Here is a 106277-nt window from a genome sequence, read left to right as displayed (position 1 = left end):
AGAAAATATTAAAAACAGGCTAAAACATCAAACATTAAAAACTTCCCTAAACAGGGCTGCCTTCAGATGTCTTTTAAAAGTCAGGTAGTTGTTTATTTCCTTGACATCTGATGGGAGGGCGTTCTGCATGGCAGGCGCCACTACAAAGAAGGCCCTCTGCCTGGACCTCAGTGTCCGGGCTGAATGATGCGGGTGGAGATGCTCCTTCAAGTATACTGGGCCGAGGCCGTTTAGGGCTTTAAAGCTCAGCACCACCACTTTGAATTGTGCTTGGAAACGTACCATTGACCTGATCCAGGTGTTCCTATGTTATGTTCTTAGTGTGATGCATATCTAAAGCATAGCTATAGCTAGGGTTGCCAGACTCAAGAGAGGACAGGACTTCTGTGCCTTTAATTGCCCTGCTCTCTTTTGAGTCTGGATACCTTAAAGAGAAACCAGCAGACCCTTTGCTTGGAAATTAAACAATGGGTCTGCTGGTTTCTAGACTCAAAAGAGAGCAGGGCAATTAAAGGCACAGAAGTCCTGTCCTCTCTTGAGTCTGGCAACCCTAGCTATAGCCACCCCTATCTATATATATGGAAACATTGCCGTTGATCCATTTAGCTCAGTACTGCTGACACTGACTGCTAATAGCCCTCTAATGTTCCAGGCAGGAGTCTTCCCCTAGCCCTACTCGGAGATGCTGAGGACTGCACTTGGGGCCTTTTGAATGCGAAGTCTGTGCTCTACCAGGCTTTCAAGCACTCAGCCACTCTGCAAAGGGCTTTATTTTATAAACAGGGTCTTACCGCATTCTGTCTAGGGATACAGCTCTGCATTTTTATATACTGGACTCGAAACGAACACAGTTAACCATCCAATGCATTTCAAATCATACGTTATTGTAACGGCACCCACTAGTGGTTCCACCTGATAAAAGCCTTTCTTCCTTTTCCATTATGCTTCACTCTCAAGTTCCTTATTACTCATCCCTAGACTCATTTAGGGAACTCTTGAAAAGAAAAGAGAGAAAGGGGGTGGGAAAGCAAATAGGATTTTTTTTTCCCGCCATTAAACAAATGAGGTAAGAACTTTAATGGCTATAGTCTAGTAGCTTTCCAAATGAAACGCTCTCTTAGGATAGCAGTAATCTCCAAAATTTACAACAAAGGATAGGGTCGCATTGCCTTCTAGGCAAATGTAGGGAGCTTGCATGCCCACAGTGGGTGAGGCCAGAGCCAAAAGTGGAAGGAGCAAAAAACAAATAAATTTTACCTTTGCAAAGTTGATTAGTTTCTACACACAGACACACTCTTTTCTCTCTATCCTCCATTTAGCCAAGCAAGTGACATTATCAGGGGCCAATGACATTCTAGCCAAGCAAATATACTCAAGGAGGGTGCAAAACATGACCAACAAGCAGTGTTATTTTTCTAGAAAAAGAGGTGCCAGAGCTAAGCAGATGGATAGCACAGTTGTTTTAGAGCATAGTGCTGGTAACACCAAGATTGCAGGTTCAATCCCCATATGGGACAGCTGCATAGTCCTGCATCACAGGGGGTTGGACTACATGACACTCAGGATCCTTTCCAGCACTACAATTCTTTTATTCTAACTCACCATGAACCCCTGTCTTGTTCTCTTATAATGGTAATGGCACCCACCTGAAAGGTGCCGGAACTGAGTTCAAGCAAGGTTTTATTTGGGGGGGGGAGCCCTGCCAATAAGAGGGGTGACTTTGAAAAGGGGGCTGTGGTCAGGGGGAGGAAAGTTGAGAGGGCCAGGTTTAAGGGGTGATATGATAGCCATGTTCAAATATATAAAAGGATGTCATATGGAGGAGGGAGAAAGATTGTTTTCTGCTGCTCCAGAGAAGCGGACACGGAGAAATGGATTCAAACTTCAAGAAAGAAGATTCCACCTAAACATTAGGAAGAACTTCCTGACATTAAGAGATGTTCGGCAGTGGAATTTGATACCAAGGAGTGTGGTGGAGTCTCCTTCTTTGGAGGTCTTTAAGCAGAGGCTTGACAGGCATATGTCAAGAATGCTTTGATGGTGTTTCCTGCTTGGCAGGGGGTTGGACTGGATGGCCCTTGTGGTCTCTTCCAACTCTATGATTCTATGATTCTATGAAGGCACTTTGAGGGCCAAATTTGGATCCCAGGCCTGAGGTCCTCAACCCCTGCCTTACAGCATCACTCTGTGGCAAGTTGCATAAAACCACCAGTAACATTCAATCTGATGTAGGTGCATGTTTTGGGGGATTGGTGTCCCACCATAAAGCTCCACAGAAGCCCCCAGTCCAACACAGAACTTCAATGGGCAACTACACTGACACACATCCCCCAAAGCTAACAACTAATATCCCTAGTTACAGGTAGGTAGCCGTGTTGGTCTGCCATAGTCACAACGAAATTAAAAAATTCCTTCCAGTAGCACCTTAAGGTAAAGGTAAAGGGACCCCTGACCATTATTTTTGATTGTATTGTGTTAGACCGACTCTGAGGTTGCGGCGCTCATCTTGCTTTATTAGCCAAGGGAGCCGGCATACAGCTTCCGGGTCATGTGGCCAGCATGACTAAGCTGCTTCTGGCGAACCAGAGCAGCACATGGAAACACCGTTTATCTTCCTGCTGGAGCGGTACCTATTTATCTACCGGTACATGCACTTTGACGTGCTTTCAAACTGCTAGGTTGGCATGAGAGTAGCACCTTAGAGACCAACTAAGTTTGTTCTGGGTATGAGCTTTCGTGTGCATGCACACTTCTTCAGATGCACTGAAACAGAAGTCACAAGACCCTTATATATAGTGAGAGGGTGGGGAGGGGTATTACTCAGAAAGGTGGTGGGAATGGGTGATTGGCTGATAGGTGTGGTAAACCTGTTGACGACTGTTAACGACTGCAATTGGTCTTACAGGAGAAAGCAAGGGGTACGTTGCAATTCAGCAACTTCTCTTTCCAGTCTATTGCAACTTATTACCAAACTTAAAACCATGGAGAGACCTGGTCTGAATAGAGACATTGGATTCTTATCTCATAATACATGACAAAGCTATTTTTTTGCCATCTCACCCCATGCTTTTTCCTGTAAGACCAATTGCAGTCGTTAACAGTTTTAGTCTATTAAAACTGACTATTGTTTTAATCCATCTAATTATTGTCTCTCAAAACAGCTCACATTAATGTCAATGAAGAGAGGCCAGCATCTTCATCAGGCTCACAAACATAAACGCAGGCAGGAAGTGGAAGGAAAAGACAGAGTTGAGAGAACAGTTATTTAAGGTCAGAATAAAGTGGTAAGTCATAAGAGGGCATTTATAACCACTCTGGCTCAGGCTGATTTTCTTTTTGTAAAAAACCTAATTTGGGGGGGGGGTTCCCATTTTTGCGTACTGGTTCTTGATGCTTGAGTGTAAACAACTGCAAAACTGTGAACTTTGAGCCTTTCAAACAACACAGGAGCCTAGCATGTCAGAACGTGACAAGCCAAAGTACAGTGGTACCTCGGTTTGCAACCGTAATCCATTCCGCGGAGGTGGTCGCTCGCCGAAGCGGTCGCTCCCCGGAGGCATGCTTCTGCGTGTGCGCGAAGCACTAACAGAGTGCTTCTGCGCACGCGCACGCTGCTCAGATCGTTTCTGTGCATCCGCGAGCTGCACAGATCGCGTCTGCGCATCCGATGCCGCGGAACCCGGATGTAAACACTTCCGGGTCCGCAGTGGTCGCTTGCCGAAGCCGTCGCAAACAGAGGTAGACGTAAACCAAGGTTTGACTGTAATTGGGAAGTTGTGCTGTGATGCTGATATCTTGTGCTGTGCGGTACACTCACAGCTGTACAGATGTCTAATACATTGATCAAGAAGATTTATATCCCACCCTTCCACCCAAAGGAGAGCAAACATGCCAGTGCTAACACAATACAATTAAAAATAAAATACCAACATATTTAAAAACATTTACAAACAATCACATACTCATAGAGTTAATAATTTCAAGGTTATAGCCACAAGATGACTGGGTAAAAAGGAATGTTAATAAAGAATGGTGAATTGAGAAAGCTCATGAAGAATGTGCCAATCCAGAACTGCTATTCCTATATTTCCCCTTATATTCAGAATTACAGAAATCCTGTGGAACTAACTTATTTTAATGTCTTTCATACTCTATCTCTAGATGTTATGGATGGTTAATGAGACTTTTTTATTAAACTGATGTAAAAATATTTTATCACCCTTCTTGCCTTGTTTCTAAAATACACTCATACCAGAGCTCTGATTAACCTAAAAGTAGAGCAGCTACTGAGAGCACAGCTCATATGCAGGCTAAGAGCATCCTGTCTTGGGACAATGGAAAATAAATGGGGAGGCAAATGGATAGAAAATATGGCGGTATGTATATTTAAGGTGTTTTTTTTGCTCTCTGTGTCCTTTACAAGAGGTAATAGTGAGCAGGAGCAACATAAGCATAGGGCTAAGCCATTAACAAGTACCTATTAAGGCCTAGAGACTGCTGGTTAGGATTGTACACCCAGGCTCAGGTTACCAGTGTTGGCCAGAAGAGGACTCTGAAATACCGGTAATGCACCAGTCACCCGAAGACTAAGCCTTTGCTGAGACATCTTCCAAAAGCTCAGCTAATAGGGCCCACTGGAAGCTGGCCAGGGTCCTGATTTGCCTTGCCCTGCAGTATTAGTTACCATTTCCCTTGTGTTTCTCCAAGCCACAGCAGAACAGGATAGGTAGATGGAAAGAAGACTCCTAGACCCAAAAGACAAACAGATATAACTGTAATGTCTTCTGCTGGCTGTAGATAATTTTTGCACCCAAAATGGATGGCCAAATCCCACTCACCTATCTTTCCCGTATCCACATCCTAAAGCAACTGCTTCAAGTTGCTTCATAGTAAGGCCTGCCTTGTCCCCCCCCCCCATCCACCCTACCTCGCACAGCAGAAGTAAAGGCATGTTAAACCTTAAACTGTAAATCAGATCGGATTCCCCACCACCACCACCTTTGAGTTGACCCAGGGATGCTGTTTAAGGCTTTTGCCAGCCGGATCTTGTTTTTGATGAGTCGCAAATGCTGCAGCTCTAAAACTCCACAGCTGCTCAGCACTGAACTCACACTTTAATGGGCTTTAGATTAGACCTTTTAAAGACCAGCCATATGACAGTACTGAAAAGGGAACGGGAGATGTATCATACACTACTGTGTTGTTACACTGATAAATTGAGAAAGGAAAATAAAGCCAGCAAAGGGGCCATCAGAATATTTATTGAGGGCTGTAAATGTTCAAATGGAGGTGGTTAACTCATGCTACTAACTATGCTTGTATTCCACTGTCCACAATCTTTATATTTTTTGCCTTATCTCCATTCTCACATATTTTTGTAGCCAGAGTTGACAAACACCTTAGTATAAAACTGTCTGCTGAGACCTCTATAAAGGTTTGAGACAGATCATTATTGCTCCTAGTTAAACATTATTATAGGGCTAATATAACAGCTAGGCTTTCCCATTCTAGTCCAAAAATGCTTACCCAACAATCTGCAATATCTCAAGGCAACATAATGGGGGAAGAAGCACAGATGTGGGAAGTGTCACGTCAAGCCAACTAGGAAAATGAATATGTTGGATATTTGGGGTGTCAGCACTTTTGTTGTAAAAACAAAAACGTTGTAATGGGAATGGAGTCAGGTGAGATCACCTTTCCCCTAGGTTTTATGAACCAAGAGCTAAAGATGCTTCTTCATAGATTTCTGCAGTGCAGAGGGTTCGACTTGATGTCCCTTGGGGTCCCTTCCAACTCTACAATTCTATGATTCAATGGACACTGATATCTAGATGATGTTTTCTTAAATCAGCATTTACAGCTGGTGTCTCCTAGTTATAAAACACCCTTCCACCTAACTGGATGGATGTTGAAGGCAAATAATTATGGCAGTTGGAACATAGTTCATGAAGGAGATACGCATTGGAGAGTTAATAAGATGTCTGGGAAGGATTGTCTTTGGAAGGGGAAGGCTACTAATAAAGGCTGTTTCCTTGAAAGTTGGCAAGACTAATGCTGCTTTGAAGACTGACACTGCCTGGCTGCCTACATCAACTCAGCAAATACATTTGTAAATAAACAGATACTACACACACACACACACACACACACACACACACACCACCCATAATTCTCTGGCACTCTCTTTTCAAAAGCAAATGGACTCTTCAAAATTCTAACAGACCAAGGAAGTAAGTGAGCATGAAAAGATGCATTTAAAACAGTAAGACAGCAAGAAGATGCAACACCTGCTCAAGAGACTAAAAGATGCTTGAGTCGACCAAAACAAATGGGAATTAAACCAGCAAGACGCCTACTGCCTACCCACATCAACCTCCCAACAATGCCTCACTACTTTAGAATTACGTACATTCTGCTTAAATACTTGGGGGAGGCTCATACCTCTGTGCCAATAATAACTGTGTCACCAGGCAGCTTTGCCTTATTTACTTTGCTAAGGGATTTCTGCTGCTGCCACCTCCCAGATAGCATCAAGTAGCTCATAAGGTTGATTCAGTTATAAAGAGAGCCGGCCGTGCCACTGTCATTGTTGTGAGAGCCAAGAGAGAATTCCAGCAGCAAGTGTGTAAGTCTCAGATCGGCTTGTCTCCCCAGTGGCCTTTGGAACACAATAGCCCATGTATAGAAAGAGGTCTCTGCAAAATGGAAACCCCACACTGGCAATTCCAAATGGAACGGGAAGTATGAGCTGCATTTATTACTCATTGCCACATGCCAAGCCATCAGACAGCATTGATAACCTGTTGGGTGGCCAACGAAACTCACAGCAAACTGTACCTCCCTCTTGAGTGATTATTGCTCATGACTTTGGTGTGGGTCGGGGCAGTAGTCCCCAAACAGTGGACAGCCTTTTGTTGTGTTCCTTGTTCAAGGGATCAGTTACATTTCTGCAAGATTTAACCTAATGCTGTTTTGTTTTCCCCGTTCTAAGATGGTTTAAAGGCTCCACTGCAGTACAGATGCTGAGCAGTGCTCTTTATTGGGCACACCAGTGTTTGGGGCTCTAGCACTGACTGCCTATTAGCCACAGAACCTCCTATGCAAGTAGGCCATGTGACTTCCATATAAAGCCCTAAAGAACTCTGCACCAGGTTACCTGAAAAGCCGTCTTTCCCTCCACTGTCCAATAAGGGCATTAAAATCAGCCAATGGAACCTAGTTAGTTTTGCCGCAGCCGGATGAGTATCAGCTCATGGTAACACAGAGGCAGGCTTTTTCACTGGAAGCACCCATGTTGTGGAATGCTCTCCGTACCAAAATATGAGCGGTATTGGCATTCTGTTGGCTTTTGGAGACGCACCTGTTTGCACAAACTTGAATTAGACAAACCCTGAGTGTGAATTTCCTGATCTAATGACCTGAATTAATCTTTCAGCTGTTTGAATTGTTATGCTTCTTGATAGGCTTGGATTACTATACATTTTAATGATGGGTGTTTTTTCATATTTTGATGGAACTGTTTTATTGTATGTTTAATTTAATGCACGGGTGTTGCATAATTGATTTTACACTTGTAAACCACTTAGAAGCTGTTTTGGCATGCAAGTGGTATATACGTTAATAAAGAACAAAGCAATGGGTGCTATGCCCTTCCTCATGCTGTTACTTTGACTGTAGTTATCTATCGGTAGGTTACATCCAGCAAGTTACTCCTTGGAAATACATTTACAGCAACCTGGGGATAAATGCGGGAGTAATCTTGGCACAGCAGTTGACACGTACAATCTAATGTGAGTGCATTTCGGCTGTTTTTGTGAGCAAGACAATCTTGCTGAGCCTGATGTTTTTCATCAATAAAACTGGAAATAATAATAACTGTCCCTCCATGATGCTGTAGATTATTACCTTTACCAAACACACAGTGCAAAGTTATGCACCAACTAAAACAGATTAGCCTAGAACCTAGAATTTTAAAAATCCAGCATAGAAGAATCCAGAAGGGTACTTTTAGAGGTGGTAGGTCTGAAAGATCCATGTTACCTAATCTGAAAAAAATCCATGCTTGAGTTTGAAAATTAAACCTGCTCTGCACTCATATATGTGCAGTCCAATCATCGAATTTGGCAGCAGGTAGCAGGCTACCAGATTCTGCCTGCCACAAAGAGTATGATCACCAGCAGTTAACAAAGATCACTTGCCCCTTAATTCCTTTAAACTACCCTGCCATGCTCACAAAGATGGTAATTTTTCAAAATATCCTCAATGCAGGCTTGATTAGTGGGGGCGTCTAGTTCATGTGTGGAACTGTAAGGATGGTGTTGAAGATCTGTGTGCAGTGTGTGTGTGTGTGTGTGTTGGTTCTGAAGTAATTATCATGGAGTGCAAAGGCTTGAGCAGATGAACAAAACAACAGAGTCCACAAGGACCACAAGGACCACAAGGACCGACAAAACCCATTCCAAAGGGATCTTGAGTTACCTACTGAGACCTGCTAGCATCTGAAGACCTGGAACCCAGGGGTCACTGGGGTGAGCCAGTACAATGCATCCCTTTATTTCCTCACAGCCCAGGAGAAAGACATGCCACAGGTTCAGTCGATTTCCCTAGAAGGATGCGGCTAATCGTCTGAAGCCCACGGGTTAAATTTAAATGCCCTCTTTCCTTATCCAGGCGCACGCTACTCAATTCTCCCTTTCCCCTCGCTCCAGTTTTTTTTTTCGCCCAGCCGCTTGTGGGAGCTGTCCGTGGTTCTGAACATTCGACAATGGCTCAGCCAGCGACCGAGGCCAGCTCCTTGCTTGATAGGCGATGAACGAAAAGGAACAGAGGCTGGCATTTAAATAATCAAGGAGTGGGGGGCTAAGGCATCCATGACAACCCCTATATGCCAAAGTGTGGGGGAGGGAGGGGGGAGTTGCTAACGAAGTGGAGGCTCGCTTTTGCTGTTTTTTTGTTTTTGTTTTTTGTCATTCTATACATTGTGCAGATTTGTTATAGAACCTATATCATTTCTGCCTTCCTCATCTAAACCGCACCATCGAAGCTGATTTGTGTTTGCTCGGCGTTCCGAGAGCCTTCCGACATCCGCGCAAAGTAAGGTAGAATAGCAAACACCAGACCCGCAACCCCCGTACAACAGAAAGGAATCTGAAGCGCGAAACGCTACCCAGCGCTTTGCTCCCCAAGGTCACGGGAAGAGGTCTGTGGCATAGGGCATCGAGGGTGTGTGTGTCTGTGGGCAGAGACCCCCTTCCACACCGCCATCCCTTTCCCTCAGGCTCATTTCAGCAGCAGCATCCGCTACTGCTTTTTTAAGAAATCATAACCCGGACCCCCCCCCATGCACCCCCTGTCGTTTCCAATGCAAACCAGGACGGGATGCCAAGCCACCTTCTGAACCCCAATAGCAACTTCGAATTAACTGGATTTGCCCCTTAGATGAGCCTGCATTTACTACCTGGCATTGCAGCCTCAAGGAAGGCGAGCGTGCAAGAGGGTCATTTCCCCCTCCCCATCTCCCGCAACAAACATATACAGGTTGCATCCCTGATGCGACCAATTCAGGCTCACCTTTGGGATGCTTTAGGCAGAAACACCGCAAACACACACACACACACACACACACACACACCTTCTCCCATCTCTATTACCTTACCCCTTTCCAGAATCCCAGACACAGCCTGGCGTGAAGTGGATGGCTCAGGAGAGAGAGGGGGATGCTTCAGCCGGGATGCAGAATTCCTTCACTGCCAGGCAGAGGGAGAAGCGAAACGATCCCCTGAAGCTTCGGGAGGTCTTGCCTCCCCTCCCTGGCAAGAGCCACTGGCTTTTCCTTTTTTTTTTCCTGGCGGCAAAGAGACAAACGGCTGGAAAGGAAGAGGGGAGAGCCGCCTCCTTCCCTCGCCGCTTCCCTGCCTAGGGAATCATATCTCGGATCCCTGGCCGATACCAACGCCAGACCTTCCCTTCGCCCGTCGCCGCCTCCTGCTCGCCAGGTGATGGAGAGAGAAAGGAGGGAGGAGCGGCGCTCGGCCACATTCGCTGGGTTCTTGCCCGGCACGCGCGGAGAGCCGAGGCTCCGAAAGCCCAGCAAGAGCACTTGCCTTCTTCTCCTTCGCCTTCTCCTGGCGCCTCTCTCCGCTTCCGCCCCTCCTCTCCAGCACGCAACACGCGGCTCTCGCCACTTGGTCGAGTCCCGGAATCGTCCCTGTTCCTTAACAGGAGATAAAGGCAGGGGGCGATCCGCGGTGAGTGGCCCTCCTGAGGGCAGTCGTCTTGGACTGAAGGAGCCCCCGAGAAAGCCAAACGTTAGCAGATGGGTCAGACCAAGTTAAATCCTTGGTCCATCTAGCTCAGGAAGAACTTTCTGACGGTAAGAGGTGTTCCACAGTGGAACGGACTCCCTCGGAAGGTGGTAGACTCTCCTTCCTAGGAGCCGAGATTAGATGTGTCGCATCTCCATCAGGGTGGCCACCTGTCATGTATGATTTAGCTGAGATTCCTGCATCACAGGAAGTTGGATTAGACTATCCTTGGGGTCCCTTCCAGCTCTGCAATTCTATGGTTCTATGACCTGGCGGCTGCTCTCAGGGGGTGCAGACAAAAGGTCTCTCCCAGCCATACCTGGAGATGACAGGGATTGAACCTGGGACCTTCTGCATGAAAAGCATATGTCCCTGCCACTCAGCTACTGCTCGATCCAGGCATTGGCTAGCTTCACTACATGAATGTCTGGCCAGGTCACTAAAGCAGCCTCAATTCTCAATACTTTGAAATGGAAACAAAGGTTCTTTCTCTCTCTAGATTAGAAGGGGAGCAATGGCCTGATTTGAAGCTCAGGTCGTCAGAATATCTGCCCTACCCCAGGTTACCATAGGTGGTATGTACAAAGAAGACTCTTTGTACATGCAGAGAGACTTTCTATAAGCAAGGCTGGGAGAGAGTACATCTCACAAGTGTTGCAGGCAGAAAGTGCCAGGTCCAAACCCTGACATCTACAACTGGAAGGATTGGCTGGCAGGTGATGAGAAAGACGTCTGCCTAGTATCCTGAACAGCAGCTGACAATCAAGATGGACCATATCAAGATGGGTGGACACACAATATTAGGACAGGTGGGCAGATAGTCTGGCCCAATTTTTAACAGGGCCGAACTCACTGTACTGTGACAGACTTCTCCCAACTTTTGAGAACCTTTAAATATGTAAAAATAATAATGTTAATCTTCTTGAACATGTTTCAGAGACATGGGAAACATCCATACTGTTCTTTAAATCCAGGTTGTGGGAGGGGGAAGGCAGTGATGGAGGAAAACATCGTGTTGACAATGAAGGCTCCTGAAGCCATGTTAAACAACAGTATGAATGAGCCCATTATCTCTGTGCTCCATACAACAATTCAATAAGGTGAGATGTTGTTATCCTCTTGTTCCTGCTGCATCTGCGGGCTAAGCAATGGGGGCTGCTTTATGTCTCTGTCTGCTGAGCTGATGCAGTAGCAAGATCTGAACTCAGGAGTTGGCAGACCATACTTGCTACACCACACCAGGCATTTGCTTTTGGGCAGATTGCTTTCCACAGCACACTCAGTACCCACAAATATCAGGCTTTTGGAAGCAAATGCAGGCTTACAACTACTCAACAGCTGTAATTTTGGTAAGTACATGTGTCATTCAGGAAGCTATTTTACACTATAGTGGACAGACGGGTCAGAGTGATTCTGTTTAGTGTTAACGATTTGGGGGAAAGCAGCATAAAACATCCCCTTGTCTCCTTCAGCGAATTCCCAACCCATCCTTAGAAAACCTTGCTTACCTCCAGAGTAACTGAGGATAAGTAAGATCTTGCAGTTTGTTGGAAGGGAGCCAAAAAGAAACCAGAAAGAGTCCAATCCCTTGCTAAACAATGTTCCACTTACTAATCTCCCCAAAATCAACCCATGGCATTCAGTTTGCTGGTTTAGTGGTAACTACCTGTTTTGCATGCAAAAAAAAGAAGAAGGTTCCAGCTTCCAAACCAGCAATCTCTGTGAAGGGCTGGTGAAGACTGGAACTCTGGGGAGCCACTGTCAGCCAATGCCAACAGTTAGATGCACCAGTGGTCTAACCTGAAACCAGAAAGCTTCCTATATTCCTATGAACAGCTGTAAAAATTAACACTGTGTTTATTTTTTAATTCACTGGAACAGTTTGTATCCCATGTTTCCATCCAAAAAGGCACCCAGTGCAGCTGTCTATAATCAGCTGGACAATAAAACCATAATAAAATATCCATATTAACACAGATGCAGACAAAGGCAGAGAAGAACCACAATTAAAACAATGTCAGCTGGGACTGAAACAGCTGAAAGGGTACTGAGAATATGGAAGGGATTCAGCCCTAGACTCCTTGAGGTAGAAAAACCTTTGAGCCTTGCCATTCCGGGAATGCACTCTCTCTCTCTCTCTCTCTCTCTCTCTCTCTCTCTCTCTCTCTCTCTCTCTCTCTCTCTCTCTCTCTCTCCCCCCAGTCTCCCTCTCCCTCCCTCCCTCTCTTGCACACACACACACACACACACACACAAATCTTGATAGCTAAACCACCCACACCACCACCGCTAAAATTCACATGCCCTTTCTCGGTTGCTTCCATCCACTTTTCGAAACAGAACATAAGAAGAGGCTGCTGGATCAGGCCAATGGTGCTTCCAGTCTAGCCTCCTGTTCTCATGGTGGCCACTCAGATGCCTAAGGGAATCCTGCAAGCAGGACCCAAGCGGCAGAACACTCTCCCTTCCTGTGGTTCCCAACAACTGTTATTTAGAATTCCCCAACATTCGTTTCATGTATGCCATTTCCTCAGAAAACAGAGGTGATTTGTAAACATTAAAGCCCATTTCTTTTTCATTTTTTTTAGCGGCTCCTACCAAATGTGTGAAGGCAGCAGGGAGAGCAGTCTCTAAGTGGGTTTACCAAATAACTTGTCTCCTCCGGCATATAGGCAATAATGATGATATTCTCTGTGATCTTGACCCAGTGTTAAGTCTGGGGGTCTTCAAATCCTCTTGGCTAAAGAGGACCTTTCTTTACAGTGAATAGACTACAAAATAAGTAAAATCAGCATAGATATTCAGATCTCTCTCCTTCCTGGCTAACCAACTGATACTGCCTGAAATGGGAGGTCAATTTCCACTTAGCCTTTTACAAGTCCTGTATCTTTGGGGTCACAGCATCTGTAGATGGAATCACAGAATCATAGAACTCTAAAGTTGGAAGTGATCCCAAGGGTCAAGTCCAACCTCTTGCCATGCATAAATCCAAACGAAAGCATCCATGACAAATGGCCATCCAACCTCTGCTTCAAAACCTCCAAGGAAGGAGATTCCACAACCACCCCAAGGGAGACTGTTCCTTTGTCAAACAGCTCTTACTGTCAGAAAGTATTTCCTGATCTTTAGTCAGAATGTCCTTTCTTGTACCTAGAAACCATTGATTTGGGTCTCCAGAGCAGGAAAGTCCTTCAGATGCTGCATGTGTAGATTGCTATCATGTTGTTGTTGTTGTTGTTGTTGTTGTTGTTGTTTAGTCGTTTAGTCGTGTCCGACTCTTCGTGACCCTATGGACCACAGCACGCCAGGCACTCCTGTCTTGCACTGCCTCCCGCAGTTTGGTCAAACTCATGTTCGTAGCTTCGAGAACACTGTCCAACCATCTCATCCTCTGTCGTCCCCTTCTCCTAGTGCCCTCAATCTTTCCCAACACCAGGGTCTTTTCCAGGGAGTCTTCTCTTCTCATGATATGATTGCTATCATATCTCCTCTCAGTTTCCTCTTTACAGGCTGAACATCCCCAGTTCCTTCAACCTTTCCTCAAAAGGCTTGGTTTCCAGACCCTTGATCATTTTAGTTGCCCACTTTCCAGCTTGTCAATATCCTTCTTAGATTGCGGTGCCCAGAACACAGTGCTCTGGGCGTAGCCTGACCAAGGCAGAAGAGAGTGATGTTATTAGTTCCCTTGATTGGGACACCATACTTCTGTTGATTATGCTCAGGTCTAGGGATCAGATGCTGATGAACAGGATACTCATGGTAACCTCTTAGGGCAGAGCTTTCCAAACTTTTCATGTTGGTGACACACTTTTTAGACATGTATCATTTCATGGCACGGTAATTCAGTTTTACTAGCAAAGCAGAGGTTAAACTATGCCCTTTCCAGCCCCGGGAGGAACAGGGGGAGCATTCGCGTGACATACTAACAGTTTGGAAAGTTCTGTCTTAGGGACATTATTTTATAGGAGTACCCATAAAATATGGGTAGGACCAAACTGCGGGAGGCAGTGGAGGACAGGAGTGCCTGGTCCATGGGGTCACAAAGGGTCAGACATGACTAAACAACAAACAACAGCAATGCCTCTGGAGTAGAACAGTTCAGTGGGGAAGCAGATAGCAAGTACTGTAAGGGCAACACTTATAAAGTGCCAAACAAGGCAGACCAGTGGTGTAATGGACAGCCCATGGAGTAGTATCAGAACACAAGCCTTCCCATGCAGAAGATCTTAATCTCCATTCCTAGTAGTACCTCCTTCTCAAATGGTCTCCAAGAGAAGGCCAGGAAACCTGTAGCCCTCCAGATGACACTGAGTTGCAACTCCCATCATCCATAACTGTTAGGCATGGGCTGATGGGAACTGGGAGAACATATCTGCTTGAACCTTTTTAGCAGCATGCTGGACATTGGGCTTGCAAGCAGCAGGTGACAGCAGCCTGGCTCAGAGACAGCAACTGAAATCCTTTTCACACTTACCTGGAAGGAAGTCTTGTTCGATAGGAGTAGATATGCACAGACTTGAACAATGAGGTTCAAGTTCCAGGTCACCAGTGGCCTAGTATGGGTTGCCAGCACCCAGGGCCACACAGAGGGGTGGGAGGGAGGAAAATGGACAGAGTGTGCCTGCACATTCAATGACCTAACAGCATCCGCTTCACCCAGGAAATTGCAACCACAGAGATAAGAAAAGGAGAGTCGTTCTGTTGTCTAGAGAGGACATTTCCTGGTTTGCACAGAAAAGCTGTTTTCAAGGGAGCCCAGCGACGGAAGCACACAGCTGTACTGAGGCAGCACTGGGTGTTGAAATATTGCTCCCCTCACAATTTTGCGCCCAGGGCAAACGTCCCTGTGGTTTCCCTCTACGCCACTGGTCCATATCACTCCTTTATGCTGATAAAGCTAATGATAATCCTTACACCAAGTCAGAGCACAATATTGTCTATACAAGCTGACGTCAGCTGCCCAAGCTTTCAAGAAGGCCATCTTTCTGAGTCTTACCTGGAGATGTTAGGGATTGAACCTTCAAGCTGGGACCTGTGGCCAATCGAAGGATGTGCTCTGTGCCTAAACTACTTAACCCCTTGCAATGTAAATGCTTGAGATTGACAGGAAGCTACCCATGCCAGACAATTGGTCCAATTAACTCAGTATTGACTAGCCACTAGCTAGCTGTGTCTTTTCAGGGTTTTGGATGGGAATCTGCCCAGTCTTCCAGGAGCTGCAAGGACCTTTTGTAGGCAAAGCCTGGGCTTTACCATCCAGTCTCAAGTCTCCCGTTAGCATTCTTTCAATGGCGACAGGATTTGATGTGCAGTATCTCAGGACTATTATGAAAAGCCACCCTCCTGCTTCCTATTTCCATGCACAAATCCCAGTCTGGCTGGCTTTCCTTTTCAAGACCATGGCATTTTTTTATGCATTTAACATATGCAATAGAAATCAACATTTCAGACAGCATTTTTGAGCATTCCATGCCCACACTTTCCATAGCTGCCAAGTTTTCCCTTTTCTCACGAGGAAGCCTATTCAGCATAAGGGAAAATCCCTTAAAAAAAGGGATAACTTGGCAGCTATGACACTTTCTGCACTCCCTTTAAAGCAACCCAGCAAGGCAGGTCAGCCTTATTATCAGCCCTGCAATGCACACTGAAGGGACTCCTGAAGAGGGGTGAGCTTGAGAAGATGCATCTTGCATGAGGATCACTGGGGAGTTCCTGGTTAAGGTGAATTGGGGGCTTCAACAGGTCACACCCACACCAGACATTTAAGGTGATTGTATACCACTTTAAGCTGTTATGCAAGAGTTTACAGTTGGCAAAGGGTGCTGGGAGGTGTTAGGAGGCTGTTCACAAGCCACAGTTCCGAGAATTCTTTGGGGGAAGCCATGACTGTTAAAGCAGTATAAGAGAACTTTGAATGTAGAGTATGGATCAGGGCAGTCTCGAGCAGGTCGGGCGCCCTGGCGCTGAGGGGCGGAGATAGCTCCGGCGCCCCCGCCCTCCCAGGGCACAGCATGGCTTCCGCGCAGCACCCCGCCTACCGGCCCGGCGCCCCGCGCCACCGGGACTCTACCTAGAGCTGGCCCTGGTATGGATGTCCATACTTCCAGTTCATGTGCACAATTGAACCTCAGCTACAAGACCCGCTCTCCTGGCAAAGAGATCCACCATCTCTCAATTACAATGTTATGCCATACGGCAAAAAGTATCCAGTTCAGGAAGCCTTTTGTTTAATCTAATATGTAAGTATTAACCCCATGCCTAAACCTCAGCTGTTACGAGTTGCCTTGTATATTTTGTGTGAGTGTGTGTGTTTTGAATTTTAATTGGGCTGCCTCCAATGCCCATCATCCTCAACACAGACCCATTGAGATGAAAGGACATGCCTAACTTAACTCCATCATTCCAATGGATCTAGAGACACCCCAATGTTCCAGTTCTGGCTTTTCATGGTTGCGTCAGCCATCAGAAGGGCAGGGGGGGGGGAATTATAGAATAAATTTCATCTTAAATTTATATATTTTATGGTAAAGAAGGGAAAGAGAGAGAGAGAGAGACTAAGGGCTCCTCCAGATGAGCTGCTTAGCGAGCATTTATCCTGATTTGTTTGCACAAAGCTTAAGCAGAGGTTAGATTATATCTAGTCCTCACTGAGCATCATTCATACCCTTTTGTTTGTTGATGGTCATAGGAGAAATTCCGTCCTGCATTCACCCTGATTTGCCTGGCAGGTCCCATCCGTCATTCCGTCTCATACTTTCCCCATCACTTTCCTAACCGCAAAAAGCCTGTTCATTTCTCCTGGCCTGCCAAAGTGGATTATTTGTCTCTCCTAGGGCGACTGAGCCCTTTCATAGCACAAACCTCAGGCGTTTAGATCCCGCCTTCAAAAAAACAAACAAACAAACAAACACCCAGCGATAAGTCTGTGCGTGGAGGCACTTCCCATCGCCAAGTGTTGCAGGGGGTGTCATCCTCTGCAATTTTGCCCTCCGGGGGTGGCGCACCCGGCGCCCGCATACTCGCACGTGCGCTCGCTTTGTCCGTCTGCACTACTGTATTGGGAAGCAGCGGCGTTGAGGAGGGGGAGAGGGCGTCTTTTGTCAGGAAGCCTCTCCAGCAACAAACAAACAAACAACAACAACGGAAGGGGGGATTTCTCTTTGGCAGCAAGCTATTACATTAAAAAAAAATCTCCTCCTTTTAAGTAACAGCTGATCTGGCATTTAACTGGGAATTGGGGCTCTACCCGCATTACTCCGCTCCCCCCCTCCGCCCCACTCACCAGCACCACCGCGATGCATTTGCAGCGAGAGAGGATTAGGCGAAGAAGAAGCACATCCATTTTAGAGAATTAACATACTTTAGAGAAGGCGGGGGCGATTTCTAGCATTGTTTATTCACACACGCACAGACATATACATTAGATTTCCCTCCCTTCCCCCCCCCCTCCAGCACGCATACACAAAGGCGCACTCCCCTGCTGCGAACAGGAGGTGACCCACATCTCACCAAGCCCACCTCCCAGAGAAGCCAGTAGCCACATTCATTTAAAAGCGAGAAGGGCGATCTCGAAGACTGGACACCTTAGGGAGGTCCTCAACCTTGCCAGGAACGACCCTGGTGGCTGTCAGGTCAAGGTGACTTTCTGAAACTTGCAGAGGTAGAGGGGCTCCCTCCCCGTGCAGGGGGCGGGGCAGAGGACGGAGGGGGAACTACTAGACACCTGGTACTACACACACACACACACACACACACACACACACACACACACACACACACACCTGTCCTCTTGACATCCATCTTTGCGCTCGGCGCTCTCTCCATCGCAAACGCGGGAGGCGGGGGATCCAGCTTACCTGTCCGGAGGTGGGAGGGCGGATCGTGGCGTTTCGGGGGGAGGGGGATCCCTCTGGCCTCACCAGAAGTCCGACCTGCGCTCCCTTAGCAGCCCGGTCGCGTTCCCCACGCGCTGAGAGACCCTCCCTGCTCTTCACATCTTTGCAACCTCGCACCGTCTCCTGCAGCAGAGAAGCCCGCGAGGGAAGCAAGCAGAGCCAGGCAGCAACAGCCTCCGCCTCGCCCCAATGCAGAAGCCGCTAAGCTAGCGCGTGTGTGTGCGAGGCGCACGTGTTTCCTCCGGCCGGCGATGGTGGCGGCGCGCAGCTGGGAGGCGAGGCGGCCGCTTCCACCGGCGAGCCATCAGTCTCTGGCATCTGCCTCAGGACGGCTTATGATTCTTGGGAGCGCAGGACGAGGGTGACGCAGCGCCCCCTTGCGGCCAGACCGGGGCGTCTCTCGCTCAGGTTTGCCCCAACTGCACACCTCCTTGCCTGGGCAGGACGGAAAGGCAGGTGAGAAATATAAGACACATATAGAAAGGAGACACCGTCTCACCTTACATCTTCATCGCTGGGTGACTTTCCTAGAAGGGACTCCTAGGAAGCGACCTCGACGAGACAGGTTAACCTAGATGCGAGAGCGCAGGCGGATATATTTAGCCAAGGCATTTAAGCGCAAATCAATGAAGGGAGGGAGACAGTCGAGGGAGAAGACATTTAATCCTTCTTTCGAGGAAGGTTTGTTGGAAGAGAGCCAGAGAGGGAAGAGACAGAGCTGGTCTGGCGGGGGTGGTGAGGGAAGTTGGGGTCACTTTCCCTGGATATACAGCTATTGTCACTGTCACATGCAGAGTATTTGTAGGAACACTTGTAGGAACTGCCTTATGCAGTCAGATCATTGGTCCATCTAGCTACCGGTATGCACTGTCTACACTGACCGACAGCAGCTTCTGGATTAAATCATAGAATTGTAGAGTTGGAAGAGACCCTGGGGATCATCTAGTCCAACCCCCTGCAATGCAGGAACATGCAGCATCCCCAGGACCACGCTCTAACCCCTTGAGCTATCCAGGCTGATGCAAAGTTCAGACAGGAGCCTCTGCCAGCCTTACCTGGAGATGCTGGGGATTGAACCTGGGACCTCCTGCTTGCAAGGTAGATGCTCTGCCACTGAGCTATGGCCCTTCCCCATGCTAGCACCACCAGGATAAGCAATGGTCCTTACCAAGCTGGGCCGGTCCACCCATGAGGCAAGGTGAAGCAACCACCTCAGGTGGCAGAATCCACAGAGGCAGCAGGTCCCACCTCCAAGGAATGCATCACCGGCTAACCTGCAGCACACTCCATGATTCTGACAACAACAACAACAACAACAACAACAACAACAACAACAACAACAACAACAACAACAACAACTTCTCATAGCCATTTTGGGCTGATGCCCATGGATGGTAGTCAGTCAAGTTTTACTCAGTATGGACCCATTGAACTTAATGGACCTAGCTTCACTGCGTTTATTGATTTCAGTGGGTTTTGCTCTCTGAACAAAACTTAGTTGGTCCCTTTCTCAAAATGTGTCCACTGCCCCCCAATAGAGTTGGCAGCCCCTGACTGAACCAACAAAGCTGCCAGTTGGTTGGAGAGGTTGACTCCAGACAAGCATTTCAGCACAGGGAGAACAACCAGGGGTATCGTGGCTACTGAGTGCATGTCATCCTCTTTAGAGATTCCCCTCTGAGTGCCCCTGCCCAGATGGTTAGAACAGCTGGAACAAAGATTAAAGCCTTGCAAAATCAAAAGGAGGACGAAAGCTTTGGCACTTGTCTACCTAATGTGTGTTATTAACCTTCTCATCAAATGCCTTACAGGGGGGGGGGGGAGTAGGAAGGTCTTTAATATTTGCTTTGAAAAGAAAGATGGACTAGGACAGGCAGATGCTTGTTAAATTTGATTGTATTCAGCAATTGGGTGCCCTGGCTGTAGAACCTGCCTCTTTGTGCTATGAACATAATCCTTTGTATGGCCAGTTATTCCGACTTCAGAGATTGGCTGGGACCTGCAAAAAAAAGTTGTAGAATGCAGTGCTTCTGTTCAGGGTTCTACCCATCCACCAGCCATGCTCTCTTCCATGATATTACGCAATTCCCTCTTTTTCCATTCCACATGCACACACTGAGTCCCCACCCCCATCAGTATGCTCAGTTTTCAAAAAGACGTAATGAAATTCACCTCCTTAGAGGTTTTACCCCCTCCCAGACCTGCCAACATCTGCATAGGTGTTGGTTTGACTGCATATGAATTCACCTTTGGAGAATGAATTTGCTATTCATGTCTACCACAAGGATTGGGAACTACTGGCCATCCAGAAGCTCAACTGGACTTCAGTTGGACATTGGCCATGCTGGCCAAGACTGATGGGAGGTGGACCAACACCATCAGGAGGACCAGAGGTTCTCCATTCCTGACATCAACAATGATCACAGTATGTCATTATTAACTAGCAGCAGTACAACGTCTGAAACCATTGCACCATTTAGTGCCCTGCTCCAGGGGAGCATTCAAACAGAAAGAGAGCTGTTGTCGAACCAGTAGGTTCAGGTTCCTGTCCATAAGAATGTGACCTGGCCACAAGACTGGTAAGAACCATTTAAAAGGGAAATTGTTGGCTGACTGTTAAGACAAAAACAGCTCCATGTAAGGTACAAGGAGGGTTCTGACACATACAGTACAGTAAAAATGAGTTGAGTAAGTTGTATTTCATGGACTGTGCTTGGACAAGAGATGGTGAAATGCTGGGGTGGCAGAAGGTACAGGATGAATAGCTAAAATGAAAAATATTTGCCTATACCAGGTGTCAGCAACCTTTTTCAACCGTGGGCTGGTCCACCGTACCTCTGACCATGTGGTGGACCGGACTATATTTTTTTTGGGGGGGGGGGGAAATGAACGAATTCTTATGCCCCACAAATAAACCAGAGATGCATTTTAAATAAAAGCACACATTCTATTCATGTAAAAACACCAGGCAGGCCCCACAAATAACTCAGAGGTGCATTTTAAATAAAAGGACACATTCTACTTATGTAAAAACACACTGATTCCCAGACCGTCCGTGGGCCAGATTGAGATTGAGAAGCCGATTGGGCCGCATCCGGCCCATGGGACTTAGGTTGCCTACCCCTGGCCTATACCATGCATGTCCTAATGGAAATGCTCTCACAGACTCTTTGGATGCTTTCTGATATTACAAAATAAGCATTCAAGCTTCCAAGCAGGGCAAGAAGCTGTACTTTGTTAGACTCTTCTCTCATTTTTTTCTTCTCTTTTTATTATTTAGTCTACCCTAAACTAGGGGGCACCCTACAAACACAGATAAAAAAAAAATCATACAAGGAAATCAGATCCTGTATGACATAAATGCATGCACTTTTTGGTCTACATGTAAGTTTTGTGTCTTTTCAAAAATTAAAAACTTAGTTTACAGTTTAGTACCGTAAGTCTGCAAGTTACACACTTTTAAGTAACTCTTTAGTTTTCATTTTGAAATAATACGGTCAGGGCACCCTAATCTATTCAGTGCTTTAGGGTCTCTAAAGATCTCTAAAAGTCTTCATCCAGCCATGGTCTAACCCAGGGGTCAGCAAACGTTTTCAGCAGGGGTCCGATCCACTCTCCCTCAGACCTTGTGGGAGACTGGACTATATTTTGAAGAGAAAAAAACACGAATGAATTCCTATGCCCCATAAATAACCCAGAGATGCATTTTAAATAAAAGCACACATTCTACACATGTAAAAAACACACTTATTCCAGGACCGTCCGTGGGCCGGATTTAGACGGTGATTGGGCCGGATCCGGCCCCTTTGTCTTAGTTTGCCTACCCATGTTATAACCCCCCTGGTCTAAGCTTTGTGCATCCAAATCAGGATGGATGCTGAACAAACAGGCTGTCTGCTGGAGCAGCAGAGATCTTGCACAAGATGTCACCAGAAGAGCACAGGGAGGTGATTTCTGGGGAGAGGGAGGGTTGCTTCTTTCAGTACAGCAAAAACATTTGCGACCCTCTAAGCCAGATGGCTTAATAGGCAAGTCTCCAGCTCATAGCACCAATATGATGGAACTGATAGACTGGCTGACTATGATCAGGGAGGCTCAAGCTCAGATCGCTGCTCACCTGTACAGAAAGCAGTAGCCAGCAAAGCTCAGAGAATAAAGGAGCTGGCCAAGCTTGGAGAAATCATCTTCTCTGTGAACAGCGGAACCAGACTGTGCACTGCTCTTGTGCTCATTCTATTACTGAACCAGTTGCTGTATTCAGTTGTTGAAACTGTTGGTGGAATGGCTCAATGGTAGAGCATCCACATTGCATGCCAAAGGACACAAGTTCAATCCCTGGCATCTTCAGGCAGGGTTGGGACAGAACCTTGCCTGAAAACCTGGAGAGTCACTGCCAGTCAGTGTAGACAATATTAGCTAGGCTGACCGATGTCGTGACTCAGTATATGACTGTTTTCTATGCTCCTGTTTTGGTCAGAATTAGATGAAAAGATTGCCTCCACGCTAGAATCCCTCCTCTACAAAGAGCTATTACGGTATGTTCTAAACAAGTACCGTAAGGTAATTTGCTTGGAGATAACAAACCGCCTTCCAAAAGTGGCCTCTCTTTCTGGCCTCCCTAGCAATTGTTTTAGAAGGTAATTGAAGGGCAAGGCATAATTTGGCTAAAATAAAAGGGAATCAGAGGGTGTGAGTTACAGACAGGACATCCAAAGGGAAGTACAATTCTTCACATAGCACATAATTAAACTATGAAATTCCCTGCCTCATGAAATGAAGACGGCCACCAACTTAGATGGCTTTAGAAAGGGATCAGGAAAATTCTTGGAAAATAAGGCCCCCAATGGTAATTGGTGAGGATGATGAAATTGTCATCCAATAACAGAGGCATTATGCCTCTGAACACCAGCTCACTATGGATTCCTAGAGGCATATATTGGCTGACCAGAGTGAAAAATGGGATGGTTGACTAGACAGGATATTGGTCTGATCCCAAAGGAGTCTTCTCATGTGGACTTCATTAATTAAGCCTGTCTATAATCTTATTTGTTTCTCTCTCTCTGATTATTGTTTCATTATCTTTTCATTTGCTGTTCATTTTCCATTTCTTCATTGATGAGTTCCATCTTGTCTTCTGGTTTCCATACCTCTGGCATGGAATTAGTTGGTTTTATGCTTCTCCTCTAAAGCATCAAAATTTTAGAGCATTCCAAGGTCCTCTTTTCCTACCAAATGTATCCATTTGCCAAGCAAGCCATCCAGCTCCTCTTGTCAACGTCCTACAAGAAATGAATGGGATAAACAAAATGAAAGCATTTCATTCATGTCTCCCATTTGTATACAACCATAGAGATCACCTAGTTCAACCACTTGCTCCATGCAAGATCTGCAATGCAGGATGCAACTACGGCATCCCTGAGAGTTGACCTTCCAACCTCCGCTTAAAGACCAGAGGAGAGCCCCCCACTTCTCCAAGTGAGGCTGTTCGACTTTCAAACAGCTCTTACTGTTATGGATGTTTCTCCTAAAGTTTACCCCAAATATGCTTCCCTGCAATTTCCACTCACTAGTCCTCCATGAATGTGCCCCTTCCTTTGTTAAAGTCAACCAAGTTGTTGGCCATCACGGCCTCTTGTGGGAACACATTCCATAGTTTAACTGTGTGAAGAAGTACTTTACTCAAACCCAGATTCTCCAACATTCAGCTTCACCAGATGTCCATGAATTTTCATGTTACGAAAAGCAATTTTCTCCTTGCCATGCATGATTTTATGAATTTCTAGCCTTCCACCTCTGACTCACCTCTTCTCCAAACTAAAAACTCCCAAATGCTGCAACCTGTCCCCAGAGCTGCTCCAGCCCCTTGATCATTTTGGTTGCTCTTGTCTGAACCCTCTCCAACTCTTGTCCTGGCCTTTGGAACAACAGAGATGTCTTCCTCATGGCAGCCTTTGAAAACCATTATCATCATCATCATGTTGTTGTTGTTGTTGTTGTTTAGTCGTTTAGTCATGTCCGACTCTTCGTGATCCCATGGACCAGAGCACGCCAGGCACTCCTGACCATTATCATACCCTCCTCTTAATCCCATCTTCTCCAGGCCAAGCATAACTCAGCTCTTCCAACCATTCCTCCTAGGACTTGGTTTCTATATTTTCATTCATTTCTCACGGGAATGAAAGGGGATGAATTTGCTTAGCTCATCAATGAGTTTTGTAAATGAATGAACAGCCTGACTTCCCAGAGGAATCAGGTTAACCAATGTGGGAAACAGGATGTTGGCCATTGGCTTCATCCATCAGGGCTCTCCTTGTGTCCTTAGCTTTGCACATTCCACTTGTGTCCCTAAAAAACAGCCCAGAGCTCTCAGAGGTACAACAAGAAAAGAATCACATGGACTGGCCCTAATTCTGTTGCTTTACTGTTGCGCCAGCAATTTGAAAAACAACAACACACACCAGGTTTTTACACTTACAAGGAGGGGAAGGAAGAGAGGTCGACACAGAATATAAATAAAGTGATCTGCAGTCGTGTAGAACTGCACTGTTGCTATTGAGACAGGGCTGATGAAAACAACAACAACAGCAAGAACCAACCTCGCCAATGAGGCCTAATCAAAGCTCCCTTGCTTTCAGAGTTATGCCAGGACAAACTTCTCATTGATTCGAGGGACATTGGTTTGCTTGCCTGCAGATCTCAGGTTTCTTGTGCCAGTCTCAATCCTGTTTCACAGTTTGTTCAGGGGCATCCTCTGACTTTTAATGAGAACTTATAGCCTCTCTTCTTTGCCTTTATGGCCACCCACGGTCATTTAAAGGCTCTGCAGATGGATTGGCATCAAAGCCTAGGATTAATGGACCTTTACCGGGAGTCCACAACAGCCTCTACTGGGCTGCTGGTTTCTATTGGCTCAGGTAGATGGAAGATTATTATTCAGACAGGAGAGTGCTGTTAAAGTGCAGGAGTTGAACACTATTCTACCATTATAATGCCTCAATATGAGGGAGACATCCCTCTTCTAGGCTTCCCAGAGACAGCTAGCTGGCCACTGTGAGAACAGGAAGCTGCACTAGGTGGGCCTTTGGTCTGATCCAGCAGGGCTCTTATATACGAAGACCCTGCTGAATCAGCTCAATGGCCCACCTGGTCCAGGATTCTCTTCTCATGATGGCTACACCCTGGTGTCTGTGGGACATCTGCAAGCAGGACAACAAGCGCAACAGCATTCTCCCCTCCTGTGGTTTCCTGCAACTGGTATTCAAAAGCACTATTGCCTCTGATCATGGAGCCATCGTGGCTGGTGGCCATTGCTTATCTGCCATGAATTTGTCTAATCTTCTCTCCAAGTTGGTGGCCATCACTGCCTCCTGGAGGAGGAGTGAGCTCCAAAGTTTAACAATACCCTGTATGAAGAAGCGCTTTCTTTGTGGGATGGAACACTGGGGCAGACAAGTCACAACAGTTCCTAGAGTGTCCACTAAGAGGAACTCACCTGGCGAACACCTGACTAAGTTCCTGTTCCTCCAGATATGCAGATGAGATGGATTAGCTGGCAGACAAAAGCTCCCAGCCAGCAGCCATTCTCTCTCTTAGCCATTTCTCCTTCAACAGGAACACATCTCCAGAGAATCTCCAGTTAGGATGGTTCTCCCTCTTGGCCTGCCGCCAAGAGAGAGACCAGATGGAGCCTCACTTTACTAAGTAGTCTCCACATGTATAGAACTGTAACTTTTCTACGTAAACCTGCCTTTCTGAGATTATGCTGTTAACTCAGGATGTCATGTGAGTAAACTCTATCTTATTTTAATACTATTGTGTCATGTATTTCTTTTAAGAGGGACTAAGGGGATTTGCCAGGAAGTATAATATTGAAGTATAACATTGAAGTATAATATTGTACAGGTTTTAGCAAACCTGAACGCACACGCTTTGCTGCGCACAAAAGGGGAATGTCACTCTGCTGATATTGGAAGCTTGCTAACACAAGCTTGGATAGGATCTATCTAATAATATATCCTAATCCACATCCCTAACATTCCCACATTCTTTATCTGTCCCAAATCTCCCAACCTTTGTGTCCACAAATTCTAGTGGTATGAGTGATGTGCGCTAATGCTTGAATGTAGCAGCATGCCCAGTGGTTTTCCAGACATTAAAAATATTTAAAAGAACAACAACAACCCTGATAAGGACTATATATTCTCAGAAGCTGTGAAATGGTGACTGAGAGTTGGGAAAGAAAAATGGAAAACTTGAAGGGGGGACTTTCTCCAGGACTCACTCTAATTTCTCCATTTTAGGCATAATCTTATACACTTCTATCATCTCCTTTAACTAGAGTTTTAAAACCCAAAGCTTGTAACATTTACTCACGGAGGAGTTGCTTCAAGCCCTTGAAAATTTTGGTTCCTCCAACATCATTTGCATTCTGTGTGCAGTGATATATAATGTTACAAAAGCCCAGTGCCCGGCCCTCTCTCTGCCAAGATTTTACCGCTTGCACATTTCCAGAGGCAGCAGCGCAAATAACCTTCAGGCTGCTTACCTTAAAGATGGATCTCCACCCTTTCCCCCAGGGATCCCTGCTTCAAAACTCCCTTATCCTGCCTCTTCAAATACCGTATGGGTCCGAATAGAAGCCATACCCACAAATACAGTGGTACCTTCGTTCTCAAAAGCCTTGGTACTCAAACAACTTGGAACCCAAACACTGCAAACCCGGAATTAAGTGTTCTAGTTTGCAAACTTTTTCCAGAAGCCGAACGTGCTCCATTTTGAGTGTTCTGCTTCCATTCTGAGCACCACACTTCCATTCTGAGTGTTATGCTGAGGTCTGTCTGTTTTTGATATTTATTTTGCGGGGTTTTTTGGCTCTTTTTTGCTTCGCTTTTTGTGACTTTGTGGAACCCAGTTCAGCTACTGACTGATTGATTGCATGACTGCAAGACATTGTTTATTGCTTTCATTTCATGGATCAGTGGTCTCATTAGATAGTAAAATTCATGTCAACTTGCTGTTTTAGGGGTTGTTTTTAAAAGTCTGGAACGGATGAATCCGTTTTGCTTTACTTTCTATAGGAAAGCGCGCCTTGGTTTTGGAACGCTTTGGTTTTGTAACAGACTTCCGGAACAGATTGAGAACCACTGTAAGCCGCACTATTAAAATTGAGGTGGGGGGAGAGAAGGTGATTGGGCCGGATCCAGCACCTGAGCCTTAGATTGCCTACTCATGATGTGGATTCTTCATTTTACACGCATGGACCTCAAACAGATTGAAGCTCAACTCTGCTTCTTTTTCAACTTTCATTTGCAAGCCTTTTGAAACGTTCCTTTCCGGAGCTTTCTTGGGTGGCATTTTAACTCTTGGTATTGTAAAACAAATAAATTTGGATTTTGAGAGGAAGTGATCTCTTCCGGGTCAAGCTTGCTTTAGGTTTTCCTGTTGGAAGAGCTGATCAAAAGAATCTTATCTGCAGACTCGATTAGCATAACAGTTAGTAACAGCATGCAGATTTTGCAACCGGAGGATGAGTTCCAGAATTAATAAACTTCTCAAAGCACTGCAGAATTATGCCTTCGCTTATGTGCCAGGAGAACAGGGGATGGAAAATGTAGGGCATCTTTTTCAAATTAAATGAATGAATTTCATGCTCCCAGCAAACATTCTCTATATTGCTTGCATGGTGAACTCCTTTGAATGCAAGCACACATCCTTCTGAAATTTATTAAGGAAATGTCTCCACCCCTAAATAATTTGGCAACCCATCCTTCCTCTTACCGACACCGACACAGCAATGCAATGAGGAGTGTTATGTGTCATTATTCCACAGAAGTGCAGAAAAGCAAAGAACAATATGATATTTTGCCACATAATCCCACTTCCTGAGAATCTCAGCTTTCATTTTTTTTATATAAAAAAAGTCCCTAGACCTTAATTGCTTGCAAATCTATAATTGAGGCCTGCTGAATTCTTAGAAGCTATAGGAAGTCTTATTCCCAACCCTGAGAGGCTCTGCTCTCGTTCTTTCCTTCAGAGAGGTAAAGTTATCATCAGCTGCGAGAAGCCAAGTTACAGGGAACCAGGCAGAGGGCCTTCTCAGTAGTGGCACCCGCCCTGTGGAACGCCCTCCCACCAAATGCCGAAGAGAAAAACAACTACAAGACTTTTAGAAGACATCTGAAGGCCACCCTCTTTAGGGAAACTTTTAATGTTTAATAGATTATTGTATTTTAATATTCTGTTGTAAGCTGCCCAGAGTGGCTGGGGAAACCCAGCCAGATGAACGGGGTATAAATAAGTTGTTGTTGTTGTTGTTGTTGTTGTTGTTGTTGTTATCATTATTTTGAGAGCTGGGCCTCCTCTGTTGTGGTGCTGGAGTTATGGAATTTTGTATATGTTCTGCCCTGGTCTCCTTCACAGGGGAAAACACTCTGGGTTCGTAAGGAAAGTTCTTGCTGCTGTATGTACAGTAGTTCAAAATGATTGTGTTTATTTCCTCCCACCCTGCTTTTATACAGGTTTTGTTTATTTGTCCTTTTCAATTGCACACACACACACACACACACACACACACACACACACTTCAATGAACATTTTTCATCGAAAGATGGTCTATATTGAAAATGAAGGAAGAGAGTAACAGTGCATTGATAGGCAGTTGACCGTGGAACCAGAAATGAGAACCAAGACACAAAAATGTACGGTAGATGAAACCTGGAGGTAGGCAAAGGAGTCAATTTTGGTTTCTCTCAGTTTTTCATTCTCTGGTTCTCCACATCAGTTTGTGACTTTACACACACACACACACACACACACACACACACACACACACACACACACACACTTGAGTGTTAATGTTTCCGCCCCAAAGCAATTTTTACCTAACACAATGCAATTTGGGTATTACTTTGTTCTACTCCCAAGTTGCTTTTGTGGAAGATTATGGCCTGAAGTCCCACTGGTGACCTTGATTTCCTCTGAGTAGGAGAGCAGCTTTTGAAACCACGCCCCACGTTCTATTTTTGTTTTCCTTTTGTTTCTTTTAAAATTTACAGATCCAGCAACCTATGCCACCTTCCCCTGGCCACGCCGCTCTCATTTTGATAACCACTGGCGACCAGTTCATTCTTTGTGTGGGCACATGCTTTAGAACTTCCCAAACACCTACGAGGTTTTGTCAAAAATAAGATGCAATCACTCGTTGCCTAGGCAACAAGAGCACTGGGCATGCGTGCTGCTAACCCTATGTACCTCGGCGCTCAGTAACTTCTCTTGACTAGCATTAGCATATTTTCCTGGTGTCAACGTAATAAAACCTTCTGTATGCTGCAGCCAAGTGTCGACTGCCTCTGGCTAACAGTGGCTAAAACCTTTTCTTACTTCCATCCCCCAGAGATCCTTCAAACATCAAACCTCAGCATCTTCCAGGAGCACTGAAATATATTTAAGCTGGGCTTGGTTGGGGTGGGTGGCATTAAAAGGAAGGAGCTTGGCTCACATTGATATGTGGAATTTGCTCCATCTCTTGCTATTTAGGCCTTTTTAGCTCTTTATGGTTGCCAAGCCAGGACACTGTAGTAACAGTAGATGTCACATCTAGGGGTGCTCACCCTGAACGAGAAAGCTGAAAATGAACCGGGTCTCCTTGCGTTTCCCAGTGGAACATCAAAACCTATTTAATGAGGGTGGGCCTGAGGGAGGGGGTAAGGATGCAAAACTCTGTCAATTCCAGGTCCTCGTTTTCCTAACCTTTGATTCGGGTTCCATGGATTTCTGCCTCAATTTTATTTTGGTCCGAGAGACTGTTTTGAGATACCGGTAAGCAAAAATCTCTACAAATTGGTTCTGCATAACCTGATCTGCTTAGTAGTGATTTGTAATTGCTTCAACCCAATTGGCAGCCAGGGCAGTCAGGCCAGGACCGGTGTGATATGCTCAAATCGTTTTGTCCCAGTGAGCATCCTGGTCGCCGAATTCTGCACTAGCTGAGGTTCCTGAACTGCCTTCAGAGGCAGCCCCACGTAGAAGGTGTTGCAGTAATCTAACCTAGAGGCTTACCTTCCAAGTCCCGGACTGCAGAATCCGGGACCAGCAGCCGTGTGACACCGGAAGTTGTGTCAACGTAACTTCCGGTGTCGTTTTGCCCTTCTATGGGCACCAAAAATGGCCACTGCCGGCTTCGAAAGTCGCTTCTACGCATGCCAGGAAGTGCGTCGACGCAACTTCCGGTGTCGCTCTGCCCATCTATGGGCACCAAAAATGGCCGCATTTTTGGTGCCCATAGAAGGGCAAATCAGAAAGAAAAAAATGGCCGCCGGCAGGAGAAAATAACGGAGAAAAACGGGAGACGAAGTGATACGGGGGACCACCGGGAAAAGGTAAGTAAAAACGGGGGTTTCCTGGAGAAAATGGGGTACTTGGCAGCTATGCCTAGAGGACACCACCAGCCAAAGCCACTGAGGCCACCTGAGCCTCAAGCGATAGCAAAGGGTTCAGAAATAACCCCAAGCTTTGTACCTGCTGCTTCAGAGGAAGTGTAACCCCACCAAGAGCAAACAACTTCCTAGCCATCTGGTCTAGGGAACCGCCCACTAACAATGTCTGCTCCACCTACTTTTGTCTCTAGCCCTCCCACAGCGGTTGGGATGGAAAATGATCTATGACCACATGATTTCCCTGCCTCTTGCCATCACTGCGTTAGTGTTCTTGCCATTCCTCCTAGCAATTGGTGGGCGGGGGGAGAGGCTCCAAGGTTTTAAGAAAAGAATAAAAGTATTATACCAATTCTATTTGCATAGCTATTATCACTAACCACTGAGCGTATGTTAAGAGAAAGAAAAAGGCATAGATTATTTAGCATGCAAAAAAACCCTATTAACCTTCCGTAATTCAGCCTGACAGCGCTGCCAGGGTCATTTTCAGTCATGTTTTCAAATATTAAAGGTAATTTCAGAATTCCTCTTCCCCACCTCCAGATAGTCCTTTTGATGGAGATTGCCATTTCAATGACTGTGATTCTTATCAGTAATACATAGGACCTTGAGAAAGAAGAAGGGAGGAGGAGGAGGAAAAAGAAACATTTAAGAATCCAGAACATCACTTGCTTTGGAAGGAATAAAATAATATGTGGAATGAACATGCATAGAGCAAGATCCCTTAATTCCACCTGCTGCTGGTCAACGGCACTCAACTAGGGGAAGTTTCCGTGTAGAGCTAAAAGCTATCCAGAATGGGGCAGAGTGAGACAGTCACTTTGGGCAGCTGATTTGGGAGAACATGTAAGGGAGCAAACCGATATTGATTCAATTCCTTATGGTAGTATTAATTAAAAGTTCTTCTCCCTCTCACTTAACACTAGAATTCATGGACCACCTATGAAACCGAATGTTGGAAGATTCAGAAGAAAGTGCTTCTTCACACAGAATAAAACAATGAACTTATAAAGGGGGGGACAGTTTAAAACAATTATTCAAAACCTACAAGTAATAATAAAAGTCACGAATAAGTTAAACACCCGATTAAAACCTACATCACTATTCTACATGTCCAAACAGGCTTGCCTAAGCAAAAATGATTTTAGGAGGCATTGAAAAGGAGACAGTGAAGGCGTGAGGTCAACAAACAGGGAATTCCAAAGTGCTGCCTCATTAAAAGAGCTATTTCTTACACATGCAGAACAAGAATTACGTTGCATATTTAACTGTGCCAATTCCACAGATCTGAGCGGTCAAGAGCTCATGTGTGGGCTAATGTTCCTTCATGTCCAGGGGGAACCCAAAAACCAGACTGGTTGGCCAGTGATTCAGGGCCTGAAGATACTAAACTTTTGTATGGGAAGGAGTGCTACGCAAAAGTGTTGCAGTTGAATGGTGGCATTTATGCCTGACATGCAGGAAGTTCCAGGTTGAATTATTTGGCACTTCCAGGTCAGTCAAAGAAAGATTCCTACCTAAAACCTTGGCAGACCTCTACCAGTCCATGTAGAGCAGTGTTTCCCAAACCTGGGTCTTCAGCTGTTTTTGGACTACAGTTCCCATCATTCCTGACCACTGGTCCTGCCAGCTAGGGATGATGGGAGTTTTAATCCAAAAACAGCTGGCGACCCAAGTTTGGGAAACCCTTGGTACTGGTCTGATTCGGTACAGGGAAGCTTTCTGTGCATCAGCTGCTGCAGCCTCAAGTTTGTTGAGGGTTTTTAAACAGAGGTTGGATGACCACCTGCCATGGGTACTTGAGCTGAGATTCCTGCATTGCAGAGGGTTGGGCTAGAATTAGATGACCCTCGGGGTCCCTTCCAACTCTGCAATTGCGAAGGGAATCCATCTCATCCTTCTGTCTCAACGACTCTCTCTGGGACAAAAAGTCCTTCATGCTCCTTCCATCCCAGAAGGATCCAATGGCCAGCCTGAGTGGGCAGAGTCAAGCCAGATTCAGAAGATACCGGTATTTCATTGAGATGCTGTTGCTTGCAATTCAGTGTTTCGCCACAAGGGGCAGCTGCATGTATCTCCACCTGATGCAGACTTACAAAGTGAACCATCATTAAGATGTAGTTACAGGTAGGTAGCCGTGTTGGTCTGACGTAGTCGAAACAAAACAAAAAAATTCCTTCCAGCAGCACCTTAAAGACCAACTAAGTTTTTATTTTGGTATGAGCTTTCGTGTGCATGCACATGCACACGAAAGCTCATACCAAAATAAAAACTTAGTTGGTCTTTAAGGTGCTGCTGGAAGGAATTTTTTATATTTTGTTTCATCATTAAGATGCTTCTCTTTGTCTCTTGGGTGAGCGCTGGAGGTGATTTGCATGATTCTCCAGGCTGCTGCCAAATCCTCTTTGCTTTGAGTTTTGGAGCAGAGGTTCAGGAGCCCTATCCTGATTAAAGGCACCTGCAGCCACATCAATCAAGACATCAGGTGTGTCTTGGAGGATGAAATATACTCAGAGTCAAGAGTGAATTTCATGCTCTTTATTCAGCTCATAGTCATCAAGGAGGAGAAGAGAAGACGAATGGCTCTTTTCCCAAAACCATCTGCTTATATACATTATTTACACAATGGGCCTTGCGTGATTGGCTACTTCAGGGCTACACCTGTGGGCCAATTATATTATGGATTGACTTCTGCCTGCAGCCTGATTGGCTGCTCCTACAGGCCAATCAGGTAGCAGATTCACTTCTGCCAGCCGCCTGATTGGCTGCTCCAGCAGGCCAATCAGGTTGCGGATTCACTTCCACCTGGAGTTGGATTGGGTAGCTCCCGCTGATTCTGAATCCTATTGTTCTAGGATTCAGCTCAGTACATAACACCCCTCCCCTCTAAGTTCCAGTCCTGCCCGGGAAGTTGCATTCGTAGTCCCCAAGGTCTGCTGGCCGCCTCCGTGTGCGTTGTGGCCTGGGGTGTTCCTTGGTCAGGGGTTCTGGTTCTGGCTCGTGTTCCGAGGCTGCTGGCTGTGCCAGGGCTGTCTGGTCTGGCGCCACTGAACCACTAGGTTGTAGCTCTGGTTCCGGTGTCCTTCCAGCCTCGGGGCGCCCCTCTGTGCCTACTGCTTCTGCTTCCCCTGCCCACCCCTCTCGCTCTACAGGCCTCACTGCCCTGCTGTCCCCTTGGGACCCCTCTGTCCCGCTCTCCTCCCGGGTTCCTCCTGGGAATCGTCGCCGTAGCTGGTCGCAGTGGCGGCGCCAACATTGCCCCCCTTCCGTTAGTACCTCGTACGACACGGGACCGGTCACCTTGGTGACTGTTGCGGGTACCCATGCTGGGCCTGCCCCAAAATTCTTTGCATACACTGGGTCCTGGGCCACAAATGTCCGGGGGTTCCTGCCTTTCCCCACCACTACCTCATCCTGAGCTCTGTCGGGGTGAAGTCGGTCCAGTCTAGTTGCAAGGCGCCGGCCCATTAGTAATTCAGCTGGGCTCCGGCCCGTCGTTGTGCTAGGGGTGCTGTGCTGTGCTAGAAGAAATGCGGCAAGGCGGTATTCCCAGTCCCCTTGTGTCATGCGGCGGAGGCTGTCCTTGGTGGTCCGCACCATGCGCTCCGCTTGGCCATTGGTGGCAGGGTGGAATGGTGCTGAGCGGATGTGGCGGATGGCGTTCTGCGCTGTGAAGGTCTGGAACTCCTCTGACGTGAATGCGGTTCCATTGTCCGAGACGAGGGTGTCAGGGAGCCCGTGGGTCGCAAACAGCTTACGTAGTACCCGGATGGCTGCCGCCGTAGAAGTGGATGGTACCAGTGCGACCTCCAGCCATTTGGTGTAGGAATCCACCACTATGAAGAATGTTTTTCCCTGGAAGGGGCCAGCGAAGTCCACGTGCAAGCGTGACCATGGATGTCGGGCGGACTCCCAGGGCTGGACTGGGGCCCTTGGGGGATCCGGGCGGGATTCTTGGCAGGTCTGGCAGTGTTGGACCCAGGCCTCTATCTCTCTGTCAATCCCCGGCCACCACACATAACTCCTGGCAAGGGCCTTCATCCTCACTACCCCTGGGTGTGTCTCGTGTAGGGCTGTGAGGACCCTTTTGCGGAGGGGCTGGGGAACAACGACCCTGCTTCCCCATAACAGGCACCCCTTGTGGGCCGACAGTTCATGTTTGCGGTTTGTGTAGCCAGCGAATTCTGGCCCGGGGCTGCTGCTGGGCCATCCTCGCCACACCCAGTCCAGGACCCGGGAGATGACCCTATCTTTTGTGGAATGGTGCGCAACTTCTTGTGCCTGAATGGGTCGGTCGGGAAGCAGCTCCAGGGTCATAACCTCTTGCGCAGGCGCTGGGTCGGGGCCTGTTTCTGGTAGTGGTAGCCTGCTGAGGGCGTCTGCGTGGCCCATCGCCTTCCCAGGGCGGTGGATTAGTGCATACTGGTAGCCGGCAAGGAAAATTGACCACCTGAGGACACGTGGAGACAACACTTGGGGGGTCTGCTTCTCAGGGGCAAACAGGCCAAGCAACGGCTTGTGGTCAGTCACTATGGTAAAGGGCCGCCCGTACAAGAAATCATGGAATTTTTTTACGCCCTTCACGATTGCCAGACCCTCCTTGTCAATCTGTGAGTAGTTTCGTTCGGCTGCAGCAAGCGTCTGGGAGAAGTATGCCACCGGCACCTCTCTTCCATCCGGGAGTTGGTGTCCCAGGACAGCGCCGATGCCATAGGGAGAGGCGTCGCATGCCAGCACCACTGGCAGCCTCTCGTCGAAGTGTGCTAAGACCGAGTTCGAGACGAGCAAGTCCTTGACTGCCTGGAATGCGGCCCTTTGTCGCTGGCCCCACACCCAAGGGGCCCTTTTATCTAGGAGTCTGTGTAGGGGCTCCGCTACCGCTGCCTTATGGGGAAGGAAGGCATGGTAAAAGTTCAATAGTCCCAAGAATGACTGAAGTTCGGGCTTGCTCTTGGGCGCTGGGGCCTCACAAATGGCCCGTACCTTGTCACCGGTTGGATGGACCCCTTCTGCGTCCACCTTAAATCCCAGAAAGTCCACCTGCGGCACTCCCAGTAAACACTTTTCCCGCTTCACCTTGAGGCCCGCCGTCTGGAACCGGTGCAGGACGGAGCGGAGGCGGTCCTCAAATTCCTCTGGTGTGGGCCCGGCGATCAGTACATCATCGAAGAAGGGGGTGACGCCAGGAATCCCTTTAAGGAGAGAGTCCATTAGATTCTGGAATATGCCTGGTGCCACGCTAACGCCAAATTGCAGCCGCTTAACTCTGAATGCCCCTCTGTGCGTCACAATCGTCTGAGCCTCTGCTGTGGCTTCGTCCACAGGCAACTGTTGATACGCTTGGGCCAAGTCCAGTTTGCCAAAGATTTTTGACCCAGCCAGGGTGGCGAGGACATGGCTGACCACTGGCACTGGGTATGCATGGGCCGTGAGAGCCTTGTTTATGGTGCATTTGTAGTCTGCACAGATGCGGACCGAACCGTTAGGCTTGACGGGTGTGACAATTGGAGTTTCCCAGGGGGCGTTGGGCACCGGCTCCAGCACTCCTTGCTCCACGAGCCGGCCCAATTCCTCGTCTATGCGGGGTTTCAGGGCGAACGGGACCCGGCGGGCCTTGTGCCTGATGGGTCGTACAGCGGGGTCCAGCTGTAGGGCAATGGGGGGTCCTGTATATCGTCCCAATGCCCCATCGAAAACCCCTGGAAACTCTTTGCATATGGCGTCCACGTCCACTTGTAAGCTAGTGCGGTTCACCCCGGTAACGGCTAGCCCCAGAGGTCCAAACCATGCCAGTCCCAGTAAGCTAACGTAGGGGCCCTTAACTACCAGCAAGTCCAATTGTTGCTTTCGCCCTCGATATTGCACCCTGAAGGTCCCCACCCCCATAGTAGGGACCTTACGTTTCTGGGAGTCCCGGAGGGTGAATGGGGCCGGCCTTAGTTTGGGACCCCCATTAGGGCACAGTTCCCTTAATGTTCGGGCCGAGATTATGGATAGAGTTGAACCCGTGTCCAGCTCCATGCGGCATGGGGCTCCCTCTATCTGTACCTCTATATAAATTTTCTCTGTGCTGGGATGGGGCAACTGGAATACCTGGTAGTCCGTGATCTCCGTCGAGTTGCCTTGGTGCATGGTGCCGTGTGACCTGGGGCTCCTGGGTCGGTCATCTGATGCTTGTCGACGGGTGAGTCGAGCCCGACACACCCGGGCGATGTGTCCCAATTTTCTGCACTGCCTGCACTCTGCGTTGCGGAAACGACAGGTCCTCCTCTCGTGGTTCTCCCCGCAGCTTGCACAGTTCCCTCCTTCTCGTCGAGGCTGCTGTGGTGTGTGTGCTGCTTGAGTGCGCCGCTGTACTCGGTGTACTTCCTCCCTGTCAGATTCGGATTCGTCGGTGAGGTCTTCGTGGTAGACCCTCGGTTGGGATGGCGGGGCCGGTCGTGCCTCTTGCGTTGACCTCTCGGCGGCTTCGGTTGCCAGGGCTTCCTCCAGAGCAATCTGGAACGTGAGGTCTTTTTTGGCGTAGAGGCGTCGTTGCAACATCTCGTCCCTCAGGCCACCGACGAGGCGGTCACGAAGCATGTTCTCCAATTCTGAGAAGTTGCATAACCGGGCGGCTTGGCGGAGGGAGGTCACAAACCCAGTTATGGTTTCCCCCGGGGCTTGCCGCTTTGCATAGAAGGCATTTCGGCAAGCTACCACCGAGGGCTGTGGTGAGAAGTGCTCCTTCAGCCGTTCCATTATTGTTTTGTAAGAGACGGTAGCGACATCTCTAGGTGCAAGGAGAGCCCGGGCGATTTCAAACGTCTCCTCTCCACAGACGCTGAAGAATGTCGCCCTCTTCATGGCATCGTTGGTGACTTCTTTCGCTTGCAGGAGGAAGTTGAAACGGGCGGCGTACCCTTCCCAGTCTCCTGATGCTGGTTTGAATGGCGAGAAGCTGCTGTCGGTTGCCATTCTGGGTTCCTTGGGTCCTGGAGCTGAAGCCTGGATGCACGGTGCGATGCAGCGGTGCAGCAGGTGGCGGTGCTGCGGTGCAGTGCGTGGTGGCGGTCAGCTCAGCAAGATCCCACCTTCGTCGCCAGTGAAATATACTCAGAGTCAAGAGTGAATTTCATGCTCTTTATTCAGCTCATAGTCATCAAGGAGGAGAAGAGAAGACGAATGGCTCTTTTCCCCAAACCATCTGCTTATATACATTATTTACACAATGGGCCTTGCGTGATTGGCTACTTCAGGGCTACACCTGTGGGCCAATTATATTATGGATTGACTTCTGCCTGCAGCCTGATTGGCTGCTCCTACAGGCCAATCAGGTAGCAGATTCACTTCTGCCAGCCGCCTGATTGGCTGCTCCAGCAGGCCAATCAGGTTGCGGATTCACTTCCACCTGGAGTTGGATTGGGTAGCTCCCGCTGATTCTGAATCCTATTGTTCTAGGATTCAGCTCAGTACATAACAGAGGACATTAGCCATGCTAGTCTTGTGGGAAATTTCTGATGATCCAGGACACTCTGACAGATGCTCGGCTTCTGCCTGACATGCCAAGGAAGCCGGTCAAAAGCTGCCTCTTCTAAATTCCAACAGGTCCTCAGGCGTTTGTAGCCTAAGGTAATTTGAGTTCTGCATCCTGAATAAGCCAATCAAAAGGGTAAATTCTTCCACTCCAAGAAAAAAGCAAAGATTAGAGATGTATAAGGGTTATTTTGGTCACTTGACCTTCCACTTTCTGCTCAAGTGGAAGCTTAGCATCCAGATTCTAATTATAATAACACACACTAATGTGATAATTAGGGCTGCCTACAAATTGAAGTTATTTTTCTTACCTGATTAGCCAAGCTGTTGGAACTGATTAAGTGATCAATTAATCAATTTTATGAAACTTCAGAAAAATCTGATTTTTTTTTCAGCTGCAAAGAATTAAAACAAGAAGTGGGTGTGTGACTTAAGGGGTTATATTCCCACTATTGCCTTTAACAGTTGAGTGACAGGCAGATATCCAACAGATTGGGATGGCAGAGAAATTTGATTTCAGCTCACATTTAAAGGTGACCGTATCTCTTTCATGCTTTCTGAAACAAGATGTGAATCGAAGCAGAGACATCCTTCAGAATACACACTTTTGCAGTGCATAAAAATGCATATATGGTCATACCCTGGAAGTTGAACGGAATCTGTTCCGGAAGTCCGTTTGACTTCCAAAACATTTGGAAACCAAAGCGCAGCTTCTGATTGGCTGCAGGAAGCTCCTGCAGCCAATCAGAAGCCACGGAAGCCCCGTCAGACATTCAGCTTCCAAAATAGTTTGCAAACCGGAAGACTCATTTCCGGGTTTGCGGCGTTTGGGAGCCAAAACGTTCAAGAACGAAGCTATTTGAAAACCAAGGTATGACTGTACTGGTGTTTGTGTAATCCATATATTAGTGAAAACAATGCATAAAAATGCATGCTGTTAGGAAAATGCATGGCGTTGCAAAAATGTGTTCGCCTACTGGAAAATACCGCATACAAAAATGTGTGTATTAGGAGAATTTCATGCTGAAATGTGGAGAACTGAGCTTAAGATTGGAAAAGTGCAAAAGTGATAGAAAATCTGTAGCCTTCCAGATGGTACTGGACAACAAGACCCATCATCCCTTACCAATGGCCCTGTTGCTGGTGCTGCTGGGAGTTGGAGTCCAACAATAACATCTGGAGCAGGCATCCCCAAACTTTGGCCCTCCAGATGTTTTGGACTACAGTTCCCATCTTCCCTGACCATTGGTCCTGTTAGCTAGGGATCATGGGAGTTGTAGGCCAAAACATCTGGAGGGCCGCAGTTTGGGGATGCCTGATCTGGAGGGTTAAAGGTTCCCCACCCTCTCTTTTACACAAGGAGAATCCCAATAGGTACAGCCCTTCTGGCATGGAGATGCTGTGTGGGAAGCTGTGCCTGTTTGTAGGAACGAATTAAGACACTAGGAGAGGATATATTACTTAGCTATTATCTTTCCTTGCTCATGTTAGTGAGATCAGCAGAGTACCATCCTCTGCAGCTTAAACTTGGAAGTTAAGACAAGGTTGATTTAACCTTCTAGAAACAACAATCCAGGATGCTTTAAGGCAGGCTGGGTTTTCCTGGTATTATCCCTTTTCTCTTCAAAACCACAATCACTCACACAGTGTTTTGTGAAGAAGTAAAAGTAGCATTTACTTACATAATCTAGGTCTTGAAGCAGCGATGACAGTAGCAAAATGAAAGCACGTTTATGGCTACTATCTAAGTTACAAAAGTACAAAAAGCAAATTAAGAAATAGTGTCTGAGCTGCAGAGCTCAGGCATGGCATGTGTGGTCTGCTTGGAGGTATGATGAAGAAACAGAGGGGCGCCCAGGAAGGAAGGATGTAGTGTTACAGCTTCCTGCCCAGGCAGACAAAGGAAGTTACCTCACAGAGTTCTCTCTAGCAAATTTTTCAGGAAAGCTCTATGAGCCTCAGCACCTTCATGTGCCTATCTGGCCAAACATGAATTGTTGGTTTGACCGCAATAATGTCCTAGAGTTGCATTTCTGCAATTTTAGAGCAGCCCAAAAAGGCACAGAGGACATGTCTGTCTCCCTGTGTTGTGGGACAGTGTCCTACATTTTGACCTTTGTCAAGTAGCCGACTGGGTAATTGCCCCACAAATGAGCAATCTCTGGTTTTTCCTTCCACTTTATGTTCAGGATTCGATGAGTGGCAAAGGTCTTCAGGTTTTCTAATGGTTAAGCCAGCATGCAGAACGAAATAGTGCAGCAAGAGTGATTGCAGTTCGAGTCAACTTTTTAAAGTGTATGTTGGGGGAGAAAGAGAGAGAAAGCAGCCTAGTTTGGGGAGCTTGAAGCAGGCACAAAGACCCTGTGATAATCTGTCTGTGTTTCCTGAAGCCAAGGGGATTAAGGAGCCGCGTGCTACTCAGAACCATCATATGACGACCCCTTGATTCCTGCGGAAAGGCAACATTTTTCAGGCAGAAAGTTCACAGTCTAGAGAATGCTTTAGCGCTCAGGTCTTTCCCATCGTATTTGAGCCATGGGGCCTTTTGCAAATGATCTCCTGTTTTGGTGTATCATAAATCAGGTGGCTCGATGCGAAAGAATAGAAGGGTGGGGGCAGTGCTCCTGCAGCTCTGAAATTGCAGCAGAGGTAGCTGGCTGCCAACATTCTCTCTTGTTCACAACAATCGAAGATGCAGGAACCATGCCTTCTTTTTTTCACCTGGACCCCCTATTCCCCAAAGCAGAGAACGGTGCTTCTCAGCACCTCGGCAGGTGGTAGAAGCAGACCCAGATATTGGACTTGTCTTTCGAAGCCAGGATTTTTGTTAGGGGGGAGGGCAGGCCATTTGTAGGGGAGGCAGAACCTCAGTTTGCTAAGAATTTTTATTGATTTAGGGGGGACAGCTGCCCCCCCTGCCCCCCCTTGGCTACGCCCATGAAAGCAGCCATAATAAGGTCCTGAACCTCATTCCAGTAGATTGAGCAAAATGCAAGCTGAAAAACTCATCTACAGGTAGGGGAGGTTGCGTATATAAATCTAGAAATCACAGCATATTAAATATGCCTCTAAAAATGGAATAAAAGAGGTGGAGTAGCCTAACTCTTGATGCAAACTAATTTTAGTACTTCTTTATTTTTTATTGATTTTTAATGCAGAATGAACCTTTGTTAAAATAGCAGTTAAGCAGGTATGATAGTGATGATTATTATGATAGAGAGACTTTGCTTGGCATCTAAAAGCAGGCTGGCTTGTATTTTAATGTTTTGTTGGAAGCCGCCCAGAATGGCTGGGAAAACCCAGCCAGATGGGTGGGGTATTATTATTATTATTATTATTATTATTATTATTATTATTACTACTACTACTACTACTACTATTTTATTAACATGCCTGCCAGCATGTGCATACATGCGCATTTGACTTTGGATGTGCAGATTGGCGGGTGTGGTGATGTCAGGCATGCATGCCCGCGTGGCACGCACAGCATCCGTTCCCAAAAATTGTGGGTGCCCAGCCCCTTCATAGGGAATGTTGTGGGGGCTGGAGCACCCGGCCCCCAGCCCCAACCCAGCACCTATGTCTAAAAGACATAAGCATTGGCATTAGGAAGCCTTCACTGAGAGATCATTCCACAACTTGGGCACCAAGTTTCTCCAGCTGCCACTCTTGGCATCTCCAACAGGAACAAGCATCTGGAGAAGCGCCTTAGAGGATGAGCCGAACTTCAGAGCAAGTTTGTGCAGGAGTGCATGGTCTTTTATGAAAGTGTGCTCCTTTGTTCAGCAAGCTAAATTCAAATGGAGAACCCAAATGTCAATGTTCCCTATTTATGCCTTCTATTCCTCCTCCTTTTTTTATGGGATGGTTTTATGCATATTTCTTTATGTCTAGAAAATGCACAAAATCAGGCCTTTCTCTAAATGGCATGACTGAGGAACTCCAGGCCAGTTTTCTTTACCAATTTGCAGATTTGCTGCGCTGGGCTTGCTCAGCAATTGCACCAAGCTCTGTGGGATTTCCTTACCCACCCACCGCAGCCTTACCCAGCCCTCGATCCTCCTCCTTCCGCACAGAAACCCCATGAGGCATTATACCAAGCACCCAAGTTCCTGTGTGTGACCAAGGCTTCCACCCTTTGTGCTGCTGGTACATCAAAAGCGATCATGTGCTAGGCAGAAGATGAGATTCTCATAGTAAGTCTCTATATTAACTGGAGCCGAAGGGGGAAGGGGAGTGAGAGTTCCTTGGACGGAGCCCAGGACATGTGATAATCAGATTACAGAAAGTTGAGGGGAGGGGGAGGGATAGATGGAAGTGAGACTGGATGATATTCTGGAGAGATGTCGGGGAAATTTCTCAGGGCTCTGAAAGTGTAGGGACAGAAGCTTATTCCTTGCCAGCTGCCTAAACTGCTGGGCTCTAGGTCTGCTGCTGAATGAAGATGTCTCTCTTTAGCGTTGGCATCTTCCTGGGTATTCTGCCCTTCAGTTCTGGCCAGTTCCCTCGGGCATGTGCCAATGCCGACAGCTTGTTGAGCAAGGAATGCTGTCCCATTTGGTCTGGAGATGGTTCCCCTTGCGGGGAGCTTTCAGGTAGGGGATCCTGCCGCGAGATCCTACTTTCAGACGCCCCTCTCGGCCCTCAGTTTCCCTTCTCCGGAGTGGATGACCGGGAAGACTGGCCCGCCGTGTTTTACAACCGGACATGCCAATGCTCCGGGAACTTCATGGGATTCAGCTGCGCCGACTGCAAGTTCAACTTTGCCGGTCCCAATTGCACAGAGAGGAAGCTGAGGGTGAGGAAAGACATCTTCCAGCTCAGCACCAGGGAAAAGAACCAGTTCCTTGCCTACCTCAACCTAGCCAAGCATACCACCAGCAGGGATTTTGTCATTGCCACCGGGACGTACGCCCAGATGAACAATGGCTCGACGCCCATGTTCCGAGACATCAATCTGTACGACCTCTTCGTATGGATGCACTATTACGTCTCTCGCGACACACTCCTTGGAGGCACCAATGTGTGGCGGGATATCGATTTTGCCCACGAGGCTCCGGGCTTCCTGCCGTGGCACCGTCTTTTCTTGCTCATGTGGGAACATGAGATCCAAAAGCTCACTGGAAACGAGAACTTCACCATCCCCTACTGGGACTGGCGAGACGCCGAGAGCTGCGACATCTGCACGGATGAGTACATGGGAGGAAGGCACCCTAGCGACCCAAACCTACTCAGCCCAGCCTCTTTCTTTTCCTCGTGGCAGGTAGGCACAGGGAGGTGGGAATCTGTTTCTGCTGGGTTATGCAGAGGAGAAACCGTACCTTTAAGTCTCTTTGTGCACCAGAATGCCACGAATAGCTGTCGAAACAAAACAAAACAAAAAAATTCCTTCCAGTAGCACCTTTGTTGTTGTTTAGTCGTTTAGTCGTGTCCGACTCTTCGTGACCCCATGGACCATAGCACGCCAGGCACTCCTGTCTTGCACTGCCTCCCGCAGTTTGGTCAAACTCATGTTCGTAGCTTCGAGAACACTGTCCAACCATCTTGTCCTCTGTCGTCCCCTTCTCCTAGTGCCCTCAATCTTTCCCAACATCAGGGTCTTTTCCAAGGATTCTTCTCTTCTCATGAGGTGGCCAAAGTATTGGAGCCTCAGCTTCACGATCTGTCCTTCCAGGGAGCACTCAGGGCTAATTTCCTTAAGAATGGATAAGTTTGATCTTCTAGCAGTCCATGGGACTCTCAAGAGTCTCCTCCAGCACCATAATTCAAAAGCATCAATTCTTCGGCGGTCAGCCTTCTTTATGGTCCAGCTCTCACTTCCATACATCACTACTGGGAAAACCATAGCTTTAACTATACGGACTTTTGTCGGCAAGGTGATGTCTCTGCTTTTTAAGATGCTGTCTAGGTTTGTCATTGCTTTTCTCCCAGTAGCACCTTAGAGACCAACTAAGTTCGTCATTGGTATGAGCTTTTGTGTGCATGCACACTTCTTCAGATACTTCTTCAGATGAATAGCTGTGTTTTTCTGCATATTTGTATTGGCATGCGGAGCTGCCTTAATCTACCTTCGTGAAAGCTCATAGCTCACTAGTAAGTTGAGGTGGGAGAGAAGTTAGATTCAGTTTGCATTTAAAACCTAATTTACATTCACCAAAGCAATATGCGAACCAAAATGCTGGCATTCATTGATATTTGCACTCCTCCAAATTTTGCGGAGCAGTTCTCCAGCTCAGTGATGCTTCAAAAAAAAAAAAAGCACATGCATTGGTAAAGTCTGCACAGAAATGCAAAGATTAGTGAAAGTGGCATACAAAAATGCACTTTATTAGGGGAAGCTGTAATGCAAAAAAAAGCTGTGTGTTATGGAAAATTGCGTACAAAAATGTTTGGAGAAATTTGCACTAAAAGGTTGACGAGTTTTCATGAAGAGTTTGTTTTTCAAATCGCAAACATGTGGAAAGTCAAGGCTGGAAAAATGAGAAGCTGAAATTGACACATTCAGCCATCCCTTGCGGTAGAGCATTTCTTTGCATGCAGAATATTCCAGGTTCAATCCCTGGCATCGCTAGGTAGGGATTGTCCCCTGAGGGATTGTACCACTGCCGGCTAGTGTAGGACACACTGAACTAGACAGGCTATTGGTCTGATGCAATATAAGGCAGATTTCGATGGTCCTAGCTCAGGCCCCTGTATCTTGAGTGGCAAGGGCTCCCAGTCAGGGAGGCCTCCAGAGTCTGCCTGCCTCCTCCCACTCAGCCGCCCTACAGCTGGGGGGGGGGGAGGCAGTGGGCAGACCGTTTGGGCAGTGTGGAGCCCAGGAGAGACACATGGCTCAGGCGCACTGCAGGCGGCGCGGTGAGTGCCGCCCAGCATTTTGTCAACCCCCCCCCCGTCATGACACCTGGGGCAGACCGCATCTACCGCACCCCCCATCCTCCACCCCTGCTCCCCGTCATTTCTATCAAGGGGTCTTCCCCCACCAGCACTGATGCATGAGATCCTTCTAACTGGAGATGCCCGTTTCCCAAGCGTAGTTCTGCTAGTGACTTACAGCATATTGAAAATGCAATGTGCTCTCCAAGAAGCAATTGGGGACTATAATATGTCAAAACGCAAACGACCAAAAGATTAAAGCAGCAGCAAAATCCATTTTGTCAGCTGGTTTACAATCCAGGCAGCCACACACAAACACCTGGGTAAACAGACAGCCTGAACGCCAGCAGGTAAGTGGCAGCTGATTGGAGGAAGGAGACGGAGTTCTATAAATGTGATTTTTACCTAATTCTCTCTGCTTCTGGTGATCAGGCTACAAGTTTATGTAGCCAAAATAGAAACACATGCACAAGGCAGCATTCTCCGCAGGACTGGGGGAACGCTAAGGTTTAAGTAAGTACAAAAAGGAAAGAAACCCTACAAAGGTGGAACCCCCCAAAATAGGCCAATGAGGACTAAGTTACTCAATGGCTATGGTATGCTAACTAGCTTTCTTGGGTGGGGAGGGGGGAAGATGCGTGGAAGGGAAAATTGGCTGGAATCCTGAAGGGAAGAACTCCATAATGCATCGTTTTGTTGGGAATCCCACTTGTACCAGTTTGTTATCTTTGGTAGCCTCTTTGCCTCACCATGAAAGCGGATAAACCAAAAGCTGATCCTTCAGCAAAGATGGGCACTTTGCAAGGTTTAAGAGGGGTTGTAGCCTCAGATGGGAAGTATAGCCCTGAGCACTCCTCCTCCTCCTCCTCCTCCTCCTCCTCCTCCTCCTCCTCCTCCTCCTCCTCCTCCTCCTCCTCCTCCTGCGATCACTCATAGCTGAGTAAGATTGTCTTCCATAAACACGGTTTTAACAATGAGTCCGTAAGTAACTAAGGAGGCCAATTCTGGATCCACAGTGGGGTCATTGATTTCTGAGTGGGAATTGATCACGGTGTGGATTTGCCAAGCGTGCCTTCCTCTTAGCACGTTTCTCCCTTGCGTCCTGAGTTCGAGTGTCCTCAAAAAGCCCATGACACCTTTGGTAAAGCCTGTTCTCCGACTGGAGCGCCCGCAGGCCAGTGTTCCCCAGTTGTCAGTGTTCATACTACATTTTTAAAGATTTGCCTTGAGACAGTCTTTAAACCCCTTTTCTTGACCACCAACATTACGCTTTCCATTTTTAAGTTTGGAATAGAGTAGCTGCTTTGGAAGACTATCAACAGGCATCCACACAACATGACCAGTCCAAAGAAGTTTGCCACTAACCAAAGTGCATATGTGATATCAAGCAATGGGATGTAACCCAATGTTGTAACTGCCCTGGGACCTGTGGGTATAGGGCAGTATACAAATAATAATAATAATAATAATAATAATAATAATAATAATAATGGTGTGCATTATATTACTTAGGAAGATTCACACACAAAAATCACACACACACACACACACACACACCCCTGTGTGTGTGACTTCAAAACAGGCAAAGGTGGGAGCGGGGCAAGAGGAGCAGGATGAATCAATGAGGCAAACAGGGGGCAAATTTTCCCAACCCCTGCTCCTTCAAACTTTGACTCAGAGGAGCTCAAGCCTTTCCACCCTCTCCATTTTTATCCTCAAAATAACCCTGTGAGGTAGGTTAGGCTGAGAGATGGTGACTGGCCCAAGACCACCCAGTGAGCTCTGGTCTTCCAAGATGCTAGACCAGGGTTTCCCAAACTTGGTTCTCCAGCTGTTTTGGGGGCTCAACTCCCATCATCTCTAGCTAACAGGACCAGTGGTCAGGAATGATGGGAACTGTAGTCCCAAGGCAGCTGGAGATCCAAGTTTGGGAAACCTGTACTAGCCCAATGTTCTAACTGCTACACCACACTGTCTCTCAGTATTTGGCTCTGTGATGGAATAAGCATGGGTTCGTTTGTTTTTGCAGATGGGGTTTCTATGTGTGCCACTAGGGTTGCCATATTTCAAAAAGTAAACTTTTTTGAAAGTTTACTTTTTGAAAATTTGTTGTTGAGCTTTGAACCAATATAGTCGAGCTTTATTGGGGAAACCTCTCCACAAAATAGTGATTTTCAGCTTTTGGAGCTGTTCCCACTGCTTTTACATCCAGGTTTTCCCTGACATTTTGCCAATTTGGCAAAATCCCCCCCTGACGCCATTTTTACACCCGGAAACCCGGACATGTCAGGCATTTTCCTGATGTAATATTCCAAGTCTAATGTGTGCCAAATTGCTTATGGCCATCAAGCTTGAAATGTTTAGAGCTAAAAGAGTGGAAACATAAGCACACATGTCAGCAACTTCTTTCTGCAAACAGGAAAGTCCCTCCAACTTTCCCCCAGAGCCAAGATTTTAGAAATGAATCAATTAACTCTATACCTTAACAGACAAGAAAGGAGTCTGAGTATTCTCAAGGGAAATGTCGATTCATTTAGCATCCTTTGTCGCTAGAGAAAGTTTTTGCTTTTTATTATGAAAGATAGTCCCAATTAACCTGTTTGGTAGAGAGCTGAGATTTTTGTTTTGTAAAGTGTGTCATTTTGATTATTGTTTTTTAAAAATCCAATCTTAGGGCCTCAAGCTATGTGGCAACGCTGAAAACAGAACCAACAGGATAAAATATAAAACACTGTCTACTGTGTTGTAGATTAAGCACTGCCTATTGTAGCCAGCTTTGGGGGGGGGTCATAGTATGGCTTTTATGACTCCGTTAAATCAGAGATGGAGAACCTGTGATCCTCTAAAGTCATAGTAGGGTAGAGTTGGAAGGGATCCCAAGAATGATCTGGTCTAACCTCCTGCAGTGTTGTTGGATTCTAACTCCCATCAGTCTCAACTAGCACAGCCAGCGGTGAGGTCTAATGAGGATTGTATGCCAATATTTGGAGGGTCTACATTCTATGCTGTTCCAAATAAGGAAGTCTTATGGGGCTTCGGGAAAATGTCTGGGCAAGGATTGGGCAGAAGCCGATGGTGTGGTGGCACAGTTCACCTGAGCTCTGGTTGGTTGCATATGCCTGGGCTGGGTGGCACAAGGCGCCTGGCCACCAGGGGCGCGGAAGGGGCGCCGAACAGCTGGTGTCTGGGAGCAGCTGCTGCCGGCACCCCCCACCACGCGCCTGCTGCCACTCTAGGCAGGAGTCTCGCTGATTCTGCTTCATGGAGGAAGCTCAATGACCGCGCGCCACTGTCGCGCCACTGTCGCGTCCCGGAGCACCCGGAGGGGCCGGTCCAGGGCGGGAGGCCAAGCAGCCCCCTCTGCGGGAGATGGGCTCTACTCCCAGGCCAGCCCCCTGCAAGGTGGTGCGTGCAGTCCAGGCTCCGCCATCTTCCATCTCCGCCCCTTAGCCACGCGCTACTGCCGCTGTGGGGGGGGGGGGGCGCCAGAGGATTATTGAACCATGGTGCTGGATACCCTTAAGACATTACTGCAACCAACCAGAGCTCAGGTGAACTGTGCCACCACACCATAGGCTTCTGCCCCATTCTTGCCCAGACATTTTCCCGAAGCCCCATAAGACTTCCTTATGCTGATTACTGGGCAAAGCTGCAGTGAGGACAGCATGGTGCAAACGCACTCACAGAGCCAGTCGGGTGCATTTGCACTGCGCTGACCTTGCTATCTCCTACCCCCCTCTCCTTCAACCTCCCAGTGACGTGACTGACTAGAGTTCTGGTTAGTGGTGCTGCCCCAGCCCATTGCTTTGTGGGCAATCTCACAGGGGTGTAGTCGTTTGCATGCCAATGGTGCGTGTGGCCACAGGCAAAAGTGGGCGGAGCAACAGAATGCAATTTTCACTTTTGTATAGTAGGCTATACAGTGGTACCTCTGGTTAAGAACTTAATTTGTTCCGGAAGTCCGTTCTTAACCTGAAACCGTTCTTTTAAATAAAATAAAATAAAAATTAATCATTTTTTCAATACAACAACCACAAAAGAAACATACTGTACAACATAAACCATAATAACAATAATAACACAATTTGACAATTAAGATTTGAATACACTGATATACCTATGACTACACCTTTTAAAAAAATAAAGTCTTTATTGATTAAAATGATTAAAATGAAGATTTACAAAAAAGCAATCAAGGAAAAAGGAAAAGATAAGAAAAGAGTAAAGTAAACATACATACACAGATACAATCACAAAACATACAAATTCAAACACTCATACTAATACAAACACATTTCTCTTTCTACTATTTACATTATTTCTACTTTCCTTTGACCTCCAATTATACTTGCTGCATTATATATTAACTGGGTACTTCTGCACAGTTATTTATCTTAGTTACCTTTTTCCTTATTTTATTCATAGTCTCTATCATATTTGTCGTTTCATATAATAATTAGTCACCTTTTTAACAATATTTTCCCACCTCTCTTTCCTTCCCCTACTTCCCACCACTATCCGCCTTATCACTTAAATATTCGTTCAAGATTTCTTCATTATTATCCATTTTTATTTTGTGTCAACATGCAATTCGTTCGTATGTAGCTAACCTGTCCATATTATCAATCCATGTGCTCAGTGGAATCTTTTTGTGGCTCTTCCGATTCATCAAAACAAGGTTTTTTTTGCTTCTAATATAGCAGGGTACATCTCTCTTTTTTTGACCCCTTGAAACCATTCTTAACCTGAGGTACCACTTTAGCTAATGGAGCCTCCCGCTGCCACCGCATGATTTATGTTCTCATCCTGAGGTAAAGTTCTTAACCCGAGGTAGTACTTCCAGGTTAGCGGAGTCTGTAACCTGAAGCGTTTGTAACCCAAAGTGTTTGCAACCCGAGGTACCACTTACAGGGGAATCCCTGCTTAAGTGGGGGTTCCATTCCTGGCTACCCCATACACCCGTGGGACACACAGAAGTCCCAGTCCAGTCCACCCCTGCCTTGGCCTGCTCCCACCCCACCCCACCCCACCCCAAGCCACCCTATTCCTCCCCTGCCCTACTCCCTTTCGGCTCAGAAAACGGTGCATGTTCCAGAGGTCATGTGCGTGATGATGACACACATGTGAGGGAGGGACCTGTATTGCAGTCATGCACATGTCAGAGGCTTCCATTCTTCATCCATATAAAGAAAAGGTGTTAATATATCGAGTATATTGGACTCCACAATGTTTGCATAGATATGTACTGTCTATTACAGACAGGCGCTGGAGTTTGAATGCTGAGAACGCCTCTTTTGAGACACGTGACGTGGCTTGGTGAATTCCGTTTGGTCTGAATCAGTTACAGTGGTACCTCGGCTTGCGAACACAATCCGTTCCGCGGAGGCGTTCGCTCGCTGAGGCATTTGGGCGCCGAAGGCACACTTCTGCGCATGCGTGAAGCACCGATAGAGTGCTTCTGCGCACGCGCATGCTGCGCAGATCGCGTCTGCGCATCTGACGCTGCGGAACCCGGATGTAAACACTTCCGGGTCCGCGGCATTCGTAAACGGAGGCGTTCGTAAACGGAGGTAGGCATAAACCGAGGTTCCACTGTACAGAAATGTTGTACTGGGGAAATCCGTGATATTTGCAAGTGTCCGTGTACTTTTAAACTATATTCCTGTAGTATGGGGATTAATGGCTGCACAACAAAAAATGGATTTTGTGAGCTCTTATGGTGGCTAAGAGACTTACACTTCAAGCTTGGAAAGATAAACACCCACCATTTTTTTAATTTTATTTTTTTGCAATGGTCCTCTGACCAGGCTACACTCAAGCATATTTCAAATGGGCATCAATTTTGTGTTGATACCCGTGTGCGCAACTGCAGGGCTGATATCAGCTTAAAATTCCTGAACTGTACCCGCAATGTGGATTGGTGGTCTATTGTTATATTATTTGGTTATTATTGTTGCTATCTATTTCCTTCTTTTTTCTTCTCGTCTCGTTTTGTTTCCTTCTTTCTTTCCCGTGATAAATCTGCAAATAAAAAATTATTGCTTTTTTAAAAAAAGGGGGGCAATTCTATGGCAAGATCTGTTGGGATGAGCAGTTTAGGATGAGCAGAAGATCTCTAGCTCAGTCGCTGTTAAGTCCCCAACTCTGAGTCAGCTGAAGATACACTGGTTTAACTTGCTCACCCTGCCTCAGCCTGGGCTGCTGTAAATCCCTGGCAAAGGGGCAATGGCGGAGCTTTATGCTCAGGCAGTGGGGCAGAGAGCAGGTGGGGACTGGGTTGGTGTGTATCCTAGGGGCGGGGCGCCCAGCACGGGTGGGGGGGGCACCCACGAAGGCACCCTGCCAGGATCGAGTTGCCGGGGGCGGGGCACTCCCCCCGCACTCCTCTTCCTCCGTCAGTGCAAAGGGGGAATTCCAGGGGTGTGACTCAGATGGGACCCTCAAGAGAAGAATTAGGCTGGATCCTAAGCCCTTTCAGCTCAGTCACGTGGCCTGGCTTGTTTTCCTTTCGGCAGGCTTAGGCAGGGCAGCAGCTGCCCCACCGCTGAACAGGGTTTTGATCTATCTGGTGTAACTTAATGCCAAGTTACACCAGGTGGCGCTGTGCGTTAAACCACTGAGCCTAGGGCTTGCTGATCAGAAGGTTGGCGGTTCGAATCCCTGTGACGGGGTGAGCTCTCGTTGCTCGGTCCCAGCTCCTGCCAACCTAGCAGTTCGAAAGCATGTCAAAATGCAAGTAGATAAATAGGAACCGCTACAGCGGGAATGTAAATGGCGTTTCCGTGTGCTGCTCTGGTTCGCCAGAAGTGGCTTTGTCATGCTGGCCACATGACCCAGAAGCTATACGCCCGGCTCCCTTGGCCAATAATGCGAGATAAGCGCGCAACCCCAGAGTCCCTCACAACTGGACCTAATGGTCAGGGGTCCCTTTACCTTTACCTTTAATGCCAAGTTAACCTACACCAATATGCTTTGCACCAGCTTCTTGTGCATAGGATTGATGACTGAAAAGCAGGGAGTGGGATCTTCCCAAAAGACAACAACAACAACAACAACAACAACAACAACAACAACAACAACAACAACAACAACAACAACTTGTTATTTATACCCCGCCTATCTGGCTGGGTTTTCCCAGCCACTCTGGGCGGCTCCCAACAGAATATGAAAAGCACGACAAAACATCAAACATTAAAAACTTCCCTAAACAGGGCTGCCTTTAGATGTCTTCTAAAAGTCTGGTAGTTGTTTATTTCTTTGACATCTGATGGGAGGGCGTTTCACAGAGAGGGCGCCACTACCAAGAAGGCCCTCTGCCTGGTTCCCTGTAACCTCACTTCTCGCCGTGAGGGAACTGCCAGAAGGCCCTCAGAGCTGGACTTCAGACACTCCTCCAGGTAACTCTCCTTGCAGGCATAATAAGGACAAGGGTTCCAAAGAAGATGGCAAAACTATTTATGTATGTGACAACCACAGCTAGAAAATAATAATAATAATTTATTATTTGTACCCCGCCTGTCTGTCTGGGTTTCCCTAGCCACTATGGGTGGCTTCCAACACAGATTAAAAATACATTAAATGCACAGAAATGGAAAGGAGAGCAGGTTGCAGCAAAGGAAGAGTGGCTTTTGAAAGTGATGGACTATGCAGAAATGGCAAATCTGACAGTGATATTAAGAGATAAAAATGATGATTTTTTTTTATATAGAAGACTTTAAAAAAAATACTATAGTCAAATGAAATTGTGGGCAGGATTTGAGATAAAAGAAGCAGAAGGGAAATGATAAAATAATTGCAACGGAGATTTTATCTGTTTTGTAATAGATAAAGATATACTGTAGCAGAAAAGGTTTGAGGATAAACACTGCAGAAGTGGAGGTGGGAAGTCAATTTAAGAAGCAATGCAACTATTTGCACAAACTTGACATGAGTCAGCAGTGTGATGCAGCAGCTAAAAAAGCCAATGCAATTCTGGGCTGCATCAATAGGAGTATAGCGTCTAGATCAAGGGAAGTACCACTGTATTCTGCTCTGGTCAGACCTCACCTGGAGTACTGTGTCCAGTTCTGGGCACCACAGTTCAAGAAGGATATTGACAAGCTGGAACGTGTCCAGAAGAGGGCAACGAAAATGGTCAAAGGCCTGGAAACGATGCCTTATGAGGAACGGCTTAGGGAGCTGGGTATGTTTAGCCTGGAGAAGAGAAGGTTAAGGGGTGATATGATAGCCATGTTCAAATATATAAAAGGATGTCATATAGAGGAGGGAGAAATATTGTTTTCTGCTGCTCCAGAGAAGCGGACACGGAGCAACGGATTCAAACTACAAGAAAGAAAATTCCACCTAAACATTAGGAAGAACTTCCTGACAGTAAGAGCTGTTCGGCAGTGGAATTTGCTGCCAAGGAGTGTGGTGGAGTCTCCTTCTTTGGAGGTCTTTAAGCAGAGGCTTGACAGCCATCTGTCAGGAATGCTTTGATAGTGTTTCCTGCTTGGCAGGGGGTTGGACTGGATGGCCCTTGTGGTCTCTTCCAACTCTATGATTCTATGATTCTATGATTTGATATGAAGATTATTGTGAAAAAGAATTAAAAGAAAATTATACTAATAATGCAAAAGTGGGGAGCAGGCATTAATGCAGTTCAGTGAGACATTTCAGTCAGGCAAAAGCAAAAGCAGTCAAGATGTGCATTGAGCAGAGAAGGTATTGCTTGGGGCATGTCCGCTGGGGGCCACATTTCACACATACACACCCCAAGTCTGAGGTTTACCACTCCTGACTTAGGCAATTACAAAAGATTCCTGCAAGTTTTCACACAACCCATTAAACAGCTTTTGATCCCTCTCACATTGGGTAAGTTCAGAATTCAGGGAGATTTCTTGCAACTCCCAGCAGTGTAAACAAGAGGAGAATGCACTCGAAAATGGGGTGGAGGGAGAGAGATTTAATGCCAGAAGGCTGTCAAGTCCAGAACAAAATGAAGAAGAAGAAGAAAAGGATGAAAGAGCTAGGAGGCACACTATTAAGGGCTTTGTGGAAATTCAATGGGCAAATAAGAAGCAAAAGCATCTTTTTTAAAAAAAGAAAACACTTTCTTTGACTGGGGAGTCTCAAAGAAACAGCTTTTTAAACTACAAAAATATAATGACACTTACACGGGAGATCAGGGAGCACTCAAGACTTGTTGTGGATTTGTTGTTGGGGGGGGGGGTATGTGAAGTATATCCATTTCAAACTCTGCTTCCCCTCTTCGAAAGAAAGGAGAGCCTACTTTATTCCGTGGAGATGTTGCCATGGAAACAGCGATAACTGTGAATGCATGCTAAAATGCTGACTTCTCCCCCACTCCGCATGCATCCCAACCTTTTCCTTTTTCCCTCAGCCAACTGTTGTTACTCCTCTGCATTTGCAAAGCATGCTTCCCTCGTTTAGGGTCTTCGGAGGTACCTGCTCCTGCGATCAAAACTGTCAAAAACAGTTTATGTTCCCACACACAAACACATCCCTCCGAAAGCTAATCTCTTTTTTAAAACAACAACAACAACATGGATTTCATCTCCTCTCCCACGCTGCTGGACTGATGAACAAAGGGGGACTGAGGACTGAGGAAAACCTAGAAGCACTTTTTATTTAATTTTTTTTAAAAAAAATCTAACGCTCCTAAGAGATGCAAAAAGGCATCACCTCCCATTTCACCCTGTATTAGTAACACACAGCCCTGTTGCTGTTCTGCTGCAATTTGCCTCCCGCCCACCTCGTAGTCTGCTGTGGCAAAATTTCAAAACTTACATCACTTATGTAATTGACCACATCATCATTGTGCTATTCAACCCATTCATTGCAAAGGAAATGCAATACAAATTAGGAGTAGGGGAAGTAATCAGTTCCACACCATTTTCAGACGTAAAGCAACCAAAACAATAAATACTGATTCCGGACATGGGATGGATAAGTGAACACCACCAATTTCTGCCAGAGACACCTGGCTGCCCCCAAGATTGAGGAGTCCTGGCATGCGTCATGTGCATGTAACAACATGCAAGAGCCGTGCACACATTGCCGCATCATCTAGATACAGTGGCACTTCGCAACGAAAAAATCGCAAGACAAAAGCGTTTTGCGATTTTTGTGAAGACTCGCAAAACGATGTTGCCTATGGCCGTGCTTCGCAAGACGAAGTAGCCTCACCACCCTGCGCTCCAGAGGAGGCTGCGGTTTGGATTCCGACGGCGACGGGAAGTGAAGCCGCCGCCTCCGCCGCCACCGGCTGGCCCTCCGGCTGGCCCGGGTGGGCAGCACAGCCGGCAGCAGGCCTCGTCTGCGCCTCCCCACTGCCACGCGCCTGCTTCGCGACAGGAAGTGAAGCTGCTGCTGCCGCCGGCTGACCCTCCGTCTGGCCCGGGTGGGCAGCACAGCCAGCAGCAGGCCTCATCCGCGCCTCCCCACCGCCGCCCGCCCGCTTCGCGATGGGAAGAGCCTTAAAAACATCCGGCCGTGGCGGGTGAGTCGGCACCTTTTTTTTTTTTGCTTTTTTTTTTTTGCTCTCTTTTTTTGTCCATAGGAACGCATTGATTAAATTTCAATGCCTTCCTATGGGAAACCGCGCTTTGCAAGACAAAATTTCGTGATACGAAATGACTCGTGGAACGAATTAATTTCATCTTGCGAGGTACCACTGTAAGGCCAAACACTCTGTAGGATCTGATTGCTGAAGCTGTGATACACAACACTAGGATACACAACCTATGACTTTCCAACGAAGATTGAAGGGGCCAAAGACACACCAACTCCCACAAGTTGGCACACCCAGCAGCGGAGGAAGCCGCTTGGGCACCTGGGGCGGCACGCCCAGGTGCAGGGTGAGCCGCCCATAGGGGCAAGGCGAGGGTGGGGCACACCGTGGGGCCTCCAGAGTCTGCCTGCTTCCTCCCACTCAGCTGCCCTACAGATAGGGGGGAGGCAGCAGGCAGAACATTTGGGCAGCACAGAGCGTGCCCACGCCCAAGCCACTGCATCTCTCCCAGGAGAGACGCGTGGCTCAGGCGTCCTGTAGGCCCCGTGGTGAGTGCCACCCAGTATTTTGTCACCCCCTCAGTGGTGACACCCGGGGCAGAACGCCACCCACCGCACCCTCCTTCCTCCGCCCCTGGGTACACGTGATTTCTGCTCAGTCTCAGATCCGAGAAGGCAGGCCAATGCAGAATGAATTTAGACAAAAGGTCTGTTGTCAGGATGCTGTCAGCGACTCCCAGCTGGTTGCCCAGGAAAGTATAAAGACAAGGGAAGGTGTCATACTGTCCCTTTTTATTCAGCAATGACAGGGAGAGGCTATAGAATCCAGCCTCTTAGATAATGGCATTTTCTCGAGTAAATCTCCACCTCCCCGTCTCTCCCACTTCCTCATTCATCACTTCTACGGGTGCTGCTACATGCCCTCTGTCTTTGAACTCTTTGCTCTCCTATTTTCAAGGCTTGCTGGGTTCTGGGAGAGGGGGGCCTGGAATGCTTTCTAAAGACACCATATCTGTCGGCTGTCGCCCCTCTGCTGCCTCCTCCTCCTCCTCCTCCTATTGGAAAATAATATATATGATAAGAATAATATTGGAGAGAACTGAGTATTGAAACTTGTTTAACCTAAATGGTATATCCCAGTTTCCAGTGGCCCTTTAAAGTATGCTTCACGCAGAGTATACACAGTCAGAAGTCGACCTGGCTAAGAAAACACCACCAAGAGCATAGGGAATTAATCTCCCTTATATGAAATCCCTTAGTAGCTGCACACTTGTAAAAGTATGCAGATGAAAATACAAAGTGTTGGGTTTCTTTAACTGAAAAACAAACTGACTCTAAAGAGACTTTAAACTAAAGATAAATGCTTTCTCTCTTAGCAACATTCCAACCTTCAACCCATTCCAAACCTCCCACAAACTCCCACATAACTCCCATTAAACTACCCAAGAATTAACAGCAAACTAGCATTATAACTAAGCAATCATACTAAGATTCAACTTGGAATCACTTAAACTGAGAACAACTGAGAGAGTGATCTACTAAGAGATGAATCAAACTGAAAGATCTAACTAAGAGATACAGAAGGCTTTTTGGCAGAGCCTTATATGCAAGAAGCAGAGCCCACGCCTGTGAGCAATTAACAGAAACACCGGCACCTGTTTCTCTTAAACAGACAGTATTTACATTAGACCGGCTCTAAAGTAACTTGACTATTCAAAAAATCCAACACTCTCCCATTATTTCCCATTCCCCCCCCCTTCTGCCTCTGAGCTGTGACCTCCCACAAACCCCTGTTGTAAATCTAAACTGCCTTCCTCTCCCTCCTCCCTGGAAGGGTTAGGCTGGGGAGACGGTCTCCACCAATCCTTCTCTGCCCAGTCCCTGACACCTGTTCAGGCATTCACTTAACCATATGAGGGCGTTGGGTATGTTTAGCTTGAAGAAGACAAGACTGAGAGGTGGTATGGTAGCCATCTTCAAATATCTGAAGGGCCACCACATGGTCGCAATCAATGGATTCAAATCACAAGAAATGAGATTTTTGACTAAATCTCAGGAAGAAATTCCTGATGATAAGAAATGTAGTTGCAGCACATGGCTCCCCCTAAGAATCATGGGAACTGCAGTTTTATCCCCATGGTGCAACCATTCACATCCCCCTTAGCAAACTACAGTTCCCATTATCCTTTGAGAGAAGTCATGTGTTTTTACAGTATGGTGTGTACAAAGTCTTAATGGCTTCCCTGAGATGGAGAACTCCATCTTAGCCTTACTCAACAAAACATGCTTAGAAACCATTTCAGACTTTGGGCTGAACGTATGAAGATCTGCAAAGAAACCCCCAATGCCCAGGTACATTGGGGTTGCTGCTTGTGTGCACACCCCTGCCACACCTCCACATTCTATTTTTTAAAAAATTATTTTTATTGGATTTTACATAAAGAAAAATACAGAAATATAAAACAATATCATCAGATCTTGTTTCTTCAATGTTCTTCACTTATAAAAGAAAAATACCCACATTAATAATCATACTTTTCAACTCTAAGTCTAAACATTTCGGACTTCCTCATCCCCCCTTCCTGAGTTCTCAATAATTCACTAATTGTTGCAGTTGCCAACTCAAAACTCACATTCTTTCTTCCAAATTATAACTTCTTTTTAACCATTAACTCTTCATACTTCACATTGCCTTTATTACCCAATATTCTCTACCCTTTCACCCAAAAATGTTCAAAGTTAATTAACAAACTCTTTTACCCCCTTTTTATTCCCACCCACAAAACTAAGTCTACCCCCTTTCCTTGGAATCGGTGTCTCCAGAGATTTCAGCCAGCTCCTTAATACATTCCAAATTCAGACCATTTTTTTTTATCAACCAATAAAAATTAATACAATTCCCCCTCACCCCACTCCTGCTCTGTCCCAATCTAAATTTTGCTGAACCCTTCCCCCCCCCTGCTGTATTCCCAACACTTTATTTCCAATCTCACACACTTCCACATTCTAAACTCTCGTATGGTCCGGCAAATTCCTGAACAAGGCTAAAGATTGTTCTCATTCACACTCTTTTGAAAATGACAGATTCCGAGATAATGTTCCACAATATGCTCTGCTTCCCCTGCAATCTGAATGAACAAAGGTATTGAATGCTAGGGGACCATTGGCAGCCGTAAAATTAGAATTGATTTCATACATTTGTTGAATGCCTTTAGATGGGTGCGAAATGTTTGCATACCTATACTTTATTTATAGAGAAGAAAACATGGTTATAGGAAGGTTAGAATAGAAGTCAGGGTGGGCGTTTCTTTGGAGGTACGGAGACTTGCTGGGGAGAAACACTGTTGTCATACCAACATGAATCAAAGGCCAGATTTTGAATTGCTTTCCTGCATGGATTCTGACAGTGACACTGTAACAGGAACAAAGGATGCTGCATTATATACCAGAGTCAGATCGCTGGTCCATCTACCTCAGCAGACATTGAGAGGAAGAGGCTCTCAAAGCAGGAGTCTTCCCCACCTCTGCTTGCAGACATCAACAATTGAACCTATGACTTTCTCCCATGCAAAACATGTGCTCTCCCACTGAGTAAATAGGTAATCAGTTATGTTTTACTCAAGTTACTCACCAAAATTGCAAATGCTTGTATGTATTACCATGTATTTAAATTTGATTGGTTGGTAACTGAATTCCAGAGAGTTCTTTAGCAGTTCTCATGTGATTGGCTAACATTGGTCACATGGGAGGTATCTAGTGAAGGAGAGACGCCATTTTATGTGAAGCAAGATGACTGTGTTTTAGAATCCACTGTGAACACTGCTAAGTTGAACAGAGTGTCAGAGTGCTTCTTCTCTGCTTGGAAGAAAGAGAGCAAAGCTGCAGGAGAAGATAAAATTAGAAACCCTCACCTAGGAGCTGCAAGGCAGGACCTAACTGAGATACAGAAGGCTGAAAGTGCTGAGCTCTGGAAACAGGAAAATACAGTTGTTTGGAAGTTAGAAGAAGAAACCATAAGCCCATGTGACTGTAAATATTATAGATTCAGGAAGGTAGCCGTGTTGGTCTGACACAGTAGAAATATATATACATATACATATATACATACATATATATATATATATATATATATATATATATATATATATATATATGTATAATGTCCAGTAGCACTTTGGAGACCAACTAAGTTTGTTCTTAGTGTGCATGAAAGCTCATACCAAGAACAAACTTGTTGTTGTTGTTTAGTCGTTTAGTCGTGTCCGACTCTTCGTGACCCCATGGACCATAGCACGCCAGGCACTCCTGTCTTGCACCGCCTCCCGCAGTTTGGTCAGACTCATGTTGGTAGCTTCGAGAACACTGTCCAACCATCTCGTCCTCTGTCGTCCCCTTCTCCTTGTGCCCTCAATCTTTCCCAACATCAGGGTCTTTTCCAGGGAGTCTTCTCTTCTCATGATGTGGCCAAAGTATTGGAGCCTCAGCTTCATGATCTGTCCTTCCAGTTAGCAGAACAAACTTAGTTGGTCTCTAAGGTGCAACTGGACAATTTTTTAAATATGTGTGTGTGTGTGTGTGTGTGTGTCTTCCCTTCCGAGTCCCGGACTGCAGAATCTGGGACCGGCAGCCTTGTGCCACCGGAAGTTGCATCGATGTATCTTCCGGTGTCACTTTGCCCTTCTATGGGCACCAAAAATGGCCGCCGCCGACACCGGAAGTTGCATCTATGCACTTCCAGACATGCGTAGATGCGACTTTTAAAGCCGGCGGCAGCCATTTTTGATGCCCATAGAAGGGCAAATTGGAAAGAAAAAAAATGGCCGCTGGCAGGAGAAAATAACGGAGAAAAACGGGAGACGAAGTGATACGGGGGACCACCGGGAAAAGGTAAGTAAAAACGGGGGTTTCCCGGGGAAAACGGGGTACTTGGCAGCTATGGTGTGTGTGTGTGTGTGTAAATAAACATTATGTTTTAATTCATCCATAACAATAAGTTTCTGCAAGTAAAGTTTTTGAATGCTAAAGTCTGGACATTGGCTTAATGTCTAAAGAAGGGTTTCAGTCATTTGAGCTTCTTAGCTGCGATTTCGCTACTCTGACTTCAACATTGACATGAACGGACATGATGACATTCGACCCGTTCATTTCAGTGGGTCTGCTCTGACTAAAGCGTAGTTGAATACCACCCTGAGTTCCAATGTCATGATTTCTAAGAACATAAGAAGAGACCTACTGGTTCAGGCCCTTCTTGTCCAGTCCACTGTGCTCACAGTGGCCAACCAGTTGCCTCTGGGAAGCCCCAAAATGGGAACTGAGTCCCTTTCCCCTCCGCCCCCCATGGGATTCAGAAACATTACAGCCTCTGACAGCTGAGGCAGAACAAGGCCATCAGGGTTAGCAGCTGTTGAAACTCTTTTCCTCCGTCAATTTTCTTTTAACATCATCCAAGTTGGTGGTTATCATTACATCCTGTGAGAGCAAGTTCCATAGTTTAACTATCACTGTGTCAAGATGTACTTTCTTCTGCCTGTCCTGAATCTTCCAAAATTCAGCTTCATTGGAGGTCCGTGTGTCCTGGTATTATGAAAACTGCAGAAAAACAACTCTCTATCCACCTTACCCAGTGTGCAGAACTGGACACAGTTCTCAATGTGAAATTTCATTATCAGGTCACTGTGGGTTGCATCCAATGGTAGTCCCCACGCAGGGTAGGCTCAACTATATTTACAGTGTTTCCGTTCCGCTGCAGTTCAGTGCCTGCTGAATATTACGTTTTCCATCTCACTGTCTGCTATTTAACCTAAAATGAGTACTATATGTAAGTTATGCATATCTCATAAAATGTATGCCTTTCATCTTAATGTATATGGCCTCTATTTCAGTGCAAAGGAACTGTGATTTAAATTGGGGGTGGGGAGTAATCAATTGTGCATCATTTTTGGACTGAAAACAACCACAACCACGTATGACAACCATTAATTGTTGGACTGATTTCTATTCCAGAAATGGGACGAATAAGTGAACACTGGCAATGTCCACTTTTGCTTCCACTAGAATTCTCCAACTTCCTTTGTCAACTCTGAGTGGGGCTAACATTGAATAAAGTAAAATATTTCTGTTGATGCAACCTAGAATTGCACGAGCTCTTTTGCCACTGCTAATTCACGCTTGGCTTGTCGTCTACCAAAACCCCTGCATTCCTTTTCACAAACACTGCTGTGAAGCCAAGCTTCAACCATCCTATATTTGTATATCTAATTCCTCAGCACCACCACACACCCACCTAAATGCAAAACTTAACATTTGCCTCTACTGAAATTCATTTCTCTTAGCTTTTGGCCCAGTTTCTCAACCTGTCAAGATCATCTTGAATCTTGTTTCTGTCTTCTAAGACACTAAAAACCCACAAGACATCATTTTCAATCACAAGTAGATGTGATAGGAAAATATCTCGCAGCGGCAGGAAGATAGTTATTTTCATATACACTATGTGTTACATAAACCCACGATCATAGCAGGGGTTGTGAGTGCAGAAGGAGGGGGAAATTGATATTCTTTGCACTTATTTTATTGATTTATTGACTTTTTAAAATTTATATCCTGCCCTTCCTTCCAACGGAGCCCAGTGCAGAAAACAAAAAATGATGAACCATTAAAACATCTTAAAAACAATTCCAGTTTAGATTCACATTGTTTCTCTATCCCCCAAAAAAGGCTGTTTGAAAGAGGAAGGTCTTCAGTAGGCACCAGGAAAATAACAGGGACTGTGCCTGTCTAATATTCCAAAAGGTAGAAGCCACCACACTCAAGGCTTGATTCCTACATTGTGGATCTCCTGGTAGAGTGCAGCAGTCGACCGGGTGCATAAGAAGTGAGGATCTTTCAGGCTTCCTGGTCCCAAACTGTATAGGGCTTTATCTGCAAAAAAAAAACAGCACTTTAATCATAGCCCAGGATGTAATGGCAGCCAATTACAAATCCTCCATCATTTCTGGGATAAAAATAGGGACGTCCTATTCCATCATCATCACCACCACCATCGACATAATTTTTTAAATTTATACCCTGCCCATCTGATTGGGTTACCCCAGCCACTCTCAGCAGCTTCCAACATATATAATAAAACTACACAGGGCTGCTTTCAGGTGTCTTCTTTGTCTTGGGGGGTCACATACTCCATACCCTCCAACATTTCTCCTATGAAATAGGAACATCCTAAGGCAGTGATGGGCAACCTTTTGAGCTTGGTGTGTCAAAATTCGCCCAAAAACCGAGCATAACTCAGGTGGTGTGTCACTTCGAGAAAGAAACCATAATTTCGTGATATTTATAGTTTAAATAACAAAAAATGTATAATTGTAATATATAACTGTATTTAAAAAACTAAAAACTAATTATTTAACCAAACCAAACCAAAAACCCCTTATTTATCACAAAGTGCCCAGAGTTGTGGAGCTTTTTTGGGGGGGAGATGCTGACTGTTATGTACTGAGCTGAATCCTAGAACAATAGGATTCAGAATCAGCGGGAGCTACCCAATCCAACTCCAGGTGGAAGTGAATCCGCAACCTGATTGGCCTGCTGGAGCAGCCAATCAGGCGGCTGGCAGAAGTGAATCTGCTACCTGATTGGCCTGTAGGAGCAGCCAATCAGGCTGCAGGCAGAAGTCAATCCACAATATAATTGGCCCACAGGTGTAGCCCTGAAGTAGCCAATCACGCAAGGCCCATTGTGTAAATAATGTATATAAGCAGATGGTTTTGGGAAAAGAGCCATTCGTCTTCTCTTCTTCTCCTGGATGAATATGAGCTGAATAAAGAGCATGAAATTCACTCTCGACTCCGAGTATATTTCACTGGCGACGAGGATGGGATCCTGCTGAGCTGACCGCCACCACGCACTGCACCGCAGCACCGCCACCTGCTGCACCGCTGCATCGCACCGTGCATCCAGGCTTCAGCTCCAGGACCCAAGGAACCCAGAATGGCAACCGACAGCAGCTTCTTGCCATTCAAACCAGCATCAGGAGACTGGGAAGGGTACGCCGCCCGTTTCAACTTCCTCCTGCAAGCGAAAGAAGTCACCAACGATGCCATGAAGAGGGCGACATTCTTCAGCGTCTGTGGAGAGGAGACGTTTGAAGTCGCCCGGGCTCTCCTGGCACCTAGAGATGTCGCTACCGTCTCTTACAAAACAATAATGGAACGGCTGAAGGAGCACTTTTCACCACAGCCCTCGGTGGTAGCTTGCCGAAATGCCTTCTACGCAAAGCGGCAAGCCCCGGGGGAAACCATAACTGGGTTTGTGACCTCCCTCCGCCAAGCCGCCCGGTTATGCAACTTCTCAGAGTTGGAGAACATGCTTCGTGACCGCCTCGTCGGTGGCCTGAGGGACGAGATGTTGCAACGACGCCTCTACGCCAAAAAAGACCTCACGTTCCAGATTGCTCTGGAGGAAGCCCTGGCAACCGAAGCCGCCGAGAGGTCAACGCAAGAGGCACGACCGGCCCCGCCATCCCAACCGAGGGTCTACCACGAAGACCTCACCGACGAATCCGAATCTGACAGGGAGGAAGTACACCGAGTACAGCGGCGCACTCAAGCAGCACACACACCACAGCAGCCTCGACGAGAAGGAGGGAACTGTGCAAGCTGCGGGGAGAACCACGAGAGGAGGACCTGTCGTTTCCGCAACGCAGAGTGCAGGCAGTGCAGAAAATTGGGACACATCGCCCGGGTGTGTCGGGCTCGACTCACCCGTCGACAAGCATCAGATGACCGACCCAGGAGCCCCAGGTCACACGGCACCATGCACCAAGGCAACTCGACGGAGATCACGGACTACCAGGTATTCCAGTTGCCCCATCCCAGCACAGAGAAAATTTATATAGAGGTACAGATAGAGGGAGCCCCATGCCGCATGGAGTTGGACACGGGTTCAACTCTATCCATAATCTCGGCCCGAACATTAAGGGAACTGTGCCCTAATGGGGGTCCCAAACTAAGGCCGGCCCCATTCACCCTCCGGGACTTCCAGAAACGTAAGGTCCCTACAATGGGGGTGGGGACCTTCAGGGTGCAATATCGAGGGCGAAAGCAACAATTGGACTTGCTGGTAGTTAAGGGCCCCTACGTTAGCTTACTGGGACTGGCATGGTTTGGACCTCTGGGGCTAGCCGTTACCGGGGTGAACCGCACTAGCTTACAAGTGGACGTGGACGCCATATGCAAAGAGTTTCCAGGGGTTTTCGATGGGGCATTGGGACGATATACAGGACCCCCCATTGCCCTACAGCTAGACCCCGCTGTACGACCCATCAGGCACAAGGCCCGCCGGGTCCCGTTCGCCCTGAAACCCCGCATAGACGAGGAATTGGACCGGCTCGTGGAGCAAGGAGTGCTGGAGCCGGTGCCCAACGCCCCCTGGGAAACTCCAATTGTCACACCCGTCAAGCCTAACGGTTCGGTCCGCATCTGTGCAGACTACAAATGCACCATAAACAAGGCTCTCACGGCCCATGCATACCCAGTGCCAGTGGTCAGCCATGTCCTCGCCACCCTGGCTGGGTCAAAAATCTTTGGCAAACTGGACTTGGCCCATATTTCACTGACCAAAGTTTTTGGAGGGTTTTTTGGGGGGGAAAGTTGCTTTGCTTTTTTTGGGGGGGTGCCCCAATGCTGCTGCGCTTTTGGGGGGGAGGGAAGAGAACAGAAATAAATGACGAATAATACCTTTGCTGGAACTAACACGCAGCACCGACATAGTCTGCCAAAGCGCTAAAAAACCCCAGCACAGAACGGTTTAAAAAATGAACGCCGTTACACCCAATCACTGTCTGCCAAAGCGCCAGAAAAAAACAGCACAAAAGGGTTAAAAACCAATCTCTGGCTAACAACAACAACAACAGGATCCGGGTTTTAACAGAGGAGACAAGCTGTAGCGTGAGGAGGAGCGGGAGAACAAATGGGGGGGGGGACAACAACAACAGCATGAATGGGCCGATGGGGCGTGTGGCAGCAGTGAGGGCTCTGCACATCACGTCTGACACGCGTGTCATAGGTCCGCCATCACTGTCCTAAGGAAATGTGGAACATGCCAGGATCAAATCAGAAACCAGGATGGCTTCTGTCCCTGGAAAATAGGGACACTTGGAGTGTCTGGACATGTATTCAGCATATGCAGCGCTGTATCTGCTCTGCTGCAGTTCGGCTTCTGGCAAAAACAATTAGCTACCTGCCATATCTATTCATACCTTGTGGGCATGTCCACAGTCAGAACCTCAGGGGGTTTAAAAATAGGTACAGCTCTAATTCTGAATGCAACTGTCGCAGTTGAGACACGATACATAAGGATTCTGTAGTTGGATGCATGTATCCCCATGTATCAGATATGGTGGCCTGGCAGGTGAGATTGAAACTGCACCCTCCACCTATGGGGAGTAACTGCCCCACCTCTGGACAGCCCCATTGCACCACCATGGATAAGTAGACGCCATGTATGAAAGAAATCAGCTCTGTTAGGTTCGATTCACACTTGTTCAGTTCTGAGCTTTAATGTAGGATACGATTAGGGACATTTAGGTTTATATCCAGTGGGTCATGAATTTTTTTGCACCTGTCTGTTGTTCAGATGTGCCCACCCTAGCCCCCTCCATTTCTGAGTTAACGTGTGAGATGGCCTCTGGTCCATCGTCATTTGTTCATTCAGTTTCCAGTGTCTAAGTATCTCCTTTGTTGCGGGTGAATAAAACAGAATTTCAAAGAGATGATCATCATACTAGGACATGAACTAACCCACCTTGAGAATTGCAGGTGTTTTAAGAATTACTTCTTTAACAAAATTCCACATGTTCCTTCATGTGTCATGGCTGGAAGTTATGGGAAGGACAAGTGGATCCTTGTTGTGGTCGAAAAAGTCGCAGATTTCGAATCTGATCGAAGGAAATGCCCTTTCGCTTCATGCGTAATGAAACAGCAGAATGTGTTTCCATGGTGAAACAAAAGCTAACAACTCTGTCAGATTCCAGCAGGGATTGGAGATCCATATTGGTGAAAGGGGGGGAGGGGCAGAACCAAGCTGTGTAATGATGCACTTTGAGAAGGAATTAAGAATTCTCCTGCTTCAGAGCTAAAACCTCTGACTGAATACGGATTATGGTGAGATTTTAAAAGAGTAGATTATCTCACATCTGCCTGTCCTGAGGTTCTTGCATGTCGGTGGAAGCATCTGGTGATGGTCAACGGCAGATAAGGGGAATTGAATTATATTGGCCACAGGTCTAGTCCCGTGCATAGAATCATAGTGTTGGAAGGGACCTCCAAGGGTCATCGAGTCCAACCCCCTGAAATGCTGGAATCTCAACTAAAGCATCCAAGACAGATGGCCAGCCAACCTCCCCTTAAAAATCTCCAATGAAGGAGAGCCCACCACTTTCCGAGGGAGTCGATTCTACTGCCAAACAGCTCTTACTTCTAGCCATCAGAAAGTCCTTCCTGATCTTTAATTGGAATCTCCTTTCTTGCAACTCGAAGCTATTGGTTCGAGTCCTATCCTCCAGAGCAGGAGAAAACAAGCTTGCTCCATCTTCCATGTCACAGTCATTTAGATATGTGAAAATGGCTCTCATGTATGCAGTTTATTCTTTTTTTTTCTCCTCCAGTCTCTCCCCCGATCTCCTTGGTAAATGCAGGTATGGATTATACGCCAAATATCCTCTCAATAAATTAAGCCTGGTAATCTGCAGCCTACAATTCCCATTAGGTTTGTCCATAATATGCATTTAAGAAAGTGTACTCACTTGCATGCAGTGTACATTCAATGCTGGATGCAGGCACCTTGGGGGACTATTGTATGCGGGGCATCATTCCTATACTGTTCCTGTCCTACACTATTTGTCAATCACAATGTCTTCAAAAGTTGGGTTACAAATCGAATAAATTTGGTGCAAATGGATAGCATTCATACTTTGACCGGGATCTGATTTTTTGGCCCACAGATCCAGTATATAATGTTTGGGTAGCTTTGCTTACATGCACAAATCTCCTTAACTGAAATGGGGCATCGGAACTTCTAAAAGCAACCTTACTTCTCAATGCACTGGTTGCAATACTATATGTGTATCTCATAGGTGATTTGCAGCCGATCAGAAGAGTACAACAGCCGCCAGGAGCTCTGCAATGGCACCAACGAAGGTCCGGTGCTTCGAAATCCTGGGAACCACGACAAAGGGAGAACCCCCAGGCTTCCATCTTCAGAAGAGGTCGAGTTCTGCTTAAGCCTGACCCAATATGAAGCTGGGACCATGGACAAAATGGCCAATTTCAGCTTCAGGAATACTTTGGAAGGTAAACCATTTTTCTTTCTCCTTCCTATTGTGTGACAGACAGTTGTGTGCACAAATATTACAATAATAAAGCTGTCAAGGTTGACTTCAGAGGAGCTCTTCTTTTTCAGGAAGGGATTTTCCCGATTTAGTGCAAGATCCTTGTGTGAAAGAATAGACATTTTGTATCGGGGTTTTGTTTGTAAAATGGTTGGTTTTGGTGCGCAGAAGGCTCAAGTATACTGGAAGGTTCAAAGCAGAAGGGTATGCTTTGCTCAGGAAGTAGTTCAGAAGAAGGTCAAAGGTTCGTCCTAGGAACCTGCCTGTTAAGGAGCAATAAAAACCTAACTCTATCCTTTTCCTGACTGGCTAAAGGCTAGGATGAAGATTGGTTAAGCTAGTAAATAAGTGCCTAATGACAAGGTTGTATAGTCAGAAACTTGAAGAGTTGGAGTTAGAAATCTGCCAGAGAGGAAAGGGGCTGATATACTTTAAAAGAATGGAAATACAGTGGTACCTCTACTTACGAATAACTCTACTTACGAATGTTTCTACTTACAAATGGAGCTCTGTCCGCCATCTTGGATGTGGTTTAGATAGGATTTTTTCTACTTACCAATTTTTAGATAGGGTTGCTTCTACTTACGAATTTTTTCTCCCAATGCATTCCTATGGGATTCGATTCGATTTACAATTTTTTTCGGCTTACAAATGTGCGTTTGGAACGCATTAAATTCGTAAGTAGAGGTACCACTGTACTGGGAAGTGTTAGAGAATTGCTGGGCACTGCAGGAGGAAGAAACCAGGAGAGGACCATGGACCCAGAAGCTGAACTGATGGATGCAAATTGATAATTGGTTTGGTTAAGGAAGCAGTCTAGAAAAATTATAGCTGAATGCATTTTTTCACTGTTGAGTTTTCTAATTCAATCTTATGAGTAATTACTCAAACTGTAAAATTAACTTCCCTTCCTAAAACTATTGTATCATAAAAGTTACCTTATTAAATCCTTCAGTACAAGCATAGCTGTCAAGTTCTCCCCTTTTTTAAGGGAAATTCCCTTATGCTGAATAGGCTTCCTTGTGAGAAAAGGGAAAACTTGACAGCTATGGTAAAAGCTTATTTTTGGTGGGGGGCATGAATTGGTCTGAAGCCATTTTATGTACTCCACATCCGCAGTATTACTCTACCTAGTATTGGGAGCCGGTTGGGCCCATTGAAATCCAGATGGTTTAAGGGGTGTTTAGTGGAGGCGACCTGAGAAAAACTAAGTGATGGCACTGGTGAAGTTAAGAGGAAAAACAAGGGGTTTGTTTGTTTGGTGTGCTTGCCTCCCATTCTTCTCACAATGCAAGCTAAAGCCCATGCTATGGGCAAATAGAGCTGGTGTAAAGATCCTGGCTCGCTCTGAAACTGGAAACCATTTCTGACAAAATGCAAAGTGATGGTTAAGTAGAGACATCTTGGTTGAACGAAGCCACACTGTGATGGAGGAGCAAAAGGGTTGTATACATGGGCAAAAGGCTTGCTTATATCTTGGCTGATTAAGATATATCATCTAATGTCTTAGTTGCATGCCAAGTCTGTGCTATGTGAAAACCTTCCACTTGTGGATCTCTGGATCCACCCAATGCGTCCTGGTAATTAATTGTACAAGGAAGCCTGTAAACCAGAAACATATTGCTCTGATTTCATGGGGTATAATTGCCCAAATAACCGATGCCACGGTTCCTCCTGCACAAATTGAAACATCTTCATGCAGCTGCATAAGAGGCCGTAGATCATGACCAAGCAGTAGCCATGTAAGAATCACAACTGGCAAGAATGTATTCAGAGGCTGAGATTCAAAATGCTACTTCAAGTACGCCTAACGCTTTGAGTACTCTCAGCTGGATTCTGAGCCTTCCTTAGTTCTAGCTCCTCTTAACAACAGGGATTTCATGCCTTATGAAAATGTCCTTACAGTCCAAAAAAGTGACGTCCTAAGTGGCTTGAGGTGGGCGTTGAACGGGCACTGTTTGAGAAACATAAACCGTTTTCTAATCTTAGCCTTAGAATTTCAGGACTACATCAAGAAGTAACTACATTCAGTATATTGTCAAGGGGGAAGGGTGTTGATCACAAGAACACATGCTTGATGCTACTGTTTCACATCCCAGTACCCAAGCTGCCGTTAGTACTGAAGGCTGAGCTATGCCTTGGACTTTCTACCTTGTGGCTTCCATCCTCTGTAAGGATGAGCCATGTGCTGAATAAGAGCCAGAAGAGGACTCCAAAAAGAGAAAATGGAAAAAGGGAAGATGACTGTGTGGCTTGCCCTTTAACAGGGTCTGCTAGGGTCACGCCCATCTACCTGGTCACACACAAGGGGGGGAGGAGGAGGAGGAGGAGGAGGAGGAGGAGGAGGAGGAGGAAGAAGAAGAAGAAGAAGAAGAAGAAGAAGAAGAAGAAGAAGAAGAAGAAGAAGAAGAAGAAGGAGGAGGAGGAGGAGGAGGAGGAGGAGGAGGAGGAGGAGGAGGAGGAGGAGAAGGAGAAGGAGAAGGAGAAGGAGAAGGAGAAGGAGAAGGAGAAGGAGAAGGAGGAGTAGTAGTTTGGATTTGATATCCCGCTTTATCACTACCCGAAGGAGTCTCAAAGCAGCTAAGAATCTCCTTTTCCCTTCCTCCCCCACAACAAACACTCTGTGAGGTGAGTGGGGCTGAGAGACTTCAGAGAAGTGTGACTAGCCCAAGGTCACCCAGCAGCTGCATGTGGAAGAGCGGAGACGCGAACCCGGTTCCCCAGATTACGAGTCTACCGCTCTTAACCACTACACCACACTGGCTCCAGAAGAGGTATTACAGGAAGTCCTCCCTGTCTGGAGCCACATTCCCCTGTGTCTCCACTCTAGGCATCAGGAAAATGTTGTACTTGACTGCTTCAGTGATGATACATCCCATAGATCATTGGATACAGTGGTGTAATTGCAGCATTATAGATTTGTCTCCTGTTGCTCCATGATAGGACCTGAATCAATGGATTGGACTACACATTAGGAGGAATTTCCTGAACGTTTGAGCTGTTTGATTCTATTGTAGGCTTCTGTGACGTGGAACGTTCATGGATTTTTCCGAGCATCATATTAATGTTTGTGTTGAGACAAACTGTAGACACACATGCAAGTTTGCCGTTCCTTTCGAAACATACACAATTGTGAAAGTGCATCTTGGCAATCTGATGGGTAAAGATGCAACCAGTGTGTGGGAACTATGATGACTGTGCTTCCAGTTGTTGGCAGATGCCACTGTAATCCTTCCCCCTCCTCCTTACAAAGCTCCAGGGTGAGGGCAGGAAGCCTTGACCATCACTGCTGATGTCATGTGATACCATCATGAAGCCAAATCAGAGTGAGGACAGTGCTTCTTGCCTTCACTATGGAGGAATTGTCACGGTCCGGTCGGTGGGTGGTTGAAGCCCTGGCTGAGGACGTCAGGACCAGAGGCAAGATGGTGGTGTAGAAGCAGGAACAGGTGCAGGGCTGAGGGTCCAGCAGCAGGCAGTCACAGGGTCAAGGAGCAAGGCAGAGGCCAAGGTCTGGGAGTGAAGGAGCAAGGCGTTGGCAAGGCAAAGGTCCAAGGGTCAAGGATCAAGGTGTCGGCAAGGCAAGGGGCAAAGGGTCGAGGATCAAGGCGTCGGCAAGGCAAGGGTCCAAGGAACAAGAGGCCAAAGGCAACCAGGCAGGGATAGCGTTGCTGTGGCAAAGAGCTGAAGGGAAATGCTGAGCTTTTATCCCTCCCAGCTCCTGCCACCAGGTTCAGTGAGGTATCAAGTGGCCTCACCTAAGTGACCACTCCTTGCCTCTCCAGCACAAGCTGAGGTCTTCACCTGAGTGGCCACTCCTTGCTTCTCCAGCACAAGCTGAGGCAGGCCCCAGTCCTGCAAAGCACTACAGGCCCCAGAGCCTGACTCCTGCCCATACTCCTGACAGGAATGTAGAGAGAAAAGAACGACACCTGCCAGCAGCTGAGGGCTCCCACTCTCAACCAGGCTGCGAAAGAGTTGCCAGAATTGGTGGGAAAGGTGCATTGGAGCAACTTCATGAAAATGTTTGCTCATCTCCCCAGAGCTGAAAGGGAAAAGTTCAGCAAAGATCTGCAGCATATGCATGTTCAGGCCTGTACAACCTGCAGCTAAGCTGAATGGAACTGACTGCCTGTGTATGAAAGCCTACCAGGAAATGGACTGATTTCGTATTTCTCACAACTGGGACTTCAGAAATGGTGGGTTGTGCAGTACCTGCTAAACCATGATAAGGCTGGTGGGCTTCATTTACCCTGGTGGTTCACAAGATGTGCTGGTCTGATTTATGGTCACTGCATGTGAATTACCTAAAAGTGCATTTTTATTGCACAATCTACTTCAATGTGTTTTTTGTTTGCATTGCTTGCCAAATGTTGATCACGCTGCCCCGTCTGTTGCCAATGTGACATCTCCACCTTATGAACACCTTGAAATATTAGCTTACGGAGCAAGCCCATCCCATAAGCTTAACTGGGATACTGCTATTTATACCCTTCAGTTTCCATTCATGCCCCAATATTTTTAAGTTTTCTTAAAAAAAAAAACAAAGCTGGCAATAATTCTAAACTCCTTGGATCCTTCTCAGTTTGTTATACAACTGTACAATTTATGTTTATAATTTGTCTCCCACAAGGCATGGTAAGCTCTGCCCGTAGGTGTAAACATAAATAATCTTACCCCTTCATTATAGATTATCAAATGTTTTACTCCTTCTTTTCCCAGTTACATGCTTAGATTCAAATCCAGTCAAAGTTAAATGCTTTCAAGGACACCTCAAAACCCACCAGCAATGTTACCAGGGGCACCAAGTACAAAAGGGAATTCCTTATATTCCCTGTTGTGATTATTAGGGCATAGCTGCCAAGTCTCCCGTTTTCCCCGGAAAACGCCCGTTTTTCCGGCTGTCCCCAGCCGAAAAAACGGATTTTTTTTGTTTTTTCCCTGTTTATTCTGGTGCGGTGGCCATTTTGGAACTGGGTGGAGCATGCTCAGAAGCGACTTTTCTGCTCCGCCCAGTTCCAAAATGGCTGCAGCACGACTTCTGGTGCGGTGGCCATTTTGGAACTGGGCACAGCAGCATCAAAAGTCACTTCTGAGCATGCTCCGCCCAGTTCCAAAATGGCTGTCGTGTTACTTCCGGTATGCTACTTTCGGTCTGGTCCCTTATTTTTCAGAGAGGAACTTGGCAGGTATGTATTAGGGATGGGAAAGAAACTCAACTTTTGCATGCATTTTAATAAGAAACTACCTAATTTTCACTTTTTGAACCAAAATGTGAGCCAGAACAATTCTTCTTTGAAAGTCAACCCCCCAAAAAATTTTTTGCAATGCTGTTGCCCAACCAAGCAATGGGTACGAAAATGGATAAAACAGGGCAAAGTGTACGTAAAAATGCACAGAACAGGGGAAAGTGTGTATAAAAAGGGCACACTTATAAAAGGGGAAAGTGTGCAAAACAATACATACGTTAGTGAAAGCAACATACCCAAATGCTGATCTTCGTTCCAAGCAAGCCAGACTCTGGGCAAGAGTTTTAACCCCTGGAATCTCTCACCACTCAGTGACTGGGGTGGGGTGGGATGGGGCAATAATAATTACATACTGATGTGGAAAAGTGGCAAAGTGAATTTAAAACTGGAAAAACGAGAACCAGAGAGGCACCAAAACAACAGATCCATCCATCCATAGCTGGATGGGGAAGGGTTAACTTGATTGTGGTAACCTGCATGGGAACCTTATGGTGAAGATACACTACCAAATGTCATAAATCTCAAATACACCATTTCCCCAGGCCGAAGGAATAACGGTTCATCTTTTTAACAGATAAAAATGACACATATGCAAATTTTGAAAATGTCAACAATTTAGCTGAATATTTGTTAGAAAGGCTGGCTACTAGAAATAAAATAAAATAATAAGGTACACTTGTCTTAAAATAATAGAATAATAACAGAATAATAATAACTACGACTCCATTCTATTTTCCCATATAAAATCCCTGTGCAAAGCTGCTATTTGTCTAGTGAAGTGGAAAAAGCCATACATCTTATGGGTGAGATATGTGCACATTTAAAGCAGTTCTTTCAGACATCATGGACTCAAAACACCTCTCCTTTTTTGACATTGAAAAGAAATTCGCAGCCTCTCTGCTTCTGTGTAGCTTATTTTCCAAATGCACTCTTCCCTGCAGTGAGATTTGTGAATTACCCCGTTCTTGAAATCCATCGAAACCTAAAGCTTTCTAGGTTGTGGTGGCACAGACAACAGGCGGAGGCGAGTGCCCCAGAATGAAAAGGAAACTTACAATCTGTCTCTGCCGGCACTTAAATAATAGGGCTTATAATATATAACATCAACATGTACAGCAGATAATGGAAAAGAGATTTGACCTACTGCCTTGGAGTCAGGGATTTAGGCTGTGGCGAGGCAATAATTGCATTTAAAACTTTTGTTTTCATGGAGGAGCAGACACATTTATTTTCCGTGCCAGCTTTCCATTACCCCTTAAGTTTTCTGATCCTCTTAAGAGATTTATCTCCCCAGGATTGAAACCCATCTCTCGTTGCAGAGCAAGCTGAAAGGTGTATAAGCCACGGCGATTTCCTGCTTGGTAAACTGGAGGGTGCTGTTGTTATGCTTTTATGTCCAGAGGCCTACCAAACGTTGGGAATCTGTGTGGGGATGTAGCGATAAATAGGGTCCTCCCGAAGCAGAGGGAATGTGTTGCGGTGGGACCTGGCAATCAGGCCTTGTGTTGTGGGTGGGAACATTGGAGCGGCCACAACACCCTATTGGTGGTCCCTTGAACTTGGGAGCAATTGGGCTAGCGGGATGCCAGTCAAAGCAGTTCGAGGGACCACTACTTAAGCTGGTGCACGTGCCCTGAGCTTCCTCTTTTGGGCTCTTTGCATTGGAACACCTGCCCACCTCTCCCTATATTTAGGGCTTGCACTTGACCTTGCTATGCCGTTGTGTGTCCCCTGTCGTTGGGGCAGGGGAACGGCAGGAATTTCCCCCACTTGGCTGATTGGCTGGTGCCACTTGGGTTTCGCCTACCGCGTAGCAAATCGTCACAACTTGTAAGGTTGCGGATAGGCTCTGGTTCTTGTTGATAGGGGTGGCAGGATGCCTAGCCATCCCTATGTGTTGGGCATTCCTTTAAGAAGGAATCCAAGGACTCGTGGTTGGTCTTCCCTGTGTAGGGTTGTGCCCTGAGCCAGAGTTCAGGGCTCATTTGGGGGAGGCGTGGCAGGCTCCCCGCTTGCCTCTGTCCCAGGTGTTCACCCAAGGCTGACTTATGGTTGGTGCCCAGAGTCAGCGCTGCCTGCAGGGCTGCAGGGAGCTAGTCGAACCAGAGCCTATGCAACCACTCACTTGATTTGCAATCAATGAAGTTGTCACCTAAATTCTGCCAGAAACCAAACCAAAAATTTGAGTCCTGTCTGAATTTTTTTCTAGGCCTGGTTAAAAGGTCTCCACACGCAAATGAGAGCTGCAGTCGAAGGCGCAGGAGGCCTCAGTTGTGGACTTTGGGCTTTAAAATTTCAGCAGCACCTTATGCGCAGGGGCATAGGAAGGGGGGTGCATGGGGTGTGGGCCTCCCTGGGTGTCATCAGTGAGGGGGTGACAACATGACAAAAATATGAGGGGTTTTTTTAATTTAAAAAAATGGGCTCACAAAACTTTTTAGTTCAGTCCAGAAATGTAACGTAGAGCGGCTGGCGCTAGGTACCTGCCCACCACCTCTCCCTCAACCGCCCTACAGCTGAGGGGGAGGCTGTGGAGAGGCTCCACGCAGCGCCCCTGCCTTGGCTCATCCCTCCCCCATGGACAGCTCTTCTTTCTCTCTGGCTTCACCCCCCTTCACCCCTCCCTCTCGCCCACCTCCCGTATTCGCGTTGCTTCCATCTCCCCCCCTAGTCGTCCTCCTTCCTTCGCTCTTGGATTTCTCCCCACTCCCTTCTCTGCTCCCCACCCTCACATCTCTTTCATCTTCTCTCCCCTCACCCACCCCACCGCCTCTTTTCTCTGCAGCGCCCCCCCCATCTGGTTTGCTGGAGGAGAGAAGTTGGAGGGCACCCGCCCCGCCCAGTCAATTGCTGTGTGCAGCTCTCTGCTTCCTGCCTCCTCCTCCTCCTTGTCCCGGGCTCCCTGCAACCTCAGCAGCAGCGAGAGCAGCACCGCGGGGGCATGGCCAGACGGGAAGGGCTGAGAAGGGGCGGAGCTGCTTGTGCGACACCAACATTTAGCAGCGCCCACCCTTCGCCTTAGCTTCTCCCTCTAGCAAGGGCATTGTGGGTGCCTGGCACGAGCCAGTGATGCCACACACGCAGCGTGTGTGTGTGTGTGTGTGTGTGATGTCATGTGGCAGGAGGAGGTCCAATGGGGCCCACCACACCCACAAGGCGGCTCGGTGGGGCCCCTTGGGGCCTCCAGAAGGTAAGGTGGCATGAGGCGGAGAATGGGAGCAGCAGCAGTGGGGAGTAGTGGTGGCACAAGGCGGCGGGCTCTGAGGGCTGAGCCACAAGCGGAGGAAGGGGGCAGTGGGGGTGGGCCACCCCGTGTGTCATCACTGAGGGGGGTGACATTTGGCGCACTGCCCACGACTCCCAAGCCTACCCCGAGCCGTCGGGGGAAGGAACGGAGCTGCCCCACCTTGCCGGCGGCCTTCCCCCCTTCCTCCTTCATTTTGACAGCTCGGGGGAGGCTTGGGAGTCACAGGCAGGTGGCGCACATAGCTGCCAAGTCTCCCGTATTCCCCGGGAAACCCCCGTTTTTCCAGCTGCTCCCAGCCGAAAAAACAGATTTTTTTTTGTTTTTTCCCGGTTTATTCTGGCACGGCGGCCATTTTGGAACTGGGCGGAGCATGCTCAGAAGCGACTTTTGATGCTGCTTTGCCCAGTTCCAAAATGGCTGCAGTGCGACTTCTGGTGCGGTGGCCATTTTGGAACAGGGCAGAGCAGCATCAAAAGTCACTTCTGAGCATGCTCCGCCCAGTTCCAAAATGGTGGCAGCGCTACTTCCGGTCTGCTAATTCCAGTTCAGTCCCTTATTTCTCAGGCCGGAACTTGGCAGGTATGGTTGCGCACCGTTGCCCCCCACTTCCAGGCTGGTTCCAGGGGGGGGGAGCCTCCCCTGAGCTGTCAAAAGGAAGGGGGAAGGGAGGAAGGCTGCTGGCAAAGCGGCCCGGCTCCCTCCCCTCACCCCCCCCCAGGAAGCAGCCCACCACGGGCGGATCACTCCACCCCCCATGGGCAGCTCACCCCTTGGGACGCTTGCCCTTCCCCCATGGCCCTGCCCCCAGGTGTACAGCTTGTGCGCCGCTCCGGGTGTCGCAGCAGCTAGCTCCACCTCTGGGCTGAGCACCCACAACAACAAAAATGTGGGTGGCCAGGCCCCTCTGGTGTTGGTGCTCCTTCCCTCGGGGAGGTGATATGGACTGGATCCAGAGGCAGAGGAAATGGGCACTCTCAGCAAGAGAGGAGGCAGGCAGGCAGGCACCTCTGAGCTCACCTCTCTGCTTCTAGCTCAGACATCCTTCAAATTGCACGGTCTCTTTATGCATCCCCCAAACGGAGCCTATTTTTAAGCACCTCAGCCTCCATCAGTGTCCTCCTCAAACCTTCACATGGCGCAGTTAGTTGTACAGCCTGCTGTCTCAGCTCTGCCTGGCTGCCTGCTATTAGAGACATCGACTGCTCCAGGCCCTTCAGTGCTTGCAAAGAGTCGCCTACCTTCTGCCTGTCATGGCTCAGCACAAATCTATCTCAAGTGCTGTCAGGCCTCCCTGCTCTATCTTCAATATGCTGCCTGAGAAACCCAACTTTAAGGTAACCTTTAAACCATTTTTTTCTTCTTCTTCACGCCCAAACACTTCATCCCCTTCCAGCGCCCACATGCCAAAGGTGAAAGTGGGTGGACAACGAATGCAGGAACTTCCCCTTCGTACAGCAGGCTAGGGTTTTTAAAATATGTATTCTTTTCCGATTTTAACAGAACCACAAAAGAAAAACCATGAAATAGCAGGATCCCACCCCCAGAGACGCAAATCTCGCTACATCATACTGCCAGTTGTGTGGCAACATTTAATTGCAGTGTGCAATCATCCCAGCCAGAGAATTCTTTAAAGGGGACCCACCCTTTCCTCTGCTGCTGTGTACTTAATAAAGGGGTGCCAATCTATTGAAAAAGTGTCGTTCAATTTCATGCCTTTTGCTATTTTTTTATTTTATTGGTTAGCTTCTCCCTTAACACTAGTTTCTAGGATTTCCTGAACTGTGAAGTCAGCACGGTATCGTCCAAAAGTTTCCAGTATCTGGCTACTTTTAAGAAGCCAAGATGGGCAAGGGTCACGGACGCAGGAGGCCGGCCGTACTTCTTCAAGCAGTTTGCCCACATCCTGAGGCTGCAGTGATCTAAACTGATCCTGTATGGATGGAACAGACAGTTTCCTGGACCCTTTCGCTGGACTTATTCTAATTGTGGCATCTGCATCTGCCCAAATCCGAGCAATTTTGTCCCTACAGTGCCTTGCAAAGTTGTCACAGCAGGCCTCATGAAGGTTGAGTAATGCTACCTCCTTAGCCCCATTATTGCTTTCATTTCCCTAAACCAGTGATGGCGAACCTATGACACGCGTGTCAGATGTGACATGCAGAGCCCTCACTGCTGGCACGCGCCCCATTAGCCCATTCGCGCTGTTGTTGTTGTTGTTGTCCCCCCCCCCATTTGTTCTCCTGCTCCTCCTCACGCTACAGCTTGTCTCCGGTGTTAAAACCCGGATCCTTTTTTTGTTGTTGTTGCTGCTGGTAGCCAGAGATTGGTTTTTTAACCGTTTCTGTGCTGTTTTTTTCTGGCGCTTTGGCAGGCGATGATTGGGTGTAACAGCGTTCATTTTTTAACCCCTTCTGTGCTTGTTTTTTTGGCATTTTGGCAGACTATGTCGGTGCATACCTGCCAAGTTCCTGCCGGAAAAATAAGGGATCGGCAGACCCGAAGTAGTGCTGCCGCCATTTTGGAACTGGGTAGAGCAGCACCGGAAGTCGCTTCTGAGCATGCTCTGCCCAGTTCCAAAATGGCCGCCACACCGGAAGTCGCACTGCGGTCATTTTTGAACTGGGCAGAGCAGCACCGAAAGTCGCTTCTGAGCATGCTCCGCCCAGTTCCAAAATGGCAGCCGTGCCAGAAATCGCTTCAGAGACTCCAGACATGCGCAGAAGGAGCCTCCCCCAGCCGGTAAGTAAACCGGGGGGGAAACAAAAAAATCTGTTTTTCCAGCTGGGAACGGCTGGAAAAACGGGGTTTTCCCGGTAAATACGGGAGACTTGGCAGCTATGTGTCGGTGCTGTGTGTTAGTTCCAGCGAAGGTATTATTCGTCATTTATTTCTGTTCTCTTCCCCCCCCCCATAAAAGTGCAGCAGCTTTGGGGTATCCACCCCAAAAAAGCAAAGCAACTTTTGCACCCCCCAAAAAAATCTCCCAAATTTGGTCAACAGCTCCCCAAAAAAAGCTCAACAACTCTGGGCACTTTGTGATAAATAAGGGTTTTTTGGTTTGGTTAGGTTAAATAATTAGTTTTTGGGTTATTAAATACAGTTATATATTACAATTATACATTTTTGTTATTTAAACTATAAATAGCGTGAAATTATGGTTTTTTTCTCGAAGTGACACACCACCCGAGTTATGCTCGGTTTTTTGGCGAATTTTGACACACCAAGCTCAAAAGGTTGCCCATCACTGCCCTAAACCGAGGAAATTCGCAAAGAAATCCAGGAACAACCACATGGCAGCCCTAAATAAGGAGGGCATTTCACAGAGGATGACCTCTCTGGAGCCACACACCCCCTTTTTAAATAATTTTTTAAAAATCACACCTTCTGTGCATTTGACCCACAGAGCTGCAGAATAAATGATTCAAAATAGCAATAAATTGTGGAATAAAGTACACCTAGTGAGGTCAGTTATGCAAATTGTTTGCACAATTTATTCCGAATGCATAATTCAGCTTTTTTTTTTTTAAGGCAGGTGGCAGATTCCAGTTACTCTCTCAATAAAGTTTCAGGACTTTGCTTTTCTTTTACATGAGTGGCATGATCCAGTTCGAGATTAACAGCAAATGCTGAAAGCTTTCACACCCTTTCCCTGCCGTATGCAGTTTCTCCATTTTTCCTAAAGAAAAGATTCCAAACTAGGCTCTAAGTCGCAAAATCTAGCTTGAAAGAGAAAGCAAATTCCAAGAAGGAACCAATGCATTTTGGGTGGCCAACTTTTCAACCCAAAATGTCATGCGTTCCAGTGACCCTGGTGAGATCTGCGGACATGTGCAGGTGATATTGTTTGCCAACGTGCCACGAAAAGCTTCTGCTGATTTCTGGGCGTGAGCTGCTCTGAAAGGCACGAGATCAAGCCAGGCCCACCCCCTTCACATCATTAGATGCTTCAGCCCCATAATGGGTCATTGTGGGGGAACCTTTTCCACCCTCCTTTGATGAAAAAGCAGTTATGGAGAATAGCACATGATTGAAGCTTCAGGCGCTGAAATCTATCATGCGATACTTTGACCTCACAACAGGATGCCAGGGTACAAAAGTTCCAAGGCCCGTTCAGATTACATTAAGAGGGGCATTGTTTCCAAGGCTTGGGAAACGGCAGAGACACAGGAAGTTGCCTTAGGTCACAACCACACGATACATTTAAAGCCCTATCCCACCTTACACAATCATGGCTTCCCACAAAGAATTCTGGGAGCCAGGGTGCTGGCTCCCAGAGGCCGAGCCCTTTTGCTGCCCCCTATATATTTTTTGGGGTAGCCCCCCCTCCTTGATGTCCCAAAAGCACAGAGCTTTGGGGAGGAGACAGGAGGGCTGCAGCGTCCTATCAGAAGCTTCTGCCCAGCTTAAGGTGAAGGGGCCCCTGACCATGAAGTCCAGTCGTGTCCGACTCTGGGGTTGCGGCGCTCATCTCGCTCTATAGGCCGAGGGAGCCGGCGTTTGTCCGCAGACAGCTGGTCATGTGGCCAGCATGACAAAGCTGCTTCTGGCGAACCAGAGCAGCGCACGGAAACACTGTTTACCTTCCTGCCGGAGCGGTCCCTATTTATCTACTTGCACTTTGATGTGCTTTTGAACTGCTAGGTTGGCAGGAGCTGGGACTGAGCAACGGGAGCTCACCCCGTTGCAGGGATTCGAACCGCCGACCTTCTGATCAGCAAGCCCTAGACTCTGTGGTTTAACCCACAGCGCCACCTGGGTCCCTCTCTGCCCAGCTTAGGAAGGGTGATATGATGCTCTGATGGGGTCCAAGACCCCTCTTGCCAGCTTCCCAAAACCCTTCTGGCTGTGGCTCTCCCTGACATCCTGACATCATGCACACAATGTTGTCGTCGTCCCTCCATCACCCTCATAAGCTGGCATTTCTGCAGGAAGCTGTATTTTGATAAGGGTGTAGAGAGTTGCTGGGAAAGCCCAGCCCCCCGCCCCAGACCTGCAATTCCCTGAGTTTCATGTGAAGAGGGATTGTTAAAACACTCAGAGAATCGTAGCTCTAACAACTCTCAGCGCCCTTAACAAACTACAACTAAATTCTTTGCAGGAAGTCATGACTGTTTAAAGTGGTATCATAGTGTCTTCAAAATATTGTGTGAATGTGATCTGAGTCAGATCCTTGACTGACTGTGATTTGAAGCGGTTCTCCAGGATATCAGGCAGAGATCACACACACACACACACACACACATTTTGACCCTTTGGTTCTAGTCCTGCCCTCTCACCAGGAGAGAACCGGTTTTCTCCATCTTCTATGTGATAACCCTTTCAGTGTTGGAAGGCAGGCATTTGGTGAATGGCAACTGAATGTGTGAATTCAATCCAGTGGGGATGGGGAGAGAGCAATGAATTTGAATGAAGATGTTGCATCCTTGCTGGATGAGGCAGTAATAATATTGTCCCTGTTCAAATCAGCCTCTGGTGTTTAGAAAAAGAACCAGCTTCAAGAGACAGGCTTTCATGTCTTTGGTGACACAGGGTCATGGATTTTTAGACAGCAAGCAAAAATCAATACAGGGAAAGACTGATATACTGGGCTTTTCCTGTGACCCCTTTAGTAACCCAGACTAATTAATACCCAGGGTGCTCATTCTGAAATCATATGCCATGTACTGTGTGTTCAGTAACAAGTGAAAATCACAGAAGGGGAGGTAAAACAAACACACACACACACACACACACACACACACACACACACACAATGTTAAGCCCTTGGCTTAGTATAAACCATTCTGCAAACTTGCAATGGGTGGCGCAATTTGGTTTCAGGATATCCAGCAATTTCTGTTGAAAATGAATCGGGTTTGGTGAGATAATAAGGAGCAGAGAGAAAGCTGAAATCACTGAAATGCCCAAAGATTGGGGACACATTTGTTAAGACACAGGCTGAGCACAATGCAAGAGTTGCACAGAAAACGTACATTTTTTCTGGCTAGGTATGAAGAAAAAGTACTTAGCCTGGCATCAGCCCTCTGTTTCTATCATTCTTTATCAGGTACCTACATCCTTTGTCATCAAGTATCTCTCCAGGTGAGGGACACTTTGAGGAGGATTTGAGGGCTAGCAGGGCTAGTGACTCACACACCAGCCCTGCGGGGAAAGTGTGCCAAATCCTGCTGTCATTGTCCTCTCTGGATTGGCAAATACGTAGAACTGGATTTTCCTATCCAGACTGTCCATTGGAAGGGGTTTTAAATGGCTTCCTGTTCCATTTGACACCTTTGGCAAGCCTTTGGTCTTGGTTTCCTCCTGTGTTCTCACTTGAGACAAAACAACTGAACGAACTTCTGTCTTGCTCATTGCTCCGGCCTCCTGGTTCATTCTGCGGTCCTGACTGGTGATTTCTCTCCTGGCTCACCTCAGACTGCTACCCACAACCTTTTCCTTACAGATAGCATCCCCTCGAGGGCCTGATTTGGCCTAAAGCTCTCTGTTTGTAAAAACGGTGTGCAGGGCCTTCTTGGTGGTGGTTCCCTGTCTCTGGAATGCCCTCCCTGGTGAGGTGTACCTGTCTTCTTCATTATTAACATTCAGAAGGAATTTAAATGCATCCCTGTTCACCTGGGCATTTAATGACTGAAAGAGACTATTCCTGGCAACCTTGAAATTATTAGCTTCAAGGATATGCAACTGTTTGTATTCTATTTTATTTCACACTGTATCGTTTTCCTGCTTTTTGTTGTTGTTCTTGCCCTGGACTTCTTTGGGAGGAAGGATGGGATTGACATTTGCTTATTCAACCAGGAAATAAAATGAAATGTGCCAGTTGCTCTTGTGTTCAGCATTGTTAATGCATTGTTTTATGCTGTCACAACGATCCAGGACTGTGCTTCTTAATACACATGAGTAAACTCATGAGCGACACGGATGGGCCAAATGAGGGGAACAGTCATGTTCTAAAGCAAATCATGCCTCATTAGTTGTTAATACCGAAAGTTATGTAAAGCCGTTCTCCCATAAAAAGAATATTAAATAGTCAATTACTGCAGATTTCAGATTTATGCCAAGTTCCCATTGATGACTGAAATTCTATTCTCTCTGGCAGTCTTAGGCTGCTTTTAAAAAACTGTTCAGAAATGCCAGCTGGTCCAGAAAGTGTTTGCACGGTTATTAACCTGTATAAATCACTGGGCTCGACGCTAGGTCTGTTTTGATGATTTCCACCCTCAGGCACATGCCAAAGCAAGCAGCCACCTCCTACCCGCCCTCTGCCACCTACACCCACACCACAGCGTCCTTTTTTTCCAGGACCTAGTGAACTTGTCTGAAAGGCAGGATGGACAAAACCAAAGGCTTCTTCCTTGCATGGCGTATAATGAATTACGACACGAAGGATGGCTTTGTTGGTGACTGTTAGCCATGCAAGCTAAATCTGGTGCCCCTGTGTTCACATAGCCATAACCTCCGAATATCCGAAGATGGAGACTTATCAGTAGCTGGGGGCTTGTTTATCTTCTGAGGTGGACATCCTGACATCCTTTCTGTGTTGTGGAGCTCTGTTTCCATGGATGCTGCACCCGTTTGTCCCACAGAGGCTTCAGACTGAGGGTGCCCAACAGTGCGCACACACAACATGACATCATGCCATGCCACATTGTGCGTGCCCACTGCTGCCGCTCTCTGGTCCATGGTGGCAAGTGGGCCAGGGCTTCCACCTCCACTGCGGGCCACTGGTGGGGCCGCCACGGCCATAGATGCACCCCAGAAGCATGGCCATGGCCCCAACGGCCCCCAATAGAGGCCCCACGGCTCAGCTCTGGCCCAGTTGCTGCCGCGACACCAGAGAGTCAGAGGTGGTGGCATCTGGTGAAGACCAGGCATCCACAGTAAAAATAAATAAATTCTGGGTGCCCAGGCCACCTGCAGATGTATCCAGTGGCCTCCCATTTGGACAGAAGAAGTGGCACTTGGCTGAGATGCCATCACCATCAATACTTCCATTTACCAGACAAGTGAGTAGTAAGCAATTAAGGAGTGCAGATGACCTCCTTGGATAAACTAGGCCACAGTTTGAGTGCTGGGGCGACAAAGGTCTCAATTCTCATGGTCACCCACCTGACTTCAGAGAACAGGCTAGGAGCCCATAGAGCAAATCCTCTGGTGTCGATCTAAGCATATGGGAATGTATGAATAGGAAGAGTGCACTGGGTGGTAGCCAATGCTAGCCCTACTCAGAGTAGACCCACTTAAGTTAGTGGGCATTGGGCAGAGTGAACCTAGGTTTGTTAATTTCGATGGGTCTACTCTGAGCAGGACTTCACTGGCTGTAGCCCAATAATAATAATAATAATAATAATAATAATAATAATAATAATAATAATAATAATATATTTATACCCCGCCCATCTGGCTGGGTTTCCCCAGCCGCTCTGGGCAGCTCCCAACAGAATATTAAAAACATGATAAAAGCATCCCTAAACAATGTGTATTGCAATTAACACAATGCCTATTGCAAAGAACATTGCCATTCACTGCTCTGTTTCCTCTCCTCCCTACAGGCTTTGCGAATCCAAGCACCGCCATATCGAACGTGTCCCAAAGCAGCCTCCACAACGCCCTGCACATCTACATGAATGGCTCCATGTCCCAGGTGCAAGGCTCAGCTAATGATCCCATCTTCATTCTGCACCATGCCTTCGTCGACAGGTAGGGAGGAAGCTTCCTGGTAAGGGTGATGCCTTCCGTGAATGCAGACAAATATTAAAGCCATTGATACGTCAGATCAGGCGTGGGGGGGGGGATTTGTCATACCAGAGGCTGCATTTGATTCTGGCGCATATCTTCCAGGGCCCACAAGCCAATGGTGGGAGGCAACCAGAGGTGAAAGTGGGTGGAGCCATGTAAATTTTACCTTTGGTTTCCACCCACAAGTACACACATCTCTCTAGTTGCCATCTGGACAAGCAAGAGCCATCGACAGAGTTCAAAGATGCCGTCAGCTGAAAACACCCCATGGAGGCATACAGCAGGACCATGCAGAGATGCAGCTTTGAGGGGGATAGGGGCAGAGGAGCATAGCTGCCAAGTCTCCCATATTCCCCGGGAAACCCCCGTTTTTCCAGCCGTTTCCCGCTGGCAGCCCGGATTTTTTAAAACCCCGTAAATCCCCCGGATTCTTTCCGGCCCGGGGATGCTCCTTCTGCGCATGTCTGGAGTCTCTGGACATGCGCAGAAGCGATTTCTGGCACTGCGGCCATTTTGGATATGGACAGAGCATGTGTAGAAGTGACTTCCGGTGCTGCTCTGCCCAGTTCCAAAATGGCCGCAGCAGTGTTGTGCCGCTGCCAATCCCACATTTTTCAATCTGGGAGTTGGCACCTATGCAGAGGAGAGGGTATGGGGCAGGTTCTGAGAGCCAAATAGGAAAATTACTGGGTTATATTTGGAACGTGGCCCATCTAGTCCAACATCCTGTTCTCACAGTGGCCAACCAGATGTCTGTGGGGAGCCTGCAAGCTGGGCATGAGCGCAGCAGCCTTCTGCCCTCCTGCAATTGCCAGCAACTGGTATTTAGAGGTATACCAGGGGGTGGAACATAGCCATTATGGCCAGTGGGCATTGATGGCCTCCTCCTCCTCCATGAATCTTCCCGCTCTTCTTTTAAAGCCATCCAAGTTGGTGGGCAGGAGCGAGTTCTACGCTTTACGCACTACGTGAAAATGTGCTTTCTTAGATGTGGCAACCATGGGAGTATGTGCTGGTATACATAATAAGCCCCATTCGGGTGAACTGTGTACTTATAATAAGATGAGCAGGAAGCAGGAGTTCCCCAGCTGATCCCGCCCCCAGTGCCACACAACCATTTACTCCCACCCTCGAGTGTTGGCATCTGCAGTGCCAACGCCTGCAAGGAGCGGAGCTTTGTAAATACAGCTGTGCTGTGTGTGCAATATACGTCAGTGCCAGCAGGTGGGGCTAATCAGCGCATGTGATGTCAGAGCAGGCACAGAGAAACATTGATGAAACAAGGGAACTGTTTGCCATGGATGGAGCTACAGATGTCTTGCCGTTCTTTCATGCCAAACCGACAGCAATGTCTTGGTCCTTCAGTATTATCCTTAGCACTCAACGGGATCCTGGAACTGTAGATGCGGGAATCTCAACGGGAGTGTTCTGTGCTAGAATTCCTTTCTGTTCTCTGGATTCCCCGGAACTGCTTAGCTGAACTTTGTAGCCTGATCCTTCATAGCAGGGATCCTTGCCTTTGTTTCTCTGTGTGGTGCTGAGTTCAGGCTTCTCCCAGCACTGCAGTGGCCTGGTTCCTTACCCCAACCACAGACCACAGCTTGGTGTGCTTGGTCCTCTCCACTTGTAAGTAACCTGTGTCAGTGGACAAGAGCATAGCTGCCAAGTCTCCCGCTGAAAAATGCAGGATCAGCAGCGGTGCGGCGCCGGAAGTTGCTTCTACGCATGTCTGGACATGCGTAGAAGCAACTTCCAGTGCCGGCACCGCCCAATTTCCGGTGCCCATACATGGGTAGCACGGCACCGGAAGTCACTTCTACGCATGTCCGGACATGCGTAGAAGTAACTACCGGTGCCAGCGCCGCCTGATTTCCAGTGCCCAGGCATGGGTAGTGTGGCACCGGAATTTGCTTCTACGCATGTCCGGGCATGCATAGAAGCAGCTTCCGGTGCCGCTCTGCCCGATTTTTGGTGCCCAGACATGGGTGGAGCGGCACTGGAAGTCGGACATGCGTAGAAGCGACTTTCGGTGCCGCGCTACCCATGTCTGGGCACCAGAAATCAGGCGGCGCCAGGACCCAAAATGGAGCCTCCCTGGCAAGTAGGAAATCTGGGGGATTTACAGGATTTTTTTTCCAATCCGGGCTGCCAGCGGGAAACGGTTTAAAATACGGGGGTTTCCCACGAAAAATGGGAGACTTGGCAGCTATGCAAGAGAGCGTTCATAAGCACAAGAAGAGCCTGCTGATTCAGGCGAGTGGCCCATCTCGTCCAGCATCTTGTTCTCACACTTCCCTGTGGGAAATTTGCAAGCAGGATTTGAACACAAAACCACCCTCCTCTCCCCTCTGGCAACTGGTACAGTGGTACCTCGGGTTACAAACACTTTGGGTTACAAACGCTTCGGGTTACAGATTCTGCTAACCCGGAGGTAATACCTTGGGTCAAGAACTTTACCTCAGGATGAGAACAGAAATCGTGCAGTGGCAGCAAGAGGCCCCATTAGCTAAAGTGGTACCTCAGGTTAAGAACAATTTCAGGTTAAGAATGGACCTCCGGAATGAATAAAGTTCTTAAACAGAGGTAGCACTGTATTCAGAAGCATTGCTACCACTGCAGAGACAGAGTGTAGCCATCGTAGGCATCAAGAGCCTTATCCTCCGCTAATTTGTCTAATCTCCATCCAAGCTGCTGGCCATCACAACCTCCTGTGGCAGGGAGTTCCATAGTTTAACTAAGCGCTGTGTAAATAAGTGCTTTCTTTTATCCATTTGAGGCTGGCCCAATGGCAAAAGTGTGATTAAACTCTAATAACCAATATTTTGAAGGAGGTAGGAAGTGCATGAGGGGGGTGACGCTGTGCTGTCATTCTGGAGACAAACTACCCATTGCTTCTACGGCTTCTGAGTCTATCACCTTCCTGTACCCAGGGCATACTGAAAAACTCCCCTCTTCCTGTGGGGCGATCCACTTTTAGCATGCAGATTGATTGATTAATATTCATGCTGCAATTCAGGATATGCTTTTCTAAAGGCCCTGCGTGCATGCCAAGTATTATGATGATGATTATTACCTTGATCGCTCGGTATTCGCACAGCGAGCCTCAACTGTTTGCAGCCCTCGCCTCGCCCTCCAGCGCCGAAATTTGCTCCAAATGATATGCTGTCGAGCTGCGTGAGCTGTGGCTCAAATCCACAGTAGATCTGCAAGACAAAGGCAGGTCAAGAGGCGGCCATTAGCGTTGGCCTTCCGCCCACAGTTACAGTAAAATCTGTTTTCATATTTATTTATTTTATTTTAAGAAAATAAAAATCTGAGTTGCCTGAAAGGTTTATCAACTCGGGGCCCAGATCGGCCTGTATTTTACATGAAGAGCGCTATTTAGTTTTGAATTCATGGGAGGGGTAACTGGAAGCAGGATTTGAACACAAAACTACCCTCCAGCAGGAGGTAATACTTGGCTTTGCCCCTGGACTGTGGCAAAGGACCTAGTACATCAGCATAAAACTCTTGCCACAGTGCAAGAGTTTGCTAACACAGTTACAGCTGATGCTGTTGTAAGCGGCTCAACACAGGCCTCAAAACCCGGAGTCCAGAGAAGGGTACAGAGTTTGTCCTCAAGAGGCAGTAAACCATGCCCAAAGGCTGTATGGGTAAAGACCATTTTCCTTGGAGAAGGAAACTGGACCACGTCCAAATGGCCGTGTGTATCAACAAAGCCAACTGTGCAATTTCCTGATAGTCAAAGTGCTATGACACCACGACTTATCAGAAGTGCAAAATGGTATGTCCCAATGCCAATCCAGTTGCAGGTAGTTCCGAAGGTGAACTGCAGCACAGGGTATAAATCAGGGGAGGTTGTTGGGAGATTCATTCCCCGTCTGCAGTCATAGGTTTATTGTGTATCATATGTGTTTTCATTCCACAGAGTGGATGTGACGTAGACAGGAGGTTTGTCTTACTGTCTTCCTAAGTGGGACTGATGTTCCTTTGTTCTCTCTGTTTACTGGCTGTGATGCCAGAGAGAGGGAGCCATAATGTAGAGCTCCCATCTGTTTATATGTAAATAAACTAGCTTAGCCAGAATGCTGTGCTGTTACGCAACTGTGCAAGCCTCTGCAGATGTGGTAGGTGTGCTAGTGCTTCATCACACCAGTCACTGTGATGTTCGGGCTGAAGAACGCTCCAGAAGCTCCCAAACGATCTCCCAGGAGGGAGGGAACATGCCAGTCAGGTATGTGTCTCTGCCATGGCCCTACTCACGAGTAGGCACCCTCCTGGACATGCCGACAGTAACTACCGGGGGGCGGGGCGGGTTGAGTCAGACCCCATTTGCACCGTACATTTAAAGTGTCGCCCTACAAGGTCAGCACTACATTGCATTTTAGGCCACATGCACACCTGACAGTCATGGAAAGAGTAAGCTGGCAAAGGGACAGCCCCAGAATTACGAAAGCCACCCCAGCTTTTGATCTGATACTGGAATGTCCCTGTTTTCTGTGCTAGCGTTGCTGCCAAGCTCAGGGAGGAGAATAGGCATAGGGCGGGATATAAATTCAATAAATAATAAGCCGGCACTTGTCCCGAGCAGCGGCAACGGCAGTGGCGGCTGCGAGCGAGCATCCCATTGCCTCTCCATGGCTTCTCCATTGCCGCTGCTGCCAACCTCCTCCCTTGGGCAGCTTGCAGTGGCTGCTGGAGAGCAGGGGAGGAGGGCGAGAGGATGCTGAGACCCAAGTCCCACATGACACACCAGCTCTGGGGTGCAGGCAGAGGGCTGAGCCGCCCTAGGCAGGATGAAAGGGGGATCTGAAGCGGAGTGCAAGGAGTCTTGATTTTTTTAAAAAAGAAATGCTTTGTGCATCCGTGTCTAATCTTGCCTCTTTTTTAAAAAAAGTATTTAATGGTGTGCATTTTTCTTTTTGTAAATCTACCAAAGAATAAAGTAAAATCGGGATTAAGAGGTTTTTCTCAGGGCGGTGGAGGGTCTGTGTGCTGTGTCTCGTTGGTGAAGTGATGGTAGCACTTGCCCTTCTTCTGATAGGAAATGGGGGGGGGGGGTATGACAAAAAAGGGAGTCGAGGCAAAAAAAGAAAGAAAAGAAAGGCACAAATACAGGATGGGAGACACCTGGCTTGGGAGCAGTACATGTGAAAAGGATCTAGGAGTCTTGGTAGACCACAAACTTGACATGAGTCAACAGTGTGATGCAGCAGCTAAAAAAGCCAATGCAATTCTGGGCTGCATCAATAGGAGTATAGCATCTAGATCAAGGGAAGTAATAGTACCACTGTATTCTGCTCTGGTCAGACCTCACCTGGAGTACTGTGTCCAGTTCTGGGCACCACAGTTCAAGAAGGATACTGACAAGCTGGAACGTGTCCAGAAGAGGGCAACTAAAATGGTCAAAGGCCTGGAAACGATGCCTTATGAGGAACGGCTTAGGGAGCTGGGTATGTTTAGCCTGGAGAAGAGAAGGTTAAGGGGTGATATGATAGCCATGTTCAAATATATAAAAGGATGTCATATAGAGGAGGGAGAAAGGTTGTTTTCTGCTGCTCCAGAGAAGCGGACACGGAGCAATGGATTCAAACTACAAGAAAGAAGATTCCACCTAAACATTAGGAAGAACTTCCTGACAGTAAGAGCTGTTCGGCAGTGGAATTTGCTACCAAGGAGTGTGGTGGAGTCTCCTTCTTTGGAGGTCTTTAAGCAGAGGCTTGACAGGCATATGTCAAGAATGCTTTGATGGTGTTTCCTGCTTGGCAGGGGGTTGGACTGGATGGCCCTTGTGGTCTCTTCCAACTCTATGATTCTATGAGGAGGGTCAGTTGGCGGAGGGTGGGGGTGAGAAATGTCCCCATTTTCATTTGAGGAATGTTGGAGGGTATGTTAGCATGTTGTACTCTGCCTGGGGAGTCCTGGGTTCAGATCCTTGAGCAGCCATGAAGTTCATTGGGTGACCGTGAGCCAGTCGCTGCCTAAGCCTAGCCTACTTCACAAGGCTGTGGTGAAAATAAAGCCAGATACCCCACACCGGTGGCTAGCAGAAGCAGTCTGTGTGTGTGTGTTTGTGTGTGTGTGTGTGTGTGTGTGTGTGTGTGTGTGTGTGTGTGATAAAGGGCAATTAGCAACATGCTGCATGCACATTGGTTGTTGCAGAATTAAAGCTGAGAGCACACAAAAAACATTGCAGCGAGGCGGGTGAAAATACAGATGAATTATAACCACCATCAACTTTTGGACTCCTAAGCTGGGAACAGGTGCTCTTTTGGCTCAGGTGAATTTCAGCAATGTGAGATCTCTGGCCCTGATTGCTTTCAGCATAATTACGTAGCAAACTGCTGACTGCCCTTCATGTACCGCTGGGTACGTGATTCATGTTTTTATTTTGAAAAGGTTAATTTTGGTCTCTCTTGGACTCGAGAAATCTGAGCCACCCTCCTTGTTGCTTAGAGGACGGAGAGCTATCTCCGCAAAACATTGATCTGGATGAGCTCTGCATCTGACATCCAGTCTCAGAATGTATCCTCTTTCTCCCCCTCGCCAATCTTTTCCCCCGTCTTTCATGCCATGCACCGTTCTGTACAAGACTTAGAGAAAACTGGCAGGGCAAAGTGGCATGCTACCAAGAGCGGGCACAGACGCCAGTGGAAAAAATATTCAGGCCTCTCAACAAGGGTGGAACAGCTTAAAATATTTACATGTATATACAATAATTGTGTGGTCTCATTTTTGTGTTAAAAATAAATATCATAATATTTGCACCTGTTGAGGATTTTAAGATTGGAATGACCAACATCAATAATATAAGCACCAACACAATCATTGCTGAACTAACCATACACTTTAAACATAAAACTTGTAGATGTAACGCAACACAATGAGCATCACGCAACAAGACCTGTAGTGCTCGCTTACGAAAACATACAAATGTGGCTGCACATAATAAGATGAGACTGCAGTGCTATGCTGTCAAAGCGCAGAAGCAAATGTTCATGTAGAGTTGGAAATACTCTGAAAGAAGACGGGGCCTTTTATGTGGTGGCACCAAGGTGATGGAATTCAATACTTAAGGAGGCTCACTTTGTTCCTTCTTGTAAGATGTTGAGTGAAGATGGTATTACTGATGCTTCTATTTGACCTTTCCACCTTGCCTTAAAAATGAAGTTGCTCTTGGTGTTACAATACTGATATGAGTGTTTCCTTTCACAGCATTTTTGAGCAGTGGCTCAGAAGACACCAGCCCCTGCGTGAGGTTTACCCTGCAGCCAATGCCCCTATTGGACATAACCGTGAATCTTACATGGTCCCCTTCATTCCTCTCTACCGGAACGGGGAATTCTTCATTTCTTCAAGAGATCTGGGATACGACTATGAATACCTAGTAGAGCCAGGTAACATAGGAATCTTGAGGCAGTTGCCTTTGTTTTCTGAACGTAAGCTCTTTTGGTAAAGCCAGATCAAAAGATGTGGTGGAGGCCGTGTGACAATACCATGAATTGAGATACTAGATTGTGGTGTCCCTATATGCTAGGACAATCTGGAGGAGCAGCCTGTTGAGACTTGGCGCTCAAATACGACCTAAACATCGGTGTGTGTGTGTGTGTGTGTGTGTGTGTGTGTGTGTGTGTGTGTGTGTGTTAATTTTTCCATACACTTTAAAAATAATAATTTAGAATTATTTGTTGGATTTTTTGAATAGTCAAGTTACTTTAGAGCCGGTCTAATGTAAATACTGTCTGTTTAAGAGAAACAGGTGCCGGTGTTTCTGTTAATTGCTCACAGGTGGGGGCTCTGCTTCTTGTATATAAGGCTCTGCCAGAAAGCCTTCTGTATCTCTTAGTTAGATCTTTCAGTTTGATTCATCTCTTAGTTAGATCTTTCAGTTTGATTCATCTCTAAGTAGATCACTCTCTCAGTTGTTCTCAGTTTAAGAGATTCCTTAGTTGAATCTTAGTATGAGAGTTGCTTAGTTATAAAGCTAGTTTGCTGTTAATTCTTGGGTAGTTTAATGGGAGTTATGTGGGAGGTTTGGAATGGGTTGAAGGTTGGAATGTTGCTAAGAGAGAAAGCATTTATCTTTAGTTTAAAGTCTCTTTAAAGTCTCTTTTTCAGTTAAAGAAATCCACCCGTTTGTATTTTCATCTGCATACTTTTACAAGTGTGCAGCTAGTAAGGGGTTTCATATAAGGGAGATAATTCCTTACGCTCTTGGTGGTGTTTTCTTAGCCAGGTCAACTTCTGACTGTATATACTCTGCGTGAAGCGTACTTTAAAGGGCCACTGGAAACTGGGATATATGATTTAGGTTAAGCAGGTTTCAATATCCAGTTTTCTCCAATAGGAGAGGGCTCTTGTGCTTGGACCCTGCTTGTTGGTTTCCTACAGACATCTGGTTGGCCACTGTGAGAACAGGATGCTGGACCAGATGAGGCATTGGCTTGATCCAGCAGGCTCTTATGCCCTTACGCTGAACTCCCAACTCCCATCAACCCTAGCTAGCATGGTCAGTGGTCAGTGATGAAGGCAGTTATAGTCCAGCAACATCAAGAGAACATCCCATTGGCTACCCCATCAAAATACAGCAGGAAAAACCTTCTCCAGCATCATACTATAAACACGGGGTGCGGGTGGTGCTGTGGTCTAAACCACTGAAGAAGAGTTTGGATTTGATATCCAGCTTTAACACTACCCGAAGGAGTCTCAAAGCGGCTCACATTCTCCTTTCCCTTCCTCTCCCACAACAAACACTCTGTGAGGTGAGTGGGGCTGAGAGACTTCAAAGAAGTGTGACTAGCTAGCCCAAGGTCACCCAGCAGCTGCATGTGGAGGAGCGGAGACGCAAACCCGGTTCACCAGATCACGTCTACTGCTCTTAACCACTACACCACACTGAGCCTCTTGGGCTTGATGATCAGAAGGTCGGTGGTTTGAATTCATGCAACAAGGTGATCTCCCGTTTCTCTGTCCCAGCTCCTGCCAACCTAGCAGTTCAAAGCATACCAGTATAAGTAAATAGGTACCGCTGCGGCGGCATGTAAATGGCCTTTCTGTGTGTTCTGGCACTCGTCACAGCCCTCTGTGCGCCAGCAGCAGTTTTAATCATGCTGGCCACATGACTTGGAAAGCTGTCTGTGGACAAACACCAGCTCCCTCGGCCTGAAGCGAGATGAGCGTCGCAACCCCATAGTCTCCTTTGACTGGACATAACTGACCAGGGGTCTTTTACCTTTACCTTTTTTATCTATAAAAATAAAGCCGATGAGAGAAGGTGTGCATTAGTCTAGCCTTGTATTTAAGCACTCACCTGATACCCACGAAGTTTTAAAGAATCCCCTGCAGGCAAGTGACCAGACAGGTGGAGGAGAGATGAAACGTCCTGTCCTTCCTCTGCAACCACCATAAAGGGAGGAAGGGAGGCCTCTTCGTCCACATCAAGCATAGAAATGTACCAGGCTTCTGCAAGGGGCATTGTTATGTACTGAGCTGAATCCTAGAACAATAGGATTCAGAATCAGCGGGAGCTACCCAATCCAACTCCAGGTGGAAGTGAATCCGCAACCTGATTGGCCTGCTGGAGCAGCCAATCAGGCGGCTGGCAGAAGTGAATCTGCTACCTGATTGGCCTGTAGGAGCAGCCAATCAGGCTGCAGGCAGAAGTCAATCCACAATATAATTGGCCCACAGGTGTAGCCCTGAAGTAGCCAATCACGCAAGGCCCATTGTGTAAATAATGTATATAAGCAGATGGGTTTGGGGAAAGAGCCATTCTTCTTCTCCTCTTCTCCTTGATGACTATGAGCTGAATAAAGAGCATGAAATTCACTCTCGACTCCGAGTACATTTCAGGCATGAAGCTCTCCATCCCACCTCTGCCAGCCCCCAGCAAATTGGTAAAAGTGGCTAGCCTGCAAGCAATTTTGTGGGCTGGTGTTTAAGCCTGGATTAGTCAGCAAGGCTACCAGATCTTTGAAGCAAAGTAAATAAATCCAGCCACAGTGCTCTCTAGTGCCTGGTGCCCTGACATTTTAGTGCACCATAAAACACCCAGCAGAGCAGCTTTCACTTACCCTGGGATACCAGGAGGGAAGCTGCAGCAAATAGCTGCAGAGGGAGGGGGAAGAGCAGAAATTCGGGACCAGGGGGCAGGGGAAAGGCTTGTTAGACCCAGGCTCCACAATCCTGCAGTCCCACTTTAAATTTGGGGACCCACTTCTATAATTAAAATAATAATTATGAACAACACACACACATATATGAATGCACAATACTATCATGTCATGGTCAGTTTCACCCTTTGCCATGGTTCACGTTGGAGCAGAGAATTGGCTCCCCAGAAATCGCTCGGAGGGGAGAGCATGAGTCGACAGCCGGTTCCTGATCAAATGACTCCATCTGAAAAGGCGTCTCTCTCCCTTGTATCAGCACTGGCCCCCTTTAGGGGCGTTTGGCATTTGGGTCGTTCGCTTATTTGGTTTATTTCTCTCAAAGCAAACCGATAAGAGCGGAGAGCGCTACCCATTACCCCCGCCACCCGCCGTTTCCAAAAAACCGTGTGCAATTTGTTTTGATGTTTGGCTGGAAATTCAGCTGGGAGCCAAGAGATCACTAATCATAGGCCAAAGGCAGCAGAAGCGTTTTAGCGGCGCTAATGTTTAAATCGTGCCCCCTCCCTACACACACACACACACACACACACACACACACACACGGCTCCCTCCCTCACTGCCACCACATAGACATGCTGTCAGAAAGATCACTTATCACTCTGGAAGATGTCACCCCATTTCATTAGGCAAGAGATGAATAGCTCAGTTGGTTAAAGCGTGGTGCTTATAACACCAAGGCTACAGGTTTGTGATCTCTGTATGGGACAGCTGCATATTCCTGCATTACAGGGGGTTGGACGAGATGAACCCCAGAGTCCCTTCCAGCTCTACAATACAGTGGTACCTTGATTCTCAAACGCCTTGGTTCGCAAACACCAAAAACTTGGAAGTAAGTGTTCCAGTTTTTGAACGTTTTTCGGAAGCCAAACATCCGATGCGGCTGTTGGCTATTGTTTCCGGGGCACCTGCACCAGTCGGAAGTCATGCCTTGGTTTTTGAGCATTTTGGAAGTCAAATGATTGATTAAGATTGATTACGTTTGGTGCTTTTGTTTTTGCTATTTATTTTGCGTTTTTGAAGCTTTTTCAGTGAATTTGTTTTTGTGACTGTGTGGAACCCAGTCCAGTTACTGATTGATTGATTGATTGATTGATTGTGTGACTGTGGAAATGGATAAAAGCACCTCATCCAAACAATGACTATCATCAGTGCAGGTAAGGGAGAAAAAAATATTTTTATCAACTACAATACTGTATTATTTACTTTATAGTACAGTGCATTGATTATTGCTTTCATTTTGTGGATCAATGGTCTCATAAGGTAGTAAAATTCATGCTAAATTGCTGTTTTAGGAGTTCTTTTTAAAAGCCTGGAACGGATTAATCCATTTTGCATTATTTCCTATGGGAAAGTGCACCATGGTTTTGGAATGCTTTGGTTTTGGAATGGACCTCCAGAACGGATTAAGTTTGAGAACCAAGGTACCACTGTACTATCAGTGTAGGAAAATATGTTTTCTTCTGGCTCTCGGAGGTAAGTGGATGTGTGTTACTTGGGTTTTCCATAGCAAAGTGGCCCCAAATAGCATCCAGCCAATCCCTTTTCAAGTCTCCCTCCAAATAAAACCCAGCTGAGGGACTGATTCAGTGGAGAAACATTTGTTTTAGTCTATTTTCTTTCCTAGGTAGTTATTCTGCTACGTGAGGAAAGAGGGCTGGGCTTATCACTGCTGACTCAATGGCCGTTTTAGGATGTTAAAACTGGAGGAAGGAACGCCTGGCATATCATTGGCGCATCTGTCTCGGTATTGTCTACAAGCTTGGGTCTTCAGATGCCGTTGGATTACAGCTCCCACCATTCTTGACCATTGGCTGAGTCAGAAGGGGAGGGTGGAAGTTGTAGTCCAACAACACGTAGAGACCTAAGGTTGAAGAATCTTGGTCTATTCCAACCGGCATCAGAAGCAGAACTAAAGCAGTGTGTGCAGTGATTGCTTCCCTGGCTTGGGGAAGGAGGTGTAAGGGCTCTAGGACCCTGCAAGAGTCATACACCTCATTCCCAATGACTGGCTTAAGTTGGTGGAGAGGGCATCAGTTGGCCTTGCACAGGGCAGCATATTACCAAAGTCTGTCCCTGCTGGCAGCTGCTCTCTAGGGTTTGAGACAGGGGGAATCCTTAGCTGGAGATGTTGGGAACTGAACTGGCATCTTCATGCAAAGCAGACAATTTATCACTGAGTTACTGCCCTGAGTTACCAGCAGTCATTCTATGGTCCTCCATGCCTCTTGTACCTTAGGGACACCCATAGGAAGCTGCCTTATTCTGAGTCAGACCATTGGACCATCTAGCTCAGTATTGTCCACACGGACTGGTAAACCAACCTTACCAGATAAGCTTGGCTTATCACTCAATATCCAAAAAACCAAAGTGCTGCACCAGCAAGCACAAAATAACCCCTCTGCAGCACCACAAATCCAACTCAATGGTGTAATGTTGGAAATGCCAATCACTTCTCCTACCTAGGCAGTTCTCTTTCCACAAGGGCCAACATTGATGCCAAAATCCAGCATCGCCTGAGCTCTGCAAGTGCAGCTTTCTCCTGATTGAAGCACAGAGTGTTTGAGGACTGGGACATTATCGGGGATGCCAAAATGCTTGTTTACAAAGCCTTTGTACTACAAACAGGTGGCGCTGTGGTTAAACCACTGAGCCTAGGGCTTGCTAGCTCCCTTTGCTTGGTCCCAGCTCCTGCCAACCTAGCAGTTTGAAAGCACGTCAAAATGCAAGTAGATAAATAGGAACCGCTACAGCGGGAAGGTAAACGGCGTTTCCATGTGCTGCTCTGGTTTGCCAGAAGCGGCTTTGTCATGCTGGCCACATGACCTGGAAACTATACACCGGCTCCTTCGGCCAATAATGTGAGATGAGCGCCGCAACCCCAGAGTCGGTCATGACTGGACCTAATGGTCAGGGGTCCCTTTACCTTTACATTATCGGGGATGCCAAAATGCTTGTTTACAAAGCCTTTGTACTACAAACTTTACTGTACACTTGTGAAACATGGACCACTTCGAAACTCCATCTCCAACTCCTCAAAAGATTCAATCAATGGTGTCTCTGAACATTTTTACACATCACTTTGGAAGACAGACAAATGTCAGTGTACTGAAAGAAGCAAAGACCACTAGTGTCAAAGCAATGATTCTTGTTGAACTTCGTTGGACTGGTCATGTTGTTTGGATGCCTGATTATCATCTTATAAAGCAACTACACCAGGCATCCCCAAACTGCGGCCCTCCAGATGTTTTAGCCTACAACTCCCATTATCCCTAACTAACAGGACCAGTGGGTGGGAATTGTAGGGATGATGGGATTTGTAGTCCAAAACATCTGGAGGGCCGAAGTTTGGGGATGCCGGAACTACACTATTCCAAACTTAAGAATGGAAAGCGATGGACAACAAAAGAGATTTAAAGACACTTCAAGGCAAACCTTTTTTAAAAAAAGTGGTATAAGCACTGATAACTGGGAAACACTGGCCTGCAAGCACTCCAATTGGAGAACAGCCTTTACCAAAGGTGTCATGAACTTTGAAGAAGCATGAACTCGGGGCAAAAAGGAGAAATGAGCTAAGAGGAAGGCACACTTGGCAAACCCTCACCATGATCAACTCCTGCCCGGAAATATATGTGCCCACTGTGGAAGGACATGTGGATCCAGAATTGGCCTCCACAGTCACTTATGGACTCGCTGTTGAGACTGTGTTCATGGAAGACAATCTTACTTGGCTACGAGTGATCACCAAAGAAGATACGGACTAGTGGCAACTCTGCAAAGCTTCAAGTAGAGGGCCTTCTCATCCCTAGTGGAAGATGCTGGAGATTGAACCTTCTGCATACCAGAAAGAATGTCCTACCACTAAGCTATAGCCAGTTCCTTCCATAAGGCAAATGAAGCTGTGTTATGTTGAGCCAGGGTGTCAATGAGTCCAGACCACTGTTGTCTACTCAAAACAGCTCTACAGGGTCTTAGGCAGAGAGAGGTCTCTCCCTGTCATGCTACCTGAGATACTTTAATTGGGGGTGGCAAGAATTGATCCTGCAGCCACTAACTGATTATTATATGTGGAAAAATCTGCCCGCAAGATGTTTTGGACTCCTATTCCCATCAGCCCCAGCCAGTGCGGGTTCAAAACATATGGAGGGCACCAAGTTGGGGGGGGGGGTCTGGTGTGGAATCAGAGGGCATTACTGTACTGCTTGAAAGATTTCACATAAAGTTTCACTTGGGCAGCCCAGAATAGGTCTTGATCACTCGATACCATATTCAAAGAAGGGGTCTGACACATTGACTTAGCATCTAGTTCAAATAGAGAATTTTGCACTTTGATATTCTCTTTTGATCAGCTTGTGAGGAATGTTTTCATTGTTTCCCTCCTGCTAACTAGCTTTGAAATGAGGAGGTCCTTTGCGGGGCTCGGTTTCCTGGGAAGCCCTGGAGACTTCCTGAAAGATCTGTTTTATTTACAAGCATGCATGTTGGGCGAGTGGGGGCAGTGGAAGCCAGCACCCATTAGGACTGGTAGGGAAGCCATTGACAGGCGGAGCCAGCTGACTTAGATTTTATCCCCTTCCTGTGTCCTGCTGAGTTGTACAAGGGCAAAACTTGAGACTTAAGGAGAAGGAAGCTGGCATCCAGATAAAACCCCTGGGCTGGTTGTAAGTAAGAAGGCAGGCAAGCAGGTGAGAGCTGGCTGGAGGCAGAATCAAGAACAGGTGAGCATCCAAGTTGATAGTGCTAGTCAGTGCTTTTTTTCTGGGGGGACGCAGGGGTATGCGTATCCCTAAACATTTTGTGAATCTAACGGGAGAAGAAATTAAAAAAAATTAAACTTTTTGGTTTCTTCTCTAGCATGGTGAATCATCAGTTCCATTGCTATCCCTGATGGCGGTCTCATTTCCTGTCACGGTGTTTCCTGAGTCTCAGACAGAAGCGAACTTTTAATGTGTGAAGCAGTGTGGAATGTGGATGCATGGTGTTTTACTGATGAAAGTTTGGCCAGTGTGGAAGTTAACTGTGAGCTGTCAGCTGCGTAATATGATATAATGTTATCTGTACTTTTGTCCATTTACTGTATTTATTTTCCCTGATTTGAACTATAAAATGGTGATTTTCTTGAGTCAAAATGAGAGTACCCTTAAACAATTTTTTTTAGATTCAGGTCCGACCTGAAACTATATTAGATCCCCCAACCTGAAACTATATTATGAGGCAGCCTGCTTCACATGGCTGAAGGAATGGTGCACTTTGCAAGATCCTGACCTTCTAGATCTGGAGGGATTAGACAATCGATGGGTTTGGCACGCATACTTGATGTAAAAGAGCTAAAATACACAGGAATTTTATGAATCGCATAACCAGGAGATCACTTTTTGCAGTTTGGGGAAAATATAAGGACTTGTTAGAACTCAAAGTGCTGAGGTGGACATCTCCAATAGAAGCCTCTGCAGTTAAAAGGAAGAATACTCAGAAAACCTGGCCTACATAAAAAGTACTCCTTAAAGAGGAAGACAACCAATTAAAGCTAAAAAGCTTTGAGGAGCTAAGAGAGCTTGTATCTGATTGGTTCCAGTATCAATCACTGGAAGAGCCTAACCACATAAAACAGGCTGCTTCTGTTGATTGTTTTTTTCCTTCAGTGCATGGGTAGCAGGGGGAAGTAGGTGCTGACTGGGACACAGCAGTGGGCCTGCAGCCTGTGGGGGCAACTCCTCCATCTCATGGCTAATTAATATGTGGTTAATTGAGTGAGGATATAATGCTTGACTAGAGTTTACTTTTCAGTTGGATGAGAAGTGGAAACCGCAGCTCAACCATGGTTTCCTTTTCTGGTTCTCATGGAAACTATGGTTTATACAAGCCATGGTTTGTATGGCTCAGAGGAATAAGATGCTTTGCTGGGAACAAGGAAGTTGCAGAGGGAAGCACAAGACTCATTTATTTATGACAAAATAATGCTTTGGTGTTTGCATCTGAATTGAGCCTTTGTTTTGACAAGGAATAGCCAATATGGTTGCTTCCAGAGGTTGTAGGACTACAGTTCCCATAGGTCACCCACTGGAATGCCAAGGATGATGGGCCTTGTAGTTCAGTAGCATCTGGAAGCAACCATATCAGCTATTCCTCATCAAAACAAAGGCTCAGTTCAAATGCAAATACCAAACCCTTATTTTAGATTTAGATTTTAGGTTTAGACTTTCCTGGTAGGATTGCATGGTCATTTTATAGAATGCTGTTGTTTCTGATTTATCCCAAAGTTCTGTGGGGTTTTGCCCCTTGAAGGGAGAACTGGGACAAACCACAACAGCATGAACTATTTTGCACAATCTCATTCCAGAAAGAAACTGCTTTTGTGGTCCTGACTGTGAAGTAGTACCACGGGGATAAAATAAAATGTCAATTAATTAGAATTGACAGTGCATCGGAAACATCTCCCCAGAGAGAGGTGTCTGTGTGTTTAACTCACAGTAAGGTGCGACAGGAGAGAATAGGAATTAAAATGTCAAGCTAAAATAAAAGATTAGGAAGAGGACTTTAGCCACTGGGATTTCTTCTGGCTGTGGCGGGAGAGGAAAATAATGGTAATTGAGAAGAGAAGTGTAGGAGAGGGGGAGGAGGGAATCCCCCTTATGGGGGGGAATGCACATTCAAAATGGTGTAGCTTATTGCAAGTGTTATCTGCATTGATTTAATTAACATTAACGGGCATAAACAGCCAGTTTTTGGAAAGTAATTATGATTTCCTTTCACGCCTTTTAGAGCAGGTAACTATCAGCTGGAGAGCTCAGAAGTGGGCCTGTTGTGAATATGATTACAGATGCAAATATTTCACGGAAGATGGAAATTGGGAGCAAAGGAGGGAAAACCAGGAACCGATTATGAAATCAACTCTCCTGAGCTTATGCACTAATGGAACCTTTAACCCTTAGACTAGCAGACTCGTTTCTTCATGGCGTAAATGGACAGTCGTTTTCCTGAGATTTTGCAGAGATTCCTGCATTGCAGGATGAGATTATTATTGGCATCCCTTCCAGCTCTACAATTCTATGATTCTGCCAAGGGCTTCACCCCCTTGAGGACCATCTGTTGGGGGTTCTGTGCCAGCAGTAGGCATAGGTAGGAATGGGCACACCACTCAATTTCACTTCTCCAAGTTTCTCATTGTTCCAATCTCAACTTCAGTTCTTTTCAGTAACAATTTGTGGAATGCCCCCCCCCCCTGATGAAAATTGTCATCCTTCTAGTGTGAAATTCTCCCAAGCAACACGGTTCTCTATGCGGTTTTAACCAGGCACTTTTGGCAAGCATTTATTGCCGACATATGCATGCTTATTAAGCACATTTCTCCCCAATACAGTGGAACCTCAGTTTTCAGAAGCCGAACACCGAAAACCCGGAAGCAATTGCTTCCATTTCTGAAAGCGCCTTGGAAGTCAAACAGTTTCCGCTGCATGCTTTTCTTTTATCTCAGTGGATTTTGCCAACAGCCCATTGCTCCTTGGTTTTTGAACTTGGAAGTCAAACGGTCTTCCAGAACGGATTATGTTCAAAAACAGAGGTTCCACTATATACAGTGGTACCTCGATTTTCAAACAGCTTAGTTCACGAACAACTCGGAACTTGTACGTCACAAACCAGGAAGTAGGCTTACCTTCCAAGTCCCGGACTGCAGAATCTGGGACCGGTAGCCATGTGACACCGGAAGTTGCGGCGATGTAACTTTCAGTGTCGCTTTGCCCTTCTATGGGCACCAAAAATGGCCACCGCCGGCTTCAAAAGTAGCTTATATGCATGACCGGAAGTGCATCGACGCAACTTCCGGTGTCACCCCGCCCATCTATGGGCACCCAAAATGGCCGCCGCTGACACCGGAAGTCGCGTCTACGCACTTCCGGTCATGCGTAGATGCGACTTTTGAAGCCGCCGACGACCATTTTTTGTGCCCATAGAAGGGCAAATCAGAAAAAATGGCCGCCGGCAGGAGAAAATAATGGAGAAAAAAGGGAGACGAAGTGATACGGGGGACCACCGGGAAAAGGTAAGTAAAAATAAGGGTTTCCCGGGGAAAACGGGGTACTTGGCAGCTATGGGAAGTAGCTGTGCCTCAGTTTCCAAACATTTCAGAAGTCGAACGGACTTCCAGAATGCATTCTGTTCGAAAACCAAGGTACAACTGTATGTGTTGCTTAACGTATTGCTTGATTGGAGAATTCCATTGCCAAGTTTGGGCATGTGAATTGCAAAGGTGTTTCGGTTTGTGTGTTGCTTTGAGAAGTGTGAATTAGGAAGTTCCTCATCACAACACAAACATAACTGAATTTCTTCTTCATCCCTAAACAAGGCTGAAGATGGCAGTGGACCCAAAAGCTGGTGGGACCATCTCATTTCTCTCTCCTTCTGACACACCCTCATCACTCTCTTTAACACCCCTTCTTGCCCTTTTTCTGACCCTCAAGACTCCCCAGTGCACTTAAGAGTACGAGTTGTAATAGTAGGGTGTGTCATTTTAGGGGTGAAACTTAATTTGTGCACATTTATTCAATGAGGGGGTCTTAAAAATATGTATTTTTGGGTGAGAGGAATTCAAATCTGCCTTTTTTTGGTGATCGGGCAACATTAAGCTCGGTGAGGCTACATTTGATAAAGGAGCACATGAACAGCTTTCGGAAAGTCAAAGATTTTAATTTTCCCTTCTGAAATTGTCAGGTAATGCTAAATAATATCGCTGCAAGTGCTTGGCGATCAGTTTTTAGCAACTTCTGTGCCAATTTTTTACACACATTTCACTTGCAGAGCGAAACTAAATTATATTAAGTTAACCAAAGCATCTTTTGAATTCCCAAGTCATGTTGCAACTTTTTATTTTTAAGCACCCCTCATTTTTTGGAAATTGAAAGCTGAAAAATGCAACACACTCTATTGTAAAAGGGGTATTTGCTGATTGGCACTCCTACAAGCCCTGAACTCAAGTCCGGTTTTCCACTAGTCAAATGTTCAACCTGGCGCATGAGTTGTGTGCACTATGCAACTGTAAGGTGGAAGGAGCGCAACTGTAGGAACCACTTCACTGTGAGAATTTCGCCCCATTTCGAGCTACAGGTTGCCCAGTTATTTCTGTTTCTTCATGTATAACTGAGAGCATTTTTCTCCCCTTGTCTCCCCTGTGCAGCCAGCCCCTTCCAGAATTTTCTGGTGCCTTATTTGGAGCAAGCCCGCCAGATCTGGCCTTGGCTGTTGGGAGCGGCTGTTGTGGGAGCCATTATAGCGATGTTGGTCGCTGGAGTCATCGCTCTCGGTTGTCAGAGGAAGAAAAGAATCTCGGAGGAGACACAACCTCTGCTCATGGAGGGCGAAGATTACCAGCATGTAACGTATCAGTCACACTTATAATAGCTGGCCAAGCCCCTGTGGCTAAAGTCAACGCCATCATAATATGGGCGACCACAATCAGATGCCCATAATGCATTTTCCAAAGTTTGATGGTGGCTAACACAATATTGGACCTCAGCTGCAGTGGGGAGCCATAGGGTATCAAACCTCCTTTCTCCCAAACATATTCCCAGTCCAAATGCCTCCCTCTCCAAGCAGCTAATAGCTGCCTTTACTTCAGCAAGATGGCTATTAGCAACTCAGGGGGAAAACTGGTCAAGAAGATGAGTTCCCTCCTCATGCCCTCCTGATCCAATCCCACACATGATAAGAATGGTATCTTTGTGCTCTATATCCATTTTCTGTGTGTCCATTGATAATTCTGCTCCATACCATTTCCCCATAAGTGTGTGGTGTGTTTTTTAAAAAAATAAATCGAAATAAATGCACACAAATTTGCTTTATTTTTTATCTTTACAAACAAGAAATACATTTCAACCAATAGCATGTAACTTTACGTTCCTTTTGTGTGTGAGAGAAAAGTTTTCACAATATTCAGAGAGAGATACAAAGGTCCAGGAAGTACCAATAAGGATGGTTTCTTTACAAATCCAGACCAAATGATATCACTGAGCATCCCTACCCCATGATTAATTTTAAGCCTAGGAAAGACATCAGGTGTTACTATCACATGCCTGCCATACCACGGCTACAAATGTACTTAAGTCCAGCCATGAAATACAGAACTGTCGCTGAGTTTTCTTAGTTAGCGTTGCCATATTTCACCCAAAGAAATTTCTTACCGATTTCCTGAAATTCCCCCCCAGACACTAATTCCATCCTTGGAATCCCAGACACATTCAGGAAAATCTGGACATGTGGCAGGCCTATCTTAGCCACCCAGACAAAAACACAGTGGCAAAGTAAAGCTAAGAAGGATACTGAGAAGCTGGAACGTGTCCAGAAGAGGGCAACCAAAATGGCCAAAGGCCTGGAAACAATGCCTTATCAGGAACGGCTTAGGGAGCTGGGTATGTTTAGCCTGGAGAAGATAAGGTTAAGGGGTGATATGATAGCCATGTTCAAATATATAAAAGGATGTCATATAGAGGAGGGAGAAAGGTTGTTTTCTGCTGCTCCAGAAAAGCGGACATGGAGCAATGGATTCAAACTACAAGAAAGAAGATTCCACCTAAACATTAGGAATAACTTCCTGACAGTAAGAGCTGTTCGACAGTGGAATTTGCTGCCAAGGAGCGTGGTGGAGTCTCCTTCTTTGGAGGTCTTTAAGCAGAAGCTTGACAGGCATATGTCAAGAATGCTTTGATGGTGTTTCCTGCTTGGCAGGGGGTTGGACTGGATGGCCCTTGTGCTCTCTTCCAACTCTATGATTCTATGATTCAAACAAATGGGTCTGCAAGAGTTCTGAAATTCTTTTCCTATTTAAACATTCCAGTGGCATTGTGAGTTTGACGAGGTTTGCTGCAAAGCTACAAACAGTTTCCTGACCGTTAACAACCGGGGAGGGTGGGGAGAGAATATTCATTGCTTCATGAGCACTTTGTCGAAAGCTTCTCTTTATGGTGATC

General features: G+C 46.8%; 1 protein-coding gene across 1 annotated transcript; it reads left to right on the top strand.

Annotated features, from left to right (window-relative positions):
• Positions 1–42469: 42469 nt before the first annotated feature.
• TYR (tyrosinase) lies at positions 42470–105082 on the top strand. The gene is made up of 5 exons (XM_035116603.2): positions 42470–43408; positions 67661–67877; positions 84961–85108; positions 92363–92544; positions 104489–105082. The coding sequence occupies exons 1-5, from the start codon at positions 42584–42586 to the stop codon at positions 104707–104709; spliced, it is 1593 nt and encodes a 530-aa protein (XP_034972494.1). The 5' UTR covers positions 42470–42583; the 3' UTR covers positions 104710–105082.
• Positions 105083–106277: the final 1195 nt, after the last annotated feature.

The sequence above is a fragment of the Zootoca vivipara genome, chromosome 4, assembly GCF_963506605.1.
Source record: "Zootoca vivipara chromosome 4, rZooViv1.1, whole genome shotgun sequence".
In the NCBI taxonomy this organism is placed as follows: domain Eukaryota; kingdom Metazoa; phylum Chordata; class Lepidosauria; order Squamata; family Lacertidae; genus Zootoca; species Zootoca vivipara.
Note: the sequence above shows the minus strand (reverse complement) of the source record. Positions and strands in the feature narration are given on the sequence as shown.

Bases quoted from the DNA above. Each gene is read 5' to 3' on its own strand.
- TYR (XM_035116603.2), top strand. From the start codon at position 42,584: ATGAAGATGTCTCTCTTTAGCGTTGGCATCTTCCTGGGTATTCTGCCC. The intron at 67,878-84,960 runs GTAAACCATTTT...TCCTCCCTACAG, and splicing joins CTTCAGGAATACTTTGGAAG to GCTTTGCGAATCCAAGCACC. The intron at 92,545-104,488 runs GTAACATAGGAA...TCCCCTGTGCAG, and splicing joins TGAATACCTAGTAGAGCCAG to CCAGCCCCTTCCAGAATTTT.